General features: G+C 43.9%; 2 protein-coding genes across 2 annotated transcripts in view; both read left to right on the forward strand.

The window, feature by feature from the left end:
• LOC144888671 (uncharacterized) overlaps positions 1 to 1,934 on the forward strand; it is a 43,743-nt gene extending 41,809 nt beyond the window's left edge. The window contains exon 5 of the mRNA XM_078767430.1: positions 716 to 1,934. Coding sequence (XP_078623556.1) covers positions 716 to 847 — 132 coding nt within the window. The 3' untranslated portion in view covers positions 848 to 1,934. The remainder of the gene's footprint in view (positions 1 to 715) is intronic.
• A 52,102-nt stretch (positions 1,935 to 54,036) lies between these two features.
• On the forward strand, positions 54,037 to 94,322 carry LOC144888579 (complex I assembly factor TIMMDC1, mitochondrial-like). The gene is made up of 4 exons (XM_078767010.1): positions 54,037 to 54,051; positions 90,485 to 90,548; positions 90,646 to 90,739; positions 93,980 to 94,322. Exons 1-4 carry the CDS (start codon positions 54,037 to 54,039, stop codon positions 94,320 to 94,322), a joined length of 516 nt encoding a protein of 171 aa, XP_078623136.1.
• Positions 94,323 to 144,179: the final 49,857 nt, after the last annotated feature.

Consider the following 144,179-nt stretch of genomic DNA (forward strand, 5'->3'; position numbering starts at 1 on the left):
CCTGTGTCGGGTAGGCATTGGCCGGCGTGAGGGAGAGCAAGAGCGAGATGGCGGGTCTTCTTCAAGGAAGGGAGACGTGGCTGGCTGCGGCACATCCGGGCACTGCAGTCTCTTGGCAGGCACATGCTTGTCCGGCATCATTGGTTCTCCCTGCTCGTCTGTCCGCCGTGTCTAATTACTGGGCGCTGCAAACATTTCTCACTCTAAGGTCTGCCCTCTGCTTAAACTCCTTGCCATCCGTGTTGAAATGATCTGCCCCCAACTGCCCGTTCTGTCTTTGCCCCTTGGCTTTTCTTACTTTGTGGCTGTGCGTTCATTGGTTCGCTGTCTGGTCTCTAGCCATGCCCATGGTTGTGAGTAGTTTCAATTGGGTGTAGGTGCTTGTCACACAGCTGCAGCTCTTACATGGTCGCAAGGCATTATTTCTCGCCGCCCTCAAGGGTGGTGGGCAAAAAAGGCAAAAGAGTCGCCATGGAATCGATAAAACTACATAAGCTTGTGTAGACGTCATCGCCAAAGGAGATTGGCACGCAAAGTCGACCCTTTACCGTAATTACAATACTGTATAGATGCTTGTATAACCATATAATCTCTTAAATTACAATTTTAAACAGTTTTTTAACTTGCTTTTTCTGGGGAGTTGTCTGATTCTGCATTTGCTTTTCTTAAATTCTTTCTCATGGATTTCTTTCTTCCCTTTCGATGCCTTCCCCAGTTTGAATGGTGCATTCCTAGTGTGTGCCTGGGAGTACAGCAGGCCGAACGTGCTGCGTTTCGTGTGAGTTGCATGGCGCGGAGGATCACACAAACCCTCTCTCTTGAACTGGAACAGGTCCCAAATGACTAATTATACACACCTCACCAAAACTATTCGTGTTCCACAAAAATTTTACTTAAAAAAATTGAAGAATAATTTACTTGGACTGAAACATTTGGTAGAATTGCCATTAAAAGTCAGAGCCAGTTTAAATGCTTTTATTACCCCTGAGAGGCAATTCAGTTGTCTCAATTAACCCAAAACTGGAAACTTCATATTCTAACATATATTGAGATCATTGGGTAAAATGGCTGACTGAGATGATAGCTATATAACATTGATTAAAATTAATGGATATATAATTACACACACTTAAATTTCTGCTCCAACACCCTCACCATTATATAATGATCCTATATTAATTAAGCTGGCAGGTGTCCCAATGTTTCCAAAGCTGCATTTTTCAAGCTGGTGGATGACTGGATGGCACAGTGCACACGAAATAGTCCAACAATTACCCCATGACAGAAGGTCAAATTGATAAAAGTTTAACCCCAAGGAACAGTCGCATCAAACTCTCACTAATTTCCACACTTAAGGTCTCCTCCATGGCCCATTTTCAGAAAAGCATTAAATTTAAAAACAATGTCGTTTTGCTTGTCCCACTCCACCCCTGTTCTCATCCCTGTAAACTCCTGGGGTTCGACATTTATGTCCCTTGGCAATGCTGGATCCCTACATCTTCATACTCTTTGTGTACAGTCTGTGAGTAGTCAGAGAAGTGTGACTTGCCTCGTGTTCCTGGGAATGGTGTAGCTTGTAAAGGTGTACTTCTTTATAAATACAGATCACATAGTCTTGCTTGGTTTCTTGTTTGTGGACTATTCTTCATCATAAATAAGTGCAATTTTTTTTTTTTTTCAAAGAAGTGTTTATAAAGGTATACTAACCGTTGTGGGAAAGAAGGTGAAGTGACGATTCGGGTGAGAGTCCTTATTGGATGCAAGGGATACTCACACCCAAATGTTGCCTAACCTCCTCTCCAAACCTCTGTAAACATTTGGATGAGAAAATTGATGGGTCGAATAAGTAAAGTGGGTTGTTTTTTTAATGCATGTGACTTAGCAAAGGGGTAGGCGGCAGGGGTTGAACAAGTCAGAGAACAGGAGTAGCTGGTAAAAAAAGAAAATACAAAATAAGCATAAAAATAATGACCATCAAACCTGCCTGTGATAATGAAAAAGTATACACAGAGACAGCCTCCTGCCGCAGCCTGGTCACTGAGACTCGGCCTCCTGTCCCAAGATAATTATTCTACTGTTAAAAACTGGCATATATAGGTAAAAAATAAACATGAAATACACTTATTTCATTAACCCGGGGAGGGGGTGGGGTTAAAAATGTATTTTTACCTTTAAATTTCTAATTCCAAAAAAATTAATTTAAGTTCATTTTTAATTTTTCGCTTAAGAAAAAGCAAGTTAATCAGGTCTGGGTAGGGGGAGCTTGGGAATTCTGACTCTCCCTCCCTCCACTTATTTCGCCATATTTTCGTAGAAATTATTTTTCTCGTTCTGAGCTTTCATGACTTTTCTGTTCAAGTCTTGTGCACATTTTGATACAAATTTTTATTAAAATCGGACCTACGGTTGCCGTACAGAGTGCAATTTATTGGCGCTACATGCCATAAACCGAGGATTTCCCCTTTTTCTTTCTCTATATCATGATCAGACTTTCTCGATATCATTATCTACATGCCCCAGTGTTAGTTTTCATGGTCAACAAATCAAGGTCACATTAGGTCATGGTCATCAATAAATTCCCTCTTCACTAAAAATGTGGCGCTTATCTCGCCATTTGTAACATGTGACAAATGGAACACAATTGAGTTCATGCAAACAAATTTGGCACTGAATGTGCGTGCGTGAGTGTGTATGTTTTTTTTTTTTTTGAGAGAATGAAGTTTGTGTCTAGATATAAAATTTAAAGAAAAACAATTAATAACACAATAATGTAACTTTCTCTATGTACAGTCACGTGAAAAAGTAAGTACACCCCATGTAAAGTTTTGACTTTTTCAACATATTTCAACACACAGCTATTTGATATTCATTTCAACAATATTGATAGATAAAGGTGATATAATATAACAAATATCATGAAACATTTACATTTTGTAGTTTTTACGGAGTCCTCTACAATCTCCTGGTCTCGGTAACCTCCGAACCCCGAGAGGAACCCCGGCAGAAAAATATATTACCCTGTGTTGAAAATCAATAGTGAAACCACACCAATGATTATTTATAAATGAACAAACTTGTAATATAAATCACACACAGGTATAATGGTACAGCAAATGGCCATTAAGAGTGCACTCTATATATCTCTTATATACAGTCAGGTCACTCACGGCACGGTCAGCGAGTGGAACGACACTCCTCAATGTCTCTATGACTTTTCCCAAGGCGAATGGGATTCGCTCCAGCGGTCGATGGAACGAAATCCGGTTGAAGCCCGAATCTCGCTCTCCAGTCGATCTCCAAAGTGTGTACAGTGGGCAAGGGTGCTCTACCCGCCAAACTGTACAACGGCGCCCTCCAGAGGCGCACCTTCACCGCTCACTCAACAAACCGCAACGTAATTGGAGGCGAAGCGGTCGCACCCACTCATCCTCGACAGACGGTAGGATGTTGGGGGTGAAGATGACATGAAGCAAACCTTCACAGGTGTCCGGAGCACGGGGTTCAAGATGGCCGACGGCTCTAGCTTGAGCCGATGTGACGAGACGAGGATTCGTCGGAATCTCAGCGCCCCAAATCTGTCTACGCAGATTTCTCCACTCCAGCGAATATTCTTATCGCCGGATGTCCCTTCCAGGAACTCAAAATCCCCTCGCGGCTGTCGGTAAACCTTGCTCGTTCCGGAGCGCTGACGTCATGCGTCTTCTCTGACTTTGCTCGCGCCGCTTCTTCTTCTTCCTCATTGTCTTCTCGTTCGGTTTCCTGTATCATTTTAAGTTAACCTTTTAAACTTTTAATAATTGTTCATAAACAATAAACCTTGGGAAGACAATATAATAGTACATAGAATCCGAAATCTTTCAAGTGGAGGAAAACCACAATAACGGAAGTTACGAATCCGTAACACTTCCCCCCCTCAAGAAAGAAAGTTTGAACACAGCAAAAACTTTCTTTGCATACAAACTCTTTAAACAAGCAAGTAAATTACCAAAGCAAATCATCAATTCCCGTGGGCAACAATATTCAACATTCCCCAAAAAATAAAGCAACAAAATTTCACACAACCCACGGAGATTTCCAAAGTTAATTCACTCTGGACAAAGCATCAGGAACGACATTGTCCCTGCCCTTTACATGTTCAATTTCCAAGTTGAACTCCTGCAAAGCCAAACTCCATCTCATCAACCTCTGAATTTTTACTTTTAGTTTCTTTTGCATGAAGGTTAAGGGGGTGGTGATCAAAAATCCAAAGTCAAGCAAATCGCTAGCACTTTTTCTGGGAGGCCGAGCTGAGGGCCAGGTTCCATGGTGGTTGGGTGGTGAGGCCTGGACATATTCACTACATGGACGCCTTTAGGAACGTGGAGTTCACGGTTAGTCCGTGTAGGAAAGTTCACTACATGGACGCCTTTAGGAACATGGGGTTCACGGTTAATCCGTGTAGGAATCTTGGCTCGGCTGCTCCGCAGCATTCAGTGCTTCAACTCTTTCTAACTTTCCTAACAATCCCGGTTGGACCACTTATCACGGTAGTCACATGAATAGCGGTCTCCTTCTCGGCCACTGCTCTGATAATCCTTCCTTCGGGAGCTGCCATAACTCTGGAAGCCTCCATAATAATATCGATTGCGGCCACCACCACTACTACTCCGTGGTCCTCCTCTGTAGCACCCTCGACACCAAGGAAATGCCTTCCCTACTGTTATGGTCCGACCCTCCAACTCCTTGCTATTCAGATCCTTTTCTGCTTCTCTGGCGTCCTTTGAGTTTTCAAACGTGACAAAGCCAAACCCTCTTGACTTTTGTGTCTCCCTGTCTTTTATCAGCAGCACTTCCAAAAGCGGTCCATATTTGCTGAAGGCAGACTCCAGAACATCTTCCTTTGTTTTGAAGTTCAGCCCACCTACAAATAACTTGCTAAATTTGTCACCATCCCTAACTGGTGTGGAGTTATTTTCCCTACTGGGCTTTTTAACAACCATCGGGTTACCATAAACTTGACCACCGGCCAAATCATTCCCGATAACAACAGATACTCCCTCTACAGGAAGAGTGGCTTGTAAACCTACGGTGACCGGTCCTGACACCACATCGGACTCCAAATGGATGGCATGAAGTGGAGCTCTAACATAGCCACCAATCCCCTGTAAACGAACTCTATCATCAGTTGCCGTATCCTCTGAAAATGGCAAGATGCCTTGAAGCATTAAAGATTGATGGGCTCCGGTGTCCCTCAATACCCTAACAGGTCTCCGGTTAGTCGAGGCTCCATCCAGTGACACAAAACCCTCCGAAATAAATGGTTGGTAACCCTTTTGAGGGCGACCACTCACATTTGCCATTGCATTCGGAGTGGTACTAGTCGAACTCCGCTCCTGATTTTCCTTTCCCAGAGCATAACAGTGGGACATCAAGTCTCCAGGTTTATGGCAAAAAGCGCAAGTAGGCCTGGAGGAGAACCTCGTGGTTTGCCTCGAGCCCCCCGGAGGATAAGTCTGCCTTGGAACTGTTGTCTTCTGATTTCTAGAAATCGTAGTATCAGAGTGGTCCTCATAGTCATCTCGAGGCCGCCCCCCTGAATCTTCGTTCTCCACACTAGATGTATCATAACTCTCCGTGCGAACTCTAGGCGGGAAGTTAGGTTTATGGAACCTCATCCTGTGTGTTAAGGCACAGTCATCTGCCATGGTTGCCGCCTCATACAACTTTGGTACTTTCCTTTCCTCCAAATGTACTTTAATGTCCTCATGGACACACTGTTGGAATTCCTCCACCAGGATCAATTGTCGCAATAGTTCGAAGTCTTTCCCGACTTCTTTTGAATCACACCACCGATCAAACATGGTTTCCTTCATTCGGGCAAACTCCACATGGGTCTCATTCTCCCTCTTCCTGGCGTTCCAGAATTTTTGCCGGTAAGCTTCAGGGACCAATTCATAGGCTTTGAGAATGGTTTTCTTCACTATCTCACAATCTGCACATTGCTCAATCGGTAAAGCCGAATAAATATCTTGAGCTTTACCCACCAGAACACTTTGTACTAATATGGTCCAGGAATCCTCCGGCCATTTTAGCATTCGAGCCACTTTCTCAAAGTGTAAAAAAAAACTTGGCTACCTCCTTTTCATTGAAGGGTGGAACCAGCCTCACGTCTGCCAACATCCCAGGTGTTTTGACTAGTTGTCGAACCAGTCGGCATGGGTGGTACCTCTCCCCGTTCTCTCATTAACTCCAGCTCCTTGACTTTAATTTCCTGCTGACGTGCCAATTCACGGTCCTTTAACTCCCTTTTGGCTTTTCTCTCCTCTGCTTCGAGATCCCTTGTAGCTCTCCTTTCCTCTGCTTGTTCCTTTTCTCTTCTTTCTTCGAGTTCCCTTGCAACTCTCCTTTCCTCTGCTTTTTTTGTCTTCTAACCTTTCCTGGAGTTCTCTTTCTTGTGCTTTTAACCTTTCCTGGCTCTGCAATTGCATCTCCACTTTCTGGAGCTCCACATTTTCTTGTTCTTCTGGTAACCAATCCAAGGCTACCTCTCCCCATGTTCCTAGTTCCACCAGAGATTCTATCACCACTGTCTGCATCTCTGGTTTCTTCATTTTAGCTCAGACCTCCAAGCTAAAATGTTTGCCCAATATCAAGAGTTCCGATTTTAGTAACACTCAGAACTGTGCCTCACTAAGGGTCGCTGTAAACTTCTCTGCGTCAAACTCCATGGTGACTATCCGTTAGCACCTGTTAACCTTCACACGATAAATTTCCAAAACAAAACCAAAAAAAAATTGGGGGGGGGGGGGGGGGGGGGTTTGAAAAATTTGGGAATGTTGAAAAATTTCCAAAATTGGAAAATTTGGGAATGCTAGGGAATTCTATCCCGGACGATATTTAAGGAATTTTATATCCCGGACGAAGACCCAATTTCGAGCCCACGAGTTTCAATTGGACGAGCCCCCAATTTCTGTTATGGAGTCCTCTACAATCTCCTGGTCTCGGTAACCTCCGAACCCCGAGAGAAACCCCGGCAGAAAAATATATTACCCTGTGTTGAAAATCAATAGTGAAACCACACCAATGATTATAAATGAACAAACTTGTATTATAAATCACACACAGGTATAACGGTACAGCAAATGGCCATTAAGAGTGCACTCTATATATCTCTTATATACAGTCAGGTCACTCACGGCACGGTCAGCGAATGCAACGACACTCCTCAATGTCTCTATGACTTTTCCCAAAGCGAATGGGATTCGCTCCAGCGGTCGATGGAACGAAATCCGGTCGAAGCCCGAATCTCGCTCTCTAGTCGATCTCCAAAGCGTGTACAGTGGGCAAGGGTGCTCTTCCCGCCAAACTGCACAACGGCGCCCTCCAGAGGCGCACCTTCACCGCTCACTCAGCAAACCGCAACGTAATTGGAGGCGAAGTGGTCGCACCCACTCATCCTCGACAGACGGTAGGATGTTGGGGGTGAAGATGACACAAAGCAAACCTTCACATGTGTCCGGAGCACGGGGTTCAAGATGGCCGACGGCTCTAGCTTGAGCCGATGCGACGAGACGAGGATTCGTCGGAATCTCAGCGCCCCAAATCTGTCTACGCAGATTTCTCCACTCCAGGGAATATTCTTATCGCCGGATGTCCCTTCCAGGAACTCAAAATCCCCTCGCGGCTGTCGGTAAACCTTGCTCATTCCGGAGCGCTGACGTCATGCGTCTTCTCCGACTTTGCTCGCTCCGCTTCTTCTTCTTCCTCATTGTCTTCTCGTTCGGTTTCCTGTATCATTTTAAGTTAACCTTTTTAACTTTTAATAATTGTTCATAAACAATAAACCTTGGGAAGACAATAATAGTACATAGAATCCGAAATCTTTCAAGTGGAGGAAAACCACAATAACGGAAGTTACGAATCTGTAACATAGTCCATTGTATCATTTAAATAAACATAAATGCAAATTTCGCATGTGGAAAAAGTAAGTACACCCCTACATTTATCACTACTTCAAATACCTAAAATTAGAATCGGGTGCACCAGCTCATGTGCAAATGATTAGAACATCGTTCGAGAGGATCTTGGAGTAACCTGTCTTATTTAAACCTCAGACATTTAGTTTGGTTTGCTCTTTGTTGTTGAAGTGTGCGGCATCACCATGCCGAGATCAAAAGAGCTCTCTGAGGCCTTCAGAAAGAAGGTTATAGATGCCTACGAGTCTGGGAGGGATTTAAAAGATCTCCAAACAATTTAAAATCAATCATTCGACTGTCCGGAAGATCATCTACAAGTGGAGAAGATTCCAAACAACTGCCAACTTGTTCAGGCCAGGCCGCCCCAGCAGGTTCAGCCCGAGAGCAGACTGCAAGATGCTGAAAGAAGTCTCTAAGAACTCCAGAATGTCATCACGGGACCTCCAGGTAGCTCTTGTCGCTGTTGATGTCAAAGTGCACGAGTCTACCATTAGAAAGAGGCTGCACAAATTTGATCTACATGGGAGGTGTTCCAGGAGGAAACCTTTGCTGTCCAGAAAGAACATCAGGGCAAGACTAAAGTTTGCCTAGGCAAAGACCAGCACTTCTGGAACAATGTGCACTGGACAGATGAGTCAAAGGTAGAGCTATTTGGCCACAGTACCAGAAGACATGTTTGGCAAAAACCAAAGATAGTATTTGACCACAAGAACCTGATACCAACTGTAAAGCATGGTGGTGGAAATATTATGGTTTGGGGGCAGCTTTGCTGCATCAGGGCCTGGGCAGCTCACCATCATAAAATCCACTATGAATTCTTCATTGTACCAGAGGGTGCTTGAGGATAATGTTTTGCCATCTGTCGGAGAGTTGAAGCTCAACCGAAGGTGGACCTTGCAACATGACAATGACCCGAAACATACCAGTAAATCCACCAAGGAATGGCTGAAAAGAAAGAAATGGAGGGTTCTGGAATGGCCAAGTCAAAGCCCGGATCTAAATCCCATCGAGATGTTGTGGGGGGATTTGAAACGAGCTGTGCATGCAAGAAACCCCTCAAACATCGCACAGCTGAAAGAATTCTGCATGGAGGAGTGGGCAAAATTTCTCCCAGTCGATGTCAAAGACTGGTAGACAGTTATAAGAAATGCCTACTTGAGGTTGTTTCTGCCAAAGTGGGCAATACCACCTATTAGAGCCAAGGGTGTACTTACTTATTGTAATTTGCAGTTATGTTTATTTAAATTATACAATGGACTACAAAATGTAAATGTTTCATGATATTTGTTATATTATATCACCTTTATCTGTCAATATTGTTGAAATGAAGATCAAATAGCTGTATGTTGAAATATGTTGAAAAAGTCAAATCTTTACATGGGGTGTACTTACTTTTTCACGTGACTGTACATGCACTAGTTCAGACAGTTTGCCCACTTTTATATTTATGTGAGGCAAATGCGATTGTGTGAGAGTGTTTGTTTACTTAAGTCTAGGATCCTGTCAGATTAGCAGGAAGTGGCAATTAGTGACAATGATCTCATCAATGGGCTTTGTTTGCACAACTGCATGTTAACAACACTGTGATTGTTGATATCTGAAACCACAGCACTTTCCCAGGAAAGATGTGTGAGAAAATCACTCTTGTCAATTGATTTTGAAGTAGAATTGTCAATTTGCAATCTCTGCTGTTTTAAATCTCATTGTATGTCACACCGACTGCTACTGTGATTACTTGGAGTTTTTAGAGCTTCCCATGGATAAGGACACAAAGCTGCCAAGAAGAGGGCCAAGACGCAGATCCAATGTCAAAAAAGTGGGGAGGCTGTCTGCCCAGACCACACAGTACAATCCTGCAAACGCTGCCACAATATATAAAGACTGAAAATACCGAAACTACAACTGTATTTGTGGAAGAGATTTAGATTTGTTTATGTCATGAAATTTGAATTGTCTTTATTTGTATCAACTGACATTGAAAACTGAAATACAACTATCTTTAGAAGAGATGAGCATAAATTCATCTCATTAAATTTGAATTGTGTTTAATTGTATCAACTGGCATTAAAAACTGAAATACAACTGTCTTTAGAAGAGACTAGCCTAAATTAATCTCATGAAATTTAAACTGTGTTTAATTGCATCAACTGACATTAAAAACTGAAATACAACTGTGTCTTTAGAAGAGACTCGCCGAAATTAATCTCATATAAAATTTAAACTGTATTTAATTGTATCAACTGACATTAAAAACTGAAATACAACTGTGTCTTTAGAAGAGACTCACCTAAATTAATCTCATATAAAATTTAAACTGTATTTAATTGTATCAACTGACATTAAAAACTGAAATACAACTGTGTCTTTAGAAGAGACTCACCTAAATTAATCTCATATAAAATTTAAACTGTGTTTAATTGTATCAACTGGCATTAAAAACTGAAATACAACTGTGTCTTCAGAAGAGACTCACCTAAATTAATCTCATATAAAATTTAAACTGTATTTAATTGTATCAACTGGCATTAAAAACTGAAATACAACTGTGTCTTTAGAAGAGACTCACCTAAATTAATCTCGTATAAAATTTAAACTGTATTTAATTGTATCAACTGGCATTAAAAACTGAAATACAACTGTGTCTTCAGAAGAGACTCACCGAAATTAATCTCATGAAATTTGAACTGTATTTAATTGTATCAACTGGCATTAAAAACTGAAATACAACTGGGTCTTCAGAAGAGACTCACCGAAATTAATCTCGTAAAATTTGAACTGTATTTCATTGTATCAACTGGCATTAAAAACTGAAATACAACTGTCTTCAGAAGAGACTCACCTAAATTAATCTCGTATAAAATTTAAACTGTATTTAATTGTATCAACTGGCATTAAAAACTGAAATACAACTGTGTCTTCAGAAGAGACTCACCGAAATTAATCTCATGAAATTTGAACTGTATTTCATTGTATCAACTGGCATTAAAAACTGAAATACAACTATCTTTAGAAGAGACTCACCGAAATTAATCTCGTATAAAATTTAAACTGTATTTAATTGTATCAACTGGCATTAAAAACTGAAATACAACTGTGTCTTTAGAAGAGACTCACCGAAATTAATCTCATGAAATTTGAACTGTATTTCATTGTATCAACTGGCATTAAAAACTGAAATACAACTGTCTTTAGAAGAGACTCACCGAAATTAATCTCGTATAAAATTTAAACTGTATTTAATTGTATCAACTGGCATTAAAAACTGAAATACAACTGTGTCTTTAGAAGAGACTCACCGAAATTAATCTCATGAAATTTGAACTGTATTTCATTGTATCAACTGGCATTAAAAACTGAAATACAACTGTGTCTTTAGAAGAGACTCACCTAAATTAATCTCATATAAAATTTAAACTGTATTTAATTGTATCAACTGGCATTAAAAACTGAAATACAACTGTGTCTTTAGAAGAGACTCACCTAAATTAATCTCATATAAAATTTAAACTGTATTTAATTGTATCAACTGGCATTAAAAACTGAAATACAACTGTGTCTTCAGAAGAGACTCACCGAAATTAATCTCGTATAAAATTTAAACTGTATTTAATTGGATCAACTGGCATTAAAAACTGAAATACAACTGTGTCTTTAGAAGAGACTCACCTAAATTAATCTCGTATAAAATTTAAACTGTATTTAATTGTATCAACTGGCATTAAAAACTGAAATACAACTGTGTCTTTAGAAGAGACTCACCTAAATTAATCTCGTATAAAATTTAAACTGTATTTAATTGTATCAACTGGCATTAAAAACTGAAATACAACTCTGTCTTCAGAAGAGACTCACCGAAATTAATCTCATGAAATTTGAACTGTATTTCATTGTATCAACTGGCATTAAAAACTGAAATACAACTGTCTTTAGAAGAGACTCACCTAAATTAATCTCGTATAAAATTTAAACTGTATTTAATTGTATCAACTGGCATTAAAAACTGAAATACAACTGTGTCTTCAGAAGAGACTCACCGAAATTAATCTCATGAAATTTGAACTGTATTTCATTGTATCAACTGGCATTAAAAACTGAAATACAACTGTGTCTTCAGAAGAGACTCACCGAAATTAATCTCATGAAATTTGAACTGTATTTAATTGTATCAACTGACATTAAAAACTGAAATACAACTGTGTCTTTAGAAGAGACTCACCGAAATTAATCTCATGAAATTTGAACTGTATTTCATTGTATCAACTGGCATTAAAAACTGAAATACAACTGTCTTTAGAAGAGACTCACCGAAATTAATCTCGTATAAAATTTAAACTGTATTTAATTGTATCAACTGGCATTAAAAACTGAAATACAACTGTGTCTTTAGAAGAGACTCACCGAAATTAATCTCATGAAATTTGAACTGTATTTCATTGTATCAACTGGCATTAAAAACTGAAATACAACTGTGTCTTTAGAAGAGACTCACCTAAATTAATCTCATATAAAATTTAAACTGTATTTAATTGTATCAACTGGCATTAAAAACTGAAATACAACTGTGTCTTTAGAAGAGACTCACCTAAATTAATCTCATATAAAATTTAAACTGTATTTAATTGTATCAACTGGCATTAAAAACTGAAATACAACTGTGTCTTCAGAAGAGACTCACCGAAATTAATCTCGTATAAAATTTAAACTGTATTTAATTGGATCAACTGGCATTAAAAACTGAAATACAACTGTGTCTTTAGAAGAGACTCACCTAAATTAATCTCGTATAAAATTTAAACTGTATTTAATTGTATCAACTGGCATTAAAAACTGAAATACAACTGTGTCTTTAGAAGAGACTCACCTAAATTAATCTCGTATAAAATTTAAACTGTATTTAATTGTATCAACTGGCATTAAAAACTGAAATACAACTCTGTCTTCAGAAGAGACTCACCGAAATTAATCTCATGAAATTTGAACTGTATTTCATTGTATCAACTGGCATTAAAAACTGAAATACAACTGTCTTTAGAAGAGACTCACCTAAATTAATCTCGTATAAAATTTAAACTGTATTTAATTGTATCAACTGGCATTAAAAACTGAAATACAACTGTGTCTTCAGAAGAGACTCACCGAAATTAATCTCATGAAATTTGAACTGTATTTCATTGTATCAACTGGCATTAAAAACTGAAATACAACTGTGTCTTCAGAAGAGACTCACCGAAATTAATCTCATGAAATTTGAACTGTATTTAATTGTATCAACTGACATTAAAAACTGAAATACAACTGTGTCTTTAGAAGAGACTCACCTAAATTAATCTCGTATAAAATTTAAACTGTATTTAATTGTATCAACTGGCATTAAAAACTGAAATACAACTGTGTCTTCAGAAGAGACTCACCTAAATTAATCTCGTATAAAATTTAAACTTTATTTAATTGTATCAACTGGCATTAAAAACTGAAATACAACTGGGTCTTCAGAAGAGACTCACCGAAATTAATCTCATGAAATTTGAACTGTATTTCATTGTATCAACTGGCATTAAAAACTGAAATACAACTGGGTCTTCAGAAGAGACTCACCGAAATTAATCTCGTAAAATTTGAACTGTATTTCATTGTATCAACTGGCATTAAAAACTGAAATACAACTGGGTCTTCAGAAGAGACTCACCGAAATTAATCTCGTAAAATTTGAACTGTATTTCATTGTATCAACTGGCATTAAAAACTGAAATACAACTGTGTCTTCAGAAGAGACTCACCGAAATTAATCTCATGAAATTTGAACTGTATTTCATTGTATCAACTGGCATTAAAAACTGAAATACAACTGTGTCTTCAGAAGAGACTCACCGAAATTAATCTCATGAAATTTGAACTGTATTTCATTGTATCAACTGGCATTAAAAACTGAAATACAACTGTGTCTTCAGAAGAGACTCACCGAAATTAATCTCATGAAATTTGAACTGTATTTCATTGTATCAACTGACATTAAAAACTGAAATACAACTGTGTCTTTAGAAGAGACGAGCATAAATTAATCTCATGAAATTTAAACTGTATTTAATTGTATCAACTGACATTTATTTGAGACGAATGAACCTTATTTCATGCTGTTCTGTAGTTTTTGTGAATCTGATATCTTTAGTATGAAAATGTTTAGAACTTTGCCTAAAATACATTCAAACTAGAAAATGTACAAAATTTGCATATTAAAATAGGTAATGAGCTAATAACTCCAACTCCAAAAGTCTTGAGTACATGGTGATCAGACTTCACAGACATCTTCAGACTTGACATAATCTACATGTGTGCCAAATTTGGTTTTATTTCGTCACTTTATGTCTAAAACCTTGGGGGGAGAGGGCAGAATCTCCCCTCTTCCCCGGCTTTGAGAAGGTCACAGCCTGATTAGGATTAAGGCGTTGATTATATCTTTCACTCTCTCCATCGTAATGCTACTCGCAAAGAACCCGTATTTATGGATATGTCCGCCAGAATTATGGGCAGGTTAACCACCCCAAATTAGACGGATTAATCTCTCCCCTCCTCCCCCTCCCCCCCGAATTGCCATATCTTTTGTATGACTTGCAATACCACTTCCCACCAGGAGCAGTGCTATGACACGCATTGTTAGTTGCATCATCCTATATAATTGGAGAAGTGTCTGTGTGTTTTTTGTCACGAGCATTGCTGTTGTCCCACCAAGCACCCAGAACGTTGTTGCTGTTGTTCAATGTTCATACATATAGATGTTCTTCCTACATCCTGTATATATGTTGTTATTGTTGTTTGTACATTCATAAATTACATTCTGACATGTATTGTTGGGTTTTCTTTACATATCGATATCCCAATTAACACCAACAAGTGTTTGAGGGCACTCCTGAACCACAGGACGGAAGGAGTTGGAAATTGGTAGTTGTACTCAGGGTTTGCACAGGGAAGTTTTCGCCGGTTAAGAAACATGCAGTTGCAGGCATTTCAGGTATGAAGAGGTTCCCAAGTCTACTCGCAAAGGGGGGGGGGGGGGGGGAGTTCCTCTTTGTAAATATGTTGCGTTCCTCTCTAATGGTGCTGGTGTCCAAAATGATGATTGAAGGACTGAGCAAGTGTGTGGTCAACGGACAGATGGTGGTGTGATGCACCAGTGACAAGCACATTTCAATGGGACATTGTGGATGTGCGAGTGAACCTGCCAGCGACACAGGCCTTGTGGCACACAAATACGAATGAGATTTGGGATACAGCCAGATGTGTCACTAATGCAGACAGGCTAAAGTCTGAGACAGGCCTGGTTCAACAGAACATTGTCGAACAGCAAATGTAAGTCAAGACCTACAAGCACAATTTAAAAGCTGCAAAAATCACAGAGCGAGCAATCACAAACTGGTCAAAAATCAGACTGCTCCTGAGGGTTGTGGTGTGTGTCAGGGAAACATGACATAGACCACTGTGGATGACTATAATATACAAAATATAAATAGATAGCCCAACATGGAGGCATTGGGGCATCACATAACCATCTAAAAGAAGGTATGCTCCAACAAGCAGAATCCCCTAATGGTACTTCACCAGGATGACAGTTTCCCTCATGTTTGATTCAAAGGGGAACAAATCCTTGGAACCCAAAAATAACAGAGGTGAGTGAACAACCAACAAACCTATCATTTTACCTATCAGCTCACTACACCTGACCCACTGGAGAGATCTCAAATCTAAATTCTCACCGGTTTCTAGTTTCTGAGAAATGATGGGATTAGACATGTTCAAAGTTGGACCATACAGTTGGACCATTGGTCATACAATTGGACCAATCCCCAATAGAAGTAGGTCACCATGACAGCAAGGAGCAGAAGTTCCTCTCCGGAGTGAAATAGTTAACCCATCAAAACATTGTCGAGATCATAACATATTACTGTAGTGGGTACCAGGAAGCAAGCACCACACTAGCTATTGCTGCATGTATTCTGACTACCAGGAAATTCCTGCCACATATTAACCTGTCTGTGGTACACAAACAAAACAGTTCTGGGGGTAGCCAGGAAAATTTTCAATTTTGAAAGGCCCTTCTGGCTAAACAGTTGGATACCCTACATCTTTATTTAGCAATGATAGTGAATGTTGATTGTTTCCATGAATTAATTTGACCAGTGAAATATTAAATCCTCAACACACACTCACCAAGAAAATGATCAAATATCAAGATGTCAAGAATGAAGTGAAAAGATCTTAGAAGCTGAAGAGCACCGAAATTGTACCAGTGATAATTGGATCAACAGGAATGATAAGGAAAAACCTTACAGGGATCTTAAGAAGCATCCCTGGGAATATACGAATTGCAGTTGGAAGCTTTCCGGGGTTCGGTGACGATGCTGAAAAGAGCCACCGGAGCGATAATCTGAGAACAAGAAAACTTCACAACTTAGCCCATGAACCGAGATCCTTCACTGAAGCAAAGGTAGATACTTCGAGTCCTTGGAGGACTCCGTTCCACCTCCTAAAACCCAAATCATGGAAATAACAACCAACAACACACATACGGAGTAGATTCAGCTTGTGGTTGTGGTAATTGTAAACCCAAATTGATCACCACAAACACAAGGTGAATCCAGTGTGTGTGTGTGTGTGTGTGTGTGTGTGTGTGTGTGTGTGTGTGTGTGTGTTTGTGTGTATTAACTGTTTAATATTTCAATGGTGTGAAATTCATACATGGAAACAATGAACATGCACTATCACAAGATAATTTATTGTGACCATCCCTGACCTTGTTTACATATTTTTAGCAAATTATCCCGACATACTTTTACATTTTAAAAAATGTTTTATTATTACTTGTTATAAACGAAATTCTCATGGTACAGGATTTCTATAACAAAACTTATTTTCACTCTGCTCATATTCAAGCAAATACGACACCTGAATTGTTTTGAGCAATTTTTGTTATTTTTTTAATCAATGGAATACAACTTCACGTAGTCATTTTGTTCAGGTTTTTAGTTTAAATGGTAGAATGTATAAGTTTTTTTATTTATGAAAAGGCTGACTGAATAGCTTAGAATAACGCACACTCAGCTCTGAGCTGTCTGACCAATCTCAGCCCAGCTATAAACTGTCACCCTGGTTTCGCTGGCAGGGCGATACATCAATGTGTGTGCCATCCATCAGAAGGACGCAAAACTGGGTTAGTTGGGGGATTATAAAAATGTCCTTTATGACAAATAGACGAGTTATTACTGGCATTCTGAACAAATTGCAATTTGCTGCCCAAAACACCTTCAGTGGAAAGTAAGGCCGATAGCCATCTGGAGTAGTGTTAGTTGTAGTAAGCTGATTTCTGAAGGATTATTAGTAATTCTCCACCCTCACAAAATATGTCAATGGCAACAATGCAATTTGTTTTTAAAAAATTGTATTTTTCAACGCAAATTTTTTTTATCTGAACAATCCCTTTGCATTTTTATTTTTTCCACTTCAATATCAGGCTGCAGAGCATGCTTGATCACAATGCCTGAGCTTGTGGACATGTCACTGGTGAAAAAGGAACCTATTGTGCAGACGTATTGAATATTTCACCCGCACCTCATTGTTCATGTCCCTGGAAGCTGACGAACAATGGAAAATATCTCTTGATGCAATGTTTACAATCCAACAAACACAGCAATAATATCACGCAAACTTGCCTATAAAGCTTGTACCAGGGAGAGATACAAAGCTGATAAAAGAGTTGTTCAGCAGCATTATTGTTGTTTAGCCCCGGACAGTGCTCTCGAACAGGCCCGCTGCACGAAGACAGCCGATCGATCTCGCATGAGTGACCCAGAGATCTCCCACATCCAGAATGGTGTATCCCTGAATTCGTCCAGAGTTAGAGAGGGAGATTGAGAGAGCAAAAGAGAGAGAGAGAGAGAGAGAGAGAGAGAGAGAGAGAGAGAGAGAGAGAGAGAGAAAGAGATTGAGACCAGAGGGAAAAGGCTGGTCCATCAGGACCTTTGGCGCTCTGACCGTGACCACGCTGCCCTGACGAATCCGGGCAGCAGGGAAGAATGTGGAAGATTTGGCCCCCGACTTGTGTTGGGGGTACAACCACTGCGAAGACAGATCCCCGATAGTTGGTCAGCAGTTGATGTTAGTTGATATTAGCTCCGTTTGTTGTGAGCTTTTCAATGCACATTCTGCATTGTTTCGGTTCATTCTGTTAGTCCTGTATTATTAATTTCTCCACAATTAAAACATGAACCGGAAAGTGCAATGCAAATCTCTGCACGTGATTCCACATATAGGGGAAGAGAGATGGACTTGAACTGATAAAGTATTTGAACCACTCAGTTGATGCATTGAAACTTTCTGCAGTTTATCAATAATTCAGTATTGCGCGTGCAACGTCTGCTGGTCTGTTGTGCGCCGCATTTTTCACTCCAGAAACAATGACATCCGGGATATTGTGGATCATCCGCACCAGGTCAAAACTGAATGCGTTTGCTTGCAGCGATTAAGGAAGGGTTTTCCAGCTCACATTGTTTGTGACATCACAATTACTCCAAACTAATGCTGATATTTAGCTGAAGCCAATGCTGAAAAGTGGAATTTGATCATCAATACTTTCCCCAATAGCACTGTTTGTGACGTCACAATTACTCCAAGCTAATGCTGATATTTAGCTACAGCCAGTGCTGAAAAGCAGAATTTGATCAACGATAATGTCTGCAATAGCAGTGTTTGTGATATCACAGTTACTCCAAGCTAATGCTGATATTTAGCTACAGCCAGTGCTGAAAATCGGAATTTGATCATCAATACTGTCCACAATAGCACTGTTTGTGACATCACAGTTACTCCAAGCTAATGCTGATATTTAGCTACAGCCAGTGCTGAAAATCGGAATTTGATCATCCATGCTGTCCCCAATAGCACTGTTTGTGACGTCATAGTTACTCCAAGCTAATGCTGATATTTAGCTACAGCCAGTGCTGAAAATCGGAATTTGATCATCCATACTGTCCGCAATAGCATTGTTTGTGACGTCACAGTTAATCCAAGCTAATGCTGATATTTAGCTACAGCCAGTGCTGAAAATCGGAATTTGATCATCCATACTGTCCCCAATAGCACTAGATTTAATTTCCATTTTCTGGAGTGACACAAAAACGTTGTGGACAGTCAGTGTATATGGTTGTGGACTGTCAAAGCGTGTTCAGTGTACTTTCATTGGTTTATCGTTTCCTGTTTTCCTTCGCCAAAGGGTAAGGCCCGAAACGTCAGCTTCTCTTTTATTCACATCAGATCAATTAGCACTTAAGGTATTTTATTTCCTGTTTGTCTTGACTTTGTCCTATTTGTCTTCACTAATTCTGTGCTGAAATTAGCAATTACATCCTTTCTTCTCGGTGATGTGATTCTACCATAAAGTATGGTTTGAACTGTTCCCATACCAGGTTTCCATGGTATTTATGTTCAAGATAGAACAAGAGTGACCACCTATTGACCACCTGTATGTGGAACGTAAGCCCACTTGAGGCAGTAAAAGTTGCATCCGCAAAGCACTTTATCACTGCACGATATCAGTTATCCGTGAACACACGACTCCGAGAGAGGGCGCCAATCAACTTGTTCCAGTGTACAATCGCATGTATAAATTAAGATTCGAGTTAGGGGCCATCTTTATATTACATATGCACTGCAAAGGGGCTAAATTGAGAAATGGAAGAGAATGTAGGATGATTGGAGAGATAAAGGAGATTTGGGGATTGTGGGGGAAGTTGAGAGAAGAGAGGAGGTTTGGTCAAAGATTATAAGTAAAATGAAAGGATGAAGGGTATTGTGGGGGTTAGGGTGCTTGGGGTGACAAAAATTAAATCATTACTGCATAGGAAATAAATTGATAACAGTTGTGGCCTTTGTTGAGGACATCGGACTGTGATGTCAGAGGTTGTGGGTTCAAATCCAGCTGAAAACAGCAGTGCTAAGAATTTGGATTAAAATCTTCAAAAGTCAAAGTTGTGTTGGTCATAAAAACCCAGCTGACTTATTGATCACCTGACTTATTGATCAACAAGAGTCCTCACATGGTGGGATAATCTGGCAGGGTAGGATGACGTGTTTGGTCTACATTTGATGTGATTTCACTCCCTGTGGATGACTTGTTTCGTTATTTTGTTATAAGACATCGCCCTGAATGACCATAGGTCCCACTCTTCTTCTGTACGTTCCACTTAATAAAAAATGGATGACTTTATTGAAACAAACAGCTAATTAAGTTGTATACTCTGTCTTATTCATGACAATATGGCACCTCTGATGTCAAACTGTAATTGGTTTGAGTTTGATATTGGAGTCGTAGCAATGCTTGGCAGCCCTGGATTCAGATGAAGGCACAAAAGCTGGCAAACAGGATGTACAGTACACCCTTAGGATTGAAGAGAAGAACCAGGAACCATTAAAGGCCAGGATCCTGGGGCTATAGTTACATATGCCACCAAAGGTGGATGGAGGTTATAGTATGGCAGATAGGTGCAGGAATTGTGCCTTTTGAAAATGAAAAGATAGGTGCAGGTTGCCGAGAAAATGATTTTTTTAAATGCAAACACGGCACACATACGCACAAGAATGCTTAACCCCGCTTTTTGCTTCTCGAGCGCAGGGTAATGACTGGAGCAGTACTCAGTAGTGCGCATACCCCCACCAGGCTGAACAATTTATGTTTTGTATCCACTAATAGGTCATATCTGGATCCTGACCTGAACCAAAATCTAATCAACTTGTTCTTATCGCCGACCAAACTCATCCGCCAAATGTTGTCAAAATCCATCCACAAACTTTTGCAATATCGTGCTATGTATCGTTTTTGGCCCTATCACTCAATGGTGAAGAATCACTTGTTAATTGAAAATAAATGATCGGATCCAGATCCGGATCTTCACCAAAATCGATTCAATCCGTCCTTGTCATACACCCAACCTGTCCACCAAGTTTCGTCTGAATCCGATAACTTTTTGAGAAATCTTTTTAAATACATGGTCTCGGCTCGTGGAAGAGCGAGGACACAGAGGAGATCCGGACACGACATAACAAAGGAAAAGCAAGAAAAAGCCCAATAGCAGGGCAGAGGGAGAAGGTAAATGGAGACAGACAAACAAGGGATGTAGCAATGGTGGATCCATGGGGCGGTGCAGGGAATGTGCACCGCCCCCCCTAAAAAAACCTTGCTTCGTCACATAAATCCGAGGTCAAAATGGATATCAAGCTGCAGAAGCCACTCCAGCGGATATGACGCGGGATGATGCAACACGAGTGGAGCATGAATCATAGAGTTATATTATAGACTGGAGGGCGCACTCGCTATGCCGCATACAAAACGAGGCCGTGACACCATGGAGACCCGGCCGCCATGTTTTTGGGGGGCAACAAGTACACGGATGCCCACACTAACGCTGTGGTGTCTAAGAACGAGTGGCCATTTAAAGTTGATTTTTATTATTTGTTTCGTTTTTCTTTAATCGAAACAAACAATAGTCATTGCCACTATTTATCATATATTAAAGCACCAATCTTGATTGAAGTTGGCAACAACACGAACGAACAAACGATACATTTATTTACCTAAAAATAAGTTCTATTTTCCTGATTATTAATGGAGTGCAAAACAGTTGATTCTAAAACACCCATGATAAAACTAACTTATACTCGGGCATCTGGACATTCACTCTGCTCACTGTAATGGGAAGGGGGGCACAATCACATTTATATGCTGATAGTATAAAACTGTAACATAAAAAACTGAGGCACAGTGACAAGAAAGATCACTTTCATATTTAATTTCATTCATTGCAACTTCATTTATAATTCAAACCTTAATTAAAAAATAATAAATAAATAAAAAATACAAAATCAACCGAAACCACCCACCCAACCAACCAGCCACCCACCCAACCAACCAGCCACCCACCCAACCAACCAACCAGCCACCCACCCAACCAACCAGCCACCCACCCACCCAACCAGCCACCCACCCACCCAACCAGCCACCCACCCAACCAACCAACCACCCACCCACCCAACCAGCCACCCACCCAACCAACCAGCCACCCACCCAACCAACCAACCAGCCACCCACCCAACCAACCAGCCACCCACCCACCAAACCAACCAGCCACCCACCCACCCAACCAACCAGCCACCCACCCAACCAACCAGCCACCCACCCAACCAACCAACCAGCCACCCACCCAGCCACCCAACCAACTAACCAGCCACCCACCCACCCAACCAACCAAAACCAGCCACCCACCCAACCAAACAACCAGCCACCCACCCACCCACCCAACCAAACAACCAGCCACCCACCCACTAACTACCCACCCAAACCAACCACCCACCCAAACCAACCACCCAACCACACATCCACACACCCACCCAACCCACCACCACACACACTGAAAATTAGGCTCGGGAATCCTACGGTAAAGGCTAGCTAGTTCGGAGGATAATAGAGAACAGTGGATCCAGGAAAGGGGCCGTGATCAAACGGTTCGGACAGGACGAGACACTAAACTCCCTTTCGGCACAACATTTAATAAAACTAGAGGTTCCAGGGAACGTGAACTCAACTGGTCTATATCAATATGGTTAGAATATGCATAATAGAACCACAAACTATATAGTTTATATGTGCTAAAGAGGTACAGTAACGTTGAAGGTATCTCATGTTTAAACAGGAAACTAGAAAAAATTGAGTTTTAAGTGAGGCATGAAAAGTAAAACTACAATTACTTTTCTCAGATTTCAGACTTGAATTTATTATGTGTTGACTGTTGAGGTTTGTTACATACTGTCTACACACCAAGTTTCAGCCTTCTAGCTACATTAGGAAGTACCAGATTGACAAAAATTGATTTTTCAATATGGCCGCCCTGCCGCAACCATTTTTGGGCATGCAACGCCCAAATGCAATCCCAAACTAGTTTATGTCTTAAAGATACTGCATAACAAGTTTCATCAAATTTGATCAATATTTGTGACTTTTAGAGCGTAGACGTCGAATTGTTTACAGACGAGACAGACAGACAGACAGACGGACGACGAACACTGGGTGTCGACAAAAACTCAGCTGGACATAGTCCAGTTGAGTTAACAAGGCAAAGATGGCGGCAATCAACTCGCTCACATGAGCCATCAGCAAGAAGCCGGAAGTCTCCTCCCTTTCCGGTGCAAATTAAGAGAAAAAAGTAAGAATTGCAGGCTCGCACTACACCAACATGGCATCAACATATTGCAAGAAAACATTCATAAGCAAAGCAGGAAATGTTCACATATATCGTACGCATAACATCAGAGACTTTCTAACAGCCACCCCCAAATTTGTGGAATAAATTTGTAAAAAGGGAAAGTCTTTCAGTCCATTCACCCCTCACCCATCATCTTCAAGCTTCGACAGCCGGATCAATTTAGCAAGTGGTCGAACATAGTTCTTGCCACGAACTTGAACGCTGGCAGTTCGAGCACGGCCATCTGAGCCCGGAAAGGTCTCGTGAGGTTTTTCCTCTATGAGCGATGACGCGACGGACGGACATTAGGAAGGCATCAGCATCAAGGCCCTCCAGGAGGCCCAGATGTATGCTGCGGGTAGTAAGGCACTTATTTACCTATTATACCCCAGCGCTTCTCCGTTCTGGCTGGAACTGGAAGGTGTGAAAACATTTTGCTACCTCGGAGACATGCTGAATGGAGAAGGTGGATCAGACTCGGCAACGGTTGCTCGAGTGAGATGTGCATGGAAGAAGTTTCGGGAACTGAGTGGCGTGCTGATGAGGAGGAGAGTGTCGCTGAAGCTGATGGGAAAGGTGTATGCTGCATGTGTGAGAAGTGTTATGATTTATGGGAGCGAGACATGGGTAATGAACGTAGAGCAGCAACGAAGGCTGGAAAGGGTGGAAATGCGAATGGTTCGATGGATGTGCGGAGTATCGTTGAGAGAGAGGAAGACAAATGATGAATTGCGAAAGATGATGGGAATATTGCCTGTGATTGATGCTGTGGAGGAACAGGTTGAGATGGTTTGGTCATGTATTGAGGAAGGATGAAAGTGACTGGTTGAGAAGAGTGATGGAAGTTAATGTAGAAGGAAGTAGAGGACGGGGAAGACCGAGAAAGACTTGGCTAAAGATGGTGGAAGAAGAAATGCGGGCAAGGGGGCTAACAAGGAGAGATGCAGAAAATAGGGCAAAATGGAGAAGATTGTCATGGGGACCGCAAGGCTAACCCCCGCTCTAGCAGGGAAAATGGCCTTAAAATGCATGTTGTTGTTGTGTTGTTGCTTCTCCGTTCGTCTTCCAATTTTTATGGTGAAAGGACCGAAGCAGTCCACTCCAGTAGAGTAGAAGTCAGGCTTGTATAGTCGTAACGGAGCAGGGGGTAGATCAGCCATCCTTGGCACCTCTGGATTGGCATGCCATCTTCGGCACTCGTGGCATTGATGTTGTTGTTGACGAATAGCCTCTCCACCACGCAGAATCCCGTACTTGCGACATACTTCAGCGAGAATTCTCTCCGGACCACAGTGAAGCACTTGGTCATCACATTCTTGAATGAGGAGCTTGGTTACTGGGTGATGAGGATCTAAAACAATAGGATGCACATCATCTTGTGTAAGGACATCCACACGGCGTAGTCTTCCTCCTACTCTGATGAGACCAAGGGTTAATGCAGTGCTCAATGAATCCATCACGATAGCTCGGTGGCAGTTTCCTAATTAGCCTGTCTACATGTGAGCCACATCGTAGTTCAAATCCATGCTCACCCTCGAGGGATTGTAACATACCCACAAGGGAGTGCATTGCGAGAGCAAATTCTTCAAAGGCCCCTGCATCTCCAGTCCTCACTGGTGCCATGTTCATGATGGCACCAATTTCGCTCTGTACGAGTTGCTTTGGCTGTCCGTACTCGTCCTGCAGGGCCCGTAAGGCCACCGTATGGCTTCGGATCATGCATGTAGGCCTGAGCAAGCTTGTATGCACTTGGTAGCTTAAGGTGGGTTAAGAGTACTTGATATTTGTACTCCTCTGACAAGTAGGTGTCATTACTTATCAGGCTATCCAATGCCAGCTTGAGAAGGGCAAAGTCACTTTCTCTGCCACTCTGGAAATAAGGCAGACTTGGTTTCGGTATGCAATAGGATGAAGCTATTAATAGGTCCATGAGGTTGGGTGTTGCAGGTTTCTCAGATGGTTGAACTGGATGCCCATGTGGTGAAGTCGAGGGTGGTAGATAGGGTGCATGATGACATGGTAACATGTTAGGATGTAAATTTGAAGCTTGGAATGGAGCTGTGGTAGTGGATGAATATGCAGTTGGATGAGTTTGCTTCACCTTCTCTTTCGGTGATGGATTGTCATTAATGATTAATCGAGGAGTGGATTGTAGGTTGGCAGTGATGGCAATTTCCAGCTCTGGCCGCAGTAGCGGCAGCTGCGTTGGCAATGGTTTGTTTGGTTGAACTGAGGGAGTACATGACGCTCCACCACCGTGCAGAATCGTATGCTGGGCGGTAACGGTTGGTTGCCCGGTTGGAGAGGTAGGCGCTTCATCTCCTGCATCCAAGAACGACACTCTCAACCGTGCTTCCTCCAGTTCCTGTTCGGCCTTCCTCAGACGTCTCTGTCTTGTTAGCTGGACAGACAAGGCCTCGCGTTCCCTCAGAGCCTGGCGCTCCATCTCCTGAGCCTGGCGCTCCATCTCCTGAGCCTGGCGCTCCATCTCCTGAGCCTGAAGGACTTCATCCTGCAGCTGCTGTCCATGTTTCTCAGCTCTCTCATCCTCCCCAAATTGACATGTCAGTTCCTCCAGTTCATACTGTTTTCGTTTTTCCATTAGAATAGCCGATTGTATACCACTGAGTTGGGATGTAATGGATGTACGGCTGTAGCTGGAACAATGGCTGCGTCGTGAGCTATGGGCACTGCATAGTGAGGCAGTCTTTGGTCGGTGGCTTCCTGGCAAATGTCGTCGGTAAGAAGAACTCGGCCCACACTCCTGATTAAGGGAAGAACCACTCGTGTTTGAAGGTATGCAGTTAAGAACATAGTCTTTCAAACGTTCATGGATACGTATATTCCTTTCGGGTCGGGAAGACGCCGTTAATTCATTGCCAGTGATGATGATGGCTGGACCTGGTAATTCGGTGGCTGATACAGGCGCATCAGGCGCGGGGCTGACGGCGGCCACCGAAACAGAGACAAATGGATTCGTGCCATGAGTGGTTAAAGGACTAACCGGGATAATGTCGCTGGTATTGTCTGCTGTTTGAGTACAATCGACAGTCAGGGTAGCGGCGATATTCTCGTCCATGATTTCCTTGTCGAGCTGTTCGTTATCCGGCTCGAAGGACCATGAAAATTAGGCCCGGGAATCCTAGCTAGTACGGAGTACGGAGGATAATAGAGAACAGTGGATCCAGGAAAGGGGCCGTGATCAAACGGTTCGGACAGGACGAGACACTAAACTCCCTTTCAGCACAACATTTAATAAAACAAGGCAAAGATGGCGGCAATCAACTCGCTCACACGAGCCATCAGCAAGAAGCCGGAAGTGTTCTCCCTTTCCGGTGCAAATTAAGAGAAAAAAGTAAGAATTACAGGCTCGCACTACACCAACATGGCATCAACATATTGCAAGAAAACATTCATAAGTAAAGCAGGAAACGTTCACGTATATCGTACGCATAACATCAGAGACTTTCTAACACACACAAACAAACAAACAGATTTGTTTATCTGTAAAATCACAAAAATTGAAGTGAGAAAAAAATTAAGAGTGAATTGTAAAACCTGACCATAAAAATTAATTTTACTATTGAGCCGTACATGTATTTACTTTTACTTTTCCATTTTCACTTAAAAAATTTTTTTTTTTCACAATTCGTGCTTTTGTCCCACTTGGATTTAGAAAAAAAATGACTTTAAAAGAATGATACTTCATGATAAGAATTAAGATAAGTCACACTGAAAAAAACTCTTGGGTCCAAGTTGGTACTTGGGTCTGAGTTGGTCTGGACCCGAGCTGGCCTGGGTCTGAGATGGTCTGGGTCCGAGATGGTCTGGGTCTGAGATGATCTGGGTCCGAGATGGTCTGGGTCCGAGATGGTCTGGGTCCGAGATGGTCTGGGTCCGAGATGGTCTGGGTCCGAGATGGTCTGGGTCCGAGATGGTCTGTGTCTGAGATGGTCTGTGTCCGAGATGGTCTGGGTCCGAGATGGTCTGGGTCCGAGATGGTCTGGGTCCGAGATGGTCTGGGTCCGAGATGGTCTGGATCCGAGATGGGCTGTGTCTGAGATGGTCTGGGTCAGAAATGGTCTGTGTCCGAGATGGTCTGTGTCCGAGATGGTCTGGGTCCGAGATGGTCTGGGTCCGAGATGGTCTGGGTCCGAGATGGTCTGGGTCCGAGATGGTCTGGGTCCGAAATGGTTCGGGTCCGACTTGCCTCAAAACATTTCTGTGGTATTGTAGGTGTTATCAGTCACGATCATGATGACGTCCAGATGACAGACAAAAATTTACTCTCGCAGGTTTGAAGTTCCTTTTTTGTGTAAGGCCTAGTGTAATGCTAGGCCACAATAGCATGAATGGAAAGGCCTTTGTTCCAAAGATTGAAAGAGTTGCAAAGAGACATCAACTCCGCCTGTCATGCCTGTGCCTGTCTAGCCCTACAAGCAGGGCTGTATGGCTCTCTTTTACCATGGGTCTTATTGTAATGGCGACAACAATAAGACCCATGACATAAAAGAGAGCCATATAGCCCTGCTTCTTGTTGTATGCCTGTCCACCACTCTCAATAAATCTGACCAAATCCCGACCAAAATTTCTACTTTTAAAAAGAAAAACACAGAGTACTCACCTGTGAAAACTAACACCCTTCTTCTGGTTGCTACGATTTGTGCACACGTAGCAGGCACAACTTTTCGGAATTTTGCCACTAGAAAATATTCGCGACACAACTAGGTCATGTACATGTACATTGTCAACAAATGTTGCCCCCAAAAACATGGCTGCCGGTCGTCCTTGTCGGCACGGGGCCATGTGGTATGGCGCCCTCTAGTCCATAATATAACTCTATGAGCATGAATATGTCATGAGGCAAATATGGGCGGAGCATGAATGCGCATGAGGTAAACATGGGCGGAGCATGAATACGCATTGCATTTAAATTTGGCTTCAGCACAAATATATTGTATGTATGCAGTTCACAAGTGTGTGTCAGTTATGCGTGTGTGACGTGTACAAGATAGGCGTGTGCGCTACGTGGACGTTAATTACGTACGTCTATTAATTAAATGTGTACTATTGAAATGTATGCTGAGACCCATTCGAACTTTGAAGACCCTTTAAGACCGTCACGATCCTTAAGACCCCAAACACCCCTAAATACCATAAAGACCCAGATGAGCCAAAATACCCAGAGGACCCAAAAGATTCAAAAGACCCAGAGGACCCAAAAAATTCAAAAGATTTAGAAGACCTAGAGGACCCAAAAGACCCAGAGGACCCAAAAGATTCAAAAGACCCAGAGGACCCAAAATATTCAAAAGACCCAAAAGATTCAAAAGACCCAGAGGACTCAAAAGATTCAGAAGACCCAAAAGACCCAGAGGACCCAAAGACCCAGATGACCCAAAATATTCAAAAGACCCAGAGGACCCAAAAGACCCAAAAGATTCAAAAGACCCAAAAGACAAAGAGGAAACAAAAGACCCAAAAGATTCAGAAGACCCAAAAGACCCAGAGGACCCAAAAGATTCAGAAGACCCAAAAGACCCAGAAGACCAAAAAGTAACATTGATGATAATATCGTAGCAAAACATATATTCATTAATACTAATAATATTAATATCAGAAATAATAGTAGTATCATTTGGCAAGAATAATAATGAACGTTTAATCCCCGCCCTGGCCCCAGGACACTTCCCCCTTCCCAGTGCGTCATGAAGAGAGACCAGGGTGGTTGAGCAGGGAGGTACGCAGTGTAATTATGGAAAAGCAGAAGGTATTCATTAAGTACAAGACAACAGGAGGAGGCTCCCACCCAAGAACATAACAATTTATGTTGCCATGGCTGCGTCTGCACCATAATTTGTACATTGATACTGGAAGCATGACGAAAGAAGTTCAGAGGAATCTAGACAAGAGATTGACATTTGATCGGGTGTCGAGGATGCTGTGAGGAGGCAAAGATTTTAATTTATGCTTCCAACTTTACCCTCCTTTCCTTAGGCCCCAGGCACAGTGTATACTCTCTGTGTTCTTCACACCAAGAACTGTGGGTTCAGCCGACGTTCGATATTTCTACCCCCCCCCCCCCCCCCCTTTCCACCTCTACCCTCCCTTTCCCCTTGGAAACAAAGTCCATTAAGCCTGCTCGTAATTCACAGAGCATTCTTTCGTGTGTTGGTGCAGTAGCATCCAGCCAACCCACAAAAATATAGGAATACATTAATTGGGGCCTTTGAAAAGGTAAGAGTAGGGTGATATTCCAATATCAGGATATTCCAATACTGTTAAATACAGTCACGTGAAAAAGTAAGTACACCCCATGTAAAGTTTTGACTTTTTCAACATATTTCAACATACAGCTATTTGACCTTCATTTCAACAATATTGACAGATAAAGGTGATATAATATAACAAATATCATGAAACATTTACATTTTGTAGTCCATTGTATAATTTAAATAGACATAAAAGCAAATTTCGCATGTGGAAAAGTAAGTACACCCTTGGCTCTAATAGGTGGTATGGCCCCCTTTGGCAGAAACAAACTCAAGTAGGCGTTTCTTATAACTGTCTACCAGTCTCTGACATCGACTGGGAGAAATTTTTGCCCACTCCTCCATGCAGAATTCTTTCAGCTGTGCAATGTTTGAGGGGTTTCTTGCATGCACAGCTCGTTTCAAATCCCCCCACAACATCTCAATGGGATTTAGATCCGGGCTTTGACTTGGCCATTCCAGAACCCTCCATTTCTGGTATGTTTAGGGTCATTGTCATGTTGCAAAGTCCACCTTCGGTTGAGCTTCAACTTTCCGACAGATGGCCTCACATTATCCTCAGGCAACCTCTGGTACAATGAAGAATTCATAGTGGATTCTATGATGGTGAGCTGCCCAGGCCCTGATGCAGCAAAGCCGCCCCAAACCATATTTCCACCACCATGCTTTACAGTTGGTATCAGGTTCTTGTGGTCAAATGCTGTCTTTGGTTTTCGCCAAACATGTCTTCTGGTACTGTGGCCAAATAGCTCTACCTTTGACTCATCTGTCCAGAGCACATTGTTCCAGAAGTGCTGGTCTTTGCCGAGGTGTTCATTGGCAAACTTTAGTTTTGCCCTGATGTTCTTACTGGACAGCAAAGGTTTCCTCCTGGCACACCTCCCATGTAGATCAAATTTGTGCAGCCTCTTTCTTATGGAAGACTCGTGCACTTTGACATCAACTGTGGCAAGAGCTACCTATAGGTCATGTGATGACATTCTGGGGTTCTTAGAGACTTCTTTCAGCATCTTGCGGTCTGCTCTCGAGCGGAATTTGCTGGGGCGGCCTGGCCTGAATAAGTTGGCAGTTGTTTGGAATCTTCTCCACTTGTAGATGATCTTCCCGACAGTCGAATGATTGATTTCAAATTGTTTGGAGATCTTTTAAAATCCCTTCCCAGACTCGTAGGCATCTATAACCTTCTTTCTGAAGGCCTCAGGGAGCTCTTTTGGTCTAGGCATGGTGATGCCGCACACTTCAACAACAAAGAGTAAACCAAACTAAATGTCTGAGGTTTAAATAAGACAGGTTCCTCCAAGATCCTCTCTGACGATGTTCTAATCATTTGCACCTGAGCTGGTGCACCTGATTCTAATTTTAGGTATTTGAAGTACTGATAAATGTCGGGGTGTACTTACTTTTTCCACATGCAAAATTTGCATTTATGTTTATTTAAATTATACAATGGACTACAAAATGTAAATGTTACATGATATTTGTTATATTATATCACCTTTATCTATCAATATTGTTGAAATGAAGATCAAATAGCTGTATGTTGAAATATGTTGAAAAAGTCTAAACTTTACATGGTAGTCAGGTTCACTATGTTTTTTTGTTCAAAATCATGGTAGATTAGCAAACCTATACATTTTTGGAAACGTTATTACATGGAAAATCTGAAAATCAATGTCTACATTTGCCAATTCCGACCAATTCGATTCGACCAATTCGACCAATCGACCAATTCCATTCGACCAATTCGACCATTCGACCATTCGATCAATCGCTTCGATCGACCATTCGACCAATTCGATCGATTCGATTCGATTCATCGAATTTCGATTCGATCGACCATTCGACCAATTCGATTTGCCAATCAATTTGACCAACCTTTGCTTGTGTGGAACGGACTGTGAAAACGATGCGGACTATATTGTCGGATACGACACACAGGACAGTGATGACGAACTCTAAATGGCATATTCTGTAATCGTGTATGTTTGATGCCATTGACTGCCTGTGTATATTTTGTCATTGACTGCCTGTGTAGATGTGAAGTTATACTGACTGCATGTGTATATATATGATTTTGCTGACTGCCTGTGTATGTTTGGTGATATGAATTATTGTGACACATTTTGATGTTATTAACTGCCTGTACAAAATGATAACATGTATTTGATTATGCAACTTATCGCGAATATAAAGACAGTATTTTGCAATTCAAAACCTTTGATTCGTGTCTTACCATTCCCCATAGCACTAATTTGATACTTTCATTGGATTCCTTGTCCCTGAAAATATAGGTTTAGTATATTTTAATAAGTTTTTAGGGTAATTAGAGGCAGAAATAGAACAAAATATGTATTTTACAGTGGCCATTTTGAAAATCTAAAATGGCCGCCATACAGGTATCTCTCCAAATGTAAACATTGATTTTTAGTTTCCTTATGCTATAACCTTTCCAAAAATGTATAAGTTTGCTAATCTACCATGATTTTGAACGAAATATAATTTATTGACATAGTGAACCTGACTATGGGGTGTACTTACTTTTTCACGTGACTGTATAATGGGGCAAGTGTTTCTATATATGTATGTGTGTATGTCTGCTCTTCACCCATTGGTTTGACTGCTGACCTGACTCCACCCACAAATGTAACCTGAAATACTTAACCTAAAGTACACAGAGGACCCAAAAGACCCCCTCCACCCATCCCCCCCGAGGACCCAAAATACTGAGAAGACCCCAAGAACCCAAAATACCCCAAGGACCCCAAATACCCCAAAAGATCCTGAAGACCTAAAATACCTCAAATAATGAAAATACCAAAAAGACCGAAAAGATCCCGAAGACCCAAAATGCCCCAAAGACCCAAAAGGCCCCGAAGATCCAAAGGGCCCAGAGACCTAAAAGACCCCAAAGACTCAAAATACCCCAAAGCCTCGAAATACCCCAAAGACTGAAAAGACCCCGAAGACCCAAAAGGCCCCGAAGACCCAAAAGGCCCCAAATACCTTAAATACCCCAAATACTCAAAAGACCCCAAAGACCCAGAAGACCCCAAAGACTGAAAAGACCTCGAAGACCTAAAAGACCCCAACAACTGAAAAGACCCAAAATACCCCAAAGACCCAAAAGGCCCCAAAGACCCAAAAGGCCCCAAAGACCTAAAAGACTGAAAAGACCCAAAAGGCCTGAACACCAAAAAGACCCAGAATACCCCAAAGACTGAAAAGACCCTGAAGACCCAAAAGGACCCCAAGACACAAAAGACCCCAAAGATCTAAAAGACCTCAAAGACTGAAAAGACCTAAAAGACCCCAAAGACTGAAAATACCCAAAGACCCCCAAAAACCCGAACACCAAAAAGACTCCGAAGACCCAAAAGGTTCCAAAGAGCCAAAATAACCCCGAAGACCCAAAACAACCCGAAGACCCAAAACAACCAGAAGACCCAAAACACCCCGAAGCCCTAAAAGACCACAAAGACTTAAAAGACCCAAAACTCCTAAAATACCCCAAAGACTGAAAAGACCCAAAAGACCCAAAATACCCCCAAGACTCAAAAGACCCCAAAGACTGAGAAGACCCAAAAGACCCCAAAGACCCAAAAGGCCCTGAAGACCCAGAAGACCCAAAATACCCTGAAGACCTAAAATACCCCAAAGACCTAAAATACCCCAAAGACTGAAAAGACCCTGAAGACCCAAAATACCCTGAAGACCCAAAATACCTCGAAGAACCCAAAGACTGAATATACCTAAAATACCCCAAAGACCCAAAATACCCCAATGACTGAAAATACCTAAAAGACCCAAAAGACCCCAAATACCGAAAAGACTTCCGCAGCTCAATTCCGCAGCTCAAATTCATCCGCAGCTCAATGGAATACTGTTCTCCCCTATGGGCCGGTGCTCCTGCCTCACACCTAGCTCGGCTTCACGCTGTTGAAACCAAAGCTTTCAGAATTATTGGAATCTCCCGCGATGAAGCTATCTCTGAGGGCCTTTCACTCACTCACCGCAGGCAGGTAGGTGGTCTTTCTGTGTTCTACCGACTCCTCTCCGGCCTTGCACCCCCAGCTCTCTCTGTGCTCTGTCCCCCAAATATTCCTACAGGTCGCACAAGATCTGCCAGCAACCCTCTGATGGTTAAACTGCCGAAATCTCGGCTCTCTGCTCACCTTCACTCTTTCATTCTTCTTTTCTCCCGCCTCTGGAACAAACTCCCTCACTCCCTTCAATCCCACTCCTCCCTCCAGGTCTTTAAAACAGCTGTTCACCACCATCTCTTATCTTCCCCCATCCAAAACCTTGATCTTTTCTACCCCCGCTAATTCACCCCAGATCCACCTTGTTTGAAATTCCAACTTCTTTCCTGGAAGTCCTGGCAGTGTCCATATGTTTTATACCTCTCCCACCGCCCCCTTCCCACGCCCCCCCCCCCCCCCCCAAAGCCCTCGCCCTCTCTCAGATCTCTCGATGTCTCCATGTCTCTCGGTCTCTCGGTCCCTGCTCTCAAATGTTGTGTTTGTGTCCTTCCCCCTCTCTCCCCATCTTGTCTACCGCTCCCTATGTTATATGTTTTATGTGTCGGTTTGTCTTTCTGTGTGATTAATGTTCGCTCTTTCACGAGCCTCGATCTTGTATACAAAAAAAAAAAAAAAAAAAAAAGACCCCAAAGAAGGAAAATACCCAAAATACCCACAAAGACCCGAACACCGAAAAGACCCAAAATACTGAAAAGACACCGAAGACCCAAAAGACCCTTAAAGGGGAACCCAAATGTCAATTATTTTTCTTCTGAAAACCATTGACAATCAATTACAGTCGAATTTGAAGGGGACTTTAATTTATTTGTGAATCACAAAGTGCTGAAAAAAGCCCTAGAGTGTCATTTTCGAGTTTGCCAGGACATCACATTGTGAATTCACTGTGATCCTACTGGCGACAGTACATAGAGACAGTGCATTCCGAGCTGCTTGGATTCCGATAATGATTTGGGATGTTGGAGGGGGCTGGGTGTGTGGGTTGGTCGTGGGTATTGTTAGTTATGGTGATAGTTGTAGGGGGATGATGAGGGCATTGTGGAGGGGCGGGGGGGGGGGGGGGAGGGTATCGGTTGGCTGTGGGTACTGTTAGCTAGGCTGGTGGTTGATGGTTTGTTTGGTTTTTTGGAGAAATTGGGATGCCTCAAAAGCCAAGGCCACCTAAGTTGAACAGAGAGATGGTGTGGGATGGTCATGAGTATTGTTAGCTAGGGTGATGGTTGATAGCGGATTGTGAGAGGATGGTGGAGGGGAGGAAAGAGGGTGTAGTGGGGTTGTCGTGGGTATTGTTAGCTAGGGTGATGGTTGAAGGGGGATTTTGAGGAGATGGTGGAGGGGAGGGTGGCGGGGAGATGTGAGGGTTGTCATGGGTATTGCTAGCTCGGGTGACGGTTGAAGGGGGATTTTGAGGAGATGGTTGGGAGGAGGTTGGGGAGGGGGGGGGAGTTGTGGGGTTGTCGTGGGTATTGTTAGCTCAGGTAACGGTTGAAGGGGGATTTTGAAGGGAGGGTGGGGGTGAGGTATGGGGTGTTGTGGGTATTGCTAGCTCGGGTGATGGTTGAAGAGGGATTTTGAGGAGATGGTGCAAGGGAGAGGAGGGGGGGAAGAGGTGAGTGTGGTTTGGTCATGGGCATTGTTAGCTAGGGTGACGGTTGTTGTCTGTTTTTCTGGAAAATTGAGATGCCTCAAAAACCAAGGCCACCTAAGTTGAACCAATATTACCAAATATTAAGCAATATTACCAAAGGAAATCATGAAGAAAGCCAAGTCAAATCAGTTGTATCAGCAGAAAATATCCTCCAATAAGAGATGGCAGAAAATGTGTTGTATGCTTGGAACAAGAACGCCCATAGGGTCGCCCGTAGGGCGGATACTCTCCTAGTAATAACAAGCATTCTGAGTATTGTGCTGCATTACATGTCCCCTACCGGCATTGGGTAGCACTGTCATAGAAGACAGTATTATGACTTAAGGTGGGTTTTCACGGGACACGCGAACGGTTCGCGAAGGATGCGAATGTCGAAAAAATGGCAAAGTCCAACATTCGGATTTTAGGCTCCAAAAGTTCGCCAAACATGCGCGGGGGTTCGGAAGCGTCGGCAATTGTTCGCAGGAGTCGTTTTTTGTTCGGCGGGTATTTCAAACATTTTTGTGGAGGGGTGGGGGGGGGGGGGGAGAGGGTATCGGTTGGCTGTGGGTACTGTTAGCTAGGCTGGTGGTTGATGGTTTGTTTGGTTTTTTGGAGAAATTGGGATGCCTCAAAAGCCAAGGCCACCTAAGTTGAACAGAGAGATGGTGTGGGATGGTCATGAGTATTGTTAGCTAGGGTGATGGTTGATAGCGGATTGTGAGAGGATGGTGGAGGGGAGGAAAGAGGGTGTAGTGGGGTTGTCGTGGGTATTGTTAGCTAGGGTGACGGTTGAAGGGGGATTTTGAGGAGATGGTGGAGGGGAGGTGGCGGGGAGATGTGGGGGTTGTCATGGGTATTGCTAGCTCGGGTGACGGTTGAAGGGGGATTTTGAGGAGATGGTTGGGAGGAGGTTGGGGGGGGGGGGGGGAGTTGTGGGGTTGTCGTGGGTATTGTTAGCTCAGGTAACGGTTGAAGGGGGATTTTGAAGGGAGGGTGGGGGGAGGTATGGGGTGTTATTTCAAACATTTTTGAAATACCCGCCGAACAAAAAACGACTCCTGCGAACAATTGCCGACGCTTCCGAACCCCCGCGCATGTTTGGCGAACTTTTGGAGCCTAAAATACGAATGTTGGACTTTGCCATTTTTTTCGACATTCGCATCCTTCGCGAACCGTTCGCGTGTCCCGTGAAAATCCACCTTAACCGCACTCCAAATTATAGTCCGGAAAACTGTTGGAGAAATTCCCAAAGTTCAAAGTGCCATAACTTTGTCAAAAATGATCGAAACGTCGTGAAGTTCGAACTTGATCTGTAACTTAACATGAGGAAACCATGTGCCAAGTTTGAAATAATTAGCGTTAAGAGTTTAGAAAAAAAAGTCCGGAAAGCTGTTCTTTGCGTGACGGACTGACAGACTGACAGACGGAGGGACGGAGTGCAAACCTATAGTCCCCTATGGTGTACACCGGTAGGGGACTAATAACAATAATAACCATTCCAGGCACATAGCAGCTGCCGAGGAAGTTTCAATGGCCAAAGAGTACAATCATGGATGGGTCGCCATGCCGACGCAGGCTACTCGAATGGCTTATTTTCCAGTAAGTTGCTACCGTACTCATTTTTCCAACCTCGAAAGGATGACAGACTGAAACAAGAATGGCACTCAGTAGAGAGCATACCTCCACCTGGTTGGCCATATCACTCGATTGTGAACAATCACTTAAAAATTAAATAACTCTCATATCCGAATCCATATTCAGATCTTCACCAAAATCGAATCGATTCTTCCTTGTCAGACACCCAACCAGTCCACGAAATTTCGTCCATATCCATCCATAACTTTTTGAGATATCCTGCTATGTATCGTTGTTGGCCCTATCTCTCAATGGTGAAGAATCACTTAAAGAATTAAATAATTCTCATATCCGAATCCATATTCAGATATTCACCAAAATCGAATGTATTTGTCCTTGTCAGACAACCAACGGTTCCACCAAGTTTCGTCCATATCCGTCCACAACGTTTTGAGATATCCTGCTATGTATCGGTTTTGGCCCTATCACCCAATGGTGAAGAATCCCTTCAAAAATTCCAGTAGCCGGATCCGATCCGGATCTTCACCAAAATATAATCATTTCGTCCGTGTCACATACGCAACAACTCTGCCAAATTTCGTCTGAATCCGTCTACAACTTTTTGAGATATTTTGTTCACAGACAAACGGCCAGACAAACAGATGAAAAATCGGTCAGAGACCGAGGACTTGCCGGAATGTACTTTTTTTGAATCGGCCATTTTGGATCAAAATGGCGGGAAATCTATACATGTATATACGCTAAGCAATGAAAGGTAACTGAGTAAGTGTATGCATATCTCTTGTCCTTTCAGAGTTATAGTGGTTTGAAATATATTTTCAATGAAAACTTGTCCCCCTGACTTTTGATGACCCCCAAAAAATAATTAAAACTAAGCATTTTTGACCATTTTATGCCACATGTTATTTTTCGGGAATTGAATAATGAACATTTTGGTGTTCAGTTGGTTAGAAGGGAATCGGATAATGTTTGACAGAGTTATTAGAAGAAAAAAGCAATTTTTGACCTTGAGTTTGACCGTTGAAGGTCACTCAAGGTCAAAGGTCATGGTGCCAAATGAAATGTCGTATGTGACTTCCCATTTGTCAGTAACAGTAAGTGTATGCATATCTCTTGTACTTTTAGAGTTATAGTGGTTTGAAATATATTTTAAATGAAAACTCGACCCCCCTGATTTCACGTTTTGGGTGACCTTGAGCTTGACCTTGGGCCTAAAGAGTTAAAAATTGGGCACAGTCTATTCCAGGGCAAGGCAAATATGTGTGTAAAGTATGGCGATGCTATGTGCACCGATGTAGACGTAGTACTGCGCACAAACAGACAGACAGACAGACAGACAGAGAGACAAACCAACCAACCAACATACTTGCCGGAACAAATAGACAGGGGTGAAAACATAACCTCCACCCACCTTTGGTGGCGGAGGTAACTACCCACCTGGACCTAGTTCAACAGCACAACAGGGGCTCAAACTCCAGACCTTAAGGTCTTAAGCCAGCCACCTTAACCGTTAAACCAACACCAGTGCTAGAGTGGTAATGTACCATGACAATTAGAAGAGTAACATGCGAATGAAAATAACAGGCAAATATCAGTCTTTTAAAATGAGAATGCAAATTGTAGTTTCTTTTCCTCGAAAGCAAAGAACAAATCATGGCAACGGTTCGCTAACAAACCTTACTACATGCCAGTATATAACCTTATACCAGCACTCTGTCATCGGCAGTCCTTAAAACACGGAGATTAAGTGTGGCCACGACCTTCTGGATGCGATTGAACGACTTGTGGGCCCCTAGATGTATATACAACAGATGTACGCATGTACAACATGCGAAGATGTTGTACATCTTCTGGGAAATGCGATGCACAAGCTGTGCTTTGGAATTGGGTGGGAAGGTGATGAGGACTGGGTTGGCAAAAATTGTGTACATTTCCTTGGAAGCCATGTCACCCCAATTCCCAATCATCTCATTCCTTACTCTTCTTCCAGAAACAGATAGTAGGAAGGAAAGCCAGGTGGAAAGGTGAAGCGCCTCTGACATGAATTATTTGCAACCACAGTGTTCTGGGCAATGCCACACCTGATGCCTCCAATGTTTACCCCAGAGGTTTGCCCGTCAACACAACCCAAGCCTACAAGACATGTGCAATCTTGCACAATCCTGAACAGAAAGTGTAGGACTAATTATAACATACAGTCCCTCTGGTTGACATGAAAAATAACCAGAGAATATAAACACGTTGTACAAAGCTTGTTACAAAAGCTAGGCAGTCGAAGCGCAGACGCTAATCTGGACTAGATCCTCTGGGTCGTACCTGAAAGGAACAACATGTTTAGATTAACATGTGTAAGTGCAGGTTAATCAGAGCCTCTTGTATGTAAATATATCTGAGAGTGTAGTGTATGATCAAATTATAATTGGTATTGACACACAAAGTGGGTCACAATATGTACGTGACAGTTGTGTGAACATGTCCGTAGAGGTGTGACAATATAATGTATTGGATAATATTGATCGTTGAGGTCATTTAAGAAACCACTTGGTTCTTGCTAATCCATATGGTGTTGAAATGTTGAAATTCTGCTTTTTTTAATTATTATTTTTGTATACAAGATCGAGGCTCGTGTAAGAGCTAACATTAATCAAAAAAGACAAACTGACACATAAAACATAAGATAAAGGGAGCGGGAGACAAGATCGGGAGAGAGAGGGAAGCACACAAGTACACATTTGAGAGCAGGGACATCGGGAGATCTGTGGGAGGGAGAGCGCTTGGGGGGAGGAGGCATGGAAATTAAGTAAAAACATGTACACTGCAGGATTTCCAGGAAAGAAGTCGGAATTTCAAAAAATTGGATCTGGGCTGAATTAACGGAGGTAGAAAAGATCAAGGTTTTGGATGGGGGAAGATAAGAGATGGTGGTGAACAGCTGTTTTAAAGACCTGGAGGGAGTAGTGGGGTTGAAGAGAGTGAGGGAGTTTGTTCCAGAGGAAGGAAAAGAGGAATGAAAGAGTGAAGGTGAGCAGAGAGTCTAGATTTTGGCAGTTTCACCATAAGAGTGTTGCAGCCAGCTCTTGTGCGACCTGTTGGATTATTTGGGGGACAGAGCACAGACAGAGCTGGGGGGAACAAGGCCGGAGAGGAGTCGGTAGAAGACAGAAAGACCACCAACCTGCCTGCGGTGAGTGAGTGAAAGGCCCTCAGAGTTAGCTTCATCGCAGGAATTCTTCAATCATTGCTGTGAAATGATTTAGGCGTACCAGCCTCATCTTGAAACAACCACACCTTATCTAATATATTGTTACGGCCCGTGGATGAGGATGTTGGTTTGCCGAGCGGATGGCACCGTGGCCTAACAGTTACCCCGATTAACCCGATCCCCGAACGTTGGCCGGATCGCGCCACAGATATTCAATAGGGAAAAGACTAAGGCGACACGGATGTGAAGAAAAAGCAGACAAAAAGGTTGGAAATACGAATATAATTTATTTCTATTTACACCCAAAAATAACCAAGGAGAAGGAAAGATAAGAAAATAATATACAGAAGATTTTAGAGACACAGTGCAACGCTAGCTTATACGAGCTTAATTCACTACCCAGGGACAAAACAAACAGAACAAACTCACGTACACCAAAAGGATGGAAAGGCAGGAGGTGGATGGCTGGAGGGAGAGGAAAGTCCAAGGGGTCCTGCAGCACGATCGGCGCGTTTAGCAGCCGCCGTTCCTTCGCGGCCCTGCTCAAAACCGCCGTCCAGGCCCCAAGCGGCTGTTGAGTGTTGTTGCTGCTGTGGCCGCCGCTGCTGCTGCTGCTGTGGACGTCGCGTGCTTTGCCAGGACTACAACAGGCTTTGTGCTTCCCTGGATGATGATCTCCTTAATGTTCTCTATGTTCTTTTGCTCACATGCCAGCCTCGGACTCTGCTCGGAAAGGCACCAGCTCAGGAACAAACATCGGCCTACTTGATCAGCCGTTGCTGTGTACAAAGCTTCCTTGGGTGATCTCAATGTACCCTCGCAGTTGGTTCTCTTACAGATGGTTCTCTCTGGATGATCTTTTTACACAACTCAGCAACTACTCCACTCAACAGCATCCTTGCGCGCGCGCTTTTATAGCGCCTCCGGCGATCAAGCCGCCGGCCTTCAGGACACGCCCATCGGTGTGCTCACCTCGGCCCTGGTTGGTCACGCGACCCTCTGGCTCCGCCCTTGATGACGACGGGCGGGCACGCCTTTCTTCCCCGACCCGAGCACATGTTCAATGGTGGTTTTGGAGGGGATGTAACTGGCAATCGAGGCTTGGCAATGATGAAAGGCAATGAATGTTTTGGGAGTGGGAATGGGGAATGAAAGGAATCTACTCTATTTCACTTGGTGCAATGGAGTGTCATCTTAATGGGAGACAAGGCCTTACCCTAATACACATAATAAAGATATAACTATCAACCAGGAGGAAATCTATGATTGGCTGACGTGTATGCTTTATGGACTAATTACGGGAACGCCCTTTGACCTTTATACAACACTGGAGGCAGGAGGGTCCAGAATAAGCAATAATTCATAACAATTTACAATACAATACAACACAATAAAAAAACACAATCCTCATTTCCACAACAATATAAAGCTCATTCTAACCACACACTGACTGATATTAATGTTCGGTACCTTCCGGGTGACATAGAATGCTGAAATTTGGCGTGCCGACGGACATCGAAGCCGGCACACCGGGGAAAGGTACAGAACCGATGGAAAACGTCCATAAATGAAAATATCCGAAAATAAGTGCAGCCGTGTTGTGCTCACTGCAGGTGAGTGGCCTGAGACGATGTGTATCCCTCCTTGTACAAACCTCAAATGACATCTAGCATTTGAAAATTGTAATTTATATAACTGTAAACTGTGAAGTAAAAACGTCAATGAATATTTACGTAAAAACCATAAACGTGTCTGTAAACTAAATAAATAAATAAACCGAAATTGACAACTTGCAGGAGGTTGGTGATGTTTGCATATAATCATAAAGTTTCTATTTATTATGTGCATACGTACGAAGCACGCACGGTTTGTTATTGCAGTAGTAATGTTATAAACCTCACTTTTCAGCTTAACCAAAAGACTTCCCAAAAATCAGATTGCTGGAACAGGCAGGACAGTAGCCTACATTTTAAGCCCCTTCACCACTTCCTTTCAAGTTTATTTCCATTTCTCTCATTTTTTCAAGTTTCAAGTTTACTTTATTTCCATTTCTCTCATTTTTCAAGTTTCAAGTTTACTTTATTTCCATTTCTCTCATTTTTCAAGTTTCAAGTTTACTTTATTTCCATTTCTCTCATTTTTCAAGTTTCAAGTTTACTTTATTTCCATTTCTCTCATTTTTCAAGTTTCAAGTTTACTTTATTTCCATTTCTCTCATTTTTCAAGTTTGAAGTTTACTTTATTTCCATTTCTCTCATTTTTCAAGTTTCAAGTTTACTTTATTTCCATTTCTCTCATTTTTCAAGTTTCAAGTTTACTTTATTTCCATTTCTCTCATTTTTCAAGTTTTAAGTTTACTTTATTTCCATTTCTCTCATTTTTCAAGTTTCAAGTTTACTTTATTTCCATTTCTCTCATTTTTCAAGTTTCAAGTTTACTTTATTTCCATTTCTCTCATTTTTCAAGTTTCAAGTTTACTTAATTTCCATTTCTCTCATTTTTCAAGTTTCAAGTTTACTTTATTTCCATTTCTCTCATTTTTCAAGTTTCAAGTTTACTTTATTTCCATTTCTCTCATTTTTCAAGTTTCAAGTTTACTTTATTTCCATTTCTCTCATTTTTCAAGTTTCAAGTTTACTTTATTTCCATTTCTCTCATTTTTCAAGTTTCAAGTTTACTTTATTTCTATTTCTCTCATTTTTCAAGTTTCAAGTTTACTTTATTTCCATTTCTCACAGTCTTTCCTGAAGTTGGAGAGTTATTGTCGCCACTCTGTAAAATTTACGAATTCCTCTCCAAATCACCCTCAGTCTAATATCAGGCCTTACCAGCCAGTTTGCAAAAGACTTTGGTCAAAAACTTTTCATGGCTCACACTGCAAGAAGGTGGGAATAATTTGGGCTGTTTAAAGAAATAGTAGTAACAGGAGTGTGAACATTCATGATCGTGTTGTTGGGTGACAGTCACCCCTCTCCGTTTGCCCTCAGTCCCCTGTAATCCTCTCCTTTGTCCAAGTGATATATCCACTATATAATCCTGCACTTTCATACCAGAGGACATTTTGACTGGTATAGCAGACACTTTCAAATGAACAACGTTCAGTACACTTTTCGATATACAATATCTACATATACAGTATAGACATATAGCATGATATACAGCACCTTCAGAAAGTATTCACACCCCTTAACCTTTTTCACATTTTATTGTGTTACACCCTGAATAAAACATGGATTGAATTGAGATTTTGTTTTGTCACTGATCTATACATAATACCCCATAATGTTAAAGTGGCATTGTGTTTTTAGAAAATTTGACAATTCTATTTTTTATAATGCCAAGAAATCCTACAATACCAAGGTTTAGCTTTTAGAAGAAAAAAAAGGATTCTGCTTTACTTTGCACCGTCCATTGTCCTTTCTATCCTGACAAGCTTGCCAGTCCCTACTGATGAAAAGCAGCCCCTTAACATGATGCTTCCACCACCACACTTAACAGTAGGGATAGTGTTGACTGGGTGATGTGAGTGATAGGCTTGTGCCAGAAGTTCCAAAGTTCACTTTGAATTTAGAACAAAAAGTTCAATTTTTGTCTCGTCTGACCACAAAACATTTCTCCACATGCTTGCAGCATCCTCAAGATGCTTTTACACAAAATCCATATGAACTTTTAGCTGCGTCTTTTTCAATAATGGCTTCTTTATTGCCAGTTGTCCATAGAGGTCAGCTTTGTGAAGGGAACGGTATATCGTTGACTGATGAACACGATTCATCGGACATAGAGTCTTGCAGATCTTTCAAAGTCATTGTTGGATTTACAATGACATCCAGAACCAGTTTCCTGCTTACCTGGCTGCTGAGTTTGGATGGGCGATCTGATCTGGGTAGAGTCTGTGTCTTATGATACGTCTTCCACTTCTTAAAGATTGATTTCACCATACTCAAAAGGGATAATGAGTGACTTTGAGGTCTTCTTATAACCCTCTCCTGAACGATGCTTCTTCACCATTTTATGTCCGACTTCTTTGGAAAGCTCCTTGGTCTTCATGTTTGCGTTGTTAGTTGACCAAGTGAGTTGCACTTTAAAACTCCTTAGATAAGTGGGGGAGTTAAATTTTCAGGTTAAACCACTGATTCAATAAAGGTGAACCCTATTGCACTTATTTTGTAACCTTTCAAACAAATAATCAAAGCGTCATGAAATAAACTCAGGTGGAATAGGATCAAATTTTTATGAAAGCTTTGGAGGAGGGTGAATGCTTTTCCAGGCCTCTGTATATATGATATACTATAACTGCTTGAAAGGTTAGATACTTTAGGTGTTTGCATGGAGGGCCCCACAGCAATGTATGTGCCGACCCTCAGACATAAGTTAAACCGGGTGTCCCATCTGCCAACATTGGTTGGTGGACGTTACGTTGAAGATCCAACTTTGTCCTTCACGAAGAGTAGGTGAGTTAACGCCGGCATGCTGAACAAATTACAGATTCCTACCTTGACAGTGGGTAGCAAGTAATCTTGTCACCTTGGAGGTTCCTTGACACCAAGTTAGACTGTTTGCTCTCTCAAGAGTGTGATGCATTTATCATATCAGTTTTAGAATAATGCATTTACCATGAAAAAGATCAACCATATTCCCAAATGCCGATCTTGGTGAGTCCTTATAAGATGTCGCATCATGTAGGAAGGATATATTTTTGTGTCTGCACAGGAATGTCTGCCACCAAATGGTGCTTTGTGAGCAAAGGTTTTTGGGCCGAATGGAATTCTATCCTGAACGAGAACAATTCATAAGAATGATTCATTCCATGGCTGTGCCATGTGCTCAAGGTGACGCCATCTCATGATGGTTCAGCCAGTGATAGATACCCTCGCAGAGGGAACAAATTGCTTGCAATGAATAGCTGTCGCTTCCTAGGGCCACAATTAGCACTGAAAATGGCGGAAATGCTGGGCCTGCGGCCCCACGGGATGAGAATGATTGTGACTCGAGGCTGAAAACAACGGGCTGCGTCTTGGCCTAAGTAATGGCTGCTTTATGAGCAACATTGTGCCTCAAATGTGAGGGCTCTGGACCGTTCTGGAGTATATTTATTTTCACACTCGTGCGTTCGTGGCACGGCGAATGGGAAACGAGCCCAAAGTTTAATGCAGCTGTCACTTTAAATTGGGCCACGTAAATTAAGTGGTCCTGTTAGATTTTGCAGTAAGTGAGCTTGCATTCAAGGAGGGGAGATTAGCGGGTTACGAGTGTTTTCAAGTGGCCAGACTTTCGAAGGCATCCAAAAGTACTCGGGCCTCGTAATCCTCATGTATTGCCTGGCAAATTTGTAAGGGTGAGTTCAATCTTAGTGATGAGACTGACAAATTACTAAAATTATAATGGCACCATTTTACTGCCAAAAAATGTTCTCGTGCTTGGAGTGTTATGGGTATTCTTTCATTTTATGTTATGGTTATGTTATGGGTATTATTACAAGGCTTTCATCCGCAGCTCTATGGAATACTGCTCTCCCCTCTGGTCTGGTGCTCCTGCCTCACACCTAGCCCGTCTTCATGCTGTTGAAACCAAAGCGTTCAGAATCATTGGAATCTCCCGCGATGAAGCTAACTCCAAGGGCCTTTCACTCACTCACCGCAGGCAGGTTGGTGGTCTTTCCGTCTTCTACCGACTCCTCTCTGGTCTTGCCCCCCCCAGCCCTCTCTGGGCTCTGTCCCCCAAATATTCCTACAGGTCGCACAAGATCTGCCTGCAACCCTCTTATGGTTAAACTGCCAAAATCAAGACTCTCTGCTCACCTTCACTCCTTCATTCCTCTTTTCTCCCGCCTCTGGAACAAACTCCCTCACTCTCTTCAATCCCACTGCACCCTCCAGGTCTTTAAAACAGCTGTTCACCACCATCTCTTATCCTCCCCCATCCAAAACCTTGATATTTTCTACCCCCGCTAATTTCGGTCCCCTTGTGTTTTATACCTCTCCCCCCCGCCCTCCCCCTCCCACGCCTCCTGCCCCCAAGCCCTCTCCCTCCCACACTTCTCCCTGCTCTCAAATGTTGTGGTTGTGTGCTTCCCCTTCTCTCCCCATCTTGTCTTCCGCTCCCTCTTTTTGTGTGTTTTGTTTGTCTGGTTGATTTGTTTGTGAAATAAATGTTAGCTCTTTCACGAGCCTCGATTCAGTATACAAACAATTAAAAAAAAAAAAAAAAATTCAAAACTCCTAACGTCACAAACCTCAACAACGATGGTAACTAGAGCAATGCGCCTGCGTCGCAAATATGCCTCAGCTTAGCCCCTGCCTGTGACAACAGGTATATACCTGTTGCCCTTGTTGACTGTTCTAAAAATAAACAAGTTTGATTTAAATCCCTCCATCTGTTCTCAAGTATCACATTTTTCACCAGCCATGACAGGTTTCACATCGATCGTTGAAGTGGTTTCAGAGAAGGGTTTTTTTTGACATCGGCTTTCAAGCTAATATGGCTGCCAAACCACGTGACTTTTTTTTTTGTTGTATGCAGAATCGAGGCTCGTGAAAGAGCTAACATTCATCACACAAACAAATCAAACAGACAAACAAAATATATAAAAAGAGGGAGCGGTAGACAAGATGGGAAGAGAAAGGGAAGCACACAAACACAACATTTGAGAGCAGGGACATCGGGAGATGTGTGGGAGGGAGAGGGCTTAGGGGGAAGAGGCGTGGGAAGGGGGGGGGGGGTGGGGGTGGGAGAAGTATAAAACACAAGGACACCAAGGACTTCCAGGAAAGAAGTTGGTATTTCAAAAAAGTGGATATGACATCAAAATTGTACACTCTGCATATGTATGGGTAGGGGATCACTTTTTGACGTTTCTTGTTGATCGGATAAGGTTCCTTTCTTTCTATCCAATATGGCTGCCAAACAACGTGACCTACGATGACATCACTTTCAAACTATATGCAGCACTGGTGTTAGATGACATTTGTAAAGTTTTGCTTCGATAGGGCAAGCCGTTTCTGAGGGATAATTATTTAATATCTTCCTTCAATCCAATATGGCTGCCAAACCATGTGACCTATGATGTCATACATTTAATATTTCAATACAAATGGGTCACAGATCATGTGCATGCAATTTCAGATTTTTAGGATACGGCATTCTATCAAAACATTTATGGCTGGTATACCACTTCACCGATGATGTCATCATTATCATGCTTTTCATCTTCATTGGCAGTACTTGACGATGTGCCAAGTTTCAATTTTTTCCATTCACCGGTTTCCGAGAAATAATTTTTTAATTATTCGCGTTTAATCCAAGATGGCTGCCATACCATCTGACCCATGATGTCACTATTATCATAAAAACATTCTATATAGGTGTCGCTCCTACCCTCAAAGTTTCGTCTCAGTCGGAAATGTGGTTGCTGAGAAAGATGAGGTTTAGCCCGTATGGACGTACGTACGTACGGACAGACAGACGGACAGAGAAACAGATGGACAACCCAAAAACATAATGCCTCTGGCCACCTTTGGGGGCGGAAGCATAACAATGTATCTCCCAAGACAAACGGGATAAAAATCTGAACAGGTTTGCTCTTCTTTGAATCCATCATCATACTAAAATACGCAATTTCATGCCTGTCTGTCTGTCTGTCTGCGATGGATTCGTTTGTTACTTGTCCAATCAACCAGACTTGACAAGAGGACTAAGGGTAACATGGCAGAGGTTGTAGAGACTTCCATTGCCCCCCCCCCCCCTAACTACTCCTCCTCCCCCCACTCCCGAAGGGGATTTTCTGCCTTGGGTGAAATTCATGTTAAGGTGTATATCCGTGTTAAGAGAGCTAATCATGGCGTTTTCCAAGGCCACTTGTAATAACAAAAGTAAAAACAACATTATTTGATAATATCAGAATATTAACGTTATTACAAAATAATATGAATACGAATAATATTTCCCCTCCCCCAAGGGGTTTATTACCCCTTGGACAAACGCTATGTTAACGTGAATAAATGCTCGTAGCTTATCGTGGCATATCATGGGTCACCCCAAAATATTATTATAAACCATAAACACGTATGATTACCTTTTGAAACATTTGCTACTGCTGTAACTTCACAGAGCATCGTCACAAGAGGTCATGTTAGGACCTTGCGATGGCCACAGAAGTGATGGTGAAGACCTGGCAATCCAAACGTTGCGAAAGATTTGAGATTATTTTGTACCACATTTGCATGATGCGCAGGTTGCCAATCCTGCTGGAAATAAATCTCATGGGCCTAGTCCATGTCGTTCAAGTTCAGGTGGGAGGTATTTCTCCAGCACATGCATTAAATAAACATTACAGGTGGTTTATATGGTTCAAGTGAAGGTCTTTCATTGTGCGACGAAACTATGAATAGGAAACTCCCAACTCTGCAGAACGTTTCCGTAATGATTTTTTCGGAATCTGAGATCGGATGTTTTAATGTTTTGAATTCCCAAGTCAACAATTTTTGGTCGTCCGCTGCGCTTGCTGTCAAGTACAGTTCCAGTCTTAAATTCCTTTTTCCCCAAAGATGAAGATTTGATTTTTATGGTGCTGGATTTCCAAAGCGCTCCTCCAAGTCCTCTTGCACCTGTTTCATCGTCTTGTTTCTGTTTCTCCTCTCGTGGTACGACACCACTGATACCAGCCTCTCTTCCACTATAAATGGACTAGTGGCTGCCATCTTGGTTTAATGTATTAATTATTTGTATTATCTGAAAAAAACGAAAACTATAAATACATGGTATAAACAAATTTTGTATAAGCAGCTAAAACCGTGTCCTGGGACTTATGACTCACCCTGAATATACCACACATGACTCTTCCTGTCGCTCTCGTACAGAGTGGGTGCACTCGTACAATAAAGCTGTAGTAACATTTAGTTACCCTGCGCTCGCGAAGCGAAAAGTAGGGTTAGGCATTTGGTTGCGTACGTACGTGTGGCGTACGTGTGTACGTGTGGCGTACGTGCGTACGTATGGTGTGTCTGCATTTTAAAAATCAATCTTCTCGGCAATGGTTGATCCGAATGACACGAAATTTTACCATAGGAGCATCTCCGCCTGTATAACTTTTTTACTTATAATTATGATGTCATAGGCCACGTGGTACGGACGCCATCTTTGAAAAACGTCACACCTCTATATCTCCCAAACGGCTCAATGGAAAAAGTTGAAACAAGGCTCATTGTCAATTACTCCCCATGGGGAATAATATATTTTGATGATGATGTCATCGGCGCCTTCATTATGACGTCATCATTCGACAAGTACAACGCTTGATCTGATCAGTATGAAAAATAATTTTTCCTCTGCAACTGTCATTCGGATGGAAACGAAATTTGTACCATAGGAGCACCTCCTCCTGTAGATTTTTTTTAATGATAACTATGATGTCATAAGTCACGTGGTACAGGCGCCATCTTGGAAAAATCTAAAAACGTTGCACCTTTATATCTCCAAAACTGCCCCACGGAAAACAATTGAAACATGGCTCATTATTAAGTACTTCCCATGGGGAACAATATATATTAATGATGTCATTGGAACCATAATTATGACGTCATAATTCGACAAGTGCAACGCTTGATTTGATCAGTATGATTTTTTTCTCTGCAATTTTTGGTCCGATTGACCCGACATTTTCACCACAGGAGGGCCTCCTCCTGTAGAATATTGTAACGATAATTATGACGGCATAGGTCACGTGGTACAGGCGCCATCTTGGAAAAACTTCACACCTCTATATCTCTGAAACCACTCTATGGAAAAAATTGAAACATGGCTCGTTGTCAAGTACTCCCCATGGGGAATAAGATATGTTAATGATGATGTCATCGGTGCCTTCGTTATGATGTCATAACTCGACAAGTATAACGCTTCATCCTATCTGTATGGATTTTTTTTCTCTGCAACTGTTGGTCTGATGGACACAACATTTTCACCGTAGGAGCGTTTCCTCCTGTCGAGTATTTTAATGATAATTATTACGTCATGGGTCACATGGTACAGGCACCATCTTAGTAAAAACGAAAAACGTTGCACCTCTATATCTCCAAAACCGCTCCATGGAAGAAAATTTAAATGTGGCTCATTGTAAAGAACTCCACATGGGGAATAGGTGTTGTTAACGATGACGTCATTGGTGCCGTAATTATGACGTCATAATTCGACAGGAACAACGCTTAGTCTGATCAGTTTGAAATTCAGAGTGTGATCTATGCAACAATTATATTAGAGAATATAAATTTATGATGTCATCGCTCATGTGGTCTGGCAACCAAATTGGATCAAACAAAAAACCCTTCAAAAACAGAAGAGATGCCTCGCACCAATTTGACTGCTTTCAGCTATTGCTTTTCTTGCTCTTAGAACTTCAATAAGTAACCACGGGAAAAATGACACTTTTGGCCAACAGGTGACATTCTGTATTTAGTTTTTGCACTAACCACCTCACTAATGATTTTCCCCATGGGACCATTTATTTTAATAATTTACCCTCTTTATTCCCCTTCCGCGTGTAACATGTGAGCTAACCCGGTAGAATTAGATGCATTTTAATTATTGTCCTCGCAGTTATTTTTTCTGTGTATTGTTCTGTCATATTGTGACTAATAGGGTTTTTAAGGTGGAATGTGTTGACTTTGTCTCAATGGTGTGGTCGCTGCCATTTGAACCAGCAATAAGTGAAGTTGAGTGTTTTTTTTTAATCGGAGCTACAGATGAAGAGCCCGGTAGCTCCACGCCTTGCCTCTCCCCTTTCCCAACATGCCTCACGTGACGTCAGGATGGCTATCAAGCGGGTGTAATAATGTGATTGTGGTTGTATTGTCTTCTACCTCCAGCAAGCAGTTTGTAACTCCCCAAGGGCAGAGCTTCTATAATTGCAACAATCCGTGTCGACTTCAATTAGCATCACAAATGCTTTCTTTTGGGGCCCAATTGCACCAAGGAAGCAAACGAAAAAAAACCCCATTTTGATTAAAAACAAATAATTTATTATATGCATTGAATAACATAAACAAGATGACAGAATAATAAGTACCCCAAGAAAATCACTAATTATAATTATATTGGCCAGAAGGCTAAACTAAAAGAGTTGGTGGTGAAAGGATTAAAAAAAAAAAACTATATAGCATCTGAAAATGCAAAACCAGTCCGCATCTGTTTGTATTCGGATGTCGTCTTCTTCTTCTTCCATATGATAAAAATAACAAAAACAGTTTAAAAAAAATACAAAATAAAAATTGATGATTTTATGCACCTTTGACATTTGAGCTTTAGATCTATAAAAACAATCAGCTTCTAGCTTTTGATTGGTGAACCAATTCTGTGACCCAATATGCAAATTCTTAAAATTTCAGGTCAATTGGACGAAAATTGACAATTTTATGCAACCTTGACCTTTTGAGCTAAAAACACAATCGACTCCTACCTTTTGATTAGTGAACCAATTCAGTGACCCGATATGCAAATTCTATAAATTTCAGGTCAATTGGGTGAAAATTGGTGATTTTATGCAACCTTCACCTTTGACCTTTTGATCTAAAAGAAAATAATCATCTTCTAGCTTTTCATTCGTGAACCAATTCAGCGACCCAATATACCAATTCGTAAAATTTCAGGTAAATCGGATGAAAATTGACGATTTTATGTGACACATGACCTTAGACCTTTTGACAAAATTAGTAATTTGCCTTCTCCATATTCTCATAAAGCTTTGTTGAAAATTTGATGACAAAACTCAAATGGTAAATTTACAATTGGATGAAAATTGACGATTTTATGTGATGCTGACCTTTGACCATTTGACAAAATTATTAATTTGTCTTCTCTGTATTATCAAAATAAAGCTTTGGTGAAAATTTGATGACAATAGCTGAAATGGTAAAAATTTTCACAGCCCAGACACATACACACACGCACTCCCACACACACACATGCACACACACACATACACATGCACACACACACACACACACACACACACACACACACACACACACACATGCACACACATGCACACACACAGAAACACAGAAGTGATTACAAAACCCCGTCTCCTGCTGTGCACGGGACGGACTAACAACGAGAGGAATCTGGCTTATGGCAGGATGCGGAAAGGAGAAGGATAAGGGAAGCAAGGGTAAGTGTAGGGAAAGATGGTCGTTACCAGACAAGACTGTCTGTAGAACTGCTGTGGCAAATGTCCCATGAACCGCTGGAGCAGTGGAAGACCTCGGAGAGCGACCAAATCTCTCAAAGTGGCAGATGATGCGGTGAGAAAGCCCTATGGCCTTGGCGGTCTTGTAGAAATGGAGGCATCGAGACAGAAACTCTGCCAAACCAAAACCACCACCACTCCCTTCAGACCTGAGCATGCATTATTCTCCTCTCTGAAAGCTGGACACAAACCCTCTCCCTTACACGACGCTATCTCGAATTACCAATAACTTAACTCTTCAAAGTCTCTTAACCAGAATTCTCCCAAACTCGCACTGAAACATTCTGCCCATGAAATTATATCTTCCCATTGTCCACCCACGGTTTCCATTCAAACCAAACCACCAATCCGTGGGTAGGCTCAAGCAACGGAGAGTTTGAAGCAGCCATACATTGGAGGGATAGGGTGGCCACAATATCTTGTCACCCAATGTAGATATTGTGATATTGCCTTTATGTGGCGAGTGTTCATTGGTTTCCTTTTGTTCAAATTGAATGAATGTAAGATGTAACCATGGGTGACACAAGCAATTACACCATTGAACAATGGATAATGGATTGTTGGCCGCGTCTGGGTTAAACAACGGATTTTGTTGGCATTGTCTGGAATAAATAATGGATTTTGTTGGCATTGTCTGGGTTGAACAACGGATTGTTGGCAACGTCTGGGTTAAACAACGGATTGTTCGCAGCGTCTGGGTTAAACAACGGATTGTTCGCAGCGTCTGGGTTAAACAACGGATTGTTGGCAGTGTCTGGGTTAAACAACGGATTGTTGGCAGTGTCTGGGTTCAACAACGGATTGTTGGCAGTGTCTGGGTTCAACAACGGATTGTTGGCAGTGTCTGGGTTCAACAACGGATTGTTGGCAGTGTCTGGGTTCAATAATGGATTGTTGGCAGTGTCTGGGTTAAACAACGGATTGTTGGCAGTGTTTGGGTTAAACAACGGATTGTTGGCAGTGTCTGGGTTCAACAACGGATTGTTGGCAGTGGCTGGGTTCAACAACGGATTGTTGGCAGTGTCTGGGTTAAACAACGGATTGTTGGCAGCGTCTGGGTTCAATAATGGATTGTTGGCAGTGTCTGGGTTCAACAACGGATTGTTGGCAGTGTCTGGGTTCAACAACGGATTGTTGGCAGTGTCTGGGTTCAACCACGGATTGTTGGTAGTGTCTGGGTCCAACAACGGATTGTTGGCAGTGTCTGGGTTCAATAATGGATTGTTGGCAGTGTCTGGGTTCAACAACGGATTGTTGGCAGTGTCTGGGTTCAATAATGGGTTGTTGGCAGTGTCTTGGTTCAACAACGGATTGTTGGCAGTGTCTGGGTCCAACAACGGATTGTTGGCAGTGTCTGGGTTCAACAACGGATTGTTGGCAGTGTCTGGGTTCAACAACGGATTGTTGGCAGTGTCTGGGTTCAACAACGGATTGTTGGCAGTGTCTGGGTTCAACAACGGATTGTTGGCAGTGTCTGGGTTCAATAATGGATTGTTGGCAGTGTCTGGGTTCAACAACGGATTGTTGGCAGTGTCTGGGTTAAACAACGGATTGTTGGCAGCGTCTGGGTTCAATAATGGAATGTTGGCAGTGTCTGGGTTCATGAACGTCCACATTCACGGAAAACCAATGGAAGAGGTGTGCTGACGTGTCGACTCTCAGCAACTGATTTGTGCCACAACTAGAAAACCTTGGTATTAAGGACAATGCATGGTTCGACCAGGACAGGGCACCTGCACATTACCCAATCGCTGTTAGGGAATACTGTTACGTTTGTGTGGGTATATGGAGGAATCCCATAGTAAAGATAGGATTGTATAGTCATAGCATGGCCCGTGGATGGGTAGGAGACATCTTGATATAATTAAGTAGGGAAACTGGAGCTTAAGATTGTTTATGTGTCTTCACACGAGGGGTGAAACTGTGCTAACTAGTTAGGGACTAAGGTTAGTTTTCCCAAGTGTGTGATTCCCTTTGTCGCTTTCCCTTACGTTTTACATTTACAAGGCTGGCCATGCAAAACTTCCATGAAACGACCACAACCGCCGACAGTACCCGGACATGGCCGATCGGCAAGTAAACCCACCCACATGGACACGTATGGCGTGAGGCCACGCCCCGAGCTTTGCGATTGGTTTGGGTGACGTCAGAGCAAGAAGGTTCTGGAGAGAAACGGACGTTGGTGGAGGAGCTGGGGGGGGGGGGGTTTCTTTGTGTGTGCGCCTGAGAGAGGCGGCAGGATTTTGAGGGGTTTTTCGGAAACTGCTGAGGTTGTGGTGGACCGGGTCCGCGTTGTGCTTCCCCGGACAAAAGAGGGACTTGAAAGAGGACTGCCCTCACAAAGCACCTCATGTTTGTGGCACCGAGGAGTGTGACTCCACGGCCATCGTGTGCGGTTCCTGCCTGTGGGGCTTCGAGCTTCAATGACCACCAAGCTCCTAAAAGCCATTTGGGACCAGAGCTGAGTGCCGGCCGACAAAAAGAAACATTATATTTTCATTATTTTTCCCCTGTGTGTTGTAATTGTGACGGAGGGTAGACGTCTCACAGCAGAAAATATTAGTTTTACCTCAGCATTCATTTTATTCTTTGATTTACCTTAATTATATTCATTACGTGGCATTTTTCAATTGTTGTGTTCGTTTACTCGTTGTGGGTTCGGGAATAAACCCGTGCGCTTCGTTCAGGTAAGCACTTCGCTTCCTTCCATCCTGCGTGCAACAAAACCAACCGCCAAGTTCGGCTGTCCGCCTTGGAATTAAGGACGGTTCCGGCTATTCGTCCAAGGCTGGTGTTCATCGGCTACAGACACGACAAATGGTGTCAGACGTGTGGATTTGAATCCATCAGGACAGCCACGATCCAAGTGAGCTGAGCTTGGAAAATTTGGGATTTAAATTAAAACGATCGTCTCTCTCAGCAGGGGGAGAAGATTGTAGTACCGAGGTTTCCAAATTTATAGTTCATTGGTGTCACGAGAGCGCAGGACCAGCGCAAGGAAATTTAAAAGACGTCGCTGGTACCCAGAGTATGCCAAGAAATACCGGTACTCCCCCCAAGGTCAGTAGCTGTGTCTGTGTCGTCTTAACAGTCCTGTGTGATGTCTCGAGTATTCGTCTGTGCGTGTGTGTGTGTGTGTGTGTGTGTGTGTGTGTGTGTGTGTGTGTGTGTGTGTATGTGTGACAACCCCACTACGTCAAAGATCCTGTCAAAAAAACACCAATCGCGCCTGTGGGGCTGATAGTGAGCACAGGTGGTGAGGGGAAAACGCCTGGATTCATTCATTGACTCCTAACTAAACTAGATGGCATTCATAGAATATTTACCCTGCGCAGTCAACTTGTTGTGAGCCAACTCTTCTGTTTTTGAACATTTTTTTCCTTTGATCCAATATGGCTGCCAGACCATGTGAGCGATGACATCATAAATTTATATTCTCTCATATAATTGTTGCATAGATCACGCTGAATACATTTTGACTGATCAGACTAAGCGTTGTTCCTGATGAATTATGACATAATTATTTTGGCACCAATGACGTCATCGTTAACAACACCTATTCCCCATATGGAGTTCTTTACAATGAGCCATGTTTCCATTTTTTCCATGCAACGGTTTTGGAGATACAGAGGTGCAACATTTTTCGGTTTTTCCAAGATGGCGCCTGTACCACATGACCTACGACGTCATGATTATCCTTAAAATATTCTAAAGGAGGAGGCGTTCCTCTGGTGAAAATTGTGTGTCCATCAGACCAACAGTTGCTGAATTTTTTTAAATAATGATCGGATAACTGTTGTACTTGTCGAATTATGACGTCATAACGAAGGCACCGATAACATCCTCAATAACATATCTTATTCCCCATTGGGAGTACTTGACAATGAGCTAGGTTTCAATTTTTTCCATGGAGTGGTTTCAGAGATATAGAGGTGCGAACTTTTTCCAAGATGGCGCCTGTACCACGTTGCCTATGACGTCATAATGATCATTAAAATATTCTACCGGAGGAGGCGCTCCTATCGAGAAAGTTTCATGTCAATCGGACCGACTGTTGCCGAGAAAATGATTTTTTTTTTTTAAATGCAGACGCGTACGGCACACGCCACACGGCACACGTACGCAGTATGAATGCTTAACCCCACTTTTCGCTTCGCGAGCGCAGGGTAATAAAATACCACCTGCTGGCCTTACAACACTTACCACGCTTGACTAAGTAAGGTATTATTAACATTCATAAAGGAAATATCATAATGAAAGTAATACATGACGTCGAACATACGATGCACGCGAATTTTTTTTAAACGATTTTGTCAAGATATCATAGGTCGGTCGGTACGCCATGTATGAAATAGAATAAAGAGATGATCTATGAAAACGTTCAATATGCAGTGTTCAAAGTCAACGAAGACACCCGCTGAGTATGCTAAGGTGAGAATGTGACTGTATGTTGCTAAATTGAACCCTGAGCAAAGTTTAAAAGAAAGAAAAATAAATGTACTTTAACTCTCCTGCATATCGTGGAAATTGGCATCGCTATTGTGTATCGACCTCATAATTACTCGATGGCTAACCCCAGGAGGCAAGGTCTTTATGGGCTAAGGCAGGGTGGGTGAGGGTAGGTGCTATTAATGAAAGGAGCTAGAGGGGTTGGGAATTATCAGGTGACCGTCTGCCATCGATAAGATATTTCTCTTTAAATGTAGAGTAGTCCAAAGTGTGGGAGAAGCTTTGTCTAAAATGCGATCAGGATGTGGGAAAGTATAGGTCATTCTGCCTTGATATGGATTCTTGCAAAAAGCCAAGTCCCCACGAGATATCGATCTATGATTGAAACCAATAACAGTATACTAAAGCTCTCAGCCCTGAGGTTAGGGAACTGTAATTCACACTCATAGTTATGCCAACAGCCATTTGTTTCCCAGCCTCTGTGTATGTATGTATATGTATATAATTATATATATATATATACTGTATATATATATATATATATATATATATATATATATATATATATATATATATATATATATATATATATATATATATATATATATATATATAATCGTTAGATTAAATAAGACGCGGACGTAGCTTCAGGACGTCGATCTTTAATTGTCGACAAGCTTTCGACCAACAAAGGTCTTCTTCTGAGTCAGCCCCAAGTTCAGCGGAAGTCTTCGACTTTGGACGACTTCCGCTGAACTTGGGGCTGACTCAGAAGAAGACCTTTGTTGGTCGAAAGCTTGTCGACAATTAAAGATCGACGTCCTGAAGCTACGTCCGCGTCTTATTTAATCTAACGATTATATATTCAATACAAATGAGACGCCCTGCTCGTACTTTGGAGTTTCTACTATTTCTTACAGTTATATATATATATATATATATAAAACACAGTTTGTGTGTGCGTGTGTGTGTGTGTGTATGTAATGTTACCGATAGACTCCTAAACGGAGAGGCTCACGTACTTGATATTTGGCACAGACATGGCCATTGAGCCTGGGACGAACATGGCTGACCTAAAAATTTATTTCATAATATGCCTTTACCATATTTTTATCTCAGCGCAAAATATTATGACCGGAATCTGACCGGTCGCAGAGCAGCGCGCTGATTCGCTCAGAGCGATCACGTGATGTTCCCTGCCGCCATTAACTCAGTTACGTGTTCGCACTTATTTCAGAGCGAAAAGCAATTGCCTTTTTTCACATTTGAGCGACGAACATTGCCATTCACACCACATAGGTTTTTTTCCCTTTCATCTTTAGATTCATATTTTTTGCCATAACGTAGCGCATTATGGCTCTCTCGAGCTCGAGTTAGCCAATCACCTGGGAGCATGAGGCCACGTTGGCCACGCCCACGACAGGACGCAGAGTTGCAATCGATCGCTCAGAGCGATCACGTGATGTTCCTTGCCGCGCGACTATCTATATATATCACTCAGATCCCTCACAATCGACCACCACCCCCTCCTACAATACTAAATATCACTCAGATCCCTTGGAATCGACCACCACCTCCTCCTACAATACTAAATATCACTCAGATCCATTGGAATCGACCACCACCTCCTCCTACAATACTAAATATCACCCAGATCCCTTGGAATCGACCACCACCTCTGAATGATATGAATGCTATGAATGATATGACGCTATGTAGCGGTTACCGCTGGATGCACACAATCGCCTTGCACCGGCCAGAACACGGCCAGACGCGCCTCTCCCGGGCATGCCCGGACTCACTGTTCCCGGGCACGCCCGAACCTCCCGGGCACGCCCGGTCTCGTCTTTCCCGGGCATGCCCGCTCTCGCCTTTCCAGGGCTCGCCCAGAGCGTCCGGGCATGCCCGCTATCGCCTTTCCAGGGCTCGCCCAGAGCGTCCGGGCATGCCCGCTATCGCCTTTCCAGGGCTCGCCCAGAGCGTCCGGGCATGCCCGCTATCGCCTTTCCAGGGCTCGCCCAGAGCGTCCGGGCATGCCCGCTATCGCCTTTCCAGGGCTCGCCCAGAGCGTCCGGGCATGCCCGCTATCGCCTTTCCAGGGCTCGCCCAGAGCGTCCGGGCATGCCCGCTATCGCCTTTCCAGGGCTCGTCCAGAGCGCCCGGGCACGCCCAGCCTCGACTTGCCAGGCCGCAGCCAAACACGCCCGGGCAGGTCCAGACTCGCCTTTCCAAGGCTCGCCCTTGACACCCGGGCATGCCCGGTATAGCTTTTGCCGGGCAAACTTCCCGACATAAATGTGTATATATATTGCTGCCCGATAAACGGGCTTGTCAGAATACCTGAGCTGTTTTGTTTCAATAAAGCAACTCGGACGAATTCCGTCTTTGGTCGCGTCAATTCTTTCGACTCGCGTTGGAGCGCAGTTTCTTCACTATGAAAAAAAAAATCGCTATGACGCTATGAAACGCTATGAACGCTATGACGCTATGAACGATATGAACGCTATGACACTATCTATGAACGCTATGACGCTATGACGCTATGAAAAAAAAAATCGCTATGACGCTATGAAACGCTATGAACGCTATGACGCTATGACGCTATGGAAAAAAAAAATCGCTCGCTTTACCAAGGGGCTCGCTCTCCCCCCGTTCCCCTCCCCTCCCCTTTCCCCTCCTCACCCCCGCCCGGCAATGCCGGGTACTTCTGGTAGTATATATATATTAGGGTGGTCCACAGATATATGTAATATTTAATACAATCACAAATCCATGCTCCACAAGGCTGCCCTTGTTCTTATGTTTATAAAGATCATATGAACCAAATATGAGGGAAATTTTAACTTATTTAGAGGTTGCTCAAAAAATAACATTTTTAATTATCCTGTTTTTTTCAGATGGCAGAAACACGCAGATCTTCCACAGTTTGGTTGCTGGGCAAGTCTGAAAAGGAAATAATATGTGGGGGACTACCAACCAAAGGACACATATTGCATAAAATGGTGTACCATCACATACAAGAACACCATACAGTTCGTGAAAGTGCCAAACTTAGTGTACAAGCTGTGTGTACAAGCTGTGTGTGCATACTGGGAGAAAGCACGAATTCCAGTGCAGAGAGTAGATTCCTGTGAGCGCCAACTTTTGAAGTTGTATGATGCCGACAAACTGGTAAAGAAAAATAGAACCAAGTCATTCGAAAACTACAGAGTGAAGGAGCAGATGTACAAAGATGATCTTCAATCCCTCTTCGATATCTCACCAGATGCACTTGAGAAAATGACGAATGAAGAAGACAAAGCATTTTTTTTTTTTTTTTTTTGGGGGGGGATACAGAATCGAGGCTCGTGAAAGAGCGAACATTTATCACACAAACAAATCAAACAGACAAACAAAATATATAAAAAGAGGTAGCGGTAGACAAGATGGGGAGAGAAGGGGAAGGACACAAACACAACATTTGAGAGCAGGGACATCGGGAGATGTGTGGGAGGGAGAGGGCTTGGGGGGAGGAGGCATGGGAAGGGGGGGGGGGGGTGGAAGAACTATAAAACACAAGGACACCAAGGACTTCCAGGAAAGAAGTTGGTATTTCAAAAAAGTGGATTTGGGGTGAAATTAGAGGGGGTAGAAAAGATCAAGGTTTTGGATGGGGGAAGATAAAATATGGTGGTGAACAGCTGTTTTAAAGACCTGGAAGGAGGAGTTGGATTGAAGAGAGTGAGGGGGTTTGTTCCAGAGGTGGGAGAAAAGAGGAATGAACGAGTGAAGGTGAGCAGAGAGTCTTGATTTTGGCAGTTTAACCATAAGAGGGTTGCAGGCATATCTTGTGCAACCTGCAGGAATATTTGGGGGACAGAGCACAGAGAGAGCTGGGGGTGGGGGGGCAAGGCCAGAGAGGAGTCGATAGAAGACGGAAAGCCCACCAACCTGCCTGCGGTGAGTGAGTGAAAGGCCCTCGGAGTTAGCTTCATCGCAGGAGATTCCAAAGATTCTGAACGCTTTGGTTTAAACAGCTTGAAGACGAGCTAGGTGTGAGGCAGGAGCACCAGCCCAGAGGGGAGAGCAGTATTCCATTGAGCTGCAGATGAAAGCCTTGTATGTGGTGAGGAGCTCAGGTGTGCCAAGGAAGGACTTCGCATGATGGAGGATGCCCAGTCGGCGACTGGCTTTGGAGGCCAGATTTGAAATGTGATTTTCCCAGGAAAGATCACGGCAGATAGTGAGACCCAAAAGCTTGAGTGACAGAACTTCTTGGAGAGGATTATTCAGAAAGTGGATGGGAGGGTTGTCCAGTGGGTCTTTTTGGAGAGACATCGTAAGAGTGTGAGATTTGTAAGGATTGAAAGACATGTTCCACTTGTTTGCCCAGTCTGTGATTTTGTCCAGGTCTGCAGAGAGTGACGAGGCTGCAGACTGCCGATCTGAAGGATGAGGAATGGAGCGACAGAGAGTAGAGTCATCAGCAAAGAGATAGAGAGGATTTTCAAGAGTCAGAGAGATTATTGATGAAGACCAGAAAAAGCACAGGGCCCAGAACACTGCATTGGGGAACTTCAGCCTGAACAGGAAGAGGAGATGAGAGAAACCCATTCAGGGCCACACGTTGAGTACGACTAGAGAGGAAGTCTGCCAGCCATGCGTGGAGATTTCCATGGATACCAAAGGAGGAGAGTTTGGTGAGCAGAGCGGGGTGCCAGACCATATCGAAGGCACGTGATATGTCAAGGGAGACAGCTCTAATTTCCTGTTTGGTATTGAGGACCTCCATCCATTGTTGAGAGAGCAGAAGCAGCATGTCCAGAGTAGAGTGACCTGGTCTGAAACCAAATTGATGATCAGAGATCAAGCCATTGGAGAAGAGGAAAGATTTAATATCTGAAGCAATTATGGATACCATGACTTTGCTGATAATTGGGAGAAGGCTGATTGGTCTGTAGTTGCTCGGATCTGTTTTTGCACCTTTTTTGTGCAAGGCGGTGATGTTGGCTGATTTCCAAGCAGGTGGCAGATGACCTTGAGCAAAAGAGATGGTGAAGAGAACAGAGAGAGGGAGTGAAAGAGCGGAAGAACAGGATTTTAAAACCCGTGGGCTGATGCCGTCAGGTCCAGTTGCAGAATCAGAGTCGAGGGTTGCTAGAAACTTTTCCACCTTGTCAGGAGGAAAGGACACAGATTCCAGGAGCAGCTGGGTACGACTGGGTACGGTGGGTACAGAGAGGGATGGGTTTGGGACACAAGATTTAGAGGCAAACACAGAGTTGAGGCATTCAGCTTTTTCATGTGCGGAGTCAGCTGTGTAGCCGTTTGAGGTGAGGGAGGGGAGGGGGAACAAACACCAGAAACAGATTTGACCAGACGCCACCAGGATTTGGAAGAGGGAGACAGATAAGAGAGTTCGGTCTTGAGAACAGAGAGATATTGTTTCCTGGCTCTCCTGAGGGTGGACACACACTTGTTTCGGGCTTTGTGAAAGGAAATGAGATTTCCTTCCGTTGGATTTGCTTTCCAGGAGACAAAGGCAAGTTGTTTCTGGGCAACAGCCTCACCACAAGATTCCATGTACCATGGATGGGAGGAAGGGTATGACAATTAAAGATGAGATGGGATAAATCTGTGCATGAGAGAGAGCAATTTACTTTGGAAGAATTCCCAGGATGAGTTGATGTCAGAGGCGGTAGAGTTGGGAGACCAGTCCAGATGATTGATGGCTGCTTGAAGACCATGCCAGTTGGCCTGAGTGAAATGCCAGACTCGTTGATGCTGAGGAGGCTCTCTGAGAATGGTCAGAGAGATGTCCACTTTAACAAGCACATGATCAGATGAGCCGATTGGAGCAGAAGAAGAGCAGCAGACATTTTCAGGGAAGTTAGTCATAACCAAGTCCAGAAGAGAAGATGCTCCGTTGACTGAGATCCGGGTCGGGAAATTGACAGATTGTGTCAGTCCCAGTGAGTCGCAGAAGTCCTTTGCTGAGGAGCCATGGATGGTGAGAGAGGTAACCACACCCAGACACCTGGCATGGTGACAATTGAAATCACCACATATGAGGAAGAGAGAGTTGTGATGGGTCGATAGAAGCTGGTTCATATTATCAGACAGCGAGATGTAGATGGAGTCATCACTGTTTGGAGGACGGTACAGAACACATATGAACAAAAGATGGGAGCGGAGAGGAAGCCGTAGCCAGAGGTACTCCTCGGGGTGAGGTGGAGAGAGGGCAGTGCAGGGCGAGTGAGGAAGAGAGTTTTTTATATAGATAGCAACCCCACCTCCAGGACGAGGCTCAGGTCTATCATACTGGAGGAGGGAGTAACCTGGGAGAGATACCAAGGAATCAGAGACATCATAAAGGAGGAAAGTTTATGTTAAGCAGATCACGTCTGGTTTGTCAGAAGCAACCTGTATGGAGAGATCAGTCAAGTTTGAGCGAAGGCCCCGGATGTTTGAGGTCCAAACCGTAAATGAAGAGGAAGGGGGAACATCGGATACAGAACAGGGGGCGGGGGGGAGGGGTAGGGTAAGTAGGGTAAGATGTGGAAGAGGAGGAGGAGGTAGGGAGAGCTGTTGAAGGTGTCAGAGATTTCAGAATAGCTTGGAGAAAGGGAAGGGTGGGGCAGACAAAAGGTTTGATGGTGATTGGGTGAGGCACAGTGAGGAGTTATTTGAGGAGAGGGAAGAGCGAGGCAGAAGTTTGGGGAAGCTGAAGGTGAAAGTTGGAAGGGGGAAGAAGCGGGGAGGACGCTTTGAGGAGGAGGGGTGAGAGGGGAGTCGAGGAGGGGAGGGGCGAGGGAGAGTCTCGGAGGGGAGGGGTGTGGGGGGAGTTTAGGAGGGAAGGGGCAAGGAGGGAGATTTGAAAGGGATGGGTGATGGCAAGGATTTGGAGGGGAGGGGCAAGGGGGAAGATTTGAAAGGGATGGGTGATGGGGAAGATTTGGAGGGGAGAGGCAAGGGGGAAGATTTGAAAGAGATGGGTGATGGGGAAGATTTGGAGGGGAGGAGCAAGAGGGTAGCTTTGGTGGGGAGGGGCGATGGGGAAGTTTTGGAGGGGAGGGATGATGGGGAAGTTTTGGAGGGGAGGGGTGATGGGGAAGATTTGGAGGGGAGGGGTGAGATTGGATTTTAGAAAGTGTACGATTAATGGAAAACGAACATTTATTGCAAAATGAGTTTCTTGTGACCTTCGAGTCAAAAATACGTTTGAGGACACTGGAGGAGGTGTGGAGTGCAGGAGAGTTTTGGGAATGTAGAAAAGAGGAACTGTAAGAGATGGAATTTTTTTTTGGAATGAATTGATTTGTTGAGCAAGTCGAAAGCATCCTTTTATAGAAGAAGAAGAAAAAGGTCCTCGCTATCTCCGAGGGCCTTTCACTTAATCACCGCAGGCAGGTTGGTGGTCTTTCCGTCTTCTACCGACTCCTCTCCGGCCTTGCTCCCCCAGCTCTCTCTGGGCTCTGTCCCCCAAATATTCCTGCAGGTCACACAAGATCTGCCTGCAACCCTCTTATGGTTAACCTGCCAAAATCAAGACTCTCTGCTCACCTTCACTCCTTCATTCCTCTTTTCTCCCGCCTCTGGAACAAACTCCCTCACTCTCTTCAATCCCAGTCCTCCCTGGAGGTCTTTAAAACGGCTGTTCACCACCATCTCTTATCTTCCCCAATCCAAAACCTTGATCTTTTCTACCCCTGCTAATTTCACCCCAAATCCACGTTTTTGAGGTGACTTTTGACCTCTTTCCTGGAAGTCCTTGGTGTCCTTGCGTTTTATACCTATCCTGCCTCCCCCCATGCCCTCTCCCTCCAAAAACATTTCCTGATGTCCCTGCTCTCAAATGTTGTGTTTATGTGCTTCCTCCCCTTCTCTCCCCATCTTGTCGACCGCTCCCCTTTTTATATACTTTGTTTGCTTGTTTGTTTGATTTGTTTGTTTGATAAATGTTAGCTCTTTCACGAGCCTCGACTCTGTATACAAAAAAAAAAAAAAAAAGGTGTTATAATATACGACAGAATACAGTACTTCAGGGAAAAGTTTAAACATTTTAAAATTGAGCATGAAAACTATTTGGGGAAATGGAAAATGGAAATGGGGGTGAAACACGTGCTCGAAGAACGAACGAACAAATAAGAACAACGAAAAAAAACGAATAAGAACAACGAATAAGAACAGAGTAGGAAATATTTTTTTGTGGATTTTATTTTTTTTTAGTTGAGATTTTAAACAAGGACGTATGGGGTGAACGACTGGGGCAACACAGAGAACGAAAGTAATTGCAGCACAATCGACGGACCGCTGAGAGAAAAACAAAGCCTCAAGGTAGGACACGGTAACCTACTAGGCCTCAAACGACGCGACATGAATTAACCGACGATTTTTTATACAGGTATGAAAAATTAACACCGAGAATCTTCCTAAGGACACACTATAGGTACACACACCGAAAGATAAATACAGTTTCGACAAAAACACAATTGTGAAAAATTACTTCACTTCGAAAGCGTGAGCGCATGGACAGCTTCGAAAAGACGTGACCTCGCCGACAAAGATCTGATCATTCCTTATCATACAGCGTGAGGATCCCTCAAGTTCACGTATGGGATCTGTGGACAACACTCTGGCAGTGAAGGAGAACAGAAAGCGTATCAGGCTTGAGAATGAAGATAAAAGAAAGAAGAAACATGCTGCTGAGACTCTAACAGCAATGCAATCTTTTCCACCAACATCGGCTGTGGTTGATGATGATGATGAGTCTGAGATTGAGAGCTCCGATTCAGGGGACAATGAATCCAAACTCCAAAGTCCATCTTCTGCCAAACAGGCGAAAAAGGATCCCATCAAGGTGATCACTCCAGCAATAGTGGCAACTCTGGACAGAGTAAATCTCTCAGATCGGTGTGCTATGTTTGTGGCCAGTGCTTTTGCACAATCTCTTGGTCATACCATTGAAGACAAGTGCAAGCCAACAATAATAAATAATTTGAGTAATTAAAAATAGATAATTATCTATGAATTGATGTATGATGCTAAAAATTCTGTATCTTATTATAACATTTTGAGCAACCTCTAAATATTGTCTTATCAAGCTCAACTTTTCACCACAAACTACTTTCTTCAATAGGAATAGGGGCAGGCTTGTGGAGAAATGAAAATCCAATCTTTAAATTTTGAACGACTCTAATATATATATATATATACAGACTTGGCATTTAATATGGAATATTTTTTTTTTGCCTGACTTGGGTTTCCTGTCTGAACTCAGTATATCAATCTGGTGAGTTTCTTTTACGCTTCGGTGATTTCTTTGTTAAAAGAACCATGTCACTGATTGTCTGTCGCAGCAAGAAGTCAATAACAGGATTATATCACAGGTGGCGTGACAAAATGTACGGACAGGTACATTTGACGATTGGCTTCACAATCGGGTATATAAGGGTTGTTGCATTCTGTATTAGTGGAAAACAACTGCTGCACATCTACAAAAGTTATTGCCTCATCTACAAAAGATGGTCCGTCAACTCGACAATGCTGTTTGTCATGGAGTGGTGGCTTTACGAAATTCCGGCATGAAACAGCGTGCTATTGCTCGGCAGTATGGCATCACTCAAGGTCAGGTGTCAAAGATCCCGAAACGAAATGCTCAGAGGGGTGTCCCTACTCCAATATCGAGGCCAGGACGTCCCCGCAGAACCACAAAGAGGGATGATCGCCAGCTGCACCGGTTAGTCCGCAATGGCCGTACCAAGTCAGCTAATCGGCATAGGGCTGAGTGGCAGCAACTGATAAATGTGCCTGTATCCAGAAGGCCAGTCAACCAACGACTGGTTCAAACAGGCTATCGTGCCAGGCGTCCTCTGAGAAAGCCACGACTGACAAGACAACACCGCCAGTGCCGATTGCAGTGGGCCAGAGAGCACCGTCAATGGCAGCCAGGACACTGGAATCACGTGATCTTCAGTGACGAGTCTTGATTTCTGGTCTATCGTCAAGATGGCCATGTCCGAGTGCGCAGACAAGTGCATGAAGCCTACAACGAAGATTGTATAGTGCCAAGAGTCCAAGCTGGAGGTGGTGGGGTGACCGTTTTGGCTGCTTTTCATGCAGAGGGGAAAACTGACCTGGTTGTTCTGAATGGAAACCTGAACCAGTTCAAGTACAGGGCCATTCTGGAAGAAACATTGCTTCCATTTGCTCGTGCAGCCTTTCGAGGAAACTTTGTCTTCCAAGATGACAATGCATGGCCTCATCGTGCTCGCATGATCCAACACTTTCTTGCTGACCGTGGTGTAGAGCATATGGAGTGGCCTGCCATGTCCCTGGATATGAATCCGATAGAGAACTTGTGGGCAGAATTATCGCATCAAATCGACAACTTGGACCAGCAGCCTGCCTCTGTGCGTGAATTGCAGCAGGCTATTGTAACTGCATGGCAAGTGATTCCTGTCCAAACCTTGGCAAATCTCGTGAACAGCATGCCTCAACGTGTACGTGCTCTCCTGAATGCTCGTGGGGGTTGCACGACGTACTGAACTGTAATTTTACTGTCCGTAATCCCAGTCGTAATTTAACTTTTGTTTTTGTTAAAAAAATTTTTGGCTAATGTGCAAAATAAAGAGATACTTCTGGAAAACGTACAGAAGTTTAACACAGTACTGTCCGTGAATTGATTTCAATATCAGTTTGCATCACTTTCAAGGATCAATTTATTTGCTTCGAAATGTCAAACGTGGTTTTTGTTTCTTTTAAAGGTCACATTAACAAAATCTAGAATAATTTCAACATAATTCCAATGAACTTTTGGTTCTAAGTCATCTTAAAAGTAAGTTCACCCCCACAAAAAAAATATTCCATATTAAATGCCAAGTCTGTATATGTATATATATATATATATATATATATATATATATATATATATATATATATATATATATATATATATATATATATATATATATATATATATACTAGCTCCGCTCGCCTCACCAAGCGTCGTTACTGAGGAACGGGCTTATTTTAGCTGAGGATAATGACTGTACCTGAGTTGTTGTGTTTTCATGATTTACACCAATCATAATACAAACAATTATTTTGCACAAATGTATTTGTTGTGTTTGTGGTTTACATTTTTATCGGCAATTTAGGTTGAAGATTTAGGTTGAATTTTTTGTTTCAAGAAAGAACCCCTCAGCACATACATAGGGGAGGGGTAGGTGCAGACTGGAAGTTTGGGACGATTACACCTCACCACCATGTAATTCAAAACACCTCACCACCAAGTAATTTAAAACACCTCGCAGCCATAAAGCACGTAATAAAAACACCTCACCACCAAGTAATTTAAAACACCTCACCACCAAGTAATTCAAAACACCTCACCACCAAGTAATTTAAAAAACCTCACCACCAAGAAATTTAAAACACCTCACCACCAAGTAATTCAAAACACCTCACCACCAAGTAATTTAAAACACCTCACCACCAAGTAATTCAAAACACCTCACCACCAAGTAATTTAAAACACCTCACCACCAAGGAATTCAAAACTCCTCACCACCAAGTAATTTAAAACACCTCACCACCAAGTAATTCAAAACACCTCACCACCAAGTAATTCAAAACACCTCACCACCAAGTAATTTAAAACACCTCACAGCCATAAAACACGTAATAAAAACACCTCACCACCACGAAATTAAAACCACCTCACCACCACGTCATTTAAAAACACCTCACCACCAAGTAATTCAAAACACCTCACAGCCATAAAACATGCAATAAAACACCTCACAGCCATAAAACACGTAATAAAAACACCTCACAGCCACGAAATTAAAACCACCTCACCACCACGTCATTTAAAAACACCTCACCACCAAGTAATTCAAAACACCTCACAGCCATAAAACATGTAATAAAACAACCTCACCACCAAGTAATTCAAAACACCTCACCACCAAGTAATTCAAAACACCTCACCACCACGTAATTCAAAACACCTCACTACCAAGTAATTCAAAACACCTCACCACCAAGTAATTTAAAACACCTCACCACCAAGTAATTTAAAACACCTCACCACCAAGTAATTCAAAATACCTCACTACCAAGTAATTCAAAACACCTCACCACCAAGTAATTTAAAACACCTCACCACCAAGTAATTTAAAACACCTCACCACCAAGTAATTCAAAACACCTCACCACCAAGTAATTCAAAACACCTCACCACCAAGTAATTTAAAACACCTCACAACCAGGTAATTCAAAACACCTCACCACCAAGTAATTCAAAACACCTCACAGCCATAAAACATGTAATAAAAACACCTCACCACCAAGTAATTCAAAACACCTCACCACCAAGTAATTTAAAACACCTCACCACCAAGTAATTCAAAACACCTCACTACTAAGTAATTCAAAACACCTCACCACCAAGTAATTTAAAACACCTCACCACCAAGTAATTTAAAACACCTCACCACCAAGTAATTCAAAACACCTCACCACCAAGTAATTTAAAACACCTCACCACCAAGTAATTCAAAACACCTCACCACCAAGTAATTCAAAACACCTCACCACCAAGTAATTTAAAAAACCTCACCACCAAGAAATTTAAAACACCTCACCACCAAGTAATTCAAAACACCTCACCACCAAGTAATTCAAAACACCTCACCACCAAGTAATTCAAAACACCTCACCACCAAGTAATTTAAAACACCTCACCACCAAGGAATTCAAAACTCCTCACCACCAAGTAATTTAAAACACCTCACCACCAAGTAATTCAAAACACCTCACCACCAAGTAATTCAAAACACCTCACCACCAAGTAATTTAAAACACCTCACAGCCATAAAACACGTAATAAAAACACCTCACCACCACGAAATTAAAACCACCTCACCACCACGTCATTTAAAAACACCTCACCACCAAGTAATTCAAAACACCTCACAGCCATAAAACATGCAATAAAACACCTCACAGCCATAAAACACGTAATAAAAACACCTCACAGCCACGAAATTAAAACCACCTCACCACCACGTCATTTAAAAACACCTCACCACCAAGTAATTCAAAACACCTCACAGCCATAAAACATGTAATAAAAACACCTCACCACCAAGTAATTCAAAACACCTCACCACCAAGTAATTCAAAACACCTCACCACCACGTAATTCAAAACACCTCACTACCAAGTAATTCAAAACACCTCACCACCAAGTAATTTAAAACACCTCACCACCAAGTAATTTAAAACACCTCACCACCAAGTAATTCAAAATACCTCACTACCAAGTAATTCAAAACACCTCACCACCAAGTAATTTAAAACACCTCACCACCAAGTAATTTAAAACACCTCACCACCAAGTAATTCAAAACACCTCACCACCAAGTAATTCAAAACACCTCACCACCAAGTAATTTAAAACACCTCACAACCAGGTAATTCAAAACACCTCACCACCAAGTAATTCAAAACACCTCACAGCCATAAAACATGTAATAAAAACACCTCACCACCAAGTAATTCAAAACACCTCACCACCAAGTAATTTAAAACACCTCACCACCAAGTAATTCAAAACACCTCACTACTAAGTAATTCAAAACACCTCACCACCAAGTAATTTAAAACACCTCACCACCAAGTAATTTAAAACACCTCACCACCAAGTAATTCAAAACACCTCACCACCAAGTAATTCAAAACACCTCACCACCAAGTAATTTAAAACACCTCGCAGCCATAAAACACGTAATAAAAAGACCTCACCACCAAGTAATTTAAAACACCTCACCACCAAGTAATTTAAAACACCTCACCACCAAGTAATTTAAAACACCTCACCACCAAGTAATTCAAAACACCTCACCACCAAGTAATTCAAAACACCTCACCACCAAGTAATTTAAAACACCTCACAACCAGGTAATTCAAAACACCTCACCACCAAGTAATTCAAAACACCTCACAGCCATAAAACATGTAATAAAAACACCTCACCACCCAGTAATTTAAAACACCTCACCACCAAATAATTTAAAACACCTCGCAGCCATAAAACACGTAATAAAAAGACCTCACCACCAAGTAATTTAAAACACCTCACCACCAAGTAATTTAAAACACCTCACCACCAAGTAATTCAAAACACCTCACTACCAAGTAATTTAAAAGACCTCACCACCAAGTAATTTAAAACACCTCACCACCAAGTAATTCAAAACACCTCACCACCAAGTAATTTAAAACACCTCACCACCAAGTAATTCAAAACACCTCACCACCAAGTAATTTAAAACACCTCACCACCAAGTAATTCAAAACACCTCACCACCAAGTAATTAAAAAACACCTCACAGCCATAAAACACGTAATAAAAACACCTTACCACCACGAAATTAAAAACACCTCACCACCACGAAATTGAAAAACACCTCACAGCCATAAAACAGGTAATAAAACACCTCACAGCCATAAAACACGGAATAAAAACACCTCACAGCCACGAAATTAAAGCCACCTCACCACCACGTCATTTAAAAACACCTCACCACCAAGTAATTCAAAACACCTCACCACCAAGTAATTTAAAACACCTCACCACCACGTCATTTAAAAACACCTCACCACCAAGTAATTCAAAACACCTCACCACCACGTAATTCAAAACACCTCATCACCAACTAATTCAAAACACCTCACCACCACATAATTAAAAACACGTCACCACCACATAATTATAAATACCTCACCACCACGTAATTCAAAACACCTCACCACCATGTGATTTAAAAACACCTCACCACCACATCATTTAAAAACACCTCACCACCACGTCATTGAAAAACACCTCACCACCACATAATTCAAAATACCTCACCACCACGTGATTCAAAACTACCACAACGTTATTAAAAACACTTCACAACCACGGAAACAAAAGTTTGAGGGAGTCGTTAAGTGAGAACACAGAAACTGCCCAGATGTGTAGATATATAGATAAATGACTGTAACCGAGTTGCCGTTTTGTCATGGTTTAAACCAATCATAATTCAAACAATTATTTTGCACAAATGTATTTGTAATATACGTGATATCACATTTTATAAACAAATGAAGTTGAAAAAAAAAAATTCCCCAAAAAATCTAAAAAAAACATTGGAACATTTTTCAAAACAAATACCCTTAGGACATACCGACGGGAGAGATATGTGCATACCAGAAGTTTGGTACGATTTCACAAAAGTTTGAGAAAGTAGTTCAGTGACAAGACAAGACAACACAGGACAGACGCTGCACAGATATATATATAGATATACAGTGCGTATCAAAAAAAAGGTAATCCGAATTCAAGTGGTTAATATGCAAAGGTTATTTAGTTTGACAATTTACATGTGGTTTACTAATTATGAGGAGATCCTCAGCTTTCCATTGATGCCTTTCATTTTTGGCGAGAAATCCTTTTCCTTTGCTGCACCTCTGCTCTGGAATGACTTGCCTTCCTCTGTTCGACATGTTGACTCTCTTCCTGCCTTTAAAACCTCCCTCAAAACCTATCTGTTTCACAAGTCTTTCAAAGTCTAAGTCCTGTTTTCCCTTTGGTTTGAGGTGGGACAGAGATCGAGAGTATGTCTGTGTACATGTGCGGGGGAGGGAGGGGAGGAGGAGGGGGAGTACACATCTGTGGGTTTTGAATGGGGAGGGAGAGGAATAGGGCAAGAGTGAAGGTGTGTTTCTGTGTGTGTATGTTTGTGTGTGTGTGTGTGCGGTGTGTGCGCGTTCGCATGATAATGTAAAGCGCCATGAGGGTAGTTTACTCTGCTTGATGGGGCTATATAAGACTCCTTTATTATTATTATTATTATTATCATTGCTGTCACACATGACCGAGTACATGTTCATTGAAAATGACAAGTTCAAATCGCATTTTTACAAGTTTGGCTAATCGGTGCAAGACAGTTTTAATTGGACGCATTACTTGTCGACTGCCAAGTTGATTATGTAAAATTGTTAAGCTGGTCTGGTAATCGTCGGTTGTATCATCCTTTGTTTAAGATGGGTATTTAAGATGGGTCTACAGTGTATGGGTTTAGAGACAGTCTGAGTCATTGAAAAGATCGTTCAACTTACGACTGAACAGCGGACCTTCGTGGTTACAACCTTTCACCAAACTGGAAGTTTGCAGTGAACTCGTGATGCATTCAGAGAACGTTTCCCAGAACGGGAGCCTCCAGCAGCCAAACCCATCTGGGCGAATGTTAGAAAATACCAAGAGCATGGCACTAGCCTCAACCGCAACAAGGGGAATTCTAGTAGGAGGCGCACTGGGCAATCGGAAATGAACATTTCAGCAGTAAGGCAGCAAGTTTTGGAGCATCCTAGGGATACCAGCGCAAGACGAAATGGGACGGGATTGCCTTAGGCAACATTCAACCAAATCACAAGACTGGACCTCCACCAACATCCATATCGGATTCACATCCGGCATCAACTTACGCCAGGGGATTTTGCTAGGAGGCTGGTGCTTGCCGGATGGTTGATAGCACGTTGTGAAGCAGATGTCAATTTCCTGCGGTATCTCGTTATCGGCGACGAAGCTGCTTTCGCCATGGATGGCAAGGTCAATACCCATAATGTTCTTGAATATGCACCGACAGGACAGCCCCCGGAATTTAATTTTGACACCAACATGAATCGACAAAAGTGGACTGTTTGGTTGGGACTTTGTGCAAGTGGTCAGGTGATCGGACCATTTTTCTTTCAAAGGAATGTCAATGGTAACAGGTATCTGCAGATGATCAATGATGAAGTTTTACCGCAGCTGGAGGAGAACATTGAGCAACAGATTCGTGGTGTCTTCAGATATCTCTGGTGGGCCCAAGGCGGCACCCCAGCACATCGTCTTATCGCTGTCCGAGATCGACTGAGGGAACTCTTTGGAGACCGAGTCATCGCCCTCAACCATGCAGTGGAATGGCCACCAAGATCACCTGACCTCACACCATGTGATTATTTCCTTTGGGGACATTTAAAGACCAAGGTGTTCGTAACTCCTCCCCGTGATCTTGACAAATTGCAGGGTCGTATTCGACATGAAGTGGACTTTATCCTACCACCTTCCCCCCCTTATCCTGCCAACCCCTGTCTCAGTTCTCCCCAGTCTCCCCTACTGACCTCTCTGAACTCCTCATAGGAATGAAAACTGCCACCTGCACTCTTGACCTTATCCCCTCAAGCTTTGTCAAGGCCTCCCTTCCTGCTCTCTCTCCACTTATCACTGCAACAATAAACTCCTCCCTGTCTACAGGCATCATCCCACCATCCCTCAAAATTGCTGCTGTTACCCCCATTCTGAAAAAACCTGGACTCAACCCTGACACCCTAAACAACTTCAGACCCATCTCCAACCTACCCTTTCTGTCAAAAGTTTTGGAACGCGCTGTAGCCACTCAACTCAAACATCACCTCTCTGCCAATAACCTGTATGAAACATTCCAATCTGGATTCCGCTCCAACCACAGTACTGAAACTGCTCTCCTCAAAATCACCAACGACCTTCTCCTCTCCTCTGATGCCGGCAACCTCAACATTCTCATCCTCCTTGACCTCAGCACCACCTTTGACACCATCAATCACACCATCCTCCTCACCCGACTTGAAACCACCTTTAACATTACCGGCACTGCCCTCTCTTGGATCAAATCATACCTCTCTGACAGACGCCAGTTCATCTCCATCAATAACTGCAAATCCCCCACTGCTCCCCTCCCCCAAGGTGTCCCCCAAGGTTCAGTTCTTGGCCCCCTCCTCTTCATCCTGTACCTGTCCCCCCTTGGTCACTTAATCCGCCGTCATGGTCTCCAATTCCACTGCTTCGCCGATGACATCCAGCTTTTCATCTCCACCAAGTCCATCTCCACCGCCACCCACTCTATCCTGACAAACTGCATCACTGAAATAAAATCCTGGCTTCAAATCAACTTCCTCAAGCTTAACTGTGATAAATCTGAAATAATCATCATTGGCCCAAAAACGCTCACCAAATCCACCCATAACTTTGCCCTCAACATCGACGGTTTCCCAGTATCCACCTCCCCTCACATCCGGAATCTTGGCATCATCTTTGACCAAACCCTCTCCTTCGACAAATACACTAAACAGATCACAAAGACAGCCTTCTTTCACCTGAAAAACATCACCCGTCTCCGTCCATCCCTCTCCTCCACGGCTGCAGAAACCCTCATCCACGCCTTCATCACCTCCCATCTGGACTACTGCAACAGCCTCCTCTATGGTTCACCCTCAATAATCACCAATAAACTCCAATACATTCAGAACTCCGCTGCCCGTCTACTCACCCATTCCCGGACCCGTGACCACATCACCCCCGTCCTTTACAAGCTTCACTGGCTCCCCATCCCCCAGAGAAACCAGTACAAAATCCTCCTCTTGACCTACAAAGCCCTCCATAACCTGGCCCCATCCTACCTGGCTGACCTCCTCTCCAGACACACTCCCACCCGCAACCTCCGCTCTGCTGGTACCAACCTCCTGACCCCCCCCCCCCCCATCCAGACCAAACTCAGATCCTGGGGGGGACATGGCCTTCTCCATCGCTGCTCCCACCCTCTGGAACTCACTACCTCACACCATCAGAGACTCCTCCTCACTCACCACATTCAAAACATCACTCAAGACCCACCTGTTCAACACTGCATTCAACATTTAACCCACAGCATTTAACCCCTGACTATCTCTTCTCCTGCTCCTTCCTTTTGCTTTGATTATTTACCTATTGATTTTTGTCTTTTTGCACTTGTTTTTTGTACTCTGTCAAAGCGTCTTTGGGCTTCTTGAAAAGCGCTATATAAAATAAATGTATTATTATTATTATTATTATGAAGTGGATGCTTTGCACAATGACCGGGCTATGGTGAGATGAGCAGTTCAGGGCATGCTCTGCCGCTGTGAGCTTTGTGTTGAAAGGGGAGGTGGACATGTTGAAGGTGTGGGTTTATAAAGGCCAATCATTCCTGAGAAAAGTGCACATCTGACGTTCATTTTGCACCAATTATCCTGACTTGCATCGATTAGGCAAACTTGTAAAAATGTGATCTGAACTTGTCATTTTCAATGAACATGTACTCGGTCATGTGTGACAGCAATGATGCATGGAAGGTATCAAAGGAAAGCTGAGGATCTCCTCTTAATTAGTAAACCACATGTAAATTGTCAAAATAAATAACCTTTGCATATTAACCCCTTGAATTCGGATTACCTTTTTTTTGATACGCACTGTATATATATATGTATGTATGTATGTATGTATATATATATATATATATATATATATATATATATATATATATATATATATATATATATATATATATATACACATATATATATATATATATTGTTACGGATCTGGGACGACGGCGCTCCCCTTGCCAAGGGGGGTTAACCCCTTGTCCGTTATACTGGCTGTCGCTGATCCTGGGGGTCTCTGACGTCACTGGTGGTCAGCCACGACCAGGGTAATCGGGCCAGAGACCCAAAAGAAAGACCCCCCGAATACCTGCTTACCGTGACCTCCCAACCAGCGAGGAGACAGCCCCGCCCGAGTCGCGACGGTAATGGACACGCCGAGCGAAGCGAGTCACGACCCAGGCCGTTAACAATGACTAACCCGATTATAGCGGTTTTAATCATGCCACGTAGACCAATGGAAAGAAAAGACTAAAGCAACTGGATGAAGACGAAACCAAAGCTTGGAGAAAGAACACACATTTATTATAACAAACACCAGAGGAAAAGAAAGATCAAAGCTGTACAAAGATAGATGGATGTAAAAAGACACAGGGCAGCCTTATCTATACAGTCTTACTTATACCCAGGACAGAACAAACAAAGACAGACTCACACCGGGATGATGACAGGAATGGCAGGAGAAGGTCCGTCCAGCTGGCAGGAGCGGCTGGTTCGGCTCGTTCAGCCGTCGAGGTTCCGCACCGACCTCGCGCCGTTGGTTTTAAGCGAACCCGACAACCGCTGGAACAAAATGTGGTTGCGTCAACGCCACGACTCTCTCTCTCTCTCTCTCTCTCTGGGGATAATACAGGGATTTCCCCTCGCAGGCAAGGCACGATCTCTTTTTGCTGCATGCGCGTCGCCTCTGCTGGTCTCAACTCTTCTCTCCTTTTTGCGCGATCCTCAAACGCATATATTAAGCGGGGTCGTGGCATGCCCTCGGCCATTTGGGTCCCGCTCCCGTACTCTGTTTGTAGCCTTATTCGGCAATGGAGCTGAACAGCTCCGCCCTCGTGGCGAGCCACAGTCACGCCTCTTCTCGGCGACCCCGCCCTTCTTGTCCAAACAGAGCACGGAGCACATGTTCAAAATGGCGGTGAACGCCGCTTTCAAACCCAGGCCAGTTGAGAGGGCGTGCACCCCACGCTTGTCGAGCTGCTTTGCAGAGAGAGAGAGAGAGTTTGCTGGGATATGGAATCATTGAAGGGGAGCTATCCTTATTTGATAATGCAACGTGGTGTCAATCTCGTGGATACAGAGCCTTAATTAAACATAGAATCGGAAATAATTGGCAAGATGATTCTAAGATTGGCTGCGTGTTGCGATGGCCTAGGGTGCGATATTTAATAATTAATAAAAGGGGATTATATTACAAAGGGGGATATTTACAAGTGAAGGGGGGGTTCCCAAATCTGTAACAATATATATATATATATATATATATATGTGTGTGTGTGTGTGTATGTGTGTGTGTATTTATACATATACATACAGTGCCTACAGAAAGTCTACACCCCCTTTCAAATTTTTCACCTTTTGTTGCCTTATCGCCTGAAATTAAAATTCATTAAATCAGACTTTTCCCACCTTTATTTACACATCATAACCCACAACTTCCAAGTGAAAAACAAATTCTACAAATTTCAGAAAATTCATTTAAAATACAAAACTAGATTGTCTTGGTTGGATACGTGTCCACCCCCCACCCACAACCCCCCTTATAAAGAGCAATTGTAAATTAGCTCAGGTTGAACCAATCACCTTCAAAATCACACACCAAGTTAATTGGCCTCCACCTGTGTTCAATTGTAGTGATTATGATTATTTCAGAATAAAATCAGCTGTTCTGTAGGTTTCCTCTGCTGGGTAGTGCATTTCACAGCAAAGGCTCAACCATGAGCACCAAGGAGCTTTCAAAAGATCTCTGGGATAAAGTTGTGGAAAGGAGCGGATCAGGGGATGGGTATAAAAATATTTCAAAGGCCTTGAATATCCCTTGGAGCACAATCAAAACAATAATTACGAAGTGGAAGGTGTATGGTATCATCAAGACCCTGCCTAGATCAGGCTATCCCTCCAAACTGGATGCCCAAGCAAGGAGGAGACTGATCAGAGAAACCACCAAGAGATCAATGGCAACTTTGAAAGAGCTACAGGCCTTTATGGCTAAGACTGGTCACTCTGTGCATGTGACAACAATATCCCAAGCACTCCACAAGTCTGGCCTGTACGGTAGCGTGGAAAGAACAAAGCTGTTACTCAAAAAAGCCCACCCTGAGTCCCGTTTGAGGTATGCAAAAAAACACTGGATTCTGAAGCCATGTGGCAAAAAGTTTTGTGGTCTGACAAAACCAAGATGGAAATTTTTGGCCTAAATGCAAAATGTTACGTTGTGCTGTGTTGGGTTCATGGCCATCACCCAAAGAGCACCATCCTTACTATGAAGCAGGGAAGTGACAGCATCATGCTTTGGGGATGTTTCTCATCAGCAGGGACTGGGGCACTTGTCAGGATAAAAGGGAAAATTGATGGAGCAAAATACAGAAACATCCTGGAGGAAACCTGTTGCCCTCTGCAAGGAAGCTAAAATACAATGGAGTGGCTAAGGAACACAAAGATAAATGTCCTTGAGAGGCCTAGCCAGAGCCCCAACCTAAATCCAATTCAAAATTTGTGGCATGACTTGAAGATTGCTGTTCATCAATGCTCCCCGTGCAACTTGACTGAGCTTGAACAGTTTTTTGCAGAAGAATGGGCAAATATTTCCCAAGCATGGTGTGCAAACTTGGTAGAAACCTATCCCAACAGACTTACAGCTGTAATTTCTGTTTAAGGTGCTTCTACCAAGTATTAACTCAGGGGAGGGGCGACACTTATCCAACCAAGATATTTTAGTTTTGTATTTTAAATTAATTTTCTGAAATTTGTAGAATTTGTTTTTCACTTGGAAGTTGTGGGTTACGATGTGTAAATAAAGGTGGAAAAAGTCTGATTTCATGCATTTTAATTCCAGGCTATGAGGCAACAAAAGGTGAAAATTTTTGAAAGACTTTCTTTAGGCACTGTATGTGTGTTTGTATATATATATATATATATATATATATATTGTAACGAATTTGGAAAGTGTAAAGAATGTGAGAACTGGTTTGCTGTGTTTTAACTGGCCCTTGTAGAGTAAATAAGATCGAAAGACGTCCCCCTAGTTAATTCCATGAACCTACAGACAGGCCACGATATATCTTTTTAAATAGCTTATTTCCTTATTCTATGTAGGCTAAATATGTGTTTCCCACTAGATTGACTGCATTGCATCAAACGAAATAAGCGTAGGCCCCTCCGATGATCCATGGCAGCTCAAGTGCCAGGGATTCCCCCACTTGAGCTTTCACAGCAACCGTTTATTGCAGTACTGAACTGCTGTGCAACGTGACGGCGCATTACCTGCAGCTGCTGACCGGTTTTCGACATTTGCGGCCATTACGAACAAGGGGAGTGGCTAGAGAAGACGGGTCGCCCCCCTCGTCATAGGGGGGAGGAGTAAGTCGGCCCCGCTCATCCAACCCAGAACAAGGGGTTTGGCTAAGAGAGGGCAGAGCGGGAACCCCCGAGAAAGTGCGCGAAGGTTCCGTGAGAAACCAATATAAACCGCCGCGGGACGCACTCCGTCCTCTTGCTCTGACCCCGTCCTCTTGCTCTGACCCCGTCCTCTTGCTCTTACCCCGTCCTCTTGCTTGCTGTCGCTCGTTGTTGCTGGGGAGAAGGAAGACGCCTGAACGAGCAGGTGTGACCGAGCCTGCGAGCCATCATGCGACCAGCTGCGCTGCAGCTAAGGGGACGCAGGCCACGAAAAGGGCGCGCCAGGCAGCAATCCACGCTGGACCCTCCATTGCCGCCCAAAACAACCATCCATCCTCAAGCCATACCTGCCTGCAATTTCCCCCGTGTAAGTGTGAACGTCGTCTGTCTTGAATGTTGTCCTGGGGTTTATAAGTAAACTGCATAGTATAAGCTAATGATTTCCCTGTGTCACCTGCTTCTTCCATCCATTGCTTGTAAATAACTTGATTGCTCCTTTTTGCTTGTGTGTGTATAATAAATCTGTTCTTCCTCTGTACTCTGTCTTCCTCCTCTCTTCCTTCTCTTTCGGTCGCTTTAGAGTTTTCCCGATTGAATAGCGGTGGCGCGATCCGGCCAAAGTTTGGGGCAAATCGGGTATTAGTCGGGGAATAACTGTTCGGTCGCGGTAATACCAACCGCTTGGTAAATAACATCTTTAACCGCGTCCGCAACAATTGGTGTCAGTAGTGGGATTCGAGGCCCGAACCAAATTTTTAAAACGTGTAGAAAAAAATTTGGTCAAAATTACGAGCTGCCGAAATTTTGTTGTTTTATAAAACCCGAATTTTGAGATCGCGCCATGGACAATCAAGGCGATCGGATGTCGGTGGGGGAGATAGACGGGTTAGGGGTAACCCAGGATCAGAGGGGAGAAATGGAGGAGAGAAATAAGGAGGTGGTTGAGGGAGTATCAGATGCACAAAATGGCGTCCTCGCGCACGTGGGTGTAGCGGCACCAAATAGAGCCGCGCCCTTTGTACCAACGGTGGAAGACATGCAATTAATTATGGCTGAAATGGAGGCGCTTTTGAACAGGAACAGTGAGCGATTGTTAAACAAATTGGGAAACCAAATTGAAGCAATAACGAACGAATTGGGAAACCAAATTGAAGCAACAACGAACGGAATGAGGGCCGATAGAGAGGAAAGGGAGCAGAGGGACAGAGACCGCAAGTTGGGCGAGAGGGTCCCAAGGGTGCACGAGGAGGTAACGCGGGTCGAGAAGCGCTGGTTGAGCGAAGCGGAGGAAAGCGCGGGTACAATGACGGGGGTAGAAATCGCGACACGGGGTTTGGAAAAGCCAGCGACCGATGAGGTAGAGGGAATTTTATTAAAGCCAACGGTCGTCGAGGGGAACAAAGACAAAGCAGTGCTGGGAATTAAAATTGAAGAGATGACGGAGGTAGCCCGGGAATTGCAGGGAGAAATGGAAAATGTGCAAAGTCCCTGCTCACATCACGATGCTGTGCTTAACCCGAATGGAAGTTTGCAGGTTTTGGTGCAGGGAGGAAGAAGAACCCCGAAGGTGAGACGTGCTGTGTATTGTGCGGGTAGATTTTGTAAGAGGATGTTTGGCGACAAAAGAATTTTCGCGCGCTTGGGATCGAGGAGGCATCCGGGCGTTGGTGAAGGGTCCCGTGTGAGTGGAAATGGCACGCGTGGGAGGAAAAAGTGTGCGTCGGCGAGTGGGTGTGTTATAAAGTGTGGGAGTGAAACCGAGTGCGAGCGAGAATGCACGTCGGTGTGTACGGAGTGTGACACAGGGAGTGAGAGCAATACGGAGTGTACGTGCGAGGGTGAGTGTGACACGGAGAGTAAGGTGGTGGTGGAACGTGTGCGAGGAAGCACACCGGGGTTGGTGGTAGCGCGAGTGTGGGAGAGCCCGTGTGAGCGCGTTAGTGGGTGGATGCAAGAGTGCACGCCCATGGTGAGTGGTACGGAGTACGTACCAAGGGAGAGTGCGCAAGACGGTGCGTGAGGTGTGTTAAGGGAGTGTGCGAACAGCGAGTGTGCGCGAGAGGTGTGGTGTGTAACAGGGAGTACGTTGGTGGAATGTACGGACAGCGTTGGAACGCCGGGTTTTGTGAGGGTAAAAGGGGTAGCGTATGCGTGTGAGCATGCCGGTGAAGCATCGACGGTAACCGGGTTAGCGGTTAGGGCGACGGATAGCCGATGCGAGCACTCGGGGCGCGGTGTGCTTTGTTGGGTGCGAGGCCCGGCGCGGATCGAAGCTGCGTCGTTTCTCTTTGAAGCGTCGTTGCCGATTCGGGCTTGGCCCCGCCCCGCACGGTCGAGTCCGGGCCTTGTCGGGCCAGGCGACCGGTCCGGTTCAAGGGCGAGTGGGAGGAAGCGGAACGGTCCCCCCTCGCGGGGACGGGGTTCCGACCGGGGGAGATTGAGCCATCGGGCCCGGGACCGCAAGGTGCCGCGCCGAGATGGTGCGTGGAACTTCGGCCCAACCAAACCACCTCCCTTGAACCGAAAGCCGGATGGATTCAACCTGCAGGCAACCAAACCACCCGAATTCATTGCTCGGCTTTGCGAAGCCGAGTTTAATGATGTCATGACGCACCGAGGCTAGGATATAGCGGACTGTGATGATGGTGATAGTGATAGTGATAGTGATAGTGATTTGATACGAAATTTAGAAAAGGGAATAGGCTTGGTAGAGTGATTGGCAAATTTTTGATTTGTTGAAATTTGGTAAGCAAAATTGGAAGTGGGACGCCCCCGATGTGGTGGGATGGCCAATCCACCATCCCTCACAGCGGGGGGGCAAAGGAGCACTAGTTTATGGGGTGTATGGCAGTGAAAACTAGCCCGGGTGGGTTAGGATATCGTGTGTAGGGACCTAGAAGATGACATTAGGTAACGTTAAGGTTAGTTAGTGACAAGGATACCTGTAGTGGGGACGCAGGTAGATTAGAGTGGATGATAATGACGAGGGAGCGCAATAGTTTAAAGGGACGACTGGGAAGCGCAAGTTTCAGAGGGGAGTAGTTAGCTGAGATGATGCCGTGTGTTTGAGGATTGGAAGTGTATAAGGAACAGGTGTGATTGCACAGGTGTGCAACTGAACAGGTGTATGGAGCACTGTATGAGGGAGTAGTGGTGATCGCATGTGGTGTTGACCAAATTGTCCAGGAAGGAAGGGGGGTGCAGGGGGCACCAGGTGTGAGTGCACAGGTGTGCACCAACAGGTGAATGGAATAAATGGTAGTGTGGAGTATCTGGAGTATTGGAATGGATGGTAGTGGAGTGAGTATGGTGGAAACTATGGAGTGGAGTGGATGGTGCGAAGGTGTGAATGGGGGAAGAGTGGACCCCCATCACGGATACCCGGGGCGGGTAGTGTAAGTGTTAGGTAGAGGGTATAGGTAAATTGTGGTTGGATATTGGCATCTGTGGTGCGGGTGAGAATGGTATTTGGATGGGTGCATTAGTGTTGTGGAAATGGCTGGGCGTGTAGCCTGTTAGTGTGTGTAGTTGGTTTGGGCACTCCACCACTGTGAGGATGTCGGCCAGGTGAGGCCGCAGGTGGGCTCTGGGAGCCGTTAGTAGTTGTTGTGGATGGGGCCCGAGGATCCGGAGAACGGACCCGGGTAGCCCAGTGCCAGAGGGCACCATGGGGTGACAGAGCCAGGAGAGGCCTTCCCCAGTTAGATAGGTTAGGTTGAGGAGCTAGGTAAGCTCGGGTGGCAACTGCAGTGGTGGAGGTGTGCAGGTGGGTAGACCTGCTGGGAGAGCTACACATCACAGCCCAGAAATTGTGCAAGGGCACCGGGAGATGAATCGGGGGAGTGAGACCCCAAATTGAGCAGCACCACAGTTTGGTCAATGGATTGGCAGGGAGAGACCCCGGGTAGTGTAAAGTGTGTTAAAACCATTTAGAGGATAGTTAGGATGAAGGATCTCCCCGCACCATCTGCATCCACTCACCTGAGATGACGTACCTCCACACCATGCCATGTTTTGTTATTTTATTGTGCAGATGTTTGGAATGTGAGACGCATCATGACGTGGGTCTGACATTGTGCGTAATTCCATCTCTCCCTCCTTATGAGGATTGATGATGAATTGGTGATGGCAAATTTTGGATAGGGGGATTGGAGACGAATTTGGTGTAGAAGGGAAAGATGGGGAAGACAAGACGTAGTGACGAATTTGTAAAGGTGTAAATTGTTGTAAATATGGGGTAAGGGCAAGGGTAGTGTAGGTGACAGGGGGGGTGACGTACGGTAGGGACGAGTTTTTCTCACTTCGCTCTCCGTACGCACTTCACCCTGCATTGCCTTTATTGACGTGTACCCTTGTGACCTTACCCCTCGCTCATTTGTCTTCCCCCCATTTGTCTCCCACTTGAGGACCTGTGCGCCATTGGGCGCCGAGGGGAGCGTGCGTGAGATGGCCATTATGCGCACGAGATTCTCAGAACCAGAATGCATTGCGTTGATGTACCACTTTATGGACCGCTGTTCTGCGGCCAAGTACCACTTGATGGACCCCAGGTTCTGGGGCAGGGCACCTCTGTTGGAGACCGGCCATAGTGGCCAGGGAATCTTGCTTGCGGACCTCGGTAAGGTGGCACCTCTGCCAAACAGGTGGACCACCCTTAGTTGGCCCCTGAGGCCCTAAATAAAAATTAACACAAGTTGTGCTTTTTATTATTTCCAAGTAGGCCGCATGAAGCCAGAAGACGTCGGGAAGAACATCGGCCCAGCAGAAAAAGAGAAGACCACCACCAGTTGTTTTGTTGTGTTTATTATGAACAGTGGTGACTGTGCACCGAGTGGTGCTTTTGGTGCTTTGTGGTGCTTTTGGTGCTTTTGGGTGCTTTGGTGGTATTGGTACTGGTGCATCGATGCAATGCGTGCTGTCTCCTCCCTCCCAACAGGAATTTCTTTTTCTTGTTCCCTAAAAAGAAAAAAAAAACACAGGTCCTGGGTTGCGTTGTAAATAAGAAATAACGTCACTGTAAATAATGCTCCCCACCGTAACTGTATAGTTTGAGAACAATTCCGTAATTCGGTTGGCTGTGGGCTTGAGTCTGTTAGACAGGGTGCAATGCAATAGGGGGACATACTTATTTGTGTTTTAAAATCGTCACACACAGGGTCAGGTTAAAAGTAGAGGGAACTACACCTACGTGTCACACTAAATTAAAGTTGTAGGCCTGGGAACGGACCTGAAGAAAGGAGGGTGCAGTGTAACGAATTTGGAAAGTGTAAACAATGTGAGAACTGGTTTGCTGTGTTTTAACTGGCCCTCGTAGAGTAAATAAGATCGAAAGACGTCCCCCTAGTTAATTCCATGAACCTACAGACAGGCCACGATATATCTTTTTTAATAGCTTATTTCCTTATTCTATGTAGGCTAAATATGTGTTTCCCACTAGATTGACTGCATTGCATCAAACGAAATAAGCGTAGGCCCCTCCGATGATCCATGGCAGCTCAAGTGCCAGGGATTCCCCCACTTGAGCTTTCACAGCAACCGTTTATTGCAGTACTGAACTGCTGTGCAACGTGACGGCGCATTACCTGCAGCTGCTGACTGGTTTTCGACATTTGCGGCCATTAGGAACAAGGGGAGTGGCTAGAGAAGACGGGTCGCCCCCCTCGTCATAGGGGGGAGGAGTAAGTCGGCCCCGCTCATCCAACCCAGAACAAGGGGTTTGGCTAAGAGAGGGCGGAGCGGGAACCCCCGAGAAAGTGCGCAAAGGTTCGGTGAGAAACCAATATAAACCGCCACGGGACGCACTCCGTCCTCTTGCTCTGACCCCGTCCTCTTGCTCTTACCCCGTCCTCTTGCTTGCTGTCGCTCGTTGTTGCTGGGGAGAAGGAAGATGCCTGAACGAGCAGGTGTGACCGAGCCTGCGAGCCATCGTGCGACCAGCTGCGCTGCAGCTAAGGGGACGCAGGCCACGAAAAGGGCGCGCCAGGCAGCAATCCACGCTGGACCCTCCATTGCCTCCCAAAACAACCATCCATCCTCAAGCCATACCTGCCTGCAATTTCCCCCGTGTAAGTGTGAACGTCGTCTGTCTTGAATGTTGTCCTGGGGTTTATAAGTAAACTGCATAGTATAAGCTAATTATTTCCCTGTGTCACCTGCTTCTTCCATCCATTGCTTGTAAATAACTTGATTGCTCCTTTTTGCTTGTGTGTGTATAATAAATCTGTTCTTCCTCTGTACTCTGTCTTCCTCCTCTCTTCCTTCTCTTTCGGTCGCTTTAGAGTTTTCCCGATTGAATAGCGGTGGCGCAATCCGGCCAAAGTTTGGGGCAAATCGGGTATTAGTCGGGGAATAACTGTTCGGTCATGGTAATACCAACCGCTCGGTAAATAACATCTTTAACCGCGTCCGCAACAATATATATACAGACTTGGCATTTAATATGGAATATATAGTTTTTTCTTGACTTGGGTTTACTTTCTTAACTCAGTATATCAATCTGGTGAGTTTCTTTTACACTTTGGTGATTTATTTGTTAAAAGAACCATGTCACTGATTGTCTGTCGCAGCAAGAAGTCAACAACAGGATTATATCTCAGGTGGCGTGGCAAAATGTACGGACAGGTGCATTTGATGATTGGCTTCACAGTCGGGTATACAAGGGTTGTTGCGTTCTGTATTAGTGGAAAACAACTGCTGCACATCTCCAAAAGTTATTGCCGCTTCCTCTGGAGATGGTCCGTCAACTCGACAATGCTGTTTGTCATGGAGTGGTGGCTTTACGAAATTACGGCATGAAACAGCGTGCTATTGCTCGGCAGTATGGCATCACTCAAGGTCAGGTGTCAAAGATCCTGAAACGAAATGCTCAGAGGGGTGCTTTTCATGCAGTTGTTGTCATGAACGCCTGCTTTTGTCATGAACGTGAACATGAAGTTGTCATGAACGCCTGCTTTTCATGCAGGGGGCAAAACTGACCTGGTTGTTCTGAATGGAAACCTGAACCAGTTCAAGTACAGGGCCATTCTGGAAGAAACATTGCTTCCATTTGCTTGTGCAGCCTTTCGAGGAAACTTTGTCTTCCAAGATGACAATGCACGGCCTCATCGTGCTCGCATGATCCAACACTTTCTTGCTGACCGTGGTGTAGAGCATATGGAGTGGCCTGCCATGTCCCCGGATATGAATCCGATAGAGAACTTGTGGGCAGAATTAACGCGTCAAATCGACCACTTGGACCAGCAGCCGACCTCTGTGCATGAATTGCACAGAAAGCCACGTGCTATTGCTTGGCAGTATGGCATCACTCAAGGTCAGGTGTCGAAGATCCTGAAACGAAATGCTCAGAGGGGTGTCCCTACTCCAATACCGAGGCCAGGACGTCCCCGCAGAACCACAAGGAGGGATGATCGCCAGCTGCACCGGTTAGTCCGCAATGGCCGTACCAAGTCAGCTAATCAGCTTAGGGCTGAGTGGCAGCAACTGACAAATGTGCCTGTATCCAGAAGGCTTGTCAACCAAAGACTGGTTCAAGCAGGCTATCGTGCCAGGCGTCCCCTGAGAAAGCCACGCCTGACCAGACAACACCACCAGCGCCGATTGCAGTGGGCCAGAGAGCACCGTCAATGGCAGCCAGGACACTAGAATCACGTGATCTTCAGTGACGAGTCTAGATTTCTGGTCTATCGTCAAGATGGCCGCGTCCGAGTGCACAGACAAGTGCATGAAGCCTACAACAAAGATTGTATAGTGCCAAGAGTCCAAGCTGGAGTTGGTGGGGACACCGTTTGGGCTGCTTTTCATGCAGGGGGCAAAGCTGACCTGGTTGTTCTGAATGGAAACCTGAACCAGTTCAAGTACAGGGCCATTCTGGAAGAAACATTGCTTCCATTTGCTCGTGCAGCCTTTCGAGGAAACTTTGTCTTCCAAGATGACAATGCACGGCCTCATCGTGCTCGCATGATCCAACACTTTCTTGCTGACCGTGGTGTAGAGCATATGGAGTGGCCTGCCATGTCCCCGGATATGAATCCGATAGAGAACTTGTGGGCAGAAATAACGCGTCAAATCGACCACTTGGACCAGCAGCCGACCTCTGTGCGTGAATTGCAGCAGGCTATTGTCACTGCATGGCAAGCGATTCCTGTCCAAACCTTGGCAAATCTCGTGAACAGCATGCCTCAACGAGTTTGTGCTCTCCTGAATGCTCGTGAGGGTTACACGAAGTACTGAACTGTAATTTTACTGTCCATAATCCCAGTCGTAATTTAACTTTTGTTTTTGTTGAATTTTTTTTTGGCTAATGTGCAAAATAAAGAGATACTTCTGGAAAACGTACAGAAGTTTAATACAGTACTGTCCGTGAATTGAGTTCGATATCAGTTTACATCACTTTCAAGGATCAATTTATTTGTTTTGAAATGTCAAATGTGGTTTTTGTTTCTTTTAAAGGTCACATTAACAAAATCTAGAATAATTTCAACATAATTCCAATGAACTTTTGGTTCGAAGACATCTTGAAAAGTAAGTTCACCCCCACAAAAAAAATATTCCATAGTAAATGCCAAGTCTGTATATGCTTTCCTCTCTGAACTCCTAAAATATATTTAATTCTGTCCATTTTCATGATTTGTCTTTCTCTGACTACGTTATCATTTCAGTCATTAAAATAATATTTTTGACATCAGTTTAACCTGTAGCTAGCAGGATGGCACACTCGTCTCCAAGATGTCTCGTCTTGGTTTGAATGTCACTCAGCTCTAAATTTTCATCTCAATGTTTCACAGGCAGGTGAGCCTTGTGTTGGGTTCACGGTTAAGGTGGCTGGCTTGAGATCTTCGGGTCCCAAGTTCAAACCCCCGTCAACCATTGAATTAACACACCAGGTGAGTTAACTCAGCCTGTCATCTTTCGGAGGTCAGCGAAATGAGTACCAGCATATTGGGAACAGGGGGAATTGCATCAGCGACACAGCTGCGCACCCAGGAAATGATGCAACAACCAACCAACAGCAGCAGGCTGCCTGCACACACGAACCACCAGCTGTGCAGGATGGATCATCAATCTGCGTTCTGTCCCTCACACGGAGTCCTTCGCGAAGAGCAAATTCCTGCCCGAACTTCTTGAGTCAGAGTTTCGTTCGATGCTTGTCCATATGTACATCTATCAGACCCCTTAAAAATCCACCTTGAGAAGGATAACTTTGGTTAATATAACGCAGAGAAAAACATCGCATAGAGAGCACAACGAGTAGGCCTACAAGATATTTAAAAAAAATAATGACGAAAAGAAGAAAACTGGGAATGTTTGCTCACCAATGTCATTCAATATTTAAAAAATCTCTACATCATCATATAATCATGTCTTCTCGATTGTGCAGCTGCAGCTTGTGAAGCTTGTTGATTTATCTTTCCATCGTAATGATGCGCCATTGTCTTTTCAACGAATGCGCATTCTGAATACATGGGAGGATGCGGTTATGTAGGTAGAATATAGGACAAATTACTATTTTTTTTATTTTTTTTGTATACAAGATTTTGTCCCGGTGTGTACCCCGGTTTAGAATAGGTACACTGTATCCCTGCGCATCGTAAGAGGCCACTAAGGGTTGGCGTCAGGAAGGGCATCCGGCCATAAAAACATTGCCTCAAACAGGGAACCATGATTGTCATGGGGCCCGCAAGGTTAACCCCCGCTCTAGCGAGGAAAATGGCCTTAAAACGATCATTCATTCATTCATTCATACAAGATCGAGGCTTGTGTAAGAGCTAACATCAATCACACAAAAAAAAAACCGACACACAAAACATACAATAAAGGGAGTGGGAGACAAGATGGGGAGAGAGAGAGCGAAGCACACAAGTACAACAGCAGAGAACAGGGACATCGGGAGATCTGTGGGAGGGAGAGGGCTTGGAGGGAGGAGGCATGGAAAGGCGGGGGGGGGGGGGTGAGAGGTATAAAACACATGGACACTGCTAGGACTTCCAGGAAAGAAGTCGGTATTTCAAAAAAAAAGTGGATCTGGGGGTGAATTAACGGGGGTAGAAAAGATCAAGGTTTTGGATGGGGGAAGATAAGAGATGCTGGTGAACAGCTGTTTTAAAGACCTGGAGGGAGGAGTGGGATTGAAGAGAGTGAGGGAGTTTGTTCCAGAGGCGGGAAAAAAGAGGAATGAAAGGGTGAAGGTGAGCAGAGAGTTTTGATTTTGGTAGTTTCACCATAAGAGGGTTGCAGGCAGCTCTTGTGCATCCTGGAGGAATATTTGGGGGACAGAGCACAGATAGAGCTGGTGGAGCAAGGCCGGAGAGGAGTCGGTAGAAGACGGAAAGACCACCAACCTGCCTGCGGTGAGTGAGTGAAAGGCCCTCGGAGTTAGCTTCCTCGCGGGAGTTTCCAATGATTCTGAAAGCTTTGGGTTCAACAGCGTGAAGACGAGCTAGGTGTGAGGCAGGAGCATCAGCCCAGATGGGAGAACAGTATTCCATTGAGGTTTGCTTGTCAGTGTTCTCATCTGAACTGATGGCTCATGATGTAGGGAACCCAACTTGAAATCCCATATGCCATGTATCTGTTCACGGTCTCCTAATGTTCTTGTGACATATGGAAAAGTACATTGATGTCTACCAATGTCCCTGTCCTGAATATGATATATGTACTGTAAATCCCCGGTTTACGTCGGGGATGCGTTCAGAAAAGTGCGACGGATATCAAGACAACGTAAATCAAAGCAGTTTTTCTTATAATAATTAATGGAATAAGAGGGGGAGAAGAGGTGGTGCGTTCCTCTTGTCACCACTCCAGGTGTTATATTTTTCTTTTTCCAATGATATTACCCTTTTTGGTTAATGACAGTTATACGTATAAATAAATAAATAAAAATTTCCAGACATGTTTAAGTAAAAATAAGCCTTTTCTGGAAGTGGTCGAAGGTGGCGGTTTGTCTTCTTCTTCCTTCTTCAATGAACACGGGCATATTTATCGATTGTAGTCAAACTTAATAACCCTGTAATCCATTAATACCAGCATCCATTCAACGAATAATATTCCACTTCTAAGGTAACACTTTTGCAATGCCTCTTAGCCAACCTACAGTACTGTACATCTATCGATCTCCAGATTTTCCAATCTCCAGATTTTGTACTTCAGCGATTCATTCCAGCATCTTTATCAGTGGCGTAAGTTCTGAAAACGTTCGAGAAAAAGGTATGGCCTTGAAAACGATGCAAGTGTGAATTGAGATGTTGAATATCGAGAAGGGCTATTAATAATGTGACAATGTAATTGCGAAACGACTTCAAAAGGGGCGACGTAAACCGGGGTATTACTGTCTCGATGAGTTTCAGATCAATGTAAAAACAAAGATAGATAGATTGGTCAAATTTTTTTCTTTTTCAATCTTATTTTCCTGTTGTTTGAAAAGCTATCATGAGGTTTATTTTCATTCTGCTTCTATTGAATTTAAAATATGTGATAGGTATACTTCAGGAGTTTGAGCTTCAATGAGTTTAACGAAACTTGTCCAACAAATGAGCTATAACGAAATAAAACCATGGTCCCTTTTCCATGTTTTGTCCCTCTTCCCCCTTCCACAAGGTTATCCAAAGGGCATTCATTCTGCCAGTAAGCCACTTCAGGTGAAACTCCAAAAATGAGGCTCACTGCTCACCTCTACTCAATTGTTCCTTTGTTCTCCCACATGTCGAATCGATTCGGACGAAACTAGGTGGACGAGTTGGTTCGGTGACAAGACCGATCCGATTAGATTTTTGTTCAGGTTTGAATCCAGATCCGGCCTAAATATACAGCCTGACTGACGGACACTCCGCAATGTTAATACCTCTCCTGAACAATTTTTGTAATTACGTCACAAATAAATAGGTCACAATTCGAAGAAAGTAGGTCATGGATGCTAATCAAATATCAGGTGCACAACTACAGTGCAGGTACACTGCGCTGTTATGATACAAGGACATCTTGGAAGGCCAAGCAGTCTTTGAGATTCCGCATTGGCGAAATTGAGCGATCCCCCAAAAAAACGTGTTATTTTTTTCCAGACCGCCAGTTGACCTTGACCTTTAACACGACCTGTAGCAGAAAAGAGAGCGTGTTCAGTTGCTCCATCTCAAATGTGAATTCGGGTGCAGGATGGCATGCAGGGAGATGTACAAAAAGTTTGTGCATGCGGCAGCAGAATCAAAAATCACAAATTTATCATCAATATAGCGGAAATGCACATGAGGCATGAGCTCATGAATGAATCATAAAAGGTGCACTTCTCATAGAAACAGACGAAGATGTTAGCGAGCACTGGACCCAGTGGAGACACCATCGCTACGCCAGGGGTGTAGTGGTGATGGGGCCCACCGGAGTGCCACTCCGGCACCTCAATCCATCCGAAGTGGAGCTTAGGCGCATCCGAAGAGCTTCGATCTTTATTTCCGGCATCGTTACAATCGTCCTCATAAGTCTTGGGTGCAAGGAGAAAAGCTTTGCCACGCCTCTTGTTTTCTCAGATATCTACCATATAAAACACAATATGTCCGTTTGTATGTTTGTGCAGATGTCTGTCCCCCTTCATAAAGGTAGGTTTTAAAGCCAATCTTTTAACACGAATGTGTGTTCACTACGGTCTATTTTAGAGGATAAAACAAACTCGAAAAACATTTTCCATAAAAGAATAATTATGTCTCTTATCTTGGAATTGTAGACGGTGGCTTGCAAACCGAGCCTCAAGGGCAGTGTACAGAAGCGTTTTTTTTTTTACAAATAACAGTAAATACATGCGCAGGAGGTGAAATTCGCTACAGCTACAGGTGATATCTGGGGTATCAGAGTATCCGATGTGTAACGCACGCAGAGTAAAACGAGTGTTAATTTACATCTGTATAATGTCTAATAAGGAAGATTTAAGGATACCTGACACTAGGCCGAGGCTTCAGACTTTGGCACGTGCACGAGACTGCACCCTCAAATAAACTGTTCCAACCCATCATATTTAACAGGCTTTCTACTAGTATATAGTAACAACCAAATACCATTTTAATTTGTTGCAGCCACGACTACTAGTCACTTTAATCCATGCTGGTATGCGTTGTGTTTTTATATCTCAATGGACTCCCTAATGGGCAACGCGAGACTGCAGAGAACAAACTCCCAAGACTCTGAGAGGCACTCACCCCCATGAAGCAAAATTACAATGCAAATAAACCGAAAGGGCCGAGTGGCATGCTTAACTGGATGGCAACAGTTTGCACAGCTGTCCTGAACACGGGCAGACATGGTCGGGAACATAAGACAAAGAGGTGAGCTGACAGTGTGTGTGTGTGTGTGTGTGTATGTGTGTGTGTATGTGTGTGTGTGTGTGTGTCTCTCCTGGAGAACCGAGAGGCACGACCCTAGCATGGCCTCGGATGCCTCACCTGGTCTCTCATGACTCCTTGTGTCTTGATTAGAGGTGAAGGCAGTGCAATGCTGATTAAATGCAATGAAACATTACATGTCAGAATTCTCTGTTTTGGATTTTTTTAGATTCAATGGACATGTAGCCTCCTTAGTGCAATTCACTCTATAGTAATAGTATCAGCCTTTGAAAATATTTCTATAAAATACTACTGGCAGCTACTGGCTTTTAAATAACCAGGCAAGCTTTAAATTCAGAAGCTCGAGTGATTGGGCAGCCGCAACCATTAATTATCTGTAATGGTTCATCATCGAGAAAGATTGCCCCGAAGGGTTGTTCTCTGCCCGACATATTTACCCCTTTATGTGAATATATACCCATTTACAAATGCCTATGCAAATGAATGCCATTCCACATCAATACAATAAATTTTGAAAACATTCCTCAAAATTTTTGAAAACATTCCTCAAAATTTTTGAAAACATTCCTCAAAAAAACATTTCCTTGGTTATAACAGTACAGTTTGGAGTAGTCTTCATATTATATTACTTATGCAGAAGGTTTGGTTGGGTGTGCGGGGGGGGGGGGGCAGGGTGGAGGAGTGGATGGAAAAAATGCATTTGAGAAAAAGAAAGAAGGGGAGGAGGAGAGAGGAGGAAAAATGGGAATGAGGGGAGGTTCGGAGGAGATCAGTAATGGAGGAAACGTTTGATATGTAGATTGCATCCTTGAGAAATTTTGTACTCGTCATCAGTAAAATCTCTCAAACTTCTTTGGAATATATTAATGGGTCAGTCCTATAGAATTGGCATGACAGGCCACAATGGCCTCCACCTGTGTCTATGTTCCATGAAGATCCTTAGTGCAGAGTGATTGCAAAAACGTTGGCCTTGGGACAAGTTCAATAACCTTCACAGTTTTCATTCAATCTCTTTGATTTTTCAGGTCTGAATGGAGATATAGAAGAGTGTATCTGCCAAAAAATTTGAATCTGCGATATTCACACACCATGTAGCTTGTTTCGTGTGTTCCTTGGAGCCAAGGGAATGATCAGTGGAGCCATCCTGGGAAGTGTCTTTGGAATTCCTGCTGGCCTCACTATAATGGCAATGAACCAGCTCCATGGGGAGACTCTTTGGCAAAAGAGACTCAGGCTTCGACAACAGAACCTCGCGGATGAACGTGAAGTATGGGAAAGTAAACTGCGGATCCTGGATAACTTTGTGGAACGTATCGAAAGCACAGTTGTGCAGAACTCTGCTGAAGAAGACATTTTGCGGATTGAAGAACTCTCCGACCAGGAGCCGGTCCTTCACAAACAGAACCCGATAAGCAGCGATTCCTCCAGATCGGCGTAATCGCCACCAAATAATTTTCACACACTAAGACAATGCAGCACTTCCTGTGCTATGAGCAGTCATCTATCTATAATTCCAGTAATCTCTGTGTGTCTGTGTGTCTGTATGCGACCGCTGTTTCTCGACAACTACCGGTCCGATATACTTGAAACTTGCCAGGTATATTGCTGGGGACCCGAGGATGTGCCTTTTCAAGGTTTGAAATTAATCGGACAAGTAGTTAGCGAGCTATGGCGATTTAGCCGTTCGCCGTTCGCTTTGGCTTTGCGAATGAACCAAACCATTTCATGTAAATAGAGGGGGGGGGGGGGGGTTCTGTGGTCGTTGCGAATGGACCAAACCATTTCATGTAAATAGAGGGGGGGGGATTGTCACCGTACTCGCAAGCCGTTCGCTTTGGCTTTGCGAATGGACCAAACCATTTCATGTAAATAGAGGGGGGGGGATATAATTTTAGATATATATATAGTACGGGCATGCCCTAGTTTGGCTAATTTGGTAAACACAGTTGTCCCAGAAATCAAATCGTGCTTTTCTCCTTTCAGGTTATTTAATGAAATTGATTCTGTTGAGGAAATTAATTGTAACAGTTCCAAAATAGGTCTTGCAGAGATATTTGACTTTCTTCCAAAGATTCTCACTTGCTACAAGTTCATGAATTGTATTAAATGTGTTTGATGGAATTGAATTTGGGTACAGTTATCAAAAGTGCACTTTGATATGTGTTGGTAACTCGATTACCATTTCCTTCACTTTTTAACAAAACAATGGATGTTTCTAAGCATATTTTGTGGAGACACACTCACTTCCAATCATTGGATGTTTCACATTAATGGAGTGTTTGTGTTGGTCCCATACATATCTGGGGTATCAGAGTATCCATGACCAATCATAAACGTTTCCTTCGCTGATAATTTCATCCTGGACACCATCCCACGGTTCTGCTGAAGCAGACCTCGACCAAGGCATGTATTTTAAATGTGGCCACGGTACCGGCATACAAATGCCCATTCTCTTTGAAAATGAAAGGCACTTTAGCATACTGTATGGGCACGTAGGAATGTTAGCGGATTGGACTAATGGCTGATATATAGTTGCATTTATACAACTCATTTTCTTTTTTGTATACACCAGGCTGGTGTTGGCTTAGCGGTTGGGGTGCCGGCTTGGGATCCTAGAATCCTGTGTTCGAATCCCGCTCCATCGCTGAATTATACACCAGGGGGTTGACTCAGCCTGATCATCCTTCCAGGGTCGGCAAATTGAATACCAGCTTACTGGTAATTCCCTGTGCCTCGCAAGAGCCGACCAACAGGGTTGGCGGCAGGAAGGGCATCCGGCCGTAAAACATTGCTTCAAAAAAGGGGATCACGGTGCCTGAAAAAGGCCAACCCCTGCTCTGCGGGGAAAAAATGGCCTCTAAAGGTGATTCTTCATTCTTCTTTTTCATGTCGTGGATGCCTGAAGAAATGCCATCTTCTGTAGAAAACGATCTGCGAACAATTTCGTTCTTACAGACAAGGTGCCTGTTCTGCGTACATTTTGCAACAACAAAAGAACCCAGAAAGTCTCAAATCCAAATTGTGCTATGCTGTCTAAATGGTGAATAAGAATTCACCAAACAGAGGAGGCCACTGTAACCGACCGAAAGCAGGAAGGTAACCCGAGAATATCGCTGCCGTTGCTGACTCGGTCGACTGCAGTCCCACGGAAATATATTCGGCACCGCTGTCAAGAGCTCAACGTCAGCAAAGAAAGGTCGAGGAAAATTCTGATAATAGCGCATACACGTCATCAATAAGTTCTGGATTGAGCGAAATGGTGCCCATTTGGAGCATATCATCAAACTGACGCCAGCAGCAATTTTATCGTAAACTTGTCAAATTTCGTTGTAGACATCCGGAATTTTCAGTGGTATCCTGACTATGACCGAGTGCTATATGATCTGTGAATTTTGTTAAGTTTGATTGGATAATGTTAAAGTTATGAAACTTTTCTCCATGCGCACTTTTTTGAGTCGTCCTGTTCATGTGTATCGTTGTACTCGTGTAATTGCCATCCGGTGCTGTGTCCGTTCATTAAATGGAAATTCACTGTGGTCTGCAGTTGTAGTTATAGCAATAAGAAAGATAGACAGGAGAGGATATGGAGTATATTTAGGGAAAGTATAGGAAAATTAATTGAGGATGTGCAAAGTAGGAAGGAAGGCTGAAAGTAAAAATATAAAAATCTAAAAGAGCTGAGAAAGATTTCAGCAAAGTTTTTCAGGGTGGAAGGCCATAGCCTTCATTGCCCTTAAATCTGTCTTGCAAATGCAAACAGTCATCGATCGGCTCCGTTTGCTTCATTTTGCTTTCTTTGTGTACTTGGCCTTGAGCAGCTCTGTGCATCGGCCGACCCGAACACCCCCCTCTTCCCAGAGAAGATTTCTGTTCGCAAACACAGCATCTCTGTTAGCCTTCCCCACATAGCAAATCATCTGAAAGGTTGACACTTACCCAATTCCGTTTGCTTTCATTTTCTCTCCCACAAAACTCGGAGAAGTGCACTGTGCCTGGTTTTACAACTTTTACCCAATCAAAGAGACTCCTAGAGATTTACTTTGACCTCATGATGTATGTAAACTTAGGGTGTACATGCCAGGCCATTAATAATGATTCTGTTGTCCTCGTCAAATGTGAAAGAGCAACGCAGACAACCCAACAGCCTCTTATGTTGGACTTTTACTGCTTTGCAGAATTTTGCAGAAATTACATTTCTGCCTGCATCTTAAATTTGATTGGTTAATGCGCGTGTAAGAGAAGGAAGGGCTGCCAACTATCTCACTTGCCTTTTGATACCTAAACCGGACGTCGACCGTGCTGGGGGATGATATATTGGGTGCTGCCAGTCCGACGACTGCATGCATTTCTTTCATATTCGGGACATGTATTTACAATAACATGTGGGTATGTGGGATGTCAAATGATTTTTAGAATCGGAAAGAAAAGTAATGGGACGCACGATTTTGTTTCCGAATTTTGGCAATTAAAATATATACATATTTTGGGAGAGAATAGTACAGGATTGTATGTACTTTTTGGAACCATTATTTACATATATATTTACACTTTACCATTTCCACTACCAACGAACAACAATGATTTATTTATTTTATTATATACACTTTACCATCTCACGACCAACAAACAACTTTTAATTATTTATTTAACTAGCGTGGATCGGCTTGCTGCGCTCGCTCACCACGTCGCTACAGAGGCACAGGCTTGTTCAAACTGAGGATAATGACCTGATTGAACTTGAGTTGCTGCGTTGTCATGATTTACACCAATCATAATATGAACATTTCTTTTGTACAAATTTATTTATAATATTGGTGATATTATTTATTTGTCATTTATTTGTAATCAAAAAAGGTCGAAGTGGTCTTAAGCTCTAAATAGTCAAGGGCTCAAACTGGTCTAATGAGCCGAAAGCATCTTATGGGTCATTGGGGGTCTTAAGGGTCTTTTAGGTATTCGGGGTATTTTGGGTCTTTCGGCTCTTCAGGGCATTTAAGGGTCTTTGTGGTCTTTTGGGTCCTTGATGTCTTTAGGTCTTTTGGATCTTCAGGGTTTTTTGGGTCCTCTGATTGTTTGGGTTATTTTGGGTCTTCTGAGTCTTTAAGGGTCTTTGGGGTGTCTTGGGTCCTCAGCCTTTTGGTTATTTAGTGTCTTTGGGGTCTTTTTGATCTTCTGGGTCTTTTGGGTCTTCATGGTCTTTTGGGTCTTCGGGGTATTTGGCTCTTTGGGGTCTTCTGGGTCTTTTGAGTCTTCGAGGTATTTTGGGTCCAGGTTATTTTAGGTCCTCTGGGTCTTTAAGGGTCTTTGGGGTCTAAAGGGTCTTGGGGGACTTCAAGGGTCTTCAAAGTGCTAGGGGGTCTCAGCAGTCCAAAGAGTCCAATGGTATATTCCAACAGTACATAGTTAATACACAGGATGCAACCGACGTTCAGAGTACGTATTTAATAGATATATAGTCAAACGGCTTAACCCCTCACGGCCTCACGGACCGTGTTTTTGCGGTTTTGTATATATATTTGAAGAAGAAGATGTTTTAGTAACAAATATACGTACATGCATAACCATATACATTTTCTCCATTAAAATAAGATGTACCTTTCACCTTTCTGCAACATTCGTTAACTCCTTTAGTTACTTAGTTATTTAAATGTAAGATCTACATGTCCCATTTTTAAGCTGCTGTTGGGGGCTGTTTCCACTATGAGGATTTGCATCCCTGTATATTTTAGTAGTAAAACGTCTCTCAATGGAAATCTCACTATTGTATTCAGCTGTTGTGTTTGTTTGAGCTTCTCTGGTTTTGTTCAATATTTATTTTGAAAATGCTTAACCACACGCCAGAGAGAGTATATTTACCTTCGTCACCGAAACAGAATGGTATTTTTAAAGGGATTCATCACTACTGAGAGTTTGGGCCAAAAACGATATATAGCATGTGATATCTCAAAAAGTTGTCCAGGGATTATGATAACTTGGTGGATTGGTTGGGTGTGTGTGTATGACAAGAACAAGTCGATTGGATTTTAGTTCAGGTACAGATGTAGATTCGCACTATCAGTGGGATACAAAATGTCAGCCAGGTGGAGGTATGCGCCTACCGAGTGCCGGTCTAGTTTCGGAGATGTTTGTGTCATTGTGAGAGGGAAGGCCATTCTGGAGGAGGGGGGATGGTTGAGGTCACATATTTTTAGGGGGTGGGGGTAGGGATGGTAGGTTCATGCCAAGTGTCACAGGAAGGAGTTGGTGCCAACAAGGTGTCAAAAAAGAATCACGTAATTTGTGTACGACCCCAAAGGTTTGAAAAAGCAAACTACCAGGTTTTAGCGCCTGGAGGTAGAGCTCACATATATAGTATACACGAGTGGGGTATGCTTACCCCCAGTAAGCAATAACAACCCATGCTTCGTACATAATAAATAGAAGCTTTATGATAAATGGGCAAACATCACCGGCCTGCTGCTAGATATCAATATAGGTTTATGTATTTATTTAGTTTACGGACGCGCTTACAGTTTTCATGAACATTTTCATTGAGAATTTTATTTTACAGTTTAAAGTTAAATAAATTAAAATTATCAAATGCGAGGTATTTATTGGGGTTTTTTTACGGATGCGGTTAGTTTTTTATGTAAATTTTCATTTACGGATGCTGCCTCTTTTTTTTTCATTTATGGACATTATTGTCATGTTTATTTCACAGTTTACAGTTATATAAATTACAATTTTCAAATGTGCGATATCGTTTGAGGTTTTTTTATTTTTTTTTATACATGCGTTTCCGGTTTTTAATGTAAATTTTCATTAACTGATGCTTTCTGACGGTTTTGTGATTTTTTTTCTGGTGTACCGGCTTCGATATCCGTCGGCATGCCAAATTTCAGCTTTCTGTGACACCCGGAAGATACCAAACATTAATATCAGTCAGTCAGTGGTTAGAAAGAGCTTTATACATATATTGATTTGATGTGCCATAGTCTTTACAGAGCATCGGTGCTCCTGAAGGAACTTTCTGGACAAGGGTTATACTGGGTATGCGGCTGTCTTCTGATACCTCAGGGAGATGGATGCCCCTGCCTTGCATTACACAAGGTCACCTGTGGGCAAGGTGTAGTACCTGTCAGCCCTCCTTACCAGGGTAACGGTCCGCAGCCATGCGGTTTAATTGGCAGATGGCTCTGCACATCTGGTGGATGAGAGTCCAGTCGACTCCAACAGCACGGCGCGGAAGAGGGTGAATTCCCCAAAGGCCAACAGAGAGACGGAGAGGAGTGGCGACCCCCATCTATACCACACACTAACCCGTGTGTACCAGCCATAAAAAGGCAATGCATTCTTTGCCAGAGGAGACTCGACATCATCATACACTGGGTGGTTTTCCATTGCCTTCCCAGAAGTAGTTAGGACAGGAATTTTGGATTTAGCCATGGTGCTGGTGATAGCTCGTCTACATGGAAGAAGGACACCGTGGGATCTCTCACTTCCACACACGAATGCAGGCAGACTGTACACCCAGTTTACCGTCCATCCAATGGAGGGCACACACATTGTTGAATCACCATGAAACACCAGCATCCACCGCTAATTAAGCGCCTTGAAAATCAGACCGGGTCGTGCTCGGAAGGTCTTCCTTCGACGAGACCCCCAAGCATTCCTACAAAGCAAACAAAATTATAATCAACATCAGAATGTAAGTTGGCTTTAAGTTCCGTCTTTCATTAAATCGTACTGATTGAACATTTTCATCTTCTTTTACAATTAGTACTCCCTGGGTTATTATTTACTCATTGCTTGTGAAATTCAACCAGCCTTACGGGTCTAAATAACTCAGAATGATCATTAAGTTATATTCATGACCAGTCTGAAAGAAAACTGTGTAGGTCGCGGAATTTATAGATATTTTTGATGTTTTTTTTGTATACAAGATCGAGGCTCGTGTAAGAGCTAACATTAATCACAAAAAGACAAACTGACACATAAAGCATAAGATAAAGGGAGCGGGAGACAAGATGGGGAGAGAGAGGGAAGCACACAAGTACAACATTTGAGAGCAGGGACATTGGGAGATCTGTGGGAGGGAGAGGGCTTGGGGGGAGGAGGCATGGGAATGGGGGGAGGGGGGAAGGCAAAGGAGAAATTTGGCATTTTTATGCAAAGTTGCAATTGGCATTTACTATATTCGTGTTTATAAAGGTTAATGTCACATGACTAAATCATGCCATTAAAATAAATGTGTGTAGGTGTGTGGGATGCTCTACCTATTCGAAGATATGCAAACTAGGTCAATTTGTTTATAGTGCGTAAACTCACTCACCAATCACTCACTGTCTTCAATCCCACTCCACCCTCCAGGTCTTTAAAACAGCTGTTCACCACAATCTCTCATCTTCCCCCATCCAAAACCTTGATCTTTTCTATCCCCGATAATTTCACCCCAATTCCACTTTTTGAAATACCAACTTCTGTCCTGGAAGTCCTTGGTGTCCTTGTGTTTTATACTTCTCCCACCCCCCCCCCCCCCCCCTTACCGCGCCTCCTCCCCCCAAGCCCTCTCCCTCCCACACATCTCCCTGCTCTTAAATGTTGTGTGCTCTCAAGTGTTTGTGTGCTTCCCATTCTATTGTCTTCCGCTCCCTCTTTTTATATATTTTGTTTGTCTGGTTGATTTGTTTGTGAAGTAAATGTTAGCTCTTTCACGAGCCTCGATTCAGTATACAAAAAAAAAAAAAAAAAAAAACTGCTGCACATACCTGTAGTCTAGGCGATGCAGGCCAGAAAAGACAAGTACAGTATATGGGAAGGGATGCAGAATAAAGCATGGACTATTTTAATATCTGTAATACGCTTTATGACTATACAAATTGGGTTACCCAATCAATACTGGGTTACATAGACTTTAATAAAGCATCATGAAGATTGGTGTTAGATAAGATTAAGTCATAAACAAGAGCGACAATTGCTTTGCAGTACATGTCCCCCACTGATGTGATATTTTTGAAGTTCAAAAAGGGCATAACTGAAAAAATGATGGAACACCCTGAAACTCAAACATTTTCTGTAACTTATTATAATAAAGCCATGTACCGAGTTTCAGTTCAATATGTTGGAGGGTTTGGGGAAAAGGTATGAAAAAGCACACGTGGGATGGACGGACAGACAGAGAGCAAACCTATAGTCCCTTCCAGTGAAACCGGTAGGGGACTAATATAAGCAAAGTCAAAAACACATGAACACGGTTAGGTGGAAAGGAGGGAAACACACCAACAGCAGGGTAGAGGGGCACAACAAAGTGACACTTGGAGGAAGCATGGCCGAGGAAGAAATACCCAGAAAGAAAACGAGTGAGTCCAGAAATAGGTGTTTGGCACCTGTACCAAATTTAACTCGGATGTGCAACACAGCAATGATGGGTCAAATGGCCTCCTCGTTTCCTTGTTTAAGGTTGTTCAGCATCGTGCAACCACTCTTTCAACTCAGTGTACTCCAGCGGAGACTGTGAATCCTTCTTATATTAATTTTCGTCCTGCATAAGGAAATAATGTTTTGATTTTTTGTTGTTGTTGTTGTTGTATAGCCCCTGAAAGTTCTCTCAAACAAGTTTGTGGCACAGGGACAGCCGATCAATCTCACGGGAACAACTCAGAGATCCCCCACGTCCAGGATGGTGCACCCCCGCCTTTACGATGTCAGGCCCTGACAGAGAGAGAGAGAGAGAGAGAGAGAGAGAGAGAGAGAGAGAAAAAGAGAAAGACTTTTGTATCTTTTTATTATAAAAATAGAAAAAGAAAACCCCCAAATAGGGGTCACATTCTCATTTCAAGCAGAGAAACAAACAAAAAATATTAATACAGTAAAATTATGCACAAAACATTTCACAAAACAATAAACGTTTCTCCAGGATTTTACAAATGACTTCTTTCACACACCATTTGGTCTCAAACTGTGGCAGCCTTCCTGTTATGGAGAAAAAGGCAAAGTCTAACTTTACACGGCTCGTCACAAGATTTTTAAACAAGAACAAGGCATTTTCCTCATTAGCTCCAAGATCATCAACTTTTCTTTTTCTTGATTTATACACTGCCATTTTTGCCTGTGCAAGCAGGAAATTACCTAACACATCATTCATATTCTTGTGTGAGATGTCTAAGCCATAAATGAAAACACAAGTGTTGAAAACCAAGCCAATCCTGCCAAAACAATTCTTAAGAAAGATAAATAAAGGAGCCAACCGTTGACATTCAACATAAATATGAAAGAGGTTTTCAGGCCTTTTACAAAAGGGACATTCATCTGCTAGGAGACTTGAGAAGCGGTGCAGCAAGTGGTTAGAGGGGAGGATCCAGTGTGCAAGTCTCCATTGGAGGTCACCATGTCGTGGCGGCACAGGAGGATGATAGAATCCTTTCCAATTAGGAAAATATGGGGGGGAACAAGGTAAGAGGTCTCTCCATCGAACCCTCCGCTGTGTCATTTGCCCTTGCAAAAGGAAACTTACGCAACCCAAATAGAGGTCTTTTTGTTTAGGAAACCCATTGAATCCTATGCTAAAGGGGGTACACGGAGGAGAGTTGGCAAGAGAAAACTTGCAAATAAGTTCAGGAAAGGTAGCAGGAGAAGCACCTTGTTCGTTGTCTGCTTGGACTTGCTCCCAGTTAGGTGCAAGCTGTACATAGGTATGAAGCACACAGCGTAGCATACGTGCCACAACTCTGGAGGATCGCACGCCAACCAGGCTTGCCAATGCATCAGCTCCAATCCAACTGCCATTTGGGCTTAAAAGATCGGCGACCGATTTTATGTTCTTCGCGACAAAGCATTGAACGAGACACCTATCAGCAGGCATATCATGGAAAATTGAATTGTAAAACAAAGGTTCCATCAAGAACATTTGCTTTGTGTACGAATGCGTAGCTCTTGTTGTCGTTAGAGTTCGCCATGCGTTTAGTACACTTTGATAAAACCTGGAGAGGGGAGACATATCAAGATGCGAGAGATCCATCAAGAATATAGCGTGGTCATAGCCTAGTCTCCCCGCCTGCTGCAAAAGGCGACGAGCGACGTCGACCCAAGGTGGAGAGGGGTGCATGTACAGCATGCGTAGAGCAACCGAAAGTCGAAAGGCCATTAACCGGCTCTTTATGTCAACCAGGCCTTGGCCTCCATCGGTCAGTGGCAAGCTGAGGACCTCGGGTCGCAACCAGTGCTTTCCATCCCAGAAGAAAGACACAAAGCACTTCTGGAGCTGTTGAAGCAACACTACCGGAGGGTGCAGCACAAAGAACCTGTGCCATAGGGTAGAGGCCACCAAACTGTTGATCACCAAGACCCTTCCACGATAAGACAGTTGTGTTATCAGATTTCTCCATTTTTGCAGTTTTCCTTCAACAAGATCCAACAGACCAGCCCAATTCTTTGCTACTGTGGCGTCATTACCCAAGAACACTCCAAGGTAATTCACGCCATCAGTGGCCCATGCAAGAGGAGCAGGAAGTTTGGGTGCCGAGTGACATGACGGACCAAGCCAAATGGCGCTCGTTTTCTCCCAATTCACTTTGGCTGAAGAAGCCTTTTCAAACACGGATAGACAATAACGGACAACGTTAATGTCATTGAGGTTCCGCACAAAGACACACACATCATCAGCATATGCCAGCACCTTAATGGGCCGTTCAAGATGAGAAAACCCAACCCCGGTTAGTCTAGCACGCAAATAACCCAGTAAGGGTTCGATGGAGAGAGCATAGAGCAAACCAGAGAGGGGGCAACCTTGTCGAATTCCCCTGTTGACAGGCAAAGGTGTAACAAGTCCATTGTTTATCTTAAGCACACTAGAGATATTGTTATACAGTATCTTATTGTAAGAAATGAAGGTCGGACCAAGTCCAAACCGTTCAAGCACTTTGAAGAGGTACCGATGATCGACGCGGTCAAAGGCCTTCTCCTGATCAAGGAGAAGAAGTCCCAAATCTGTGGGGCTTTCTTTGCACAGTTCAATCATGTCTCTTACGAGGGAGATGTTGTCATAGATGGAGCGCTTGGGTACACAATAGCATTGGTCTTCTTTCAACAATGAGGAGAGATGAGGAGTGAGTCGCGATGCCAGGGCTTTTGAGAATACTTTATAGTCTGTGCATAGCAAAGAGATTGGGCGCCAGTTTTTAATATAGAGCAAGTCTCCTTTCTTTGGAATGAGGGTGAGAATAGCCCGTCGGCAACTCTGAGGGAGCTCTCCAAGCTGGCAGCTTGCGTTCAAGGTGTTGAGGAGTTCGGGACCCAGTAGATGCCAGAATTTCTTATAAAATTCAGTTGAATTCAGTTGTAAGTCCGTCCAATCCAGGCGCTTTCCCAACAGCAAGGCTGTGCAGAGCGGTGCCAAGTTCGTCCAAGGTAATGGGCCCCTCCAGGTAGGAACGTCCACCCTCACACAACACTGGCAGCCCTACGGAGATAGAGGCGACACTGACAGGATTTATTTGCTCCATCGAGTATATTTTCGAGAAATATTCCTTTGTGAAAAGTTTGATAACTGATTGGTTGAAAGTGATGGATGAGTCTGCCAAACGCAGTTGAGAGAGCTGTTTGTTCGGGAGGCGTTTCTCTAAGGAAAAAAAGTACTTAGTTGGTATGTCTGTCTCGTTAAGGTGCTGCACCCTCATCCGAACTAGGGCACCACGTGCATTCCTCTCAGTTATTTCTTTCAATAAAGACTGTTTTTCGGTTAAGGCTCTTTGCACATTATTGTTTTGTCCTGTGACCCTCTGAAGATGTAAAATCTCTGATTGCAATAATTTCCTTGCTTCATTCAGCCCTTTTTGAGAAGCTCTGGTATTGTTGGCAGAAACCTTTGATTTGGGTTTTTACTAGATCCCACCACACCAGTGGGTTAACAGAACAGCTTAACTTCCGTTCCAAGAGATCTGTCCAGAAAGATTCAAAAGCCTGAATAAAATTGAAGTCTTCTATTAAACTATTGTTGAATTTCCAGTGAGAACTCCCTGGACACGGTTTCGAGAGTTGAACGAATGCTCGAGCTAGGAAGTGATCGGAGAAACTGGAAGGCACGATGTCAGATTTGCAAACTCCATGTAACAGGTGAGAATTTACATAAATGCGATCAAGCCTCGCAAGTGAGATGTGGTTGTTGGAACAACGACACCATGTGTAGGATTGTTCGGAAGGGTGTTGCAAGCGCCAGACATCATGGAGATTATATTTTGCGATGATATTTGCAAAGAGTTTTGCGGTACATGGTTGAGGTTCCGGCCCGTTTCGGTCGCATGAGGCATTAACAGTACAGTTAAAATCGCCACCAATAATTAGACAAGTCTGCAGATCCAATGTTTGGAGGAACTTTCTCAGTTCAGCAAAGAAGGAGATCCGCTCACCATTTTTGCTTGGAGCATACACATTAAGGATTGTAAACTTGACCTGATTGAGATAGAAGGTCACAGAGGCAAGATGGCCATCAATGATATTCGCAAATTGAAGCGAGGATGGTTGGAAATGTTTCCCTAAGACAAACATGATTCCTGCCTTAGACGAGGAGCTGTTACTAAAGAAACACTCCTTATCCATAATGAGCCGCCACTGGGCCTGAACAGATCTGACGGCGTGGGTCTCCTGCAACAAAGCTATGTCGAGACCGTTTGCGTTTATCAGCTGCTTGATCTGGATCTGGCGGAGTGAACTTCCACCACCATTGACATTTACTGTTCCAATCTTGAAACTCACCATTAATTAACTTAGAGTCTTTTTCGTCTTGGCGATCAATTTTCTTAAACGGTGACAATGTGTCTGACGAAAGTTGAATAAGTCAGGCCTGCGTATAATAGCCTGAGCACACTCAAGGAAAGACGGTAAATCGGGAAAGTATTCTGTTAGGTTTATACTGCGTTTCCTGTATGTATTTTGCAAGAAAAGTCGTATTTGTTCAGGGGAAGTAGGACCTAGACTGGTAGGTTTCTCCATTGCTTCCACCTGGCTGTTTGCTTCCTCCAGGTCAGATTCGTCAGTCAGTTTTAATTTCCGAATCACACAAGCTTGTATAATCCTGCATGTCGCTGCTGTCATCAATATTGGCACACGGACCTGCACTAGTTGTAACATCTGTGTGCTCTCCCACCGTGGGAACATTGCTTTGAGGAATAACAGCAATAATCTGTGGATTTTGTGAAACAGAAACAGCATCAGCAGATGCAGCGATGTTGCTTCCCCCGACTGCAACAACCTCCGATGGTGTGGCGGTATCTAGCAGAATAGGAGTCTCTTGCAAAATATTGATTCCTGCGATTCCAGCTTCACCGGTGATGAAGTGAGAGCAGTAACTGGGACAGTTTCGCTATTTTCTGCTGGCGGGAATTCAGCATCATCATGCTCAGGATTAACATTTTCCAAAGTGACAGCAAGTTCATCACCAATGGCCTCGGCAGGTTCATCACCAATGGTCTCAGCAGGTTCATCACCAGTGGTCTCGGCAGGTTCATCACCAGTGGTCTCGGCAGGTTCATCACCAATGGTCTCAGCAGGTTCATCATCCATGGTCTCGACACGTTCATCACCAGTGGTCTCAGCAGGTTCATCACCAGTGGTCTCGGCAGGTTCATCACCAGTGGTCTGAGCAGGTTCATCACCAGTGGTCTCGGCAGGTTCATCACCAGTGGTCTCGGCAGGTTCACCACCAGTGGTCTCGGCAGGTTCATCACCAGTGGTCTCGGCAGGTTCATCACCAGTGGTCTCTGCAGGTTAATCACCAGTGGTCTCGGCAGGTTCATCACCAGTGGTCTCGGCAGGTTCATCACCAGTGGTCTCGGCAGGTTCATCACCAGTGGTCTCAGCAAAATCATCAGAGGACTTTCCAATAGCCGAGTCCGTAACAGGTGAGACGATTCCATTTGATTTGTTAACAGGTAAACCAGTCCCTGCATGTGGAACGTCTATGTCCTCACATGAAAGGGGGCCGAACTTGTTGGCTGTAGGTACAGGGTTTGTCCCAGGTAAGCCTTGTAGAGTGGCATCGGTCACGACTGGGGGGGTGTTACCGACAGGTTGCTTATTGTTAAATGCTGCCTTTTTCTGAGTTAAATGACCGTCGGGAAAGGTCTCTCTTCCTTGACGGAACAATGGTGAAACCATCCCCGACGTTCGTTGTGCTGTTTGGATCATCGGGATGGGAAGGCTGAGCGTCATTGCCGGACATGGAAGATGTTCCCTTCACAGCCGAAGCAAAAGATGAAGAAGAAGAATCCTTGTTGTTTACGTGGTTTGTCCCATCGTTCGACGAAGCCGTTTTTGGGCAAGAGCGTTTCAGGTGTCCGAATTTACCACATTCAAACATTTCAAGGTGTCAGTGGTTTCGTACAATTGGTAATCATGATTATCAATTTTGAATTTCAAAACAATGTTCAGCGTTCTTTCGACGTTAGAAGGAGGAAGTACAAGATAAGCTTGTCTCCTGAAAGACATCACATGTTTAGCCCGGTCGTCCTGGCAACGTAAAGGTAACATCGTGACATGCGAAACCACAGTACCATAACGAGAATAGTTCGGAGACCAGTCTCTCGTTCTTCATAGTCCTTGAGCCAACCGGCCATTTTTTGAAGTGAATGCTCCGGGGGGGGGAGTAATTCTCATTATGATTTTCCATTAGACCAATGTCTCAAGTGTCAGAAAAGGTGTGATGGACATCTGAGAACGGTAGCTTAGTGCCCGGATGGACGCCATCTTTGAAACCACCCAGCTCGAAAATGCCCATTTGGTGGGGTACATTGTTGCACGTGTATCTGGACTTCTATACTAGCTATCGATGTGCGGTTGACGACTAAATATACGTCCGATGTGTACCGTCTAAATAAAAAATAATATGAAGCATTTTGTTTTAGATTAATTATTATAAAAATCAATTATCGAAAAAAAATCATATATTTTTCAATATTTTATTATTAGACTTGTACTTTTTTTAGTGAAACAACACTGGTATGATTTTCCAAGTTATGCATTGTGCTACACCGTTTATCTGTCTATAAAAATAACTCAAAAACTAAAACATATCATCCACCACGAGTGTACACAAAAAATATATGAAAAGGCATGCACTTTCCACAAACCGAAACTATGTCAGTTGGAATTTCCCGCCGATTAATCAACCCACAGAACCCAGTGCCGAAAGTGACGTCAGTCTATTCTATATCTATATTCTATATTCTATATCTCAGTCTGAGATTTGTTGCGGTGACCTGATTAATTTCTGAGGGGGGGGGGGGGGGGGTGGGTGGCTTAAGAACTAAAAGTGAACATGTTAGATGGCGCCACATACAACTCTATTATAGAGTTGTATTGTGGCGCCATCTAACATGTTCACTGACTTGGATGAGTATGTCTATGTAAGCTGGCGAGCTTTTCGGATATCGGAGTAATCTAACGTCAGTCTTTTTGTTCTTTCAGCTGAGATGGCCGGTGTCGAGGCGAAACGGGCGAAGATTGAACCTGAGTCCGGAACGTGCATCCTGTGCAGCAAGAAGTCGCCACTCTCTGAACTAAGCAAGGCAGCGGGCAACAGTTCTTGGAAGACATTGTGTGACGCAGCCGCAGTTAGAAACTTTTATCCAATTCTAAAGCTAGTCCAAGAAGGCGCAGTTGAACTTCCTAATATTCCAATATTATACCATAGGGCTTGTAGATCAGACTTCACTCACAAAAACCACCTAGCTACTTTGACCAATGCAGCTAGAAGTTCTTCAGTTGATACTGGCGATGCGGTGCGACGGCGATCATCACGGGAAGAGACAGGATCAACTTCAACGGTCTACGATGATAAATGCATTTTTTGCCAGCGTGCTTCAAAATTCATAAAAGGCAGTCGTACCCGTGAAACAGTTGTCTTGGCTGTTGAACTTCGAGCAGATAAGACAATAAGAGATGCTGCGACAGCTCGCAATGATGAGAGAGTTTTGGCATTGACTACACGAGATATGGTTGCAGCTGAGGCTCACTACCACTTCTCCTGCTATAGAAACTACACACGGCCCCAAAAACCTCAAGTAGAAACTGACATTGAAGATAATATCGAGAAAAAAGAAATGATACGATGTATATTCAATTTCATTCGCACTGACTTGTTCTTGAACCCGAGGATTGTTCCAATAGTTGATGTTGCAACAGATATCCTGTCTTCAGATACATTTTCAGTTGATGTTCGTGACTCCATCAAGAAGAATCTGCAGCGCACATTACAAAGAGAGTTTGGAGAATCGCTCATCTTCTTCAATGTGAAACACCGTGTATACTTGATGCCCGATAATCTGACAAAGCGAGAGATTGCTGCAGAGTGCGTAAACCTGAAAGCAGAAGTGAAAGCATTTGAACGAACGGACGGTGAAAGTAACATTGTGCGTGCAGCTACTTCACTGCGACACCAGATCAAAGATGCTCATTACAATGAACGTTGGCCGCCTCAGCCAGCAGAACTCACTTCAGATTACGTGAAGATACCAGATTCTCTTCGTGTATTTCTGCATACTTTGATTTGCGGGAGTGGGGGTAGCTCTGCGCGTGCCGACACACTGGTATGGTCGATGGCTCAAGATATCATCAATGCTGTACACCGACCGGGTACCATCAGAACATCGAAGCATGTCCTACTTCCGTGGGTCATGAAAACGCTCACCGGTAATACAGAGGTCATCAGAATATTGAATCGACTCGGGCACGGATGTTCGTACACAGTTCTGGAAGAAATCGAGACAGCGCTATGCATAGACAAATTAGCAAGTGTGGAGAAAGATACAGTACCACTTCCGTCACATGTGCACCCTTCGGTCCCGACTGTATTAGCATTCGATAACATTGACAGGCTAGAGGAATCGCTGAGTGGTGGCGGAACATCGCATCGCGTCAACGGTATCATCGTCCAACCGAAGTCGCAGTCATGTTTGCCGCCCCAACCTCCATCGGCAGTATCCAAAGCAGATAAGAAGCGATCTATCCCGTCATCCAGCGATTTAGTTCCAATATACAGCGGTGGGAAACGAGAGGGCCCACCTGCAATCAAGCCTGCAGATCTTTCTGACACTCTTGCAGGCGCAACATCCCTTGCGCAGCGCCGAAATCACGTATGGATTATGACTCGCATGCTGGAACCATGCGACCAGACAATCAGTTCGTGGACTGGTTTCAACATCATGACTAGAGATCGTGTTCAGGTGACAGAAGATGTAGTTGGCTACCTGCCGACTATAAACGCGCCTGCCACAGATATGGCAACAGTGCAAGAAATCCTCAGAGAAGCTCTGAACATCATGTCATCACTTCAGCTTGAGCGTATACCGGTGGTGCTAGACCAGGCACTATTTGCTAAGGCGACCGAAATAGCATGGAAAGATGTCGATCGATATGGAAGAATCGTGCTCATGATGGGGAACTTCCATACCATCTGTAACTTCATGTCGAGCATTGGGAAAATGTTTGGAGATGCAGGCCTTCGGGATGTAGCTGTTGAGTCAGGAGTAATCGCTGAAGGTTCCATCAACAGGGTTCTGGAAGGCAAGCAATACAACCGTGCTGTGCGACTCCACAAGTTGATGTACGAGGCACTAATGCGCATCATTTGGAAGGGCTTCCAGGTGTGGATAGAAAGCAATCATCCTGACAAGGAACCCCAGATTCGAAGCACTGACCTCAAAATTCGCAGCATCAAGGAGGATGTTTGCCACGAGACTCTCGCTGCTGCTCTCGATGATGATTCATGTGTACAGAGCTTTGACATGTTCGCGAAATACCTACATTTTCTGCGAACCAAACATGGAGACCTGGCTCGCTTCTGGATGATGTATATTGATATGGTAGAGACCCTGCTGGGGTTGATTCGTGCGGATAGAGAAGGCGACTGGATGCTTCACTTGGCTTGTGTCAGAAGAGTGATCCCTTGGTGTTTCGCAATGAACAAGGTGAACTATGCTAGATATCTACCAGTGTACTATGCACAGATGACGCAACTCCACGAAACATGCCCCGAGTTGTACAGGCATTTCAATCAAGGCTACTTCTCCGTACAGCTTAGACCAGGGAATCCATTTGCCAGAATCGCTGTTGATCAGACAACAGAAGAAACAGTAAACAAAGATACGCAAACAGCTGGAGGAACACGAGGTTTTAGTCTTCGACAAGGGGCTGTGTCACGATACTATCTAACTGCAGAAAATCGGGCTACTGCACTGAGGCAACTACGAGAAACTATCCTTGTGAATGGCAGCGACACATCTCACGCCAAGCACCCTGACTTGTCCACTTCTCGCATCAAACGTGATGAGTCTGGCGTCACAGCTATCTGTGATCTACTGGAAAATGACTGGACCAATCCATTCGCCGATGATCCGTCATGTCTTCTCAGTATATCTACCGGAGCGGCTGCGAGGGAGGACGTTTCTAATGACCTACTCAACACCCTGCAAAAGGGGGAAGCGGCGTATCAAAGCTTCCAGAAACGTCTTGAAGAGGGAACAGGCTTTCATGACACATTGAACAAGCTAAACTTGAAGACCTTTGGTAAGATCAAGCAGAAAGTTGTGAAGGGCACAAACAAGGAGATCGTCCTGAGAGCTGACAGACAACTGTTTGCCACCATGATACTCATCGCCAAGACAAGGAACCTCGACATGCAACTTGTCCTTTGTCACCCACTAGGGCCGTTACCATGGTCTTTGGCAAACGTTGATGGGTCAATGAAAAAAACGAACAAAGCTGCACTTGCGAAACACATGGAAGGTCTTGTGGAACCAGCCGAGAGCGTTGACAAGCGAAGTGCAACAATAATTGATGCGATGGCTCTCATACAAAAGATGCATGGCGAGAACGACACGTTCGAAGAACTATCTGACCGCATCCTTGCTGCAGCGCTTCACGCTGGTCAAGGCAGTGAGCGCATCGATGTTGTCTTTGACACATACACAGAAGAATCCATCAAAGCAGCTGAGCGTGTGAACCGCGGTTCAAATGAAGGCATCAGTTTCAGCGAGATCAGACCCGCACACAAAATCATGAACTGGCGGCGTCTCCTTGCTTGCAGCCAGACAAAGGAGAAACTGGTTGTGTTCCTGGCGGAGTCGTGGAAACATGAAACAAATCGCGAAAAGCTAGGCAACAGAACACTGTATGTCACCTGTGGTGAAAAATGTGTGGTACTGACCCGCGATAGGTGGAAGTTGGTGCAAGCACTCGAATGTAGCCACGAGGAAGCAGACACGCGTATGTTTCTCCACGCAAAGCACGCCGCTACCCACTACAAGACGATCATCTTAGTGGCAGATGACACCGACGTTCTGATCATCAGTCTTCATCTCAGCAGAACCATCGATAGTCAGCTCTTCATCAGACGAGGAACAAAGGTTCGAGTCAGAATGATCGACGTTGGAAAGTTGGCTGCGGTATTGGGGTCTGGAGTTTGCAGTGCATTGCCAGGGCTTCATGCATGGAGCGGGTGTGACACTGTGAGTGCTCTGGCTAGCCAAGGAAAGATAAAGGCTTTGAAGCTTGTGCAAGCGAATGAGCTGTATCTTCAAGCATTCACAGATCTGGGATCTTCATGGAATGTACCAACAGACGTCTTCAATAGCATTCAGGCCTTCACGTGTCAGCTGTACGCCAAGAACACGAAGATCGTCGGTGTTAATTCGCTCCGTTATCACATGTTCTGTGCAAAGAAGGGCCAGATCGAATCTGGACAATTGCCGCCTTGTGAAGACTCCTTGATGCAGCATACGCTTAGGGCCAACTATCAGGCGGCTATCTGGCGACGCAGCCGTGAAAACCTACCAGACGTCCCAACACCATCAGCAGGACATGGTTGGGAACTCGATGATGGCGGTTCGCTCACAATCCGATGGATGGCGGGTCTACCAGCTCCAGATGTCATCTTGAATCTCATCTCATGCACATGCAGAAGGACGTGTCGACCGTCAGATTGCTCCTGCATACTGAATGGGTTGAAGTGCACTGTTGTGTGTAAGCTGCAGGGATGCTCCAACATGGTGCAGGATGATGCTATCGTGGCTCAGGATGCCAATGACTCTGATGGCGACTCTGATGATTAACTTTGTGTGCACTGTATATTGTATAGCATATGTTGTTCTCTATTATAATGCAGGCCAAATTGCCTGAAAATCTTTATAGACAGATAAACGGTTTAGCAAAATGTATAATTTGGAAGATCATACCGGTGTTATTTGACTAAAACATGACATTAAAGCGCGGCGTTACGCGCGCTGCTTGTGAGCAAGGAGGAAGCGGACAAGCGGTAACATATGAACGTCTTTATTGTAAGACTACACTGTAACACTGAACTCCTCCGGGCTGGTCGCCCGGTGTATATCATGAGGCCACGCCTACCCCTCGGGCGTGGCCACCGCCCACTTGGTGCGTGGAATGATGTCACCACGCCAGTGGGCTTTTGTGTCCGCCACACGCGCCCCCCCAGAATTCCCGCGCACCTGGAGGGCCAGTTTGTGGGGCAGACGAATGACCCGGCCGAAGCGCCCCCTGGCGATCGGCGGCGTCCGGGGTGCAGGGATACAAGGTGGGATGCCCCTGGCTGCCCCTGGGATGGGTGCAGGACCGTGGGGCGCCGTGGCGGCGGGGCTGGGCGGTGCCGGGGGTCCGCCCGCAGGAGGGCGGCCCCGACGTGGGGGTCGGGCCACTGGCGGTGGATGGTCCACATCGAGGTGGGCCGGCTTGAGGCGGTCTACCGAAACGCGGTCAGGAGTACCGCCGATGTCCAGGGTGAAGTGCTTCGCCCCGGTCTCCAGCACGCGGAAAGGCCCGTCGTACGGGGGCCGCAGTGGTGTCCGATGGGCATCGTGGCGGACGAAGACGTACTCCGCCGTGCGAAGCTCCGGGGCGACGTGCGTCGGTGGGTGCCCGTGGCATGCCGTTGGCACCGGGGCGATCCTCTGGGCGGTCTCTTGCAGAGCGGAGCGCTGCTGTGCCGCGGACCATGGTGCCGTGGAGTCGGGGAGGAACTCGCCCGGCACCCGCAGCGGTTGCCCGAAGACCAACTCCGCCGCGGATGCGCGCAGGTCCTCCTTGGGCGCCGTCCGGAGGCCCAGCAGGACCCAGGGGAGCCTGTCGACCCAGCCGCCGTCGCGCAGGGTGGCCCGGAGCGCGGCCTTCAATGAGCGGTGAAATCGCTCACACAGGCCGTTAGCCTGGGGGTGGTAGGCCGTGGTTCGGTGCAGCCGGACCCCGAGCCCCTGCGAAACCGCCCCCCAGAGCTCCGAGGTGAACTGGGGGCCGCGGTCGGATGAGATGTCTGAGGGGGCGCCGAACCGGGCGACCCAGGTGGCGATGAAAGCCTGCGCGACATCGGCCGCCGTTGTCGACGCCAAGGGCACGGCCTCCGGCCACCGGGTGGTGCGGTCCACCATGGTGAGGACGTGGGTGAAACCCCGCGAGGGGGGCAGAGGTCCCACCAGGTCCACGTGGACGTGGTCAAACCGGCGTTACGGCACCGTGAACGGGGCCAACGGGGCCTGGGTGTGCCGGTGCACCTTGGCGCGCTGGCACGCGAGGCATGTCCTGGCCCAGCCGCGGACGGCCTTCCGGAGGCCATGCGAGACGAACTTGTCGGCGATCAGCCTTTGGGAGGCCCTCGCGCCCGGGTGGGACAAGCCGTGGATGGCGTCAAACACCTGGCGCTGCCAGCCCGCGGGCACAATGGGGCGAGGACGCCCGAGGGAGACGTCGCACAAGAGGGCCGCACCGTCGAACGGCACCTCGGTGACGCGGAGGCCCGTGACGGCGGTCCGCAAGGCCTGGACGTCGGGGTCAGCGGCCTGGTCCGCTGCCATCCGGGCATAGTCGATGCCGAGGTGGACTGCGTGGGTGACGGCCCGGGAAAGGCAATCCGCCACCGGGTTGTCCTTCCCCGCGACGTGCTGGATGTCCGTCGTGTACTCGGACACGGCCGAGAGGTGACGCTGCTGCCGGGCCGACCACGGCTCGGTGACCTTGCCCATCGCGAAGATCAGCGGCTTGTGGTCGACGAAGGCAGTGAACGCCCGGCCCTCGAGCAGATGGCGGAAGTGCCTGACCGCCAAGTGAAGTCCGAGCAACTCGCGGTCGAAGGTACTGTAACGGCGTTCGGGCGGGCGAAGCTGCCGGCTAAAGAACGCCAGCGGTTGCCAAGCTCCACGCACCCATTGCTCGTGCACCGCGCCCACCGCGTAGTCCGAGGCATCGGTGGTGAGGGCGATCGGTGCATCGGGCGCCGGGTGCGCGAGCATGGTGGCGTTAGCCAAGGCGAGCTTCGCGCCCGTGAACGCCGTGTCCATCTGCTCGGTCCAGGTAACGTCGCCTTTGCCCGGCTTACCTCGGAGAGCTTCGTGCAGGGGGCGCAGGAGCTGGGCGATACGGGGCAGGAACCGATGGTAAAAGTTCACCATGCCCAGGAACTCCTGCAGCCCTCTGATCGTGCGGGGGCGCGGAAACCCCTTCACCGCCTCCACCTTGGCCGGCAGGGGGATGGCTCCGTGCCTGGTGACATGGTGCCCCAGAAAATCGGTTGTGGCGGCGCCGAACCGGCACTTTGCGGGGTTCACAATCAGGCCATGCTGGCCCAGGCATTCGAAGAGCGTGCGGAGGTGGCGTAGGTGCTCTTCGCGGGACGCGCTGGCGACGAGGATATCGTCCAGGTAGACGTAGACAAAATCCAAGTCGCGCAGGACGCTGTCCATCAGTCGCTGGAACGCCTGAGCCGCATTCTTCAGACCGAAGGGCATGCGCAGGAACTCGAAGAGTCCGAATGGCGTGATGACCGCCGTCTTCGGGACGTCCTCCGGCCTGACGGGGACCTGATGGTAGCCGCGTATGAGGTCCACCTTCGAGAAGAAGGACCTGCCCGCCAAACGGGCGGAAAAGTCCTGAATGTGGGGGACGGGGTAGCGGTCGGGAGTCGTGGCATCATTGAGACGGCGATAGTCCCCGCACGGTCGCCATCCCCCGCCGGGCTTCGGCACGATGTGCAGCGGCGACGCCCAAGCGCTCTCTGAGCGCCGAACGATGCCGAGTCGCTCCAGGGTAGCGAACTCCGCTTTTGCCACCGCCAGCTTCGTCGGCTCGAGGCGGCGTGCCCGGGCGTAGACCGGTGGCCCGACGGTGGGGATGTGATGGGCCACCCCGTGCTTGACGGCCCCCGCCGAGAAGGTGGGCCGCGTGAGGGCCGGGAAGCCGGCGAGGAGGCGGGTGAATGCGTCCGCTGCCGGAAGCGTACAGACCAACGTGGCCGGAACCGAATCGTTCGGCAAGCCGCTTGGCAAGCCGCTCGTTGAGCTGGGCAACGCACATGCGAGCGAGCTGAACGTCTCGGCCTGGACAAGCCGTCTGCGCTTGACGTCGACCAGGAGCCCATTAGCGCACAGGAAGTCCGCGCCAAGCAGTGCCATGGGCACGTCGGCGGTGACGAACGTCCATCGGAAAACCTGCCCTCCAAACCGCAGAGAGAGGCAGCGTTTTCCGTACGTACGGATGGGCGTCCCGTTCGCGGCAAGCAGCGCGGGGCCTCCACCCGCGGCGTGCTTGTCTGACGTGCCGGCGGGAATGACACTCACCTGTGCTCCCATGTCGCACAGGTAACGGCGCCCGGAGAAGGTGTCCGTTATGAACAGCAGGCTGCTCGAACGGCCGGCGCTCATCGCCACAATTGAGCGCCGGCCCGGGCGTTTCCCGACCCGTTGAAGGAGCACGGCGGATGACACCGCCGAGCTTCGTGGCCGAACTTGGCGTGGAACCAGCACCAGGTGGTGGAGCTGGAGGAGCGCGGCTGGCTCCGCCAGGCCGGTGGAGTCGACGGGTTTCCCCGCGGTGGCGGTTTTCGCCGCGGCGGTGGGCGGGGCGTGGCGGCGTTCACGAGGTGCGTATCAGCATGCTGCTGAACCTCAGCGTGCTGTGGAAGATGATGCTGTGGAACAGCCGCGTCGAAGGCCGTGACGGCCACGCCAACGCTCGCCCGCGTGTCCGAAGCGGCGAAGTACTTGTCCGCCTCGGCCGCCAATGCTCGGGGTTCCGTTAGCCCGGTCCCGGCCAACGCGAGGCGAACCTGCGCTGGAAGTTGGCGACGGAAAAGCGCCCGGAATAGCGAACCGGGGGCTTCGTCGCCCAACAGTGACAGCATATGGTCCATTCGGACCGACGGGCACGTCTCACCGAGCTCGGGGAGATCCAGGAGGCGGTCGGCCCGTGCGTCGTCCGTGAGGCTGAACGTGGCTAGGAGTAGCCGCTTGAGTGCCTCGTACTTGTGGCCGTCCGGTGGGTGGCGAAGGACGGACACAACTCGAGCGGCCGTGCCAGGCCCGAGGGAGGCGACGACATGGCAGTAGCGCAGGTCGTCGTTGGTGAGGCGCCGAAGCTGAAATTGGGCTTCGGCTTGAACGAACCAGACCTCGGCCTGGGCCTCCCAAAATTCGGGAAGTTTAATCGCCATTGACTTGTCGTTGGCCATTGCAATGGCGTCGTGTTCGGAAGGATCGCTACGGCAGATCCAACGTCGAGGGTCACCAGTAAAGCGCGGCGTTACGCGCGCTGCTTGTGAGCAAGGAGGAAGCGGACAAGCGGTAACATATGAACGTCTTTATTGTAAGACTACACTGTAACACTGAACTCCTCCGGGCTGGTCGCCCGGTGTATATCATGAGGCCACGCCTACCCCTCGGGCGTGGCCACCGCCCACTTGGTGCGTGGAATGATGTCACCACGCCAGTGGGCTTTTGTGTCCGCCACAACATGTTCAATGATACCTCCGCTTGGTTTATTAGGAATATACATCGTATGGTGTTAAAATCAGCTCCATACGTCTTTCCAAACTCTAGTAATGAATAATTAATATAATTGGCGGCCATTTTGAAATCCAAGATGGCCACCAAAGTGCAGATTTCCTATGTAACAATTTCCGCCTGCTTATTAGATATCGTATGGTGTTAAAATCCTCTCCGTACGACATTCCTAACTTGGCGTTATCGTCAGAATAGATAATGCCAGCGGCGGCCTAAGTCATTTTATGCCTCTTTACATTTATTTGTTGTAAACTCGTGGTGGATGATATGTTTTAGTTTTTGAGTTATTTTTATAGACAGATAAACGGTGTAGCACAATGCATAATTTGGAAAATCATACCAGTGTTGTTTCACTAAAAAAAGTACAAGTCTAATAATAAAATATTGAAAAATATATGATTTTTTTTCGATAATTGATTTTTATAATAATTAATCTAAAACAAAATGCTTCATATTATTTTTTATTTAGACGGTACACATCGGACGTATATTTAGTCGTCAACCGCACATCGATAGCTAGTATAGAAGTCCAGATACACGTGCAACAATGTACCCCACCAAATGGGCATTTTCGAGCTGGGTGGTTTCAAAGATGGCGTCCATCCGGGCACTAAGCTACCGTTCTCAGATGTCCATCACACCTTTTCTGACACTTGAGACATTGGTCTAATGGAAAATCATAATGAGAATTACTCCCCCCACCGGAGCATTACTTTTGGTCTGGCTCAAGGACTATCAGGAATGGAGGACAGTGCGAGATGATGACCTTAACGGCTGGAGTGTCGAGAGGGGACACGAGTACGAAATGTCCATCATCTGTCGATAATCCTGTACATACAATCTCGTGAACCAGTTCAGCTTCGGATACGAAAATAACGACACGTTTGTTCATTCGTGAGGCCGCACGAACTTTATCAATACCGATTATGTTGCCCACAGCAATAACGAGGTCTTCGACGCTGACCTCGTTCGGTGGGACACAAACAACGCCATGTCTCCGAGTTAACGCTTCATATGCCGCGTAACGCGAAAACGAAGTCATAATTTACAAGGGACGAGGGTGGGGGGGGGGGGAGACGGGAGACAAGGGACGAGGGACGGGGGACGAGGGACGGGGGACGGGGGACGGGGGACGGGGGCCGAGGGACGTGGGACGGGGGGCGAGGGACGGGGGGGAGGGGACGAGGACGAGGACGAGGGGGGGGAGGGACGAGGACGGGAGGTTGAATATCGCTCCCGAACAGTGATTAATTGATTATGAGCCGAGACAGATTTTCAAAGGCGAAAAACAAACACAGCTGGTGGAGAAAAAGCGATCAGCCGGAGGACGGGATGGGCCGCAGATTAATGCAAAAGTTATCCACAAACAGCTGCGGGCTCTCTTTCTCTCTCTCAGAAAAGGAAAGGAAACAAAGGACACGGAGTGAATATATACATACAAACGAGATAAGAAAAAGGGAATCGAGGAGGGAAAAGGGAGGCAGAGGGGGGTGGGGGAGGGGGGGGAGGCCGAAGCCCCGAAGTGTTGGGTCTGATCAAAGGGGAGGGGTTGGGGCACAAATGCAGAGTAAGGATGTGAAGATAAACGAACAGGGGGGAAGGAGAAGGTGAAATACGAGGTGGAAAAGGCCAACAGAGTAGAACAGCACAGTAGCTCGTACCTCACCACACATGCATAGCCACCATCTTGCCGCGCCCAAACACGAGAGAGAGAGAGAGAGAGAGAAAGAGAGAAAGAGAGAAAGAGAGAAAGAGAGAGAGAGAGAGAGAGAGAGAGAGAGAGAGAGAGAGAGAGAGAGAGAGAGACTGACTGTTTCTTCCTTTTATTACAAGAGTACAAAAAATCAGTTATGTTCAGTCACAAAGAAACAAAACACAATAAAATGGTCTCAAGGAAAGGTTATTTTCAAATCATCATCATCAAGTGTGCATATGACATCATTAAAAACCCACTTTTCTTTAAAACATGTTAAATTCTTGTTCATTTTAAAAAACCGGTACTCTAGCTTTAGTCTTGCATTTACAAGAGCCTTAAGGGTGAGCAGTACATCACATGACGAGTCAGAAGCGTTTCCCATTTTTTTCTTCCTGGATTTATAAATTGCAAACTTGGCCTGGCCAATTAAAAAATTCATTAAAACCACATTCCTAAGGGAAGACGGTCCTAAAACACCATAAATAAAAACATTGTGATTGAAGAGGGAACCAAGCTTCACAAAGCGTTCCTGAAGGAATGTAAAAAGAGGTTGCAATCGTTCACACTCCAGGTATATATGCGGTAGGGTTTCAATGGATGCACAGAAAGGGCATAGATTAGAGTTAGCAGTAGAAAACCGGTTCAGTAAAACATTATAAGGTAAAATCCAGTGTACAAGTTTCCATTGAATATCTCCAACATACTTTGGAGTAGGCAAGAGATAAAAACTTCGCCAATTGAGGCAATTGGGGGGTATTGGGGGTAAAACATCCCGCCATCGAAGCCTCGGGTGCTCAGAAAATGTTTTTGCGTATAAAATTTTAACGTACGCGTTGTACAGAGTTTTCTTTGGAAAGGCGGGAAGGGATAATGCAGTATCATCAGGGCTGTTCAGGCCAGGGGACAGATTAAGTGGCGGGCTGAAAACTAGGAGTTTGGGGAAGTCACCCGCTGTTTCCTCGGGGGAAGGGCCAAGTTCCTCGCAGGTATTACGATACGTTGTGGATATCCCTTGAAGGAACCGAGAGATGATCCTGACAGATTTTATTCCGGTATTTTGTGCCACAGCGGCAGCACTCAGCCGGCAGCTCCCAGACTCTGTCATGAGGTCTTTCACTCGCAGCAGCTTGGCATCAACAAAACGTTGAACGAGTCCCCTATTATTCAAGCTGTTTTCCAGGAAGGGGTTGTAGCATAGGGGCTCGTTCAACAACATTTCCATGTTGTATGTTGCCATTTCACGGGAAAAGGACAGGGCTTGCCAGGCGTTCATCACCCCTTGGTAAAAGGTGGGCAGCAAGGATGAATCGATTTGATGAGGGTTCATCAAGAAAAGTTCTCGGTCGTAACCCAGCTTGCATGTAAGCTGTAATATGCAGTTAGCCAGAGGCCTCCAGAGTAGGGCTTCATCTCCATATACAAGTTGGCGCACGATATGAAGCCGGAAGACCATAATTCGGCTGCGGATATCAATAAGACCTTGGCCACCTTCAGCGAGTGGCAAGTATGCACGGGGGGTTGGAGCCAGTGTTTCCCGCTCCAGGAAAAGTCGACAATGCTCTTTTGCAGTGTAATAAGAAGGCTCCCAGGCGGTTGTAGGCATGTCATCTTATGCCATAGCATAGAGGCGACAAGATTGTTAATGACGAGAGTTCTTCCGCGGTACGAAAGTTGGAAAAGAAGTCCTTTCCAGCGGGCCAGTTTTGCCATTACCTTGTCTGGTAATCCCACCCAGTTCTGCTGCTCAAAGGTGTTGTCTCCGAGGAAAATACCGAGGTATTTAATGCCACTTTTCTGCCAGTTCACTCCTCCTGGTAGGACAATTGGCGGGCAATCTCCAGGTCCTATCCAAAGGGCTTCACTCTTCTTCCAGTTTACCTGGCCTGAACAAGCCTGACAATATGTTTTTAGTGCCTGAGCCACCGCAGTGACGTCAGTACTATTTTTTATATAAATACAGACATCATCTGCATAGGCAGAGACTTTTAGCGGTGTGGTAAGAATTGATCCAGTGAAGCCAGAAATGTGCGTACGTAATTGGAGCAGAAGAGGTTCGATGGCAAGAGAGTATAAAAGTCCAGATAGCGGGCAACCTTGCCGTACTCCCCGTTGTACAGCAATGGGGCTACACAATACTTGATTAATTTTAAGAACACTGGATATATTACAATACAAAAGTTTAACGTACGAGATAAAAATAGGTCCAAACCCAAAATTCTCTAAAACTCTAAAAAGGTACATGTGGTCAATACAGTCAAAGGCTTTTCCTTGGTCAATAAAAAACAGACCAACATTCATATTAAAATTGTTACAAAACCGAATGGTATCACGGATAAGAAAGATATTATTAAAAATAGTACGTCCAGGAATACAAAAGGATTGATGTTCTCCTATTAGTACATTCATAAAAGGTTTCATTCGATTAGACAAGGCTTTGGCTAAAATTTTATAATCCGTACATAAAACAGAAATAGGACGCCAGTTCTCTATAAGTTGAGTGTCCGCTTTCTTAGGAATTAAGGTGGTGACTGCTCTCCGGCAACTCCACGGCAGTTGTCCATCCTCTAAACATTCATTCAATACCCGCAGTAGGTGAGGTCCAATGGTGTCCCAAAAAAACTGGAAAAATTCACTTGTCAGCCCATCCAGTCCAGGGGCTTTATCAGGTTCCAAGGCCTTCAAGGCAGCGGTGAGCTCAGGTAACCTAAGAGGATCCTCCAACTGCTGCTTCTGATCCTCCGCCAATGTTGGAAGGTTAGAAACAAGTTCCGATATTGCATCCTGGTTAATGTCATGCCGCATAAACCGTTGTTTAAAATGTTTCCGGGCACATTCCCTGATTCTGCCATCTTCATAAAGGAGTTCCCCATCATGAAGCAAGCGTGTAATCATTGACGAAGAGGCCCCCCTTTTAAGGCTGAAGAAGAATTTGGTTGGAGCATCAAGGTCGTGTATGTACCTCATCTTCAGGCGCAATAAAGCATTTTGTGCTCGCCTTTCGGATATGGAATTCAGTAAGGCCGTTTTTCCATGGATTTGTTGCCTCATTCCCTGGTAGCTCACACTTGCGGTTCCCTGAAGCTGTTCCTGTAATTCCAGGATTTCATCTTCAAGTAAGGTTGTGGTTTTTCTTTCCTCTTGAACACCATACGCACGATATTGTTGGCAGAACAGTCTGATGTGCGTTTTGGCATTATCCCACCATTGTCTGAGGTTTGAGAAATTCCCTTGGGAGGCAACCAGAATATTCCAAATTTCCGGAAAAATGTCCTTAAAGGTACTATCATCAAGTAAGTTGTTATTAAATTTCCAAAAAGCACTCTTGTGTTTCGGGCAGGGGGCAGAAATTTTGAGAAATGTTGCGCTGTGGTCCGAGAATCCTGATGGGCAAATTTTGGATGACAGAACGAGGCGTTCAAGTGGAGGATTAATATAAAACTTGTCCAAGCGAGCAAGTACAATATTACCCTGAATGCATCGACACCATGTGTATTGCCTGATTGATGGGTGCTGTACCCGCCATATATCTGTCAAATTCATTTGTTTTAAAAATTTGGTGAGAGGGATTGTGGAGGCAGGATGGGGCTCTGCATTGTTCCTGTCGAGTTGGGGTTGGAGGGTGCAGTTAAAATCTCCACCAATACAAACATGATTGTCTTGGTTTTTTAGGGCGTTTTGACTGTCGAGGGACGTTAGGTGTGTCCCAAGGTCATTTAAAAAAACTCGCCGAGCTACAGGCGTACTTGGGGCATAGATATTAAAAATAGTATAGAATTTTCCATAGTAGTGGAATTCTAGGGATGCTAGGGATCCCTTGTGTATTTCGTCGAATTTCAGCGATGAAGGCGAAAAGGAGGGGCTAAGAATTATTGCGACACCGCCTTTGCGGGAGTCACCGTTACTAAAGAAGGACAGGCCGGGGAAGAGCCTACACCACTCTGCGACACAGCAGTCGTTGGCATGGGTCTCTTGTAAGAGGGCAATGTCAACTTTCTTCTGTAATAAAAAATCCCTTACTTGAACTTTACGGACAGAGCTACATCCTCCGTTAATATTCAGGCTACAAATGGAAAAACTCATTACAGCTATAAGGAGGAGTAACCACCACTCAATTTTTTGATAGCAGTGCATTCTTAGCTTTTTGCAACCACTTCTTTAAACGGTGACGTTGGGAGGAATTGAAATTAAAAACGTGGGGCCGTTTTACCATCAGTTTAGCGGAATGTATAAAATCAGGTAGCTCCGGAAAAAAGGTTTCTATTACAACATTCCTTTTTCGGAATGTGTCCTTAAGAAACCTTTTTATCTCGGAGGGAGGGATTGGAGGGATTTCTTCTTCCTTAAGGCTACCACATTCACTAACAGAGTCATCTATATCAGATGGCTCAGATGGTGTGTCACACTGGTTTTCATCATTTATCTCCTCACCGTCATCACATCCCTCCACGTTATCGGATGGGGCATAGTCCATAGAGGGGGGGGACGGGGAGGGAGAGAAATGAGCCATCTTCAGGGGAGGGGGGGGAGGGGGGGGTACTAATTTTTGTGGTTCAACCATATCAGTTTCTAGGTCAGTAGACAAGGGCGAGGATTCATCCACATCTATGTCCTCCAATACCGAGAAACGATTTTCTGTGACGAGGGACAAATCTAGGCCAGAGAGGAGGGGCTGTCGGTTTTCAGTTGTAGGTTTTTTAAAGAGGTGACCGTTTTCATCTGTTGTTTGCAGATGTCTTTTTCCTTTTGGGCAGACTAATTGAAACTCGTCCTGGTTAGTGGGAAGAGATTGCAAGGGTTTGGGGGGAGGGGGGGGGGGGGAGGGAGGACGTGATCATCGGGAGGGGGATCCCATCGGCTACCACGGCGGGAGAGGTAGGGTCAGTTATAGCAGGCAACAAGCTGTGATTGGACGATGTCGCCTGGGGGGTGAGATCTATAGTTAACAGGAGATGGCTGCAATTAGATCCTTCAGTAGAGGGAGGGGCCCCTGTTTCAAGGGGAGGGGAGGGGGGTACGGCGGGGGGGTTTGGATTGGTGGTAAGAGGGCTTGGGTCGGTGGTGGACAGATTGGGATCAGTGGTGGTAAGGCTTGGGTCGATGGTGGGAAGGTTCGGGTCGGTGGTGGGAGGGCTTGGTTCGGCGGCGGGAGGGCTTGGTTCGGTGGTGGGAAGGTTTGGTTCGGTGGTGGGAAGGCTTGGGTCGGTGGTGGGAGGGCTTGGGTCAGTGGTGGGAAGGTGGGGGGGTTGCTTATTCCCGGTTCGGAGGGGAGGTTGCACTTGTGGAGAATTCTCTTTTCGGGGGCAGTCATGCTTAACATGCCCAAATTGTCCGCAGCCAAAACATTTTAGAACGTTGGTGGACACGTACACTGTATATTCGTTCTGTTGATGTTTTAATTTTATTATAAGGTTTAAATCCTTCTGGGAATTTTTTAAAATCATAAACACTTGCCGCCGGAATGAAACCACGTGCCTTAAATCGTTGTTTCGTGACCCGAAGGGAATCATGGAGATACGAGACACGATGGTACCGTATCGGGACAACTCTTTAATTAGTACATCGTCGGATACAAATGGGGGGCAATTTGATATCACGACTTTTATCGCTGGGCTATCTAGTGGGGAAATCATTACAAATAAATCTGGATCGATTGTCAAACCCTGTTCGACAATTTGTGGGACACAATCCACGTCGGACAAAAAAATAACGATCCGCTTGTTCATCCGCGAAGCGGCAACAACCTTGTCGATCCCGACAACATGACCGGTTGCGAGGACAACGTCCTCGACACTAACCTCACGTTCCGGAGGTACACAAAAGAACCCGTGCTTACGGGTCAGGCTCTGAAAGGCCGTAAATCGAGATAGTGCAGCTGCCATGCTGGAACAGCTGCACTTACAACCCCTCCCCAACTCGGGGAGGGTGAATATATAATACAATCTTCCCTACCCGAACTCCGGGAATGGGAAGCAATCAGACCTCTCCGATTTCCCTAACTTCGGAAAAGGGAGGCAACAAAACAAACTGAAGGAAGGATAAACGAAAGGGAAAAAAGGAAATAGAGGTTTAAGATGAAGGAGCAAACACCGATCGGGCGACGCCCAAAAACGGCGAACCCTTACCAGCGATCACCCTGTGCTCTCCCTCCCGTCTCAACGTATATGGGAATCACCAGGAAGACTCCACGAACAGGTACAAGGACACGGAGGAGAGAGAGAGAGAGAGAGAGAGAGACAGAGACAGAGACAGAGACAGAGACAGAGACAGAGACAGAGAGAGAGAGAGAGAGAGAGAGAGACTTGACTTTTATGTCCTTTTATTATAAACAATGTAAAGCCATTTCACAAGCAGTTGTAAAAAAAAACACATTTCACAAAGCAGTTGTAAAAAAAAAAAACACAGCAACTAGTTTAAAGAAATTGCATAAGGATCATGAAGGCACCACAAAAAGAGCAAAGGGTATTTAAAAGAAACCAGCAAATATACAAAAAATATATATTGAGCAAATTATGCGAAAAAACTAAGAGAGAGAGAGATAAATGTATTCAAGGACACAGGAAGAAACATATATGCAAGCAATCAGTTCCAAAGAAAAAAGTCAAATCAATCAGGAATTATAAAGTAATTACCACTTTTGAATCATCGACTGAGCACAGAACATTGCCAATACACCACTTTCTCTCAAAAAGTTGGACGTTTCCATTACTGACAAAGAAATCAAATTCTAGCTTGAGTCGTGTTGAGACAAACCCTTTAAAAATAGAAATAGCCTCAGAGCCATAGCCGTTATCTATTTTAATTTTCCGAGATTCATATATCGCATATTTTGCAACAGCAACCAAAAAATTGAGAAGAACACCCACATCCCTACATGTGGGCCTGAAAGACACACCAAATATAAACATATGCATATTGAAAGGGAAGGACAATTGGTGAAAAAGATATTCAAGGAACAAGAAAAGCGATGTCAGTCTACGACACTGTACATAAGCATGAAACAAATCCTCCTTCTGGTCACAGAAAGGACAAGTTTCCGGCAGTGAGCTGTTAATACGGTGGACAAAAATATTGGAGGGAAGCGCCCAGTGTGCTAACCTCCATTGTATGTCCGCTAACACACCATGTATTGGTAAGGTGTACATGTGAGGCCAAAGGGGGGTAGAGGGAGACCCCAACCCTAACCGCTCTGACCACAAAGCTACTCGTGTTCTCCCAGAGAGGGGTACATTCTTATTTTGTCGAGAGAGATCACGGATTCCAATTTTAGTTACAAGATGAAAAGGGGGGGTATGTTCAATCTCCGGCTGAAGAGAAGACGAAAGGAGCACTTTGATTTCAGGGAAACCTAACCGAAAGTCCTCAATGTTACCAACACCTTCCCAGCCGATGTTTAGCTGTCTAAATTTTCTTATGACTATACGTACAACTTGGTCTACAAGTCGGACAGACCGAGATCCAACTGAGGTTGCCACCAAACCAGCAGGTTTCCACTTAACTCCAGATGAATCTCTCAGATCACATACTTTGTTAATCCCTCCTTGGATAAATTTTTTAATCAGGGCATGGCTATGAGGGATACCAGGAAAAAAGTTATTGAAGAAAAGGGGTTCTTGAAGGAACATTCGACAATTATAGCCCTCAAGGAAGCGGTGGACGTCAAACCTTTTCCAAGTGTCCAATAAACTCTGATAGAATCTCGGAAGAGAGGCAAAATTTATATGCTCGAGGTCTATCAAAAGAAGCTGCCGATCATATCTCAGTCTACCAGCCTGTTGTAACAGAAAAAATGCAAAGGGCCGCCAGGGCAGCTGTTCAGCGAACAGTAGTCTCTGCAGAGACTGCAGCCGAAAGGCCACAACCCGACCAGAGATATCAACAATGCCCTGGCCACCTTCCTTCCGGGGGTAGTACAATATCTCAGGCCTCAGCCAATGGTAGCCACTCCAAAAGAAGTTTACTAGCATTCGCTGAGTAGCCATAATTAGTTGGTTTGATGGCTGTAAAGCAATAATTCTGTGCCATAATTTTGTTGCAACCAGATTGTTTATGACAAGGGTACGGCCTCGATAGGAGATGGACCTCAGCAGTCCTTCCCATGCTTTCAATCTGTGCATAATTTGCTCCAACACTCCTTCCCAATTTTTCATTTCTGTTTCACGATTACCGATATGCACTCCAAGATATTTAACCCCGTCCGTTCTCCAGACCAGGTTGTGTGGGAGTGAGGGTGGTGATACACAAGAGAGATTGCCTTTGCCACACCATAATGCTGTACTTTTATTCCAATTGATCCCACCGGAAGAGGCTGCAGAGAAATCTCGCATACAACGTTGTAAAGCAGAGACATCATTGGAGCTTCTAATCAAAACACAGACATCATCAGCATAAGCCGTCTGCACAAATTCTGCTCCTTCTATACTTCTCATTCCCTGAGGTATTTGCTGTCTAATAGACCGAAGGAGTGGTTCAAGGGCGACTATATATAGAAGCCCAGAGAGGGGGCAACCTTGGCGAATACCCCGTTGGAAAGGAAAGGGAGAGCATAACCTATTGTTGATCTTCATCATACATTGAGTATTAGTATACAGGAGTTTCACATAAGAGGTGAAAGTTTCACCAAACCCCATTCCTTTCAGGACAGAAAAAAGGTACTTGTGGTCAACACGATCGAAGGCCTTAGTTTGATCAAGAAACAGCAACCCAAAATCGTCACGCAGGAACTTATTGCATGAAATAATATCTCTTACCAAAAAAATATTATCATAAATAGATTTTCCAGGCACACAGTAGGTCTGGTCCGGGTGTATAACTGAACTGATCACAGTCTTCATACGATTAGCAAGTACTTTAGAGAAAATCTTGTAATCAACACACAATAAGGAGACAGGTCGCCAGTTATCAACCAGTTGAAGATTCCCAGCTTTTGGTAGCAAACAAACGACTGCTCGTCTACAAGATATTGGAAGTTCTCCGACACGTATGCTTTCATCGAGTACATCGAGTAAGTCAGGTCCCACAAGGGCCCAGAAGGTCTTGTAGAATTCTGTGGGCAGGCCATCTATTCCAGAAGCTTTCCCATCTTTCAGGCTCCGCACAGCTGCTTCAAGTTCAACAGCCGAAATTGGGGAATCGAGCATGCATCGCTCATCCTCCTCGACACTCGGAAGCCCAGCAGTTAACTCTCGTATCACCTCATTGTCCACGTTCTGAGGAGAATACAAGTTAGAATAGAACCCTTTCAGAGTACACCTGATCGCCTGCTGAGAGGTCACCAGCGACCCATTGGGAGTGAGTAAAGTATGAATTTGTTGTGACCTTTTGAGGGAAGACTCTAACTTAAAGAACTCTTTGTTTGGCATGTCCAGAGTTAAATAGCTCATTCGCATTCGGACCAAGGCACCCATCGCCCGTTGCCGTACCGCTTCCTCCAGCACAGCTTTCTTTGCCCATATTAGTTGGTCACGTGCACCTCTCCCAACCTCGTCAACATTCTGTTCTAACGATATAATTTCAGATTTTAACTGATCTATTGATATTGATTGGATTTTGGTGGTGTATGCACTATATTGTTGACAGAAATTCTTAATTTGGGATTTTGCAATGTCCCACCACAGCCGGAGACTATCATACTCAGGTCTGGAGGAGCGAATTTTCTCCCACACGACGTGAAAGGCCTCATTAAATTCCTTGTCATGTAAGAGACGAGTATTCAAAGACCAGTAAGCACTACCACCGGGTGGAAAGGGTAACTTAAAGGACATTGAGATTAAACTGTGGTCTGTGAATCCAGTTGGTAAAATTTTGGAGACAGACACCACATTCAACATTGGCTTGTTCACATAGAATCTGTCCAGCCTTGCCATTGACATAATACCATCATTGCATCTACACCATGTATAACAGCGTGAGAGTGGGTGTTGTGATCTCCACACATCCTTAAACCGAAAGATGTTGATGGTGTCCTCTAGAGCTTTCGTAGAGGCAACATGAGGCTCATGACCATTCCTATCAATTGACGGACAAATTGTGCAATTAAAATCTCCCGCGATACAGATAAAGGCTGTTGGGTCCAGAGTTTTTACAAAATCCCGCAGAGTGGAAAAGAAAATTTTCCTCTCCATTGGGTCACACGGTGCATAAACATTCACTACGATAATCTTTTGGGTATGTGGAAATGTAACTCAGTGTAACTTATTAATTGGCACTGGTAACTTATTAATTAACCTGGTAACAAAGCAGATACATTTTACATGCAAACTCTGTTAAAGACGAGTTTGTAAATGAGTGTCAGAATGTGTATGAACATGGTAATCTCTTGAAACACCTGGTCAAGGCCCCAGGCTAGAGCACCCCCCCCCCCCCCTGCTGTGTAAATGGAAATCACAGCAGGAGGGGAGCGAGCTGATACCAGGACTTGGTACAGGCATGACCTCGGGGCATTAGCGGAGAGGAGATTAAGTCCAGTTTGGCGATATAAACGAGAGCAAACGTTGAGTAAAGTAGACTTGTCCTCAGAAGCCCTGCCCGACGGAACGATGGAATGAACGAGTACGGCGCTGCGGAAGAACATCAGCCGAACGAAAAGGACCATGGAAAAGAGTTAATCTCAGCCATTGAATAATGCGGTATTATTTGGTAAATGGAATGAAGTGAATAATAAACCAGACCTTTTGTAAACCTGTGTCCGGTCATTGGAGTCCTGAGTCCCCCACTACAAATTCCACAACAATCTGGAGGCACCGCTGAGATCAATTGTACAAGCAAGTAAAAGGTGAGTGTGTCTTGTTTTGTCCAATATGATTTACGAACTTGGAAGTTATGTGTACATACATGGGGGAGCAGGTGGTCTGGGGCTTCTTTGCGCACCGATGCCGCGATATAGGTGGCGTGAGCCATCACGAATGGGATTTCGATAAACGACTGTAGCAATTTATTCGTTTTTTTTCTAAATGATTTCTGTAAATACGTATTTTTGCGCTGGTTATTAAAGGGCCTTACTGTGACCTGGAAGCAAACGGAGCAAGTGTGCACCTTGCGACCACTTGCTTCCAGGACGTGTAAGGCCGGTACACTCGTTTACCCACCCGCACACGACACGTATAAAGTACTTCTTTTTTTTTTGCACTTGTTCAAAACACTCGACTTGCTCGTCGAGCGAGCAACTTGCTCGGCGCTCGGCGAGCGACAGGGAACCGGGAAAGGGAATTATATTTATATATATATATTTTACCTCATTTCCAATATGGTATTGCGACAAAAAGGCGTATATCTTTGGAAACGACTGGTCGGATTTAGACAAATTAAAACTCGTTCGATCAACAAATAAATTCATGACAGACAATCCCACCTAATGCCGGTCCAGAATTACTATGAAAGATGGCGATTGGATCAAAATTGCATACCAACACTCCCTCACTGTCCCTCATTGTCCCTCATGTCCATTCCGGCACCCTGTCTCTTGCTCCCGTTTTTTTCCCTCCCTTTACTTCCCATTGGCGGACGTTTTGCGAGAAGCAAAGCGTTTTGCAGGACGCTTGGGTGAAACAAAACCGGTGCTGTTTTTTTTTTGACGAAATTTGCCAGATAAATAGCATGGGTGACACGACGAAATGATTGGATTTTGGTTCAGGTCCGAATCCAGATCCGGCCTATCAGTGGGATACAAAACATAAACTGTTCACCAAGGCGGAGATATAATAATAATAATAATTCTGTATTATTTAGTTAACCAGTTTGTGTGAAACCTCAACCTAAATATAAAAAATTGATCTGCTTGGTGTTAGTTTAAGGGCTGTTCCAAATTTATCCTGATTATGAGAGATAATTACAGGAAATGTGTACTGTTCTTGTTTGGAGATTATGAGACAAAAACAGCAGAGTGGGAATCGGCAGACAATGGAACAGCTAGCGACGAGTGTTTTGTGAGTAGCAACCACTCTCTGGTCGAGGCTCATAGAAAAAATTGATACTTATTGATTTGGCACGCTTACAATAGATATTAATGGCGAGGGTTCTGTGGTCGTTCGTTTTGGCTTTGCGAATGGACCAAACCATTGCATGTAAATAGGAGGGGGGTTCTGTGGTCGTAACTGCCACGTGGTTTCAAAGTTTTTGTTGTTGCTTGCACGTGTGTTTTTTTGCAAGCACGTACGGGCGGGCACGCCCTACTATATATAAATAGAGGTAATATTGAGTTATGGAATTAATTACTTTCAAGAATACACAAGGACACTCAGGAAGAAGTTGAATGATATGATTGGATATTCTTCACACTCAGGAAGAGGTTGAATGATATGATTGGATATTCTTCACACTCAGGAAGAAGTTGAATGATATGATTGGATATTCTTCACACTTATGGAAGAAGTTGAATGATATGATTGGATATTCTTCACACTTATGAAAGAAGTTGAATGATATGATTGGATATTCTTCACACTTATGGAAGAAGTTGAATGATATGATTGGATATTCTTCACACTTATGAAAGAAGTTGAATGATATGATTGGATATTCTTCACACTCAGGAAGAAGTTGAATGATATGATTGGATATTCTTCACACTCAGGAAGAAGTTGAATGATATGATTGGATATTCTTCACACTTATGGAAGAAGTTGAATGATATGATTGAATATTCTTCACACTCAGGAAGAAGTTGAATGATATGATTGGATATTCTTCACACTCAGGAAGAAGTTGAATGATATGATTGGATATTCTTCACACTCAGGAAGAGGTTGAATGATATGATTGGATATTCTTCACACTCAGGAAGAAGTTGAATGATATGATTGGATATTCTTCACACTTATGGAAGAAGTTGAATGATATGATTGGATATTCTTCACACTTATGAAAGAAGTTGAATGATATGATTGGATATTCTTCACACTCAGGAAGAAGTTGAATGATATGATTGGATATTCTTCACACTTATGGAAGAAGTTGAATGATATGATTGAATATTCTTCACACTCAGGAAGAAGTTGAATGATATGATTGGATATTCTTCACACTCAGGAAGAGGTTGAATGATATGATTGGATATTCTTCACACTCAGGAAGAAGTTGAATGATATGATTGGATAATCTTCACACTTATGGAAGAAGTTGAATGATATGATTGAATATTCTTCACACTCAGGAAGAAGTTGAATGATATGATTGGATATTCTTCACACTCAGGAAGAGGTTGAATGATATGATTGGATATTCTTCACACTCAGGAAGAAGTTGAATGATATGATTGGATATTCTTCACACTTATGGAAGAAGTTGAATGATATGATTGGATATTCTTCACACTTAGGAAGAAGTTGAATGATATGATTGGATATTCTTCACACTCAGGAAGAGGTTGAATGATATGATTGGATATTCTTCACACTTATGGAAGAAGTTGAATGATATGATTGGATATTCTTCACACTTAGGAAGAAGTTGAATGATATGATTGGATATTCTTCACACTCAGGAAGAGGTTGAATGATATGATTGGATATTCTTCACACTCAGGAAGAAGTTGAATGATATGATTGGATATTCTTCACACTTATGGAAGAAGTTGAATGATATGATTGGATATTCTTCACACTCAGGAAGAAGTTGAATGATATGATTGGATATTCTTCACACTCAGGAAGAAGTTGAATGATATGATTGGATATTCTTCACACTTATGGAAGAAGTTGAATGATATGATTGGATATTCTTCACACTTAGGAAGAAGTTGAATGATATGATTGGATATTCTTCACACTCAGGAAGAGGTTGAATGATATGATTGGATATTCTTCACACTCAGGAAGAAGTTGAATGATATGATTGGATATTCTTCACACTCAGGAAGAAGTTGAATGATATGATTGGATATTCTTCACACTTATGAAAGAAGTTGAATGATATGATTGGATATTCTTCACACTCAGGAAGAAGTTGAATGATATGATTGGATATTCTTCACACTCAGGAAGAGGTTGAATGATATGATTGGATATTCTTCACACTCAGGAAGAAGTTGAATGATATGATTGGATATTCTTCACACTTATGGAAGAAGTTGAATGATATGATTGAATATTCTTCACACTCAGGAAGAAGTTGAATGATATGATTGGATATTCTTCACACTCAGGAAGAGGTTGAATGATATGATTGGATATTCTTCACACTCAGGAAGAGGTTGAATGATATGATTGGATATTCTTCACACTCAGGAAGAAGTTGAATGATATGATTGGATATTCTTCACACTTATGGAAGAAGTTGAATGATATGATTGGATATTCTTCACACTTAGGAAGAAGTTGAATGATATGATTGGATATTCTTCACACTCAGGAAGAGGTTGAATGATATGATTGGATATCCTTCACACTCAGGAAGAAGTTGAATGATATGATTGGATATTCTTCACACTTATGGAAGAAGTTGAATGATATGATTGGATATTCTTCACACTCAGGAAGAAGTTGAATGATATGATTGGATATTCTTCACACTCAGGAAGAAGTTGAATGATATGATTGGATATTCTTCACACTTATGGAAGAAGTTGAATGATATGATTGGATATTCTTCACACTTAGGAAGAAGTTGAATGATATGATTGGATATTCTTCACACTCAGGAAGAGGTTGAATGATATGATTGGATATTCTTCACACTCAGGAAGAAGTTGAATGATATGATTGGATATTCTTCACACTCAGGAAGAAGTTGAATGATATGATTGGATATTCTTCACACTTATGAAAGAAGTTGAATGATATGATTGGATATTCTTCACACTCAGGAAGAAGTTGAATGATATGATTGGATATTCTTCACACTTATGGAAGAAGTTGAATGATATGATTGGATATTCTTCACACTTATGAAAGAAGTTGAATGATATGATTGGATATTCTTCACACTCAGGAAGAAGTTGAATGATATGATTGGATATTCTTCACACTCAGGAAGAAGTTGAATGATATGATTGGTTATGCTATGAGCCAATTGATTAAGGAAAATATTTTGTGATGGCCATATTGGCAATTTCGTGGCCATATTCGTGGCAACTCAGTTAGTGCCACTGCACCTTTAAAATGCATCCCTGCGTTCATTTTTCGATCGATTGAGTTGAAATTTTGAACAATCGGATCTGGACTGTCGTTGTTAACGACTCTAGCACGCACTCGTCCAATCAGGATGGAGCGGTATGGTCCCCGGATCATCACTGCCCGCAGTTTTAATTAATTTTACTTTTTCTCTTGGTCATATAATTTTGAAGACATGCGTGTCATGATAGAGGAAATGTTTGTTCTGTTGAACGGAATAAATGTTGTTTATTTGTGTGGGAGTGTATTTTTGTGTATTTTTGTGTATTTTGGATATATTTTTCACGACTAATTCCAGTTAACATCCTGCACAATTTGCTCGTTTGCTGGCCGAGTCGAAATTGCGTTGAGTTTCTATGGCATGCGCCATTAAAAGCGCTGTGTAATGGTTGAGCTCCCTTTATTTCGTTTTGGTCATGCGGATGAGCAAACAAAGTGACAAATGCTGCGACTGGAGCAGTAAAAGCGATGTTTTTTAAATGGAAACGATTTAATGAGGAATTAAAAGTGGGAGGGGGCAACACCACGCATACCTCTTTTAAGGTGTGTATAAACCCTGGAATAAACGTGGGAGGGGGCAACACCACGCATACCTCTTTTAAGGTGTGTATAAACCCTGGAATATTTCAGCAATCAATACAATGCTGAAACTATGTAAGTAATTTAATGAGTAATTTAATGAGTAATTTAATAAGTAATTTAATGAGTAATTTAATGAGTAATTTAATGAGTAATTTAATGAGTAATTTAATGAGTAATTTAATAAGTAATTTAATGAGTAATTTAATGAGTAATTTAATGAGTAATTTAATGAGTAATTTAATGAGTAATTTAATAAGTAATTTAATGAGTAATTTAATGAGTAATTTAATGAGTAATTTAATGAGTAATTTAATGAGTAATTTAATGAGTAATTTAATGAGTAATTTAATGAGTAATTTAATGAGTAATTTAATAAGTAATTTAATGAGGAATTTAATGAGGAATTAAAAGTGGGAGGGGGCAACACCACGCATACCTCTTTTAAGGTGTGTATAAACCCTGGAATAAACGTGGGAGGGGGCAACACCACGCATACCTCTTTTGAGGTGTGTATAAACCCTGGAATATTTCAGCAATCAATACGATGCTGAAATGATGTAATTTATTGTGTAATATGGTCGACCTTGGGTTTGTTTGGGTTTGTTGTTTATTTTTGTGGGTGTCTATTTTTGAGTATTTTGGATATATTTTCACGACTAATTCCAGTTAACATCCTGCAAAATTTGCTCGTTTTCTGGCCGAGTCGAAATTGCGTTGAGTTTCTATGACATGCGCCATTAAAAGCGCTGTGTAATGGTTGAGCTCCCTTTATTTCGTTTTGGTCATGCGGACGAGCAGACAAAATGACGAATGCTGCGGCTGGAGCAGTGGAAGCGATTTTTGAATTGTTCAATGATTATTCGATATTGTTATGACTTATTGTCAATAGGTATACTAAGTGGCCATGAGGTAGCCTGTTGCTATGTACAGTTTTATTCTATTGTTGATTATACCACATAGCTGTGGTGATAAAGGAAATGTTCGTTTTAAATAGATGATTATGATAGGACCATGACTATAAAATCATGATGATTATTATGAATGATATCATAGGGTTCAAATGCAGAATGCTGCATGAACTTGGGAAAGAACTTTCAAGCCCTATGGGATAAATTGGGTATTACAAGCGATGGAGTTTCAAAATTTAGCATGATTGAAGAAATTTTACAGTCTTATTTCAGGAGTTTTACGAAATTTATATTGCCAAGAGATTTTGGATACTATTAAAAGAAAAATGATGAGATATTTTTCCCAATGAACTTTAATATCTGCCATCCATTTTGGCTGTCTCACGAATGAAGGATGAGTTGCCTTTAGTGGTTGCAAAGAAAATTTGTGGAGACCAGGCAAAATGGGGAAATATGTCAGATATGACCCTAGGACAGGACGGTGATTCATCAATTAACATGAGGTACGAACCAGAGGTGACGGTCAATGGATGGACCTGTCCTGACATCATTGGGGAAAGGGCTTATGCAAGGAGTCATCCAAAATGATTAATTTAATTTATTGATGAATATTGATGAATTAATTGAGATTGAATCTAATTGATTGAATTTAATTGAATAAATTTAACTGAATAAATTGAATTGAATATATTGATTGTTTGATTGATGAAAATGCGGTCTCAAGAAAGAAGCTTTGATATCTTTGCGTGATATTAACAATGTGGAGACAACCTGGGAATATTGAGCAAGGTGGTGAGTTTATATACAGATATATATGTGCGGTTACCATTGTGTGATTTCCCCGTCAACAGAGCGGACACCTGAGGATTCACCCATTTCATACTGACCCTCCGGCTCATCTGCAAATACTGATCTGTGAGATTGGATTGTGCAAAAGCCACGGCTGAGGGAGATTCTCTGGAAATCACCGTGCGAACAGGTGGAGAGACCCTTCCTGGAGGTACGAGTGAAGCTTTAGAGGAACAAACTACAACACATCCAACGCTACTTTGATAAAAGGCAGAATGGGAAATGGAGCCTGCAAGAATACACAAGGACAACCAGAGATTCCACAAAAAGGTACTTGTACACATCATATGTACGACCGTTATGGTGCAGAAGCTATAAGGCAGGTCGAGAATTGGTATTTGTGGACAAAGGGACATGATGAGGAGTTTCCAAGAGATGGTACATTTGAGCGAAGTCGATTGGAAAGATTGGAACAAAGATTGAAAGCCAGGAAGAGACAGAATCTAACGGTAGACTGGCTTGCATTCCATCTTTGGGATGGTGAATCCAGACAACGGGAACAGCAAGAACGGATAACGGAACTAGAACTTAAAATAAAAAGGATACAGGATACAGTGGAGGAGACAAATGCACAACTGCCCTCGAAATTAGGAATGAAAGTGACAGTTGTCCCATCTGATTTCCAGTTGTCTCCCCAAAAAGGACGGTACAGAGAATTTTTTCGTGTTTCAGGAGACAACGAGAGATTGCAGTGGCAACTCAGGGATGTAGAGATGCAGCCCAGCAATACAAATGCACAGGTGCACAGATCAGACAACGACAGAAACCGGTGTTTCAAGTGTGGACGGATGGGACATTGGAAAAGAGGATGTCCGTATACCAAAAGGAAGACAAGTTAATAGGGTAAACCAAGATCAAGGGTACCAGTGCTGACCGATACCTCAGACAATGATTAGGCCTTCATTGCTGCAAATCCCAAATGATGATTGGCCTCAACAGATTCGATTACTGGACAAACATGAATAACTGTCGATGATTCTTGGGTCTGAAAAGTTTTCGGAGCAAGAATTATTCATTCTTTCTTTTGCTTATAAACAAATTAGTAATAATTGACCAAATGCCGAAATTGGATCTTTTATGTTGGGCACACAATTTTAAATTTACAAAGTTGGAACAATTGCTTTGCAAATTTTTGAAACTAAGTGACAAGAGTCACATGATGATCAGGTGGGAATTTCGGACTAGTGTTCCGCATGATTGATAGGTCAGTGGTCGACTGACATGCAAATGGATGTGTAGTCAAATTAGGATAAATTATGGTGGGAACTGAAAGGGTAATTTCAATGTGACATTATAGGGGTTTTTCTAAGAATAAACTTTTTGATCTATTTGTGTATTAGCATTTATAAAATTGAAGGACAAATTTTATGAAATTAAAATAAAATTGACACCCATCTTGATCTGTAAATAATGGTTCCAACGCAAACAAATATGCATAATGCATGTGTGTGTGTGTTTTTGTGTATCAATCTTACAAGATTGTTGACACCGACAGTGTGCCTGTCTGGAAATGGATAGTTATATGTGGATGGGATTGGGATATGTGGATGGGATTGAATATCCAGAGAATCCGTAAAATAAAATAGAAATATAATTTGATTATGAACATTATCTCTTTTGTCAAGGGAAATGGAATATAAAAATTTGATGTGCTGGGTTATGAGCAGCCATTAATTAATAGTAAAATTGTGAGTAATTTTGGGATTCCATTTTTTGATAGAATGTATATGAGAATAACATCTATTTATGGATATGAGCTTCATAAAAGGAAATGAGGAAGTACAAAATCATCCAAATTTGGGAGAGGTCTTACACTGACTTCCCAGAATACTCTGCTCATGGATTTTATATATATAAACTTGAATTTTATCAGCATATAAATTGTGCTGTATGTATGGATGTGTTTTAGGCATAGATGATATGGGAAAATAGTAAAGAAAATTTTGCTGGTTTGAACTATTGTGGGTTTTCAGTTCTGGAGTTTAAACAAAGTCACTGGTTAACAGATGAGAAAGGATAGTAAATAAATTATTCTCTGCTGGGCAAATTAAGTACGATATTACTAAGACTTATGAGAGCTATTGTTCCGCCTTACAGCAGTGGAAAATTATTGGGAAAAATTAGATCCAACATAATGAATCTATAAAAGAATGTGATAGGGATAATATCCTCAATTTGTACTAATTATTTGATTGTGGGTAAAGGAATTAAGTCATCGTAGTGGATTGTTAACAGCAGCCTGAAAATGTCCTGAGAGTGTGCATCCATGTAATCAGAAATCCCAGATTTGTTTTTACAAACAACATTTTGGTAGAGGTCTTGTGTGGAACACTTCCTTGGTAGATAAAAAACGGTACTGCATGCTGGCAGCCACTTTTGCGGCCAGTTAGGCCAAACAAATTGAGAGGAAATTGTAGTTAAATACGTAAGTTACACATGGCTATTTGTAAAAAAGGAAATTTGTTGAGATGGGAAACATTTTTTCGAAGGTTTATTAAGGTGTTATAATATGACATGTGGCAAGGCAAACTATTGGATGGGAAAATTAGATCTGGCTATAGAATAAATTTATTGACCCCTTGAAGTTAATTCTTCGAATCATTGTTTCACTGGCATTTTTTGTTCAAATTGGAAATAGTTTGGTAGAGCTTTGGTTAAAACCTTTGGTTGCGGTATCTTGGAACGAAATGATAAACCATAGGAGATTGATAAGAATAGAAAAAAAAGATGGACCCAAAATAGAAAGTTGGATTCATGCCCCTCATTGCAAACAAGCACATGGGGCTAAGGTGGACGATCCCACAGAAAATGAGGCTGCACCTAGCAGCCCAGCAGAACATTCAGTGGTAGATAAATGATAGTCGTGATTTACAGTCATTTGAATTACATTTTAACACCCCTTGCATTGATAAACATTACATTTTCAACATGTGATATTCCTACTTGGAATAGTGACATTTATTTGCCTACATGACATACAATTACCTGCTGATATTAATACAGCATGAGTGAAAAAAAAAATGTATCACAACTACACTCATGATCAGGGGATTGAGTTCAACCCCGGGAGATAGGGGGATCAGGGTAAGACAAATAATCTGATTATGTTACATATTAAGGGATTTTCTTTATTTACCTTTTAGGAAGCTTGTTAGTTTGGTATATAATGTTAAATGTCATCGACATATAACTATGTCATAGGTATGAATATATACAAGGAGTAGCAGACTTGTTTGTTGGTTTAGTAGTTATATTGGCAATTGTTTTAGTGGTGGCTTGCTTGAAAGCCTTAGTGATGGTGTGTTTGAATAAGGTAACCAACAACACGATGATAACGCATGAAGTGACAAATGAGGAAAGAAATGTGGAACCAGAAAAGGAAGACTTTTATGGCGACATAAACAGTAGAATTAAGATAATGGCATAACGACAATGTTATGAGTTGTGTCAATTACAATATCAATGAACTCATATCACCACGAGTGACACACTGTTAGGAAAAAAAGAGGGAAAAGAAAAAGTGGAGAGGAATTATGGTAATAATACATTATGCTTAATTTGTTGGTTTGGGAAAATTGTTGTTGGGAATTAGGTATTCCCGTTTGTGATTGTAATCATATACAATGCTATTCTTAGTTTAGTAATAAAATACATACCTGATTGAATATTATTTGTGTGACGCATATAAATGAATATAACTTTTTGTGTTAAGGAAAAACAACAAATTGTTGAATGTGAAACTGTCGGAAGATATACATGATTATGCTGATTTCATGGTAAGATGCACCCTATCTGATTCAGTGTGTGCGGAAAGCAGATTCAGATATGACTGAGCATAAGGATAAGACGAGATCACATTTTGGAGGGATTGCTAACGGAATTGGGAAGAAGTTCGAGAAAGAAAATTTGTGGCTAAAAAAAATGAAGTTAATCGTGGCATACACCCTCTTTCTCAAAGAATGATGAAGACATTCTCCCGTGTAACTTGGAGATGAATGCTTACCTTCACCAAGGAAATTTATGTGACCATTTGCCTGGATCACACTGCAACATATGAAAGAAAGGCGATCACTTACTCTTGTTCGAAGACTTCGAACATTCACCACATCAGAAGTTGCAGGACAACGACATTTTACCTGCAACCTCTGTGAAATGCGGGGACATATGTTATTACTTCACCAACGTCCGGGGAACCAGCATGGAGCTGCAAAAAACGGCTGTGCCCTTGTCACAACAGCTGTGCACGATTCTGCTGGTTGCTCCTGGTAAGGACCATGAATGACCTGAACACCATGGTCCCAACATCAGTGTGGATGCATCCGGCATCCCTGTTCCACATCTTGCTGGCCAATCAACGTCACACCAATACTTGCTGCCCACTCACAATGAGGGAGGAGGCAAGTCGACTACAACTGGGTGAAGGCCTTGTTCAAGGAATCATTATGGTTCACAGCAAAAAAGTGGCAAGAATGCTACATGGAGAGAAGGGTCAGTCTATGACTCCGCAGTGTTACCACAACAGCGAAATCCTACACGAAGTAGTGCAGGAGCTATGAAGACATTAGGAGAAAATGTTTCATACCTGGATTCAAACACAAGTGATCAGCCCTTCCTTTCAAACAAAGTCAACATTTGTGTGGAGGCAAACGTTTTTGCCAGATGGTGCAGATGCTTTACAAAACTTGAAAATGAAGTGAAATTGTTGTATCTTGGTGATGGTGAAGTGTTGTTTTGAAAATATATTTGTGATGCAAATGCAATAGATTGAACAATATGGAAGGAGTCAATGACCAACGAAATGTTTTGTGATTCTTGCAGGATGACGGTGTATGCCTAAGGGAATTTGATTACCAAAGTGATTGATTATTTACTTATACTTGTAATGATGTTTACTAGTAGTGATTGATTGTTTAGTTATAATGATGTTTAGATTAATGGTTAATATAAACAAAAACAAAAAAATGAGGGAATTGTGGAAATGTAACTCAGTGTAACTTATTAATTGGCACTGGTAACTTATTAATTAACCTGGTAACAAAGCAGATACATTTTACATGCAAACTCTGTTAAAGACGAGTTTGTAAATGAGTGTCAGAATGTGTATGAACATGGTAATCTCTTGAAACACCTGGTCAAGGCCCCAGGCTAGAGCACCCCCCCCCCCCCCCCTGCTGTGTAAATGGAAATCACAGCAGGAGGGGAGCGAGCTGATACCAGGACTTGGTACAGGCATGACCTCGGGGCATTAGCGGAGAGGAGATTAAGTCCAGTTTGGCGATATAAACGAGAGCAAACGTTGAGTAAAGTAGACTTGTCCTCAGAAGCCCTGCCCAACGGAACGATGGAATGAACGAGTACGGCGCTGCGGAAGAACATCAGCCGAACGAAAAGGACCATGGAAAAGAGTTAATCTCAGCCATTGAATAATGCGGTATTATTTGGTAAATGGAATGAAGTGAATAATAAACCAGACCTTTTGTAAACCTGTGTCCGGTCATTGGAGTCCTGAGTCCCCCACTACAAATTCCACAACAGGTATTATAAAGAAAATCTACGGAGATCAAATGCCCTTTATAGATTTCTTTAAATGAAACCTGTTGAGCACAAATCTTGTGACTTAGGCAAATGGCAACACCGGCCCGAGGTGTAGGGAACCCACTTAGCCACCATTGCCCTTTAAAAAGTTTCCCCCAATCGGCTACTTGAGCACTAGTAGCGTGGGTCTCTTGTAAGAGAATAATGTCAGCCTTTTCTTTTACAACCGCTTGAATGGTTTGCACCCTCCGTAAGGGGGCACGACCCCCATTTATATTTAAGGATACAACATTTGGTTCCATGGTTGATTCTTCTCGGGGGTGAAGTCCTCTTCCTCAATTAATTCCTTGTTTGCCTTCGTGATGGATTTCCTCAGCCGCTGAAATTCAGGTTCGGAGATTTCCACATGCTCACTCCTTTGCAGCAAAGGTTTTGCGGCTGCAAGGAAGGCCTGGATATTAGGAAAATGATCCTTAATTCGTACATGCCTTTGTCTGAAAGTTTCCTTCAAAAATCTGACAATATTTTCTTTTGAGATCTCCAAAGGCTGCTCTTCCTCCTGAGGGGGGGGGAGCCCTGTCAACCACTGCCACTGGTTCCTCATGGCCGATCAGTGTCTCTGTAGTTAGAATTCCCTCCGTGACGCTAGTAACGAGTTCCTCCTGAACCTGTACAGAAACACCTGTTCCATCCCCATCTACCTTAGGTTCTTCATCCTCTTCATCCTCATGCATCATTGCAATGGGGGGGGAGGAGTCGTTATTAGTAGTAATGGGTATTTTGCATTCCCCATTAGAATTGATATGGTCA

The sequence above is a fragment of the Myxine glutinosa genome, chromosome 13 (assembly GCF_964187855.1).
Source record: "Myxine glutinosa chromosome 13, kmMyxGlut1.1, whole genome shotgun sequence".
Lineage (NCBI taxonomy): Eukaryota > Metazoa > Chordata > Myxini > Myxiniformes > Myxinidae > Myxine > Myxine glutinosa.

Bases quoted from the DNA above. Each gene is read 5' to 3' on its own strand.
- LOC144888579 (XM_078767010.1), top strand. The intron at 90,549-90,645 runs GTAGTCAAACTT...AATGCCTCTTAG, and splicing joins CACGGGCATATTTATCGATT to CCAACCTACAGTACTGTACA. The intron at 90,740-93,979 runs GTAAGTTCTGAA...CACACCATGTAG, and splicing joins CCAGCATCTTTATCAGTGGC to CTTGTTTCGTGTGTTCCTTG.